At 46.7% G+C, this 120,461-nt stretch overlaps 1 protein-coding gene, 1 non-coding gene and 1 pseudogene across 2 annotated transcripts; 1 reads left to right on the top strand and 2 right to left on the bottom strand.

Annotated features, from left to right (window-relative positions):
* Positions 1–501: 501 nt before the first annotated feature.
* On the bottom strand, positions 502–71,499 carry Cdh1 (cadherin 1). The gene is made up of 16 exons (XM_036188578.1): positions 71,452–71,499; positions 70,584–70,704; positions 20,552–20,775; positions 13,008–13,151; positions 12,764–12,919; positions 11,733–11,877; positions 10,910–11,085; positions 10,505–10,633; positions 8,680–8,862; positions 7,420–7,664; positions 6,549–6,694; positions 5,220–5,444; positions 4,721–4,948; positions 3,683–3,813; positions 2,857–3,000; positions 502–738 (listed from the first exon to the last, which is right to left on the bottom strand). Exons 1-16 carry the CDS (start codon positions 71,497–71,499, stop codon positions 529–531), a joined length of 2,655 nt encoding a protein of 884 aa, XP_036044471.1. The 3' UTR covers positions 502–528.
* On the top strand, positions 67,212–67,314 carry LOC118584913. The gene has a single exon (XR_004945083.1). It is a non-coding gene; the product is annotated as a U6 spliceosomal RNA (small nuclear RNA).
* A 32,203-nt stretch (positions 71,500–103,702) lies between the features above and the next one.
* Positions 103,703–104,979, bottom strand: LOC118584564 (annotated as a pseudogene).
* Positions 104,980–120,461: the final 15,482 nt, after the last annotated feature.

The raw sequence follows: 120,461 nt of genomic DNA, 5'->3' as shown, positions 1-120,461 counted from the left end.
ATACACAAGGAAACAGAAATAGAGCAGACTCCCTCCCCTGCCTCTTAAAAGGAAACCTGTCAGCACTGGCCGACCCTTCTGAGGCTCCAATTATCATTTTGAAATAAGAAATTTGAACTGGGGCTTGCCTCACACTGTAAAGTCACAGATTCATCCCCATCCATGGAAGGGGCGCCAGCGCGGGGCCGGAGAGGGTGGGCCTGTAACTCAGTGGTGGAGTTCAGTCAAATCCCAGCACTATAAAAATGGGGTTGGGGATTTAGCTCAGTGGTAGAGCGCTTGCCTAGCAAGCGCAAGGCCCTGGGTTCGGTCCTCAGCTCTGGGGGAAAAAAAAAAAGAAAAAGAAAACCGATTTCAAGAACAAGTGAAGACCTTCCTAACAACACACAGTGCATTGGTAGAGTGTGACCACTGCACTAACTGCATCTTGGATCAGTCTCTCTTTGACCAACTCAGGGAAGGAGCTGAAAGGCCACTGGCAACATCATCCCGCATCTCCCGGCTCCCCCAGGGGCTCCTCTCTGCTCTCTAGTCATCCTCGCCGCCGCCATACATGTCAGCCAACTTCTTGAAACGGTTGCCCCACTCGTTCAGATAGTCGTAGTCCTGGTCCTGATCCGACTCGGAGGAGTTAAGTGAGCTCAGGCTGGCGGCTTCGGACCCACTCCCTTCATAGTCAAACACCAACAGAGAGTCGTACGGGGGCGCTGTGGGGTCGCTGTCGGCTGCCTTCAGATTCTAAAGGGAAGAGCATCATATTTATTACTGTGCGTCTGAGGTAAGCCACGCCCCAAACATGAAAAAGCAACAGAGTAGAACCCCTCAAGGGGCAGGCATGCACATCAACACAGATGGACAAGCCACAGGATGCTTTCCCGCTAACTCGGGTTGATAAGTTATGTGTCAGCAGGGAGAGATGGGCAGCTGCCTGCCAGGATGGGGTCCCCAGAAACCAGAGGAAGGATCTCATACCTCCAATCAGGATGGACAGATGCTAAAATCAATGAGAATGGTCAGACTATTTACAGAGATAACAGTTCAACCCAAAGATCCTCAGAAGATGGATGCCAAACTATCATCCTAAAATGTTAACTCTGAGAGGTGAAGTTGAAGGATCAGTAATTTAAAGTCATCCTCTGCGAGGTAGTTTGGATGAAAATGGCCCCCATAGGCCCACAGGGATCGACACTATTAGCAGGTGTAGCTTTGTTGGAGTAGGTGTGGCCTTGTTGGAGGAAGTGCATCACTAAAGAGAGCAGCCTTTGAGGTCTCTATGCTCAAGCTATGCCCAATGTGGGACACAGACTCCTTTTGCTACCTTCTGCAGATGAGATGTAGAATTCTCAGCTCCTTCTCCAACACCAGGTCTGCCTGCATGCCACTCGCCATGACAATAACGTACTAAACCTCTGAACTATAAGCTAGTCCTAATGAAATGTTTTCCCTTTTAAGAGTTGCCTTGGCCGGGCAGTGGTGGTGCACGCCTGTAATCCCAGCACTCGGGAGGCAGAGCAGGCAGATCTTTACGAGTGCGAGGTCAGCCTGGTCTACAAAGTGAGTTCCAGGCCAGCCTGGTCTACAAAGTGAGTTCCACGTCAGCCAGTGCTACACAGAGAAACTTTGTCTCAGGAAAAGAAAAAAAAAAAGTATCTCTTTATAGCAATAGAAACACTAAGATGCTCTGGTACATAGTTCGAGGCCAGGCTGGTCTACATAGAGAGTACAAAGCCAGCCAGGGTTACATAGGCTTTGAATACTTGGTTTCCAGTTAGTACTATTTGGAAGAATTAGGAGGTGTGGCCTTGTCAGAGGAGATATGTCACTGAGAACAGGCTTTAGGGTTTTAAAAGACCAGTCATTTCCCATTAGCTCTTTCTCTCTGTCTCTCTCTTTCTGTCTCTGTCTCTGCCTCCTGCTTATGGATCAAAATGTGAGCCTTCAGCTACTGCTCCAGCCATGCATGCATTCCTGCAGCCACACTCCCTGCCGTGATTAATTATGGAGTCTAACCCTCTGGAGCCCCACATTAGACTCTTTCTTCTATAAGTTGCCTTAGCCATGATGTCTCAGCACAGCAACAGAAAAGTAACTAAGGCACCAAGATACTGGAGCTGGAAGGTAGAAGAGTTATGTGTTATATACACAGCAGACTAGACTGCTGAGGCCAGCCTTCCACACGCACAAAGTGCATCTCCTACTGTCTGCTTAAGCTTTTTGATTAGAGCTGACCATATTCCTGACACGTACATAATGTATGGGTATGTTACATGATGGATGCTCTTTTCATGGGCCTTAGGTAAACTGGGATACATGTTGTGCATGGTATACATATCATGTATTTGTGTTTACATGTGTATGTTAAGGCCCAAGGTCTTCATTGGGACATCATCATCAGGGGTCATCTTTAACTACTCTCCACCGTGTTCCCTGAGATAAGGTTTCTCAACTGAACCTACAGCCTGCTGGTTTGGGATGATCTAATCTGGACACCAGAATAAAAGGAGGCCACCATGCTCACTTAGCATTTATGTTGGTGCCTTGGATCCAAATTCTGGTCCTCAGGCTTGCTCAGAAGATGCTTTACGTTGAGCTATTGCCCCAGGTCCCCAAGACACTATCCCAAACAGCTGTAATGAATGCAGGGAAGCCATTCATGAAACCAAACTGAGTCCACTTGGTAACTCCTTCTAGGTTTACTAAAGCTGTGCAAAGCAGATCTTGGTTTTGTCTCGAGGATTTGGACAAGCAGACACCGAAAGGCAAGAATTCAAAGGCTCTCTTCATTGGAATGTTTTTCTCCTGGGATCCCAAGTTAACAGATGCACTGTGCCTTGGCTCACAGCTTTGCCTACTTACTTCATCGATAAAGTTCCCGATTTCATCAGGATTGGCTGGGCGGGGACGATACTGGGGCACACTCAGGAGGGTGGGAGCCACATCATTTCGAGTCACTTCAGGTCGGGCATCCAGGCCCCTGTGCAACTGGCTCAAATCGAAATCCTGGAGAGAAGGGCGGTGATGTGTCAACCAGTTGGGGGCGGGGAGGGGGAAGCAGGGCAATAGGCGGGGCGTGTTTACTTCACGGAATCAGACTGTGTCACAGGACAGAGCCCAAACTACCCCTGTGTGGATTTACCAACACGCGCCCCAAAGCATATGAAATGGCACTTTCCAAATTCACAGTCTCCTAACTCCCAATGAAAGGAAAGAGAACGTGGGGATTCTATGAATGCAAACTGCTGTGTCTTACTCATTTCGCAGGACACGACGATCAAGTTATTACTTGGCAGATTTTACTCAGTCCTGCTGCAAGTAGTACCCTGTCTGTTAACAATGGGCTCTGTCATGTGAGGGGCTTCAGCTATCAAGACCCCTGGCCTACTGGACCCCAGATTAGGTTCCCGTGCAGCAGACCTGGACACAGGGTGCAGCTTAGGGCCTTTCTGCAAAACTCTGCCTACATTAGCTGAGTCCTCACATTCACAGATGTTGTGAGCTTCGGTATAATCAACCAATGCTCCAGAGAACACAAGGGTGTCTGGGAAGACATCTGACTTCCTGTGTACCACTGAGATCATAGGGTTCTGTGCTCCAGAGCAGTACTGTGAGGACGAGTCACTGAAACAGCAGTGTCTGCCACCTCCAATCAGACTTAGAAGTTTTTGGCATCTTTAAAACCCACCTGGTCCTCTTCTCCACCTCCTTCTTCATCATAGTAATACACATTGTCCCGGGTGTCATCGTCTGGGGGCAGCAGGGGCTCTTTGACCACCGTTCTCCTCCGTAAAAACAGCAAGAGCAGCAGGATCAGGACTGGAGACAGAGGAGGAAGGGGGAAGAGTGATGAGCCACAGGCAAGGAAGACCAGAGGAAGCAACTGTCACGGGCATCATGGCCTTGCAACTCCAGCGAAGTGGCAGGTGGGAAGATACTTGAAGAACTTCCTCAAGTCCTGCCTGGGCTACTTAGTAAGTTCCAGGCCAGCCTGGACTACAGATGAGACCTCTTCTCAAAACACAACACAAACTAGAAACTGGTTGGACATCTGGTTCCAAGCAGAACTTTTGCTTTAAATGACTAATAAGAGAATCTTCCCAACTTTAGCCAAGTCTATTAAACTATTATCTACTGGGGGTGGGGGGAGAAAGAGGTCAAGTAGATCTTCAGGAAAAACAAGAACAAGAACAAAAAGCATTGATCATAGAAACCCTCGGGGCATCAGCACCAAGCCCAGGACACTCTACAGGTAAAATCGGATCAAGGACTATGGACAAAAATGCCAGCTTCCTTCCGGTATCTCCATTCGCCATCTCTTCAGCCATGAATACTCATTGCTCATCCTACCCACCATCTCCACTGTCTGCCAAGGCCTTGTTGCCACACATGTAGTCCTGCAACCTCAGCATCACTGGGAAACTGATTCAAAATGCAGCCTCTGAGGATCCTCACCAGGCTCCTGGGTCTGTATTCTCGCTTTACTGAGGGGCACAGGTGACTTGCATGCACTCAGTCTTGGGATGCGTGTGTGCACACGTGTGCGCACGCACACACACACACACACACACACACACACACACACACACACACACACCAGAAGAATCCTGGGTCCCATTTCACCTCATGACCAGTTTAATCTGTACCCTAACAAAAGCTCTTCCTAGGAAATGACCCTTCCCAGTCTTAGTGATCGCAGGCTGAGGCACCTGCTGGCTGCACTTACTCAGCAAAGCCAGGATCCCTCCAAGAATTCCTAGGATGGCAGGGACTTGCAGCCCTGCTTCCACGTAACCCGACCTCATGCAGTTGTTGACAGTCCCTTCACAGTCACACACAACGATGTCCAGCGTGGTCACCTGGTCTTTGTTCTGGTTATCCATGAGCTTGAGATTGATTTTGTAGTCTCCCAATTCTAAGGCCTTCTTTGGCTTCAAGATGAGAGATTCTTGGGCTGGGGAGAGCAAAACAAGAAATGATGAGGGGGAACAAAAATGTTTAGGGAACCAAAGACACGCAGTGCTGGGTGAAGGAAGGGTTTGGGGTTCGCAGTACTGTGCAGCATCTCAGAGAAGACGAGAATTCAGCGACTGCGGAAGGACCTGGCGTAGACATCAAGGGGAAGGGAGAGGCGGGTGCGTCTGGAGCTAGAAGGGAAATCCTGAAGTGGGAAGGCAGAAGCCAGGCAGGCAGAGATGCTCTAGAAATGGAGCTGGACTTCACACCTGGGTCGCTGTATTCGATGGTCCAGTTGACACTGGCCCCGTGGGTTAGTTCAGCGGTAAAGGGGGATGTATTAGGGGGAAGGTCTGGATCGATGATGTTGATGACATGGGGCTGTGGGTTCCTCTGGCAGAACTGCATGTTTCGAGGTTCTGGGATGGGAGCATTGTCATTGACGTCCAATAGGACCAATAGAAGAGTCCCCGTGCCGGTGGCAATTGGCGAACCTAAAAGAAAACAGAAAAGCCGTCACAGCTCAGGGACATTATCACCTTCCAGCATGCCAAATTTTGTTTTAGCGTGTCTGCGACCCCTCAGCAGGTCCACACTACCCACACAGGCTCTGTCCCACCACTTGCCCACCGCAAGCTCATCATATTTTGTGTACAACAACTAGGTTATTCCTCACATCAAAAGCAGCTCTCTTCTTCCTGATATAACATAATTAATCCATTTAAGTTTGGAGGTTTACTGTTGTTTGCTTTTGAGACAAGGTCTTACTATGGAGCCTATGGAATTACAATCCCCCTGGCTCAGCCTCCTATAGAAGCCTGACTCCGGCAGATCTTTTTTAAAAGCTAAGTGTCATAGTACTCACTTAGAATCTTTTGTTTTTGTTTGTTGTTTTGTTTTTGAGACAGAGTTTCTCTTTGTTACAGCTCTGACTGTCCTGGAACTCAAAGATTTGCCTAACTCTGCCTCCTGAGTGAAGGATTAAAGGTGTGCGACACCACCACCTGGTGCTTGCTTAGAATCTTAGAACTTCACAGGATGAGGCAAGGGAGGGTCACCACAAATTTGAGGCCTTCTGGGCTCCATGTGAGTTCACAGTGAATTCAAAGTGAGTTCAAAACTAGTCAGGGTTATACAGTAAAACCATGTCTCAAAAATAAAATAAAATAAGGTTTTAAGAATTAAGTAGGTTGGTGGCTGTGTAAAGTAAAGTAGCAGTGGTGCATGCCTTTTACCCCAGCACTCAGGAGGCAGAGGCAGGTAAATCTCTGAGTTCGAGGCCAGCCTGGCCTAGAGTGAGTTTCCAAGAGCTGCACAAGGAGGCCCTGCCTCAAACAACAACAATTAAGTAATAATACTTTCACAGCCATGAACCTGGGATACAAACCCAGGTTCCAGCAGGAAGGAGTGAAGTTTCGAGGCAGAGGGACAAGAAAAAAGGAAGCCCTAAGTGACCTAAACTTTGGAATTTTGTTACCAAGTATTCTCTTATGGATAAAAGAAAAGGAATGAAATCAGGACTCCAAAAGAAAGGCAGAGGCAAAGGAGGCAAGCAGGCTGGAGCCCAATGATTGGATGGGGCCACACGGTGTCCGTACCGTCATCTGTGGCAATGATGAGAGCGGTGTACGTGCTGTTCTTCACGTGCTCCGTGTTTTCTCTGTCCATCTCAGCCCGAGTGGAAATGGCACCCGTCTCTGGGTTAATCTCCAGCCAGTTGGCAGTGTCCCTCCAAATCCGATACCTGAGGGCACAAGCTCCGCTTAGAGGGGGCCAGCAAACAGAATGGAACCGAGGTCACAGGTTCTCTTCACTCATTACACAGTCACACACACACACACACACACACACACACACACACACACACACACAGTGTGTGTGTGAGTGTGCCCTAGTGTGTGTACGGGTACCACATGGTGAAAGAGGTCAAAAGAGATAGCGGGTCCCCAGGAACTATAGCTACATACAGGGGGTTGTCAGCCCCTGTGTGGGTGCTGAGAACTGAACTCTGGTCCTTTGGTGGGGGCTGAGGGTGGGGTGGTTAAATGGGTAAAGGTACATGCCACCAAGCCTGCCAATTTGACCTTCCTTCCATTGGCTGTGCACATAAAGGTGGTTCTTCAGTGAAACTGCAGCCGTCTTGATTTGTTTCCAAAAACTATACAGTGTTCCCCAGATGGTCAAACTCATCAGGGACGTATTTCTCAGAATGTATTATTACATGGCAAATGACTACATTTCTACTTATTTAAGTTATATGTGTAAACAACAACAAAACAGCTGGGCAGTGGTGGCGCACGCCTTTAATCCCAGCACTCGGGAGGCAGAGGCAGGGGGATCTCTGTGAGTTTGAGGCCAGCCTGGTCTACAGAGTGAGTTCCAGGACAGCCAGGGCTACACAGGGAAAAACAAAACAAAGTGTCAATCTATACCAACACCCACTCAGTACTAGCCACTGGTCCTACTTACGTAATCTTCTGTTCCATGAATATGTCTGGCTCCCGGGCAGTATAGGATGTGATTTCCTGACCCACACCGAAGTCTTCAGACACCTCCAATCTCTTCTCGGCAGGCACAAAGATGGGGGCTTCATTCAGATCGAGCACATCTACTGTGACGGTGGCTGTGGAAGGGACAACAGCCCCCTCAAAGGGGGCCACGTTCGCCACTGTCACATGTAGAACGTACTGCTGCTTGGCCTCAAAATCCAAGCCCTAGAGAACAAGATGGGGGGGGGGGGGGGGGGGGGGGGGAGGGAGGAGAAGTTAAAACTAAAACACCAGGGGTTGGGTGTATGGCTCAGTGGTAAACCACCTGCCCAGTGTATTCAAGGCCCTGTATTCAACCACCATTGCCATAGAACAAATAAATAAGCTTTAAAAAAAAAAGGTTATTAAAAAAAAATTGGGGATTGAGGGGGGCTGGGTAGTGGTGGCTACACTTTTAATCCCAGCAGAGGCAGGCGGAATTTGTGAGTTCGAGGCCCGCCTGGTCTACAGAGCAAGTTCCAGAACTGCCAGGGTTACACAGTGAAACCCTGTTTCCAAAAACCAAAAAGAGTTTAATTTCAACTACCACTTTTGATTGACAGTATTCAAACATGGTTGCTCCCTTTCTTAAGAGGGCATTAAAGCACTAAGCAGTCTAGGCATCTATTAACTTTTCTAAATTTACTTTAGACATTCTTTTGGACATTTTCCGAAGATTTACAGGCAGTTGTAAGTGCTGGGTACCAAACCGAAATTTGCTACAGTACAAGTGCTCTTACCCACTGAGTCTTCCTCACCTAGTGGTTCTCAACCTTCCTAATGCCGTGACCCTTTAATACAGTTCCTCATGCTGTGGTGACCCCCAACCATAAAATTATTTTCATTGCTACTTCATAACTGTAACTTTGCTACTGTTATGAGTTATAATGTAAATATCTGTGTCTTCTGATGGTCTTAGGTCACCCTGTGAAAGGGTCGTTCAGCCCTCAAAAGGTGGAGACCCACAGGTTGAGAATCACTGCCTAGCTTCAGGCTTTAGGACAGTCTTCTAAAGAGCCATACTCACTTCACTTCTAACAAGCCAGCAAAATAGCCAAGAGAGTTTCTACAAGCCTCAGAAGGTCAGGACCATTCTCAGACTCTACCCTTCCCCTGCCGGTGCTGACACACTCATGAGAAGACATTACAGGACAAGAGAGGCCCAGATGTTAGCACATCAGTCACCAAGCACCATACAAACCTTGGCTGTTTTCAGAATGCCATCATTGGTTGTGGGGTCTGTGATGACAACAAACTGTTGTTCAGGATCATTGATTATGGTGTACACGGCCTCCCACGCTGGGGTATGGGGGGCATCGGCGTCAGTTACTTTGAGGGTGGTGATATAAGCATTGGCCTCGTTCTCAGGCACTTGACCCACGTACTACAGAGCAAAGGAAAAATCGAGTCATTAGTGACAAGATGACAGCAAGCATGGAGCCAGGGCTTGGGCTAAAAGAATGAGATCCACGCCGGGTGGTGGTGGTGCACGCCTTTAATCCCAGCACTCGAGAGGCTGAGGCAGGAGGATCTCTGTGAGTTCGAGGCCAGCCTGGTCTCCAAAGCGAATTCCAGGAAAGGCGCAAAGCTACACAGAGAAACCCTGTCTTGAACCCCCCCCCCCCCCCCCCGCCGCCCTGGGCCCCGTACAAAAAAAAAAAACAAGAAAAGAAAAAAAGAATGAGATCCAAGTAGGTGAGATGGGTAAGTCAGGAGAAGCGCATGAGTCCCCCAAGGACAGAAAGTAGGACTTCATTTCTCTCAGTAAATCAACTAGCAGCCCAAGCACCCTCTTCTATAAATACCTGAAGTAGCTTCCTAAGGCTCTGGCTACAAGAACCGTCTGTTGGCCTCATTGTCTGCTAACTGGGATCTTAAGAGACATGTGTCATTTGCCGCCAACCCCTATCTACTCTCCAATCTCTATTAGTCACCATGTAGAAGCCAGGCAGTGGTGGTGCACACCTTTAATCCCAGCACTCAGGAGGCAGGAGGATCTCTGTGAGTTCAAGGCCAGCCTGATCTACAAAGAGATCTGCAGAGAAACCCTGTCTCAAAAAACAAAACAAAACAACAACAAGCTGGGTGGTGGCGCACACCTTTAACCCCAGCACTCAGGAGGCAGAGGCAGGCGCATCTCTGTGAGTTCAAGGCCAGCCTGGTCTACAGAGCGAGATCCAGGAAAGGCGCAAAGCTACAGAGAAAACCCTGTCTTGAAAAAAAAGATATATGATGAAAGAGCAATTATTCCTGGACCTTTTGTGCCATAAGAGAGAAAAGGTCAACCCTGCTTTCTGAAACTACACTATTCAGTCCTCTGTGTTAACCAACCATTAAATTAACTTCTAACTAACTCAGTAAAATATGATCTTCCCTCAAAACTAAGAAGCTGACTGAGCATGGCACTACATACCTGCCTGCCAACCTGGGCTATAAAAAGGCCATGTCCCAAAAATTTTAATTTAATTGAACGTGTGTGTGTGTGTGTGTGTGTGTGTGTGTGTGTGTATATGAAGTTTCTATATCTAGTTCTTAAAACCTTCTCCTTGAATGCATTTGATATTCTTAGCTTTTAATAATTCTTATGAAGCTGGGCATGGCAGCTTACAGCTGTAATCCAGCATTTAGGAGGCACATTGTTAAGTTGGAGGCCAGGCTGGGTCACACAATAAGATCTGGTTCAACTCATTCATCCCCCAAAATAATAACTCCAATAAATCATCTGTAAAGTACCACAAGGCTAGAAAACCTGACTGCTCTGTGTGTTGACACGTCTCCAGTGTGTGACACAGGGTGGAATAGGAACTTAGAAAATGGGATGGATAAGTGAGGCCCAGGAAGACTATAAAGATGCAGAATTAGGAGATGAGTTTGGAAGATTTCAAGGACGGTAGCTACTCTAGCATGTTGGCTTCTAAGTTTGAAGTTCACATTCACTAACCTGGGGATTCACCCATGCTTAGAGGCAAAACTTAGCTCATGCACAACGAGTCGCCTCTCACAGGACTAAGAGGCCACAGAATTACCGTGCTGGGGTTGAAGATGGGAGCATTGTCGTTAATATCGATGACAGTGATCACGGCTTTTGCTGTTGTACTTAAGCCTTCGCCCTGAAGGTCAGCAGCTTGAACCACCAGGGTATATACAGGATAGTTCTGCAGATAGCAAACATGTAGAATCAGAAGCCACTCCGACGGCCACCCCCACCCTGGTGCAGCCCTGTGCATATAGAAAACTAGACTATTTCATCATCTGCTTCACTGCCCAGGCTGCCTGCTTCCAGTCACAGAGCTGCTGGGCAGGGATTTAGATGCAAAGCTGAGCCGCTCACGCTAACTGACTGCAGGCTCAGCAGAGGGTTGTGCTGTCCATGAGATTTAGTATACGTTTGCCTTCAACTCCCACTGCCAACCTCCTGAGCCATGACTGACCTCTCGGTCCAGCCCGGAGGTGACCACACTGATGACCCCTGTGTCCCTATTGACAGTGAACATGTTTTGGTGAGGCAGCTCAGGATCTTGGCTGACGATGGTGTAGGCGATGGCAGCATTGTAGGTGTTCACATCATCGTCTGCGTCGGTGGCTGACACCTGCATCACAGAGGTTCCTGGAAGCGTCAAAGCAGAAGACATTGAAATGGGCTGCAAGTGCTACATTGAGATCTGCTCCTGACGGCTCAGAGCAATCCTGTCCTAGGAGATCACCACACTTGGTCACAGTTTTTACTTCTAAAATTCTCATCAAATTGCCAGTGGAGAGAGTACCACACCAAACCAGCCATGTTCAGGGAACTCAACTTTTCAAAGCCTGTAATTTAGGTGTGAGAAAGAAAGGAAGAGAGTGCCGGGAATAAATTAATTAGACTATCCCTACCAAGTCCTTCTCTGTTCTTCCTGCTAGTTCTTAGCTTATTTTCTAAAGATATTATTATTATTATTATTATTATTATTATTTGTGTGTGTGTGTGTGTGTGTGTGTGTGTGTGTGTACACATGCAGATGCCCTCAAAGGCCAGAAGAGGCCATCACAGCCCCTGGAACTGGAGTCACATGCATGCACCACCAAGCCCGAGGAAGGTTTTTCTTCTACTTACACGTTTCTACAGGTAGAATGTTATATATGCCCCTCACACCCCACCTCATCTCTCATGGCGGCTTCCGGAGAACATGTCTGAACATTAGTGACCTGACCCCAAGTTCTAATCCCAAAGACCTGGTGTCTTTCTGGGTACTCAGTTCCTTGTGATTGGTTTACCTGGAAGAGCGCCCTCTTCGACAGTTCCCTCAAAGACCTCCTTGATGAACTCTGGCTTGTTGTCGTTCTGATCGGTCACTGTGATCACAATCTCCATGGGGTCCTCCACTGCTTGCCCATTTGATGACACAGCGTGGGAATAGAGCTGCAGGAGCCAAGTGAGGGTTACTTAGGCCTGACCAGAAGAAGAAGAGCTGGGCGAGGGGCGTGGCTACAGTTTCTGCATTCAGCCTCTACTCCTTCCGCTGTGAGACCGCCACATGAGAATTTTCCACACCACGTGCTGCTGCTTAATGAACTCATGATGAATCAGGTCTCAAGACTGGAGAACACACCCGCCGGGCAGAATGCCCATTGATCACACAGAGACTCACTTCAATTGGGATCATTTCCCTCTGGTTCTTCCACCCTAATGTTTCCCTGAAATGTCTCTACATTTGGCATCTACAGATTACCTTCCTCTTCCCTAAGCTCACACTGTAACCAAGTCCCAGAAGTGGATTTTGCTCCCTATTAGTATCATCAGAATACATTTCGTCTAGGTAAGAAATTCTCCAGCCCCAAGAACAAGTTGACATCTTTTCGTATCTCTCTGTCTGTCTGTCTGTCTGTCTATGTGTTCACATGCAGTTATCCAGTGAGGTCACAAGAGGGTGTCAGAACACCTGGAGTTGGAGTTCCAGGTGGTGTGAGCCACCTGATGTGAGTGCTAGGAACTGAAGTCATGATTCTCTACAAGAACAACAAATATTCTTAACCACCGAGCCATCTCTCCAGCCCCACTTGGACAACTTCTGTCTACACTCATGTATGATGTGAGGAATCCCTGCCTTTCTCCTAGAAGAAAACAAAACAAACAACTAACCATCCCAAATTGTTCTCTAGTCCTCACTTTATCAACATGTTAAGGGATAAGTTAAGCTACTAATAATAATAGGTCCAGAGCGTCCGACCTGAGAATAAAACCTGGGTTGCTCCCAAAACTCATCAATTGTCACCCAATGGTCAACAAGCAACCAAGAAATACTCACAGTGTAGTTGGCAATATGTTCTCTATCCAGCGGCTCTCTCACTTTCAGCCAGCCCGATTCTCTCTCAATTACAAACACACCAACAGGGGGTCTGTCTGCCCCTTGGCCAGTGATGCTATAGTAAACAGTGGTTTCTTTGTCCCTGTTGGATTTGATCTGAACAAAACAGAAAAGAAACAGAATTGGCGAGGAAAGGTCTTACCATCGGGTCCTTCCATTTTCTCTTCTCTCAGCCCTTCCCTACCTGAACCAGCTTTTTAGGAAACGGGCCTTTCTCATTTTCCGGGCAGCTGATGGGAGGGATGACCCAGTCTCGTTTCTGTCTTCTGTGACCCTGGTGAGAGCTGGGAAATGTGAGCACTTTCGGCTGGGATCCAGAGCTCGGGTCCTAAGAAGAAAGAAGATTAACAAAATGAAATAATTCAGAAAGCATACAGGTCTACTGGTTCAATCTGCCCCACCGCTGTCTCCCATCTGCTGAAGGCAGTGTACATTTGGATTGACTGACTTGTCACAGATTACGTACACCATCCAAAATAAGGAACTAAAACATAAGCCAAATAACTCCTGTCAATGCATTGTTTGGACACTGACTGCCCTTGATGTCCCTGTGCTTGAAAGCTTGGTTCCTAGCATCATGGCTAATGGGAGCTCTTCAGACCACAGGGGTATGTCCTAGGACTATGTGGTGAGACCCCAGTCTCTTCTTTGCTTTTTGCATCATAAGACAAGTAGGTTATTCTCCTCTATGCTCCCACTCTGATGTGCCCTCTAGCCCTTGCTAGAGGACAAAATAACAGTGTCATTTGGTCTTAAACCTCCAGAACCAAAAATCCAAATCAAACCTATTTTTTTAAGTTAATTGCCTCGGGAATTTTGTTATAGTATGCTATAACTAATGGAATGATATATATATATATATATATATATAAAACTGAATGCTAACTAACACAGCCATACAGTAAACACAATTTTTTTCTGTGTAGGCCAGGCTGTCTTGGAACTTGCTCTGTAGACCAGGCTGTCCTCGAACTCAGAGATCCACCTGCCTCTGCCTCCCAAGTGCTGGGATTAAAGGTGTGCGCCACCACCATCAGGCTGATCTTTTTAAATTCTTAATATCCATAATTCAAATAACCACTGTGAATACTCAATTTGTGGGTGTGAACATTTGAGAATTATATTTAAAGGGTATTTCAAACTTACATAATTCATGTCCTTTAAATGATATTATACTCTGATAATATCAGAGGTGATTCCAGTAACTAGATGTTTGGGAGTTCTGGGCTTCCTTCCTTTTGTTTTCCTAGGGATATAGTTCTCTAAAGTGGAGTTGTCAATCATGTTTAAGTTTGGGGAATTGCTACTAAGAACTACTTTGAGATCAATACAAATGTGTTAATCTCTTCGTGTCCTATCTGTAAGGGTTCCATTTGTTCTAACAGAAGCTGCTGGGATGGGAAACAAAAATAACCTCGAGTCTCATATTGAACAGTTCCAATGTGCAATAAAGATAATCTTATGCACACTCAGGGAAATAAGAGAGCGGAAGACGAAATGGCTCCTAAATTGTTTAAGTGTTTAGAATGATTCACGGTGACAAAGTTCTATAAGTTTTCACCCTCTCCCTTCACAGGGAGATTCACTTACCAACACAGATCACAGCCTGCCAAGTTCTAATCAAGCCCTAGTTCCTGTTTGCTTGCTTGTTGTTTGGTTTGGATATTTTTAGAAACAATCTCATGAACCCCAGTCTGGCTTCAAATTGTGTAGTCAAGGATGATCTTGAACTTCAGTTCCTTCTTCCTTCACCTACCAAAGGATGATGGCAGGTTCCACCATGCTGTTTGTATGATGGTGGGGAATAGAAGCCAGGGCCTCATGCATGCTAGGCAAGGACTCTACCAATTGAGCTAGCTACATTTTCACATTTGTAGCCCTCCTGGCTTTGTTTTTTTTATTTTTCTTTCTAAGATTCAAAACATTAAAGACAGACATAAAATGTGACCAGGTATTTTAGAACCCAGTCCCACATTCCTGCCACACACATAAACACACACACCTGCCATACTCTGTCTGCATCTGTCACCCACAGAAGAAAGCCAGCGTGGGCTAAGGGCTGGTTTTGGGTCTGGCTGCTTTTAATTCTCAGTATAGCTAGCTCCCCATCTTCCTCCAGAGATCACACAACTTCTGTGTGAATTGTCCCAATGTCTAAAGTAGGAATTTGTTTTGTTTCATTGAGATAGGGCCTGCCTCACAGTAAAGTCCTTGATGGCCTCTAACTCATAGAAATCCACCTGTCTCTACTTTCCAAGTGTTGGTATTAGAGATGTGTGATACCACATCTGGCAAAAAATGAGATTATGATATTGGTGCCAATGTACTTGCTTGGAAGGACTAAATGATACTTGTTTATATATAATAAAGTATCTAGACTATTGCCTGAAACGCAGCAGGCACTCAGTAAACGAAGATGACGATGGTTGGAAAACATTGACATAATATTTGGGGGGAATTTAACTCTAGCACAGGATGAATACAAGAAACCGTCCATCAACAGTGCCCCCTAAGCCTTCAAATGCCCATCTGCCCCAGCCACGGTGAATAACTGGACACAGGTAAATGAACACAAACCCACTGGCAAGATTGAGAAGGAAACAAAGGTCCTGCCTTGCCAAGCTGCAGGGTATTTAAAGAGATGAGTAATAAATGGTGCGTAACGTAACATGAACTTCCTTGTATGAGAGCAAAAGGAATCATGCCTGAACACCCTGAACACAAAACTCCCTCAGAAAGCCTAACCAGACAAAGGGAAGAACTAGAAAGTTAGATTTGTGTGTGTTTGCATGTATGATTTTCATAGCAGGGGTGTGCCCCGGGGACAATCTCAGTCTCTAGCTGTTTGTCACTGCACACCAGGCTAGCTGGCCCGTGTCACTGGATCTACAGACCCACACTACTTCATCCGGCCACTGTGTGGGTTTTGGGAATTGACCTGTAGGTTGTCCTCTTGCTTACAAAGCAAGTGCTGTATCTTCTAAGCCTTCACTTCAAAATGTGTTTTGTGTGTGATACAAGGTCTTTTGTTGTGTGACTGAGGCTCACCTGGAACTCACAATCCTCCTGCCTCAGCCCGAGATTACAAGTTTTGTGCAACCATTCCAAGGATTCTTCCATTTTCTCTTTGTACTCTGGGTTTTTGGGGTTTTTATTTGTTTTTTGTTTGTTTTTCTCAACTGGGTTTGCTTATTTGGTTTTTTTGAGAGAGGATTTCTCTGTGTAGCCCTGGCTGTCTGGGAACTCGCTCTGTAGACCAGACTTGTCTCAGATTCACACAGATCTGCCTGCCTCTGTCTCCCAAGTGCTGGCTGGGATTAAAGGTGTGCACCACCACTGCCTGGCTTAGTTTTGCTAGAATTTGCTAGAATTCTAGACCCAGGCTGGTCTAGAATTCACTATGTAGCTCAGGCTGTCCTCAAACTCAGAGCAAATCTGTCTCAGATTTCTAAATGTTGGGATTAAAGATTGAGCCAGCATGCTGGTTCTTTGTTTGTGAGACGGGGTCTTGCAGTAAGTATTTAGTCCTGGCTGGCCTCAAAGTCATGCAAATCCCTTTCTCAGCCTCCCAAGTGTTGGGGTTACCCTTACACTCAGATTTTCCCTTTCTTATTAAATTCAAAACTTAGGGGCTAGAGAGATGGCTCAGTGGTTAAGAGCCTCAACAGTTAAGAGCGCTTGCTACTTTTGCAGAGGATATGGGTTCAATTCCCAGCACTCATACAGAAACTTAAAACCATCTGAAACTTCAGTTCCAAGGGATCCCATACCCCTTTTCCAGCCTCCACATGTACCAGGCACACATGGTACGCATATATATGTGCAAGAAAAACAGCCATACATATACAATAAAAACAAATAAATCTTTAAAAGAATTTTTTTTTTTAATTCTTTTTTTCTCTAACATATACCTCAGTTTTGTGCCTAGAAATATACAGAACTAAGAAGATGTGTTTGGGCTCTGAGGCTATAACTGACTAGATGGCTCAGTGGGAAAAGCACTTGCTATGCATGAACAGTGGTACACACCTGTAAGCCCAGCAGTGGGGACAGTGACAGGGAGATCCCTGCGGCTCTCCACCAACCAGTCAGCTCGATCAGCAAAGTCCAGATTTAGCAAGAGACCCAGTCTCAAAAAATATGGTGGATACGGACGGGGCATGGTGGCACACACCCTTTAATCCCATAACTTGGGAGGCAGAGGCAGGTGGATCACTGTGAGTTCTAGGCCAGTATGACCTTATCTCAAAAAAAAGAGTGATTGAGGAAGATTCATGACATTAATATGGATCTCTGGCCTCTACACACATGCACACTAACATCACTTTTTTGTTTAAAAAGCTACACCTAACAGCTAGATGTGGCTAATATAAGTAGGAGCAGTGCTTGAGAATTCCATAAAATTCACATTGTTATTCACTTAAAAGGCAGACAATTAAGCTATGTAAGAATTCTTTTTCTCCTTCATATCTCAATTAAGAAGGGAGGCCAGCCATCGTGTTGCAGACTCCTTTAATCCCAGCCTTTGGGAGGCAGAGGCAAGCAATCTGAGTTCAAGGCTAGCCTGGTCTACATAGCAAGTTCCAGGACAGCCAGAATTAAATAAATGGTGGGACTCAGTCTCATATACACCTCCATGTCTCCTATCTCCCATCCCCAGTGAAAATGGGATAACTGGCATTCCAGTAGCTAACTTGGACCATGAGGTAGCCATAAGAATCAAGCCACATATGGTACTAGTGGTGCACACCTATAATCCCAACACTTGAAAGGCTAAAGCAGGAGAATCAGGAGTTCAAGAACACCCTGAGCTACATAATGAGACCCTGTATATAATATAGTAATATGAAACAAAGCCATGTGCTCACACTTATAATCTCAGCATTTGGGAGGCTGAGGCAGGAGGGCCACAAGCTTAAGTTCAGCTTAGGCTAAAGTCTTGGAGTGGGGGCATCGTGAGCCAAGGAGAGCAAAACAGAAAGATAAGGAGATGCCAGGTGGTGGCGCACACCTTTAGTCCCAGCACTCAGGAGGCAGAGACAGACGATCTCTATGAATTCAAGGCCAGCCTTGGTCTGGTCTACAAAGGGAGTTCCAGGACAGCTAGGGCCATCACACAAAGAAAACCTGTCTCAAAAAAAAAAAAAGCAAACAAACAAACAAACAACACAAAGGCAGACACCACCACACCCAACTTGAGGGTTTCTGTAATGCATACTTGAATCAAATCCTGATACTGCAGAAATGGAGACAGAGTAAAGCAGAGGCAAAAGTGTGTGTGTAGGAAAAACAAGTCCCAAGCTGGTCTTGGTCTTAGAAGGCTCCCACAGTCAACTGCCTGGCAGGGACTTGCTGTGCTGAACCTGCATGCGTGGCTGGCCAGCTGGGGGCTCGAGTCAGGAAGCCATGGCTAATGTAATTGAACTAAGTTCTTTACTTCTCTAATTGCATCATAGAGACAAACTAGATCAGGGGGTTATTAAGTTCCATGAATCTCAAGAGTCTTCAGAGAACAGAACAGGGATCAGCCTTAAAGGCATGCAATGGACAGGGCACAATATCCACACTTCTGAGGCAGAAAGCAAGATATGGCTAGAATGTCCCCTGGAGAGACATGATAGGAAATACCAAGAGGGCATTTTCAAGATGGGCAAAGGCATTTGGCTTCTGGTAACAATCTCCAGGGATATTCATGAATCTAGACAACACACAGTCAGTCCGTCTATCAGCCTCTTCGATGTTCAGACCTCACAGCAGACACTGCAAACACCATGGGGAAGAATCTGATGCACGTGACAGTGGAGAGAAGGCTTAAAACCCCTGAGACAGGGTTTCTCTGTGTAGCTTTGGAGCCTGGCCTGGAACTCGCTTAGTAGACCAGGCCAGCCTCGAACTCACAGAGATCCACCTGCCTCTGCCTTCTGAGTGCTGGGATTAAAGGTGTGTGCCACCACCGCCCAGCCTTGTTTATTATTTATGTATATATTTGCGTGAATTTATGAGCACCATGTGCATGCAGGCACCCATGGAGTTCAGAAAAGGGTCCTGTAGGAGTTGCTGTGTTCTAGTGTGCCTGATGTGGGTGTTGGGAATCAAACCCCTGTCCTCTGCAAGAGCAGTGAACATCCTTAACTGCTGGGCTGCCTCTCCAGCTCTACAGAGGGACACAGACTTCCTACTGGTCTTCCCCAGCACCTCACCTTATTCATTTTGCCTCTAGGAAGGCTATGACAGCAGCTAGTATTAGATGACAATCTAACTCACCCAGTCCTCCCTCCACAGCTCAGGTTCACGTCTGTGGTCAACCAAGTACAGATAGAAAGGATTTTTTTTCAAAGGCAGATACGGTGGTGCATGCCTCTAATACCACAAGTGGGAGGCAAAGGCAGGAGGATTGGGAGTTTCAAGTTACCCTGGGCTACATATCAAAGTTTGGGGACAACCTCAGCTACACAAAACAATCTTTCTCTTATTTATTTGTTTGTTTGTTTATTTCAGAGCCAGGTTTTTTGTTTGTTTGTTTTTTGTTTTTGTTTTGTTTTAATTTGTTTTGAGTTTTTCAAGACAGGATTTCTCTGAATAGCCCTGACTATCCTAGACCTAGCTCTGTAGACCAGGCTGGCCCCTAACACACAGCGATCTGCCTGCCTTTGCCTCCCAAGAGCTGGGATTAAAGACATGCATCACCCCACTGCTTGGCTTTTAAGATTTTTTTTTTAAAGGTATATAGAGTTGGGGAGGTAGTTCAGTTGGCAGAATACTTGTCTAGTATGCATGAAGCCCCGTATCTGATCCCTAGAACCTCACAAAACCAGGTGTGGTGGCATGAGCCTGTGATCCTATCCTGTGGGAGATGAAAGGTTAGTGCAAGTTTGAGGCTATTATGGCCTATAAGGGATCCTGTCTAGAAGAGAAAAAGAAAAAAAGAAAGAAAAAAACTCATATCCAACACATCAGTACACACAGTAATCCCATATCAAGAAGCTGAGGCAGGAGGACTGCAAGTTTGGAGCCAGCCTGGGCTGTTTTATAGCAAGACCCTTACCTCTAAATAAGCAGATTCCCCTAATCATTATCTCTAAATAAGAAGAATGTAACTGTCACGTGAGCCATGGGTCAGGCATTATCTTATGTGGAAGTGTACTAACCAGAGGATGTTCTGGCTATGTGTGACTATCTCTACCCTTTACGTAAGGGACCTGAGCATCCAGAGTTTGATATTCACAAAGGAAGAGGGGACTCCTTGCAGATATCAAGTGTGTACATACGTTCTTAGTGTTTTGTGTGTGTGAATTCACTCAGCCTACACAGGTTAAATGATTCCTCTGTGGTTATTGGGGTCAGAGGTTAGAGACAGAGCAATGGTGGGCTAACAGTCCCAGGCAGGGTCCAGGTCTTCCTCCTTATCCTACACTACCAGATCCCCATAACCCAACAGCAACCCCCAAACCCCCATAAGAATGAGTTCAGTCAGAAAGACTGTCCTCAACTGGGGATATTTTTGCCACCCCACCCCCCCCCCCACCTAAAGAGTCACAAGCAGTTTCTGGAGATAGTTTTGGCTGTTGTAGCTAACGGGTATTCCTGGCATCAAGGATGCCACACTTAGCATCCTACAGAGTCTTCCCACAAAACTATCTTGCCCAACACGTTCCCAGTGCCTAGGTGAGGGGACCCAGATCAAACAACAATCTGAAAACTATACACACACACAATACCCCAACCTACATGGTGGTGGTGCCGGTGTTGGTGGTGCCCCACAGACTTCAGAATCACTCTTGTGGAAAGCTTCCTGTGAGTAGAGTCCCAGGCATGGACAAGAAAGCTGGTTTCCAGTTTATGAAGCTTTAGAGGCCGACTGAGCGTGATCACACCATCTGTAGCCACTTTGAATCGGGAGTCCTCGGAAAAGTAGACTGTCCTTGGTCGACCAGTGCACCCTTCAAATTTCACTGTAGGACAGACATCATAGCAATTAAGACACTGGACAGCTAGATCACAGATACAGACATTCCTTCTTGGATTGATCCACCCACCAAATCATATGGAGCACACAGCAGCTCAACAAACCACAAGCTGATGGTGAGCAACCGCTCCCGGGGGCCCCCTCATCATTAAGATCTTCCCAATCAAGGGCAACTGATCTTTGGAGGCTGGTTTGTTTTTCCTCATCTAATCGTCAGTGAAAATAGAATCTTGTCTGTCCATTTTCAGAGTGGAATCAAGAGAAGTAGTTCACTATGAAAACAGACCACGGGGGGGGGGGGGGGGGGGTGGGAATGTCTCATCGGGTCAAAGTGCCCACAGCTCAGCCTGATGACCAGAGTTCAGACCCCCAGAACCCATGCACAGAGCAGGATGCGACGCAAAGAGTGGTGATGTGCATCTGTAAGCCCAGGACTCCTCCACCAAATGGAGAATTGCAGTAGAATGCTTTCAGGTGTGTTACTAGCCAGCTAGCCTACAGTTCACAGCCAAGTCTGCAGAGACAAGAGACATTGCCTCAAAACTTCTCCAAAAGCCCCAGGTTCAGTTCTAGCCCCATTATAGTGGCTCACAATGGTCAGTAAGTCCAGTTCCAGCAAATCTGATCCCCTCTTCTGGCCTCTGCAGGTGCTACATGGTACACTTGCATGCATACAAAATACAAATAAGTAAATCTTAAAAAGAAAATAGGAGCTGGGCGGTGGTGGCACACACCTTTAATCCCAGCACTCAGAAAGCTGGGGCAGGAGGGTCGCAATAGGTTCGAGGCCAAGTGAGCCACACAGTGAAACTGTTTCTTTAAAAAGAAAAACCAAGGTTGGGGATTTAGCTCAGTGGTAGAGCGCTTGCCTAGCAAGGGCAAGGCCCTAGGTTCGATCCTCAGCTCAAAAAAAAAAAGAAAAGAAAAGATAAGAAAAACCAAATAGTGTAGTGCATGCCTCCAGTCCTAGCAGTTCAGAGGTGGAAACAGGTGCATCAGAAGCTTCAAGTCATTCTTGGCTAAACAGCCAATTCGAGGCTGCATGAAACCCTGCCTCAAAACAAAACAAAACAAACAAACAAAAAAACCAAGGGTCACCAAGATGGCTCAACAGGGAAGGTGCTTACAGCCAAACCTGACAACCTGAGAGCAATTGCTAAAACCCCCAGAGAGAAAGCACTCAGTCACATAAGAGAACTGACCTCTGTGAGCTGTCCTCAAACCTCCGCATGCGTACACACACACCTATTCAGACAAGTGCCCACCACTCCTCACCGCGGAATACCCATTTCATCTCAGCATTATCTTACAAAAATTCTCATTCCTGTTTTACAAAGCCAGGCACCTCCACATTCTCGACTCTGGACCTGGGAGCTCTGCCTGTCCTGCAGTGTTCATTTCTTCCACCAGGGGTCGCCCTGGTAAGCACGCCTGAAGCCAAAAGCCCTGTGCTTGCCAGAGAAAATAGACATGAATGTCTTGTTTCAGTGGTGAGGAGGGTACAGGCGCCACCATCAATCCCACTGGCAAAATATGCTATTTAACACACATGCTTTGGAGCCAAATGATAATTGCAGAAGAGTCTATGTGAACTTAAACTATTCTTTATTATGAGAGGAATAAGTATGCATAGGGGTGTGGGGTGTGTGTGTGTGGGTGTGTGTGTGTGTGTGTGTGAGTGTGTCTATGCAGTCAACCCTGGTATGGTTCTTCAGATGCTGCCCACCCTGTTTTGTAAGACTAGACAAACAAGCAAGCCAGGCTGGCCAGCGAGTGCCAGGACTCCATCTGGTGTCTGACTCCCCATACTGAGATTACAACTCCCCCACCTTGTCAGACTTTCAGACTTTTTTTCATGGGCTCAGTCAGCAATTAACTGACTGAGCCTAGTTCCCAGTTCCCTAGTGCCCAGATACCACTTTTAAAGTCCAAATTAGGAACCTTTAAAGATGCTTTTAAAGAAATGCTCCCAACCCACACCACAAGTAATGAGGGGATTGGGTCACATCTGGGGCCTGTCATATGCAGGGAACAGGCTTTCCTTTCCCCAGCCAGCACAAATCTAGGCATGACTGGACTTGCCAAGGGTGGCGGCTAAAGGGTGAACATGGCTTTGTAATAACGTGGTGCAAGGCACTTAACCTGCTAAAGGCACTTCTCCATGGTGGCTTGGCCTCACTCCTGGAGAGGTGACATCCTAGGCATGACATGACAAAGAGCCCCAACCTGAATTTCCAGGTGCTGGTTAAGGCTCATTATCTTTCAGTAAAACCAGATCCTCTGGGCTGAGGAATAATTACAGGAAAATTGGAGGGGCTCTCCAGCCCCAGGAAGATTCTGGAAGTCACCTTCCATCTTGGCCAGGGCTGGCCCAGCTCAGCCATGCAGAGATCTGAGAACACCAAGAACACATGGAACTGTGTGTGTTGACATCTCCACATAGAAGGTGCTGAATAGAGAAAGCCCATAAGGGACTGAAGTCAATCCCACTCAGCATGACACCTTTCCTTACAGGGTTATGGTCTGCATCCATCCACACAGGAACTAGGGCCCTGCAGTAGTCAACTGGGTGTGATGATGCACACCTACAGTCCCATTATTGGAGAGTCTGAGGCTACCCTGGCTTGCACACAGAGACCTTTAAAAACAACAACAACACCCCCCTACTGATCTGAACTAACAGTTTCAGTTACCATTTACCAACTATTTTACCATTTTAAGTATTTGGAGGGCAGTATCATTCCAGGCTCCATTCTAAGCTCTTCACAAATATTAAACCACACAAACCCAGAACTATATGCAGCTGATGCTCTTGGCATCCTTTTTTTCTTCTTTTTTTTGGGGGTGGCGGTGGGGGGGTGGGTCTATGTAGTCCTGACTGTCCTGGAACTCGCTCTGTAGACCAGGCTAGCCTCGAACTCACAGAGATCTGCCAGTCTCTGCCTCCCGAGTGCTGGGATTTAATGGTATGTGCCACCATGCCTGGCACATCTTCTTTTTACAGATGGGGAACTTTATGCAGAGAGTAAGTTAGCAAGGCTCAGGTTTGGAGCCGGGCAGCCTGAGGGTTCATGCCCCTGACTGCACTTGGTGCCTCTATAGCAGGCCCTTGCCCTGGGCTCTTTGTTGTTGTTTTTTTCCATTTTAGATTTATTTTCGTTTTATATGTATGGGTATTTTGTGTGTGTACATATGTCTAAGTACCACATGCATACCTGTTCCTTCCCCAGGAGCCAGAACAGGGTGTCAGACCCTTTGTAATTAGAGTTACAAACAGTTGTGAGCTGCCATGTGGGTGCTGGGAATCCACCCAGGTCCTCTGGAAGAGCAGCCAGTGCTCTTAACCTCTGAGCCATCATCTCTCCAGCCCTAAAAGTGCTCTTTTAATTGTGTTTTTTACATTGAGTTGTTTTGCATGTGCGTGCCTGCAAGAGTGGAAGTCACAAGACAACTTGTAGCCATCTGTTCTCTCCTTGGTGTGGGTGGCAGGGCTCAAACTCAGGTTGTCGGGGTTGGCAACAAGCATGTTTACTCACTAGGCCTTTGTTACTCTCTAGCCCGTTATCATAAGTGTGTATAGGGTGTATGTAGCATGGTGTGTGAGGGTGTGTGGAGGTCAGAGGACAATCTTGTGGGGTTAGCTATTTCTTTCTGCCTTTGCATGGATATGCCACCAAGCTGCTGAGTCATCTCCCATCTCAGGGTGGGGTGGGACGGGGTGACTTCTCTGTGTCCCCACCCCAGCCTTGCTGAGGCACCATCCAGCATGGGCTTTCTTTTCCCTAAATTATACACTGCTGGGTTCGCTCACCCCAAAGTGAAGACTCTCACTGTCATTCAGACCACCCTACCCCACCCCCATTGCCGGCAACTGAATCCAAAGCTCTGCACATGCTAGCCTGCAGTGATGGTGCCTCTCTACATGGGCATTAAGGTAACTGGAAGAGAGAGAGAGGATTGACAGAGGTAGGGTTGAGGTGACCTTTTTCCCTTCTTGAGATTGATTTAGGGGTTGGGGATCTAGCTCAGTGGTAGAGCGCTTGCCTAGCAAGCACAAGGCCCTGGGTTCGGTCCTCAGCTCTGGCAAAAAAAAAAAAAAAAAGATTTATTTATTTATTATGTTTAGTGTTCTGCCTGCGTGTCTCTGCAGGCCAGAAGAGGGCGCCAGATCTCATTATAGATGTGTTGGTGAGCCACCATGTGGTGGCTGGGAATTGTGCTCAGGACCTCTGGAAGAGCAGCAGGTGCTCTTAACCTCTGAGCTATCTCTCCAGCCCCGGGGCCTTAGAATGAATGAATGAATGAATGAATGAATGAATGAATGAATGAATGAATGAATGAATGAATGAATGAATGATGTTTTCTTCTGGAGACACAGCTCTATAGCAGAGTACTTGCCTAACAATTACTAACAATGTGGGGCAGGGGGTTGGTCTCAATCCCAACACTTAAAAAAAGCAGATCAGGAGTCCTGGGCTACACAGAAGATTTGAGGCCAACCTGGGCTACATGAGACTGCCTCTCAAACTGCCCACCCAAGGGGTGAGGGGGATGTCTTATTGTTTGCTGATTACAATTAGAATGAATCCTTTCTTTAAATGACAAAAACTAGCAAGACCGTCTTTCTAGATGTGTGTCTGGCGTTTGCACTCGTCAGCCAGCACCCGTCTTCCGGCCGACTTGGAAGTAGTATTTAAAGTCAGAGAACCCTGAAGAGACAACGTAAGTGTAATACAAATAAAGCCCAAGCTGAGGAAAGCCTCTGGTGGCAGCGGGTGACTGTGAGTCTCTGCAACATTCTTTTCATGTAATTACCATCGTGCCAGGGCCGGTCTGGCCTGAAGGATCCCATTTCTTCCTCCACTGGGGTGGCCGTCACTGGAATGTGAGTGGGTAGAAACAAAATTCTCGAAGAAACCTCTGAACATTGCAAAAAAATGCTGGGGCCTAAGGACCAGGGGCTGTCACCCAAGGCAGCTGACCACGGTTGATGGGTGCTCCAGTCCCTCAGAAACAACGGCTTGAAAGTAGAGCTCTCTGCCCACACCACACATGGGGCGACGCAAGAGACGGCTCCCCTCCAGAGAAGTTCCACAGCCAACACCAAGACCTTGGTGTTTAGCTTTCCTCTAAGGACCACTTAGACATATTTAGACTTGGCTCAAGGTTACAAATGTATGATCAGAGAGGCTTTTGAGCTCCTGGGGGCCACACTGCCACTGTGTACCCCAAACTACAGCTGCATTTTCTGACTCAAACACTGAAGATGGAAGATGAGAAGTTTCACTTGGTGGAAGAAAGGACTGAGGTAGACAGTCTCTCCTTCTGTGGTTCAGTAGTAATGTGTCTACAGTCTTCACAGATGTCAACACCCCGAAAACATCTCCCCAGGTCCATCGTTCTCCTAGATGGCGTTGTTTATGCTGGAACATCCTCCTTTAACGGGTGGTCACAAAATTAGAAAGCCCTAGAAGCTTGTGAAACAACCACACTCGGGAGAACAGCTCGAAAAACGGCAAGGATGAGTTCTCCTTCAGTCTGTCCACATCTGGGGCATGTTGCCCAGAACATATAGGTTCAGTCCAATAAGTCACTATCTGTGTCCATCTCTGGAGAGCTGTGGATAAGAACTACACTCTGCTCTTTATTAGATACAGCAGTCCTGGGTTAGAGACACCTAGTTAAGTGTATACAGTAGGAGACATTTAGCAGCTCTTGTTCATAAATGAAATAGCTGAAGCTCAGAGAGGCGAAGGGGTGTGGCCAAGCTACACTACATGTCTATGAACAGATGAGGTTGTGGTCTGGGACATTAACTTCTCAGGGTTTAACCATTAGGCAGTCTGTCTACACCATGGGAGTCATGGAGGACACTTGGTTAGTTGAGTGGAGATTTACTTGAGGTAGCTAGCTACAAGGACAAGATCAGTGAAAGATCATCCCATAGACACAGGCCTCAAGAACACAAGTGTACTCAGAGGGCATTCAGGGGCCACACACACAGAGGAGGAAGTCTAGAACTAAACTCGGGAACCTTCCACAAAGCTGGGTGTGCGCACACCTTTAATCCTAGCACCCCACCCGGAGGCAGAGGAGGCGGGAGGATCAAGAAGCTGCACAGCAAGTGGAGCCCACCTTGGACTCCTAGTGAGACTATCTCAAAAACAAAGGGAGGGAGGGAGGGAGGGAGGTATAAATCTCTGTCGAGAGCACAGCACAGAAAGGAGAACCCAGCAAAAGCAAAGACGAAGGAGAATTCACTCAGGCTCACTCCGCCCTCACTTCTGGGAGTAAACAGGACAAAGGGCAATCTATCATCACCCAGACTGTCCCCAGATGTGTGAGATCATTAGTGCTGACTGTGGACACCTGCCCAGTTTCTACCTGAGCTAATGTGTTTCGAGTTCCACAGTAAGTACCAGTAAGTGCCAATCACAATTGTCACGGTGAAAACTGCCATCAGTCTCACAAATTGGGCATCCTAAGTCAACAGCCAGGTTAATATTCTACATTGTGGTGAATGTGGCTAACCACATTCAAGGGTTCGAATCCCCGCTTTTCTTTCTCACCTCCGCCAAGTGTCAGTTTCTCCATCTGCAAAAGGCAGATATGCATACCTCCTTCAGGAATTTAAGAATTCCTTCCTCAAAAATGTGTGGGTTTTCTCTTTCCTTTTTGGGGGTGTCAGGGGTCGACTCTAGGGCCCCACACGCTAGGTAAATGCTCTATCACTAAACTACATTCTCAATCCTTTTTAATTTTTAATTTGAAACAAGGGCTCACTAAGTTGCCCAGGCTGGTCTTGAACTCCCGTTTGTGGCTTTCAGCAGGCCTTGAATTTGTAATCCTACTGTACCACCATGCTCAGACCGCCAACAAATACAGAAAGTTCTCACTCTGCTTCACTGGAAACAGTGAATAACAAGGTCTTTGTCCCCCCCAAGATTTGTGATCCAGTGCAACAGAGTTAACAAACACAGCGGTTAATGTCAGGAAAGTGAAGCATAAGAAACAGCCAGACGGTGATGGCGCATGAGTTTAATCAGCACTTGATCACTGTGAGTTTGAGGCCAGCCTGGTCTACAGATTGAATTCCAGGACAGCCAGTCTTGAGGAAGGAAGGAAGGAAGGAAGGAAGGAAGGAAGGAAGGAAGGAAGGAAAGAAGGAAGGCAGGCAAAAGAAAAAATGTAACAGAGGAGGTAACGTGTTCTGAGGACTGAGGTAGAGGGGACCAGTTTAATGGGGGATAGCAGGGAGGGCCCCAAGAACAGCAGAAGGAATTAGCTGGGCTCTGACTACGTGCTCAAGCCAGAGTGTGGCGCAAGGTGGTGCAGGAGCAATTCCAAGGCCCACCCAAGCGCTGCATGTCTAGTGCAGCCAGGGTCTCCTATGCAGCACAGAAGAGCCAGGAGAACACAGCAAATGTGGGCCACTGTACCCGAATTAAAGTAATGACAGCCTGTGGGTCTGCTCAGGCTCATGCCCAGCATTGCCTCCTGCTCCTCCAGTTCAGAAGAGCTAGGGCCTGCCGATCTCCCTCATCCTTCATGGAAAAACCAAGGAAAAGAACAGCCAGTTTGAAATCATTTCTTCCTGGACAGCCCCGAAATGCCCAGTGTCTGCAGACAAAACCTTCCGAGGCTTGATCATAGATAGCACAGCCCTGCAGGGCTCCACCGGATCAGTGGGACAGCTAGAATTGTTTCCCTGCACAAGGCTCAGCACTGGGTTTCGACGTCCCTAGAGGCACTATTTGGTGAGGACTCTCCTCTCCACTGTTTTAGGAGAAATGGGAATGAGGTGAAAGAAAGAAGGTGAGGACTTGGTCCTTGTTAGTTCCCACTGTGGTGGCCAGCCTGCCCCAGTCACCGAGACGGTTACATCATCCGTCACCTGCTGCCAGGCGCCTTCCATGTCAGCTAAGCGACACAGGCACGCCTTAAGTGTCCATCAGTCACAGTACTCTCTTGCCTCTCTTGTTCTTCTCTTGCCCAGACTCTGTCTGTCTGTCTGCCTTTCTCATGTCCCCACTCTGAGATGGCCCTTCTCTCTTTCACTCTTCCCCTCCCCCAACAAACCCCCTGCACTAACTCCGTTGTGTGTGGCGTGTTCTCTTAGGGGCATACCTTGGCAGAGCTGGCTGAGGGGACTGCCCACTTAGCTGCATTTTATCCTTGTAGCCCCTACCTACCACAATAAGAAAGCTTATTTGGTCTCCTCAAGGAAAGCGGGGTGGGGTGGACAAAAATGGGCTGGAGAGATGGCTCAGTGGTTAAGAGCACTTGTTGCTCTTCCAGAGGATGCGGTTCAAATCCCAGCAGCCATGTCAGGCAGCTCACAGTTGCCTTTAACTCCAGCTTCAAGGATGTAATGCTCTCTTCTGGCCTAGCTGACAGGAGCAGACAAAGGGATGCATACCGGTTTTTAAAAGGGTGTGTGTATGGGGGGGGGGGGGGGGGGGGGTTGGCTAAGGAGAAACCCTTTGGCTTCCACACTAAGTCAGAACTATAGTGTCCTGGCTTTTAGCCACAAGCAGACACAGTAGTACCTCACTGCCTAAATGTGCTAACTGGCACTGACACTGGCTGGCTGGAACCCAGGGGACATTCCTGTGGCTGTTCAGACGACCCTAGGACCTGTTTGCTTGTTGATGAGAAAGAGAAGGCTGCCCACTTTCCCTTTCTGGGGATTTCTTGGGGCCAGGGAGGGCCCTGTTGTAAATTCCAAAGCAGTGGAATCCCTTACCCTCAAGCCCTAACATTTCCCCAAAGGAAGAGGCAGTCCTGAGTACCGGTGTACCAGGCCCTCCTCGCCCTTAACGCAGCCTTGAGAGCTCTCAGGCCTTGGTCCCACTTGAGAATTAAAGCATGTTGACCACAATGCCTAAAATCTCCATCTGGGATCTCATGCACAAAGCACATACTCTCCTGGGGTGCTTTGAAAACTGCCTGAGCCTGGGTCCTAACTCCAACTAATACAGCTATCCAGAGAGTCTGGGAATTGATAGATCTTAACTTTCCCCCCAAGTTCCTATAGAATCCAATGTGAACAAAAAAGCTCTAAAAAACTGTTATTGCATCAGACATAATAAGCACTTGACAAACCACCATGAGGAAACTACTCAGCAAAGGCTCAGAGAGGTTAAGTGCCTCTTCCAAGCACACACAGCATAAGCGGCAGAGCAGGGCTCAAACTCTGGCTGACCCAGCTGACCCAGGAACCGACAGTCCTTCTCCACAGTTCAGCCTTCTGGGTTTTAGGTTTCCTTCACTCCCCTGCCTGATAATGGGAAGTGAGAACAGTGTCTGTTGTTCCAATTTCTAAGATGGACCGTCAGGTCCTAACATGATGGGCAAGACAGACACATGTCACTTCTTCAGACACAGTGGACGTGTCTGTGTTTTGTCCCAGATCAGGGTTTGGTTTGGTTTTTAACGTCAACAGCAATGCCCCTATATGTGGGGGGGTGGCGGCGGCGGCAGCGGTGGCGGCGGCGGCGGCAGGAGATGTTACAAGATGACACCCTGCATTATCTAACTTGTCAAAGCAGAGACAAGCAGATGCTGAATAAAATACTGTGTAGCCACAGAGTGTTATTCAGCAATGGAAAGAAATGAAGCAGAGGAACCCGCTACTTCATGGCTGACCCCAACACAAAAGACCATGCCCTGCATCATTCCATCTGCTGTATGTGAATGTTCCAAAACAAAACAATCTACAGACAGGACTCGGGGATGGCAGGTGGGGATGAATTTCTTTTTAATAATTAAATATATATTTACTCATTTTGCTTTATGTGTGAATGTTTTAGCTACATGTATGTCTGTACACCACATGTGTACTTAGTGCCACCAGAGGTCATAGGAAGGCATCAGATCCCCTGGAACTGGAGTTATGGGTGGTTATGAACCACATGTTGGTGCTGGGAATTGAACCAGGGTCCTTGAAAGAGCAGCGAGTGCTCTTAATCACTAAGCCATCTCTACAACCTTCTTAGTAATGTTATATTTATTTACTTGTGTGTATGTTTGCATGTGTGGGGGGATGTACACATGTCATGGCACATGTGTGAGGTCAGGAGACAGTTCTCTCCTTCTACCTTGTAAGTTTGAGATAGAAAACTCAGGTCATCAGGCCTTGAGGCAAGTGGGTAAAGACTCACTAAAGAGTCATCTCACTGGCCCAGGGTGAAGAATCTTGGGGGTTTTGCTAAAAATATTGTTTTATTTTGTTTTTTGTAAAAGTTTTGTCTTCTTGAAGTTTGAGAACAAACACAACTTCTACATAGGGTTTCTCTGTGTAGCACTGACTGTCCTGGAACTAGCTCTATAGACCAGGCTGGCCTTGAACTCACAGAGATCTGGATGCCTCTGCCTCCCAAGAGCTCGGATTAAAGGCATGGGCAAACCCAACTTCTTTTTTTTTTTTGCCGGAGCCGAGGATGGAACCCAGGGCCTTGCGCTTGTTAGGCAAACACTCTACCACTGAGCTAAATCCCCAACCCCCCAACTTCTTTTTTAATCTAGCTTTTAAATGTTTTGTGTATGGTTGCATGTAAGTATGTACACCACATGTAAACCTAACTCCCTCAGAAGCCAGAAGAGGACATCAGCCCTGGAACTCAAGTATATAGACGGTTGTTAACATCTGTGTGGGTGCTGGGAACTGAACCCAGGTCTTCTGCAAGAACAAGTGTTTTTATCTGCTGGACTGTTCTTATCTCCAGTCCCCAATAGAAATGCTTTACAATTGATGGGGGCGGGGGGGGGGGGGGGGGGGGGGGGGGGGGGAAGATGGCTGCAAACTGTGCAAATACCAAGGACATTTGATTCAACATTTAAGTGGGTGTGATAAATGAATCTCCCCCCCCTCTTCTTTTTCTACATTTGCCCATTTAAAACAAAAGAAAACAAAACATAGGGAAAAGAAGAGAGACGGCTCCATGGTTAAAAGTGCTTACTGCTCTTACAGAGGGCACATGCAATACACATACAGTTGTGTTACCAGGATGGACAAATTATGCTACAGCCAGTCATGACTCCACAATTAAAAGGAACATAATACTAATGAATGCAGCAGCATAGATGTCTAGAAACATTTTCCTTTTGTAGTACTGGAGGTAGAGTCCAGAGCCTTGAGCACTCTAGGCCAGCACTCTGCCCTTGGCCTACATCCCCAGCTCTTCCAAAGGCATAGGTAAACCTTAACAACACTAAGTGTTAAGCTACTTATCTCATTTATATGACTCAGAAATCTTAAGACAGCTGGTGTGCTGGCACAGTCTTCAATCCCAGCACTTGGGAGGCAGAGGCAGGTGGATCTCTGAGTTCGAGGCCTGTCTGGTCTGCAGAGTAAGTTCCAGGACAGGCTCCAAAGCTACACAGAGAAACCCTGTCTTCAAGGAAGAGAGAGAGAGAGAGAGAGAGAGAGAGAGAGAGAGAGAGAGAGAAGGGGGGAGGGAAGGGAAGGGGAGGGAAGGGAAGGGAAGGGAAGGGGAGGGAAGGGAAGGAAAGGAAAGGAGAGGAGAGGAGAGGAGAGGAAAGAGGAAAGAGGAAAGAGGAAAGAGGAAAGAGGAAAGAGGAAAGAGGAAAGAGGAAAGAGGAAAGAGGAAAGGAAAGGAAAGGAAAGGAAAGGAAAGGAAAGGAAAGGAAAGCTAGAGACAGAAAGTAGGCCCATGGTAACATGGAACTAAGGTGAGGTAGGTATTTGATTGCCAGTAGATCTAAGCGAGGGACTCATGAGTAAAGCAAATTTAAAATTGGATCAGGGTGATGGGTGAACCCCCGAGTACACTTATAAAAATTAACATGCAGTTACACTGGGTAAATTGTAAGGTGTGTAAATTACAACTCAATGAACTTGAAGAAATATAGTTATTAGGGTTTCATTTGAGGAGTACCCCATGAGCCAAGGGCTACACACCCAACAATATCACAGCTATGAAAACGTGGAGAACGAAGAGAGAAGCCACAAATATTCCTTAATTAACAGTAATTACAAGAGCAACTAGGAGCCAGATGTGGTGGCACATGCCTGTAATCCACAAATTTTGGAGGTGGAGACAAGATCAGGAGATCAAGATCACTATCATCTGCATAGAATTCAAAGCTAGTCTAGGATACAAGAGATCTTGTCCTAAAACACACACACACACACACACACACACACACACACACACACACACACACACACACACACAAATAGGCAGGCCTGAGAGATGGCTCGGCTAACAAGGATGCTTGCTGCCAAGCTGAAGACCTGAGTTCAATCCCTGGGATCCACACAGCAAAAGGAGAGATCCAAATCCCCACAAGTTGTTTTATGACCTCCACATCCCATCACCCCAACACAGTAGCAGTCATGATGTATAGGTATTGAGTGAGCACCTCATGTTGGCTCCTATGCTGTTGGGGAGCCAGTTGGGTTTTCTGGGGTTTTTTTGTAGTTGCTATTTGTTTTTGTTTTTCAAGACAAGATTTCTCGATGCAGTAGCTCTGGCTGTTCTGACCTCACTATGTAGACCTGGCTGGCCTTGAACTCAGAGATCTGCTTGCCTCTACCTCCCAAATACTATGGTTAAAGGTGTGCATCACTACACCCAGTTAAGGTTGGGTTTTCTAATCAACTTTTTTGCTGGTGGCAGCTGAGAGTCACAGAGCCAGCCAACCAACAATCTAGGATCACATTTTCCAAGCACAAGAGAACAAAGAAATGTCCAAAGCCATGTGAGAACATGGAAAGCTGTCACGGAATTCAGAACTTCTTTTTTTTTTTTGAGCTGAGGATCGAACCCAGGGCCTTGTGCTTGCTAGGCAAGTGCTCTACCACTGAGCTAAATCCCCAACCCATGGAATTCAGAACTCTTGTTATGCAGGCTAGCCTTTAACTCCTGAACTTAGATGGTTCTCCTGCCTCAGGCTCTGGAGTTGCTGAGACTCCAGGAAATCCAGAACATTTGGTTCATTCAGTAACTCAAGAATGAGATCTGAAAACCTCTTCTGTAGAGAGTGAACACGAGGCCTGCACTCTCACCAAATGTGGGCTGTGCTGGAGAAGCGTAGACCCTCTGCCTCTGACCTTTAAACAAAACTTCTAAACAAACCCAAAGAATGGCTCGAAGTCCAGGCTGCAGAGGGAAGCATTTCTCAGTCTCCAGGTCACATGCATCAGCAGATGACTCCATGACAAGCGCCCACTTGTCCACCAGAGCTTACAAGAGGCAGCTTTTTCTTTAATGGATGCTAGCATCATTTTTCATTATCCAGAACAAGCAAGCATTGATGGGAAAGGCAGCTGCTTTCCAAGAGTGTTTGCTAACCTTGCTCTGCCTGCCTGGAAAGGTAATACTCAGGAAATAAACCCCACAACAATGCCCTGACCCTTAGAGAGGTGCAGGGGAGAGATCTCAGTTTGAGGTACTCATTCTAAAAATTCCAAGTCAGAAAATATGAAAAGAGGAAATGAAGAGGGACAGATATAACTCAGTGGTAGGGTGCTTACTAGCTTGCCAGAGGTTCTGGGTTCAAACCTCAGTATCACAAGAAGGTGGTGTGTGCGTGTAGTGACAGCCAGTAGTGATTTTGGTGACTCCAGCATTGGAAAGCAGAGGCAGGATCATGAATTAAATGCCAGAGTGAGCCTGAAACCAGCTAGGTTCCACAGTAAGACTCTGACAATTAACAGGGATTAAAAAAACAAAAACTAGCATGAAGGCCAGCCAGTAGGTATCAGACGCAGGCTTCAGTATAAAACAGTGTACGTTCACAGGTCACATACTCAAGATACCACCGTATGAATGCTGTGCCCTAGCCCAGCTCTTCAAACCTTTTACCTCCATGGCTGCAGCTCTTTCAAAAGACTCCATTATCCATTTACCTGGTGTGCTCCCAGTTTCCAATGTGATGAAGAATTGGAAACTTGCACACATGCAAATTCCCCATTCAAGGTTCCTCACTAAGGCATTGTTTGCAATGCACAAGCGTGGGAGCCAACCCAGGTATCCATCAGGGCAGAATTAACTAAATAAATGATGGCACTTTCTTGGGGAAAATATATATAGCTATAAAACCAACAAAGCTGTGTATCCCTGGTTGTTGAAATAACATCAATACATTATGTTAGGGCTGTCACAGTGGCTCACATGCCAGCAATAGAAAAGTGGAGGCAGGAAGAGGATTGTCAAGAGTTCCAGGTCAGCGTGGACTATATATACAGTGAACTCCAGGCCAGCCTGAGCTAACAGAATGAGACCCTATCTCAATAAACAAACAACCAAATAATGGGTGTTTTTGCAAATGCTCAGGACTTGGGAGCAAGTCACAGGCCGATCAGAAGGTCCCACATGCCAACCCCCTGAGGATTGAGATCTTCCCAAGAATGTGTGCATCACAGGACCCAGGAGCCCATGTAGGGGAGGGCGTCCGCTACAGAGGTGAGATTCGTGGTAGACCCACACATGATCGAAAGAGGAAGGGGCACCTCAGGCAGCTGGCAGCAGTCTAGAGAGAAGCATGACAAAAACCACGTCTGGTGACTGGATCCTCCCACAGTTGGTTGGTCAAGTTCCCTGCATCTTCCTAGGTAAGCGTCCTCCTTGTCTGTATGCACAGAGGCTGAACTGAACTAGCACAGATGTGGCTATAGCAAGCTCATATTAGTATGGGATTTGTTTACTCACTTACCTATTTATCTACTTACTTATTTACTTATTTACTTACTTATTTATTTATTTGTTTGTTTATTTATTTATTTTTGAGGTAGGGTCTCACTATGCAGCCAGGTTGGCCTTGAACTCTCAACATTTCTGCCTCCTGCCTCTGCCTCCCAAGTCCAAGGATTATAAAAATGCACTACCACATCTGGCTCAGTACAATGGTTGGAGGCATTCTGGCTATGCTTACAGATTTTGTACGTGTGAATCCTTCCTTGCTACAAAAGCCCATTTATAAGACTTCATTCCGCAAGACTCAGACACTTGCCCAAGAACAGCTGAACAAGGAAAGTCAGGGCAGGCCTATTCTCAACGGTAAAATAAAAGATGGAAAGAACATGGCAGCAGGCTTGCGCTCAATAAAAAAGGATGCCTTAATTCAAATGGCAGCAGCTAGGCTCTTCATGATGGCAAATGTCTACATGGTGAGTTCCAGGGCAGCCAGGACTACTTAGAAAAAGACCCTGTCTCAGAACAAAACAAAGAACAAAAAACAAAAATCCCAGAACTAGGGAGGCAGAGACAGGCGGAACTCTTGAGTTCAAGGCCATCCTGGTCCAAGGCTATACAGAGAAACCCTGACTTGAAAAACAAAACAAAAACAAACAAGCCAAAAGGCTGGCGTGTAATTCGACAAAGCACTTCCCTAGCATGAAGGAGGCCCTGGGTTCATGCCCCACTACTGCAAAAGGGCATTTTCTATATCATTTAAATTGGTTTGTTTAGGGGTGAGGGGATGGCTCAGGGGGTAAGAGCATTTGCTCTATAAACCAGAGAGCCTGAGCTGGAATGCCCATCATCCATATAAAAAGCAGGATTACGTGTGTATGCCTGTGACCCCAGTATTAGAGCAGACAGAGCCTGGCAGGTCCAGAACTCACTGACCACCCAGCCAGCCTCACCACACTTCACACTTTGTGAAAGGACCTTTAATAGGCTAAGAAGGAATCCAGAAAGACACCTGATATCCTGAGGCTGGTCTCCATGTGTACAAGCATGGGCACATGCGTCCACTCTCATGTGCATGTATCACACACTACATGCACACACAATTTAAATAAGTAAATAGATTATTTGTTTTCCTGCCTTTACATAATAGATGTTTTCCTTGTCTTTAATGAGAGCAGAACTGAAAGAGGAACCTGTGTTTAGTTGACTATAGCCAACAGCAACCAGGGTGCCATAACTTCGAAAACCCTGGATGTGGGTCTCAGATGCATTACCGGGGGAAGATACTCAGGACATGGGAGCCTGTGGGTCTGCCTGATTCTCTGCGGTTTGATAAGAACATTCTCGGTTGCAATCTAACAACATAAATGATAGATGATGTTTTTCTCCTTCCAAGAGTCAGGCTTTAAGAGGGACTTTGACCCCTGGAGCTGGTCCCAGAGCCAAGGGGGTAAGGACAATAAGTGGCCCTCTACAAAGGGAGGAACAGAAAGAGACAAGAATCAGGAACACTACGATTATGTGGCTGACTCCATGGATAAGGGCCAGTCACAAGGGCACTGGAGGGTAAGATAAAAGCCAGCAGAGACCAGTAACAGAGGCAGCAAGGAGCAGAAGGATTCCCGTGTTGAAAGGCAACCTCTGATTGGGCCAGCCCCCTCCTGGAGGCCCCTTGCTCTGTTAGCACAGGTGGCTGGCTCCAGCAGGTACCACCACTTCACGGCACTGCCTGTCGGTGTGTAAACACAGAATCTGGATAAATCTGGACTTTGGCCTGAACTGTGCCTCTAACTACCTGTGGGACTACCAGGAAAATTCACTCATCCTCTTTCTGTTTGGATACAGCAGCCCATGCACTGGGGAGGCTAAGGCAAGAGAATGCATTCCACTTGGAGGCCAACCTGGGCTACATAAAACAAAGATATATAATATATAATGGCCATGGACCAGAGTTTATGTCTGTAACCCTACTCTCAGGAGGCGGAAGGGGGAGGATTGCCACAAGCTTGAAGCATCCTGGACTGAATGAATTCCAGGACTGCCTGAGCTACAGAGTAAGACTGTTTCAAACGGGAAAATCCGGAGGTCCTACAAAGTGAGCTAAGTATTGATGTTGTTGTTACATTGCAGTGGCCGGATTTGCAGAAGGAGAAGCTTCTGCAGCTGCCTCAAAGGCCACTCTGCAGGGGATGTGGCACCCAGGTGGCTGAGCAGGCTCTAAGGGAGGCTGAACGTTTTGAGGAGGCTGAGATGCCAGCAGGGCTCCCCAGCTTCAGTGCTCACCCTCAGTGTTGGTCATCCCTGCCTACAGGTGTGGCTGCCCCTGCCTGTAGGGGGTGTCTACACAGCTCTGCTTTTGGGAAACTGATCCTTCCCCACCCTTCCTCATCAAAGCTTTGGTACTACGGGAAACAGTGTCTGTCCATGCCAGCCACTCCCTTCCCAGAGCACTTGGAAACATGTCTGTGATCATAAAAGGAAGTGTCCTGGGTAGCTATTCTGCTTTCCTGATCCCTCCCTAAAGCCTCAGGAGTGAGTTGAGCCAGAATTTATTTAGGTTAGTGAATGGACATCAGGGTGAGTTCCCTGGAATGGTAAGAACATGGATGCCCGTTGGAGGCTCCATGGCCTTGAACTGATGGCTCTCCAGAGGGTCTCAGACTCTCAGAAGGGATCTTTGCATTGGAAATATCCATAAGGGTTTAAAATGGATATTTTAGGGGACTGGAGAGATGGCTTAGAGATTATTCAGTATGTACTGCTTTTCCAGAGGACCAGAGTTGGGTTCCCAGCACCCATGGTGGGTGGTTCCCAACCAGTCATAATGACAACCCCTAGGGATCTAATACACCCCCACCTTTGTGAGCACCTGTACACATGTACGCAGATGCACATATACACAAAATAAAAATTAAGTATTTTTTTAAGTGGGGTGCTGTGGTGGTAAAGATAGGGGTGGGTGAGAAAATGCTGGAGACCCCCACCATGGTCACAATGACTGGCTGCTCCCAACACCTCCACCCTTTAACTCAAATCCTCTAAGCACCTGCAGACAAATCCCTCCAGACCCACCAGCATCGCTTTGCACTCGGATGGGAAGTCTGTCCTGAGACAGTCCACTAGTACAGCCCATGACACCCCACCGGGCCCGGAGAAGACAAAGATGCGGATGAGGTGGACGGCGCTGGCACAGGCCCATTCAGAAGGGGCCTGGAGGAATTGGGCAGTGCAGGAACTGGAGTTGTTGACTAAGTTGGCTCCACACACCTTGGCACTGTTGGCTCTGGCAGAACTTAAAAAGGCCATCTGGATATTCCCAAAGGCCTTCATTTGCTTAAGTAAAACCAAAGCCTTTGGGTGTTAATTCCCAGAGAAAGCCCTAGCTTCTAAGAAGATACACGGAGTGGGTGGGGATCTGGCCCACAGGACAAAGCTTTCTCCAGTCAGTTCCACAAAAACTATGCATTATCCCTGGATGTGGGGACCAACTCTCTCCATTGATGCCAGCTTTAAATACCTTCCTTCTTAATGGACCTCTTTTGCTGACTGGGCACTGCAGGCCAGTCAGTCTCAAGCTTTCTCTCTTAAACACCCTCTCAAGGCATCATCACAGGCTCATCTGCAAACCCGCTGGCCTGAGCCTGCCTTCTGATTACACAACATGTCAAATGGATCTCCGTGTCCGTTTTCTCCCACAGGCAGGTAGGTAGTTGAGACTTCTCAGAATCCTTTCTGGTTGTCAGAAGGCTGCAAAGCAAAGTTCCTCACAGGAGGCAGGGCCAGCAAGACTCATTGGGTGAGGTCATTTACTGAAAGCTAGGACAGGTTGGACTGGCCGGCTCACACCTGTAATTCCAACTCTGGGGGAACTAAGAGTTTGCAATCACTTTGGACTACATAGTGAGTTCAAAGCTCATCTGGGCGACATAGTGAGAACCTGTCTCAAAGGGGAAAGAAAAAAAGGAATAAAAATAAGGCCTGGCAAGATGGCTCAGCGATGCCAAGTCACATGACGGCAGAAGTGTGTGTACACATACATACACAAGAAGTAAATAAAATATAATTAGAAACAAAGCAAAAGAAAATTGGAAGGTAACATTTAATAGTATGTCCTTTTTTAAAAAATTGAAATTATTACTATAACACAAAATCCGTATATTTCAGTGGTTTGAACATAGTCCCCATGCTGTACACCAAATCACTAGTTTCTACTTCCAGAACACTCCGGCCACCCCACTTAGGCACTCTGTGCCCAGCAGCCAGCCCCCCCCCCCCCCCCCCCCCCCCCCCCGACTCCCTGCAGCCATTCACCCACTCTACCTACTCTGGGTAGTCTTGCACACATGATATCTGACTTACATGTTTTCATTCTTATGATGGTTCAAAATCAAGTAACACATGTTTGATGGAAATGATACAGTAAGATCCGGATGTGGGTCCCAGGCTAGCAGCATGCCAGCATGCAGCACTGCCTCTCAGCAGTGTGCTGTGTTGCTAAACAACTCACCAGGACACCACCCATTGTAAGTCAAGGAGCCCATGACATGAAGAGTCAGCTGTCCCACTCTCACTCAGGATGGTTCCTGTTTGTTTTGTTTTCGTTCTTCCCAAAATAGGTCTCACCATATATATATATTAGGTCTCACCATATATATATGGTGAGAGAGAGAGCGTGCCTTGGCTGGCTTTGAATTGCCTATGTGGGCCAGGTTGGTCTTAATTCTCCTGCCTCAGCTTCCTAAGAGGCTGGGATTACAGACATGCACATGGTTCCATGCCTAGTACTGCAAATAGTTCTTTTAGGGTGTGGTGTGTGTGTGTTTCTATGTGCAGATATTTATGTTTGGGCAGAAGGAGATACTGAGCGCCTCCTTCTATCACTCCCTACCTTTTGAGACAAGTGTCTTGTGGAGCCCAGGTTGGCTATGCAGCCAAAGATGACCTTATGCTTGGATCACAGGGACCCCAGCATAAGTTATGTACCACCATGCCCAGTTGATGCAGTGGTGAGGACCAAATCCATAACTTCACGCATGGCAGCCAAGCATTCTACCAATGGAGCTATACTCCAGTGTCTGTCTGGTTTTTTACTGTTGTCTCTTAGACAGAGACTGTCCATGGAGCTGGGTAGACTGGAATCACTATGTGGAACGCAAACACCCAGCACTCCTCTTGCCTCCATTACTAGGAAGGACTACAGGCCAAGGCACCAAACCTAGATGCTAACCGTCCCATCACACACAAAGCCAAAGCAGAACTGCCAGAAGTCCGAGGCCAGCCTAGTCTATATAGTTGAGTTCCAGGACTGCCAGAGAAACAACTTTCTCTACAAATTCCCCACTTTGAGGAAAGGAGACTGTAGAGGACAGATGGCATAAGAGAAGCGTGCAGATCTGGGCTTCCTCGTCTTGACCCTCCAACTCCAGCAGGACTAACTCCAGCATCTACCTCAAAGCCTTTTGTTCCTTGTGAAAGCAACGTTCAGACATCATCAGAAACTTCAGATCCAAAAATGCCAGCTTGGCTTTGTTACAGGGGAGGGACATATAATGTCTTTTCAAATTACAAACCTGAGCTCTGTCTGTAGCTGTTGTGTACATGGATATAGCTTATATGAAATCCATGTGCTTAAAAACACAACACCAGAATCTTGACTCCTATAATCCAATGGGATGCTTCCAGGCTCACCCCGCAAGTGGGAGAACAAAGAAGGGTGGAAGGCTGATCCAAGGCAAGGCACTCCTCTTCTCTACAATCCTGACTGCACAGAACCAGAGATCAAGTCTGGAATGCCTTGTATTTAAGATGCCACACTAAATAAAGCATTCTTGGGATAATTGGGGTGTTTGAATAAGGACTAGACGTCAGATGATACTGTAAACTCCTTGCCTGTGAGAACAATGTCATGGTTCAGAAGGGGCATCCTGTCTCTTGGAAAATGGAGCTCAAATGGCTAGACGTGTCAGCCATTTGTTTTCCTAAATGCTGACTTAAATACTGTTTGGATTATACAGGTTGTGGCTGGAGAGATGGCTCAGCAGTCAAGAGTGTGCAATGTTCTTGCAGAGAACCCAAGCTTGGTTCCCACCACCCATGTTAGGTGACTCACAACTACATGTAACTCCAGCTCCAGGGGATCTGATGCCCTGTACTGACCTCCATGGGTACTTGCACATACATACATAAACGTGTTCATAGCCACACACATTAAAAAATAAGATTAGCCAGGTGGAGTGTTGTATGACTTTAATCCCAGCTCCTGGGAGGCAGAGGCAGGCAGATCTCTCAGTTGGAGGCTAGCCTGGTCTACAGAGTGGGTTCCAGGACAGCCAAGGCTGCACTGAGAAACCCTGTTTCAAAAAAACAAAACTTAATTAATTGATTTAATTAAAATAACTTAAAAAAATTAAACTTGTTTATGATAGCACATGATGCTTCAATACACATTGTGTGATACGCAACTCAGGTATCCTATCTATTCAGGGTACCCCTACCTTCAAACATTTACTGCTCCTTTGTAGGCACGTGTTCAGTGTCCCTCCTTCTGGCTTCATCTGAAATGCACTGACCAATCTCATCATCCATAGCCACACTCCTGCAGGTGGAACACCTGAGCTTACTTCTCCTACCTGACTGGAACGTGCCTCCTGACCCACCTTTCCGCATCCTGCCAAGCTCCTCCTCTCAGCCTCTGGCAAGCACCATTGTGAGTGCTTCTAACCTCTGAGTGCAACATCCTTGCAAATGACTGACCCAAAACAACAAGCTTTGCAGGATGAACTGAGGTGGTCCCTTGCACTTCTGAAAAGGTTTTTATAACGGAAACATTTGGAGATAAGGAAGGTCCTACAATAGAAACTCAAAGTAACCGTCCAACCATGTACACATTGAGAACATGATGGAGGTTGGCATGCCATGAGGACCCGCTGACTCAGCTGCCCTAATGGCCTCTACTCTGCCCTGGGCATCTTCCCTATGCCCACATCGTCCTCCAGCTGCTGCCCAGGGTATATAGACTTACTCGAACACAAAATGGCAGGCATCCACGTTGACTGCAAAAGATCTGAGCTGCACTGATCACCCCTAAATATGTCTATTACACAACCAGGCAGATGTCTGTAATGCCAGCACTGGCAAGATAAATAAGGCAGCAAGGTTGAGAGTTCACATCCAGCATGTCTCATAATGGCCTGTTCAAGTCCGGGCGGCGGTGGCGCACACCTTTAAGCCCAGCACTCCGGAGGCAGAGGCAGGCGGATCTCTGATTTCAAGGCCAGCCTGGACTACAGTAAGAGTTCCAGGGCACCCAGTGCTACACAGAGAGACCCTAACTCAAAAGAACAAAAAAGAAAGTCACAGCAAAACTCAAAAATTAACACATATTAATCAACAAAACAAAACAAAACAAAACAAGAAAACTCTTATAATGCAGAAATAATTGTATTAGGAGCTACCACCATATTCCCAGTCCTCTATACCTTTTATAAAACATTCACTTAGTTATTGTGGATGTGCTGTAGTGTGCCTGTAAGGGTTGGCACACTTGGAGACATTGGTTCTCTCCTTCTACTGTGTAGGGCACAGAGACTGAACTCAGGGCACAGAGACTAAACTCAGGGAGCAGAGACTAAACTCAGGGAGCAGAGACTAAACTCAGGGAGCAGAGACTAAACTCAGGGAGCAGAGACTAAACTCAGGATGCAGAGACTAAACTCAGGGAGCGGAGACCCTGTCTCCTACAGATTGATTTCTACAAATAGGAATAGGGAGGGCCCTATGACAGACATTACATGTGGAGGAAAACCCCAGTTTAATCCAAGCTCCTCCACCTCTCCACTGTGTAATCCTGTCCCCAGGGCTACCCCTTTATTTCTCAGAACCTCAGTTCACTTCATGTGAAATGGAAATGATAGTTCTTCTACAGCATCTGCTGGGAAAGTGCACATTCCTTCCATCACAAGGTACATAAGGGACAATTTAAGCGTAGCCCAGAGGTCTGCCTCACTTAAGCATAGCCCAGAGGTCTACTTTGCTCATGGTGTGATTTCTTCTACAAAAAAACACCAGGTGAATACAGAAAATTATACCCAGCTGCAAATGCACAATACAAAGCAGAAGCATACACAGCGTCAGTTCATGAGGCGCGCAATACACCACACCCACTCACATTTGGTGCTAAAACTTTCCATCGATCTCAGATAACCCTATCCCATCCCTGGCTGTAACAGCTACAGAACACATACAAAATCCTTGTAAGGTGTCATGTGGAAGTGTGGTGTTTACTCCTGCTTTAAAGAGACAGGATCCTGAGGCCTAGCATGGTGGCACATTTAGTCCCATCACATGAAAGGCAGAGGCAGAGGGATCTCTTTGAGTTCAAGGCCATAGAGAGTTCCAGTGCAGCCAAGGCTACATAGTGAGAGAGGCCTTGTCTCAGAGACTCACACACATACACATACAAACACAGACACACACACACACAGATACACACACACACACACACACACACACACAGATGCATAGAGAGAGACAGAGACACAGGGTCCTGCCATGTTGCCCAGTCTTCACTTGAACACTTAGGCTCAAAGGATCTTCCTGTCTCAGACCCACAAGACACTGAGACCATAGGTATCACCACCACACCTGCCTTCTGCAAGCCAAACACAAATGCTGAACTCCAAACTCCATTTCCTTTCCCACAGTCCAGTGGCTTGTGTCAGTCGATCGTCATGGTGACTTTTAAGGAAGCTGTATCAGGTTTCAATAGAATGAACCATAGTTCCTACCTTACTCGAGACTATGGGGTAAGGCACGGTAAGACTGTACACAGCTGAAGCTCAGCCCAGAGCTTGGCCCATTCTAAACACTCGCCCACATAGGCTATTTATGTTCTCCCACTGTTTGCAAACAAAGTCTAGTGCATAAAAGATGTTTATTGAGGGCTGGAAGGTGCTCAATGGCAGGACACATGTGTACCATGGAGGAAGTACTGGGTTCAGTACCCAGTACTGTCACAAAAGATACCAATGAAAGTTAGGGTGGAGGGCTGGAAAGCTGGCTCAGAGGTTAAGAGCACTGACTGCTCTTCTAGAGGTCCTGAGTTTAATTCCCAGCAACCACATGGTGGCTCACAACCATCTGTGATGAGATCTGGCACCCTCTTCTGTATACATAATAATTAAACAAATCTTTAAAAAAAAAAAAGAAAGAAAGAAAGAAAGAAAAGAAAAAAAGAAAGAAAGTTAGGGTGGCTACTGCAAGCCTACACCCCCAGCTACTCAGTGGGGCAATGGATGAATACAAAGCCCTGTCCAGCCTAGGCTGCAGAGTGAGTACAAGGACAGCCTAGGAAGCTGAGTAAGACAAAAGAGTGTAAAATGGGGATGTAGCTTAGAGGTCAAGTGCTTGTCTAGCCTGAATAAGGAAGGCCCTGCATTCAATGATCAGAACTTGGGTGAGGAGCACCGTAATGAACAGTTCTGAACCTGCCTTGAAAGGCCTATGGCTTATTCATCTTAGTGGACCAATTAAGAGGCTTACCCTTCTTCCACAAGAGGTTGGAATGGGGTAGCAACTATCAAAATCCTAAGCTAGAAATGGAGCTTCCAGACTTTGGAGCCATGCATGGCATAAGCACAGATGCTAAGAGAGGCTTTAAACCTGTCGACAAGGGCTGTCTTGTCTGGTCAGGTGCAATCAGAGCAAGGACATCAACCACTGGTTATTTTCAATGCCGGGCCAACTTTGTGATAAGGAGCTTAGAGTCTGTGTCCTTGTCTCAAGGCCACAGCTTGGGCTATACATTGGCTAGAAGCTCAGCTCAAAGGTCAACTGACTCGTGTTCAAATCTGAGGTCCACTCATTACTACAGTCTCGATACATCACTTCACCCTTCTGCTCCATTTTCTCAACTATAGACCAGAATGGGGCAGAATTGGTGCCTCTCACCTATAATCCTAGCACTTTGGAGGGCTGGAGAGTCTGAGGCTAGACTCAAAAATCAAAAACAAGACCTGGCATGGTAGCATGCTTTCACCCCACCTCTCAGAAAGCAGAGGCCGAGGGATCTCCGCTCCGAGTTCTGGGGCAGCCTGGTCTAGAGGAGTTCCAGAACAGCCAGGGCTACATAGAGAAACTCTGTCTCAAAAAACCAACAAAACTAGCCGGGCAGTGGTGGCATACACCTTTAAACCCAGCACTCAGGGGGCAGAGGCAGATGGATCTCTATGAGTTCAAGGCCAGCCTAGTCTACCAAGTTAGTTCCAGGAAAGGCACAAAGCTACACAGAGAAACCCTGTCTCGAAAAACCAAAACAAAAAAACAAACAAACAAAAAAAACCCAAAAACCAACTAAAAGCAAAACAAGACCCAGCTGGGCATAGTGACACACATCTTTGATCCCAGCACGTGGGAGGCAGAGAAAGGCTGATTTCTGTGGGTTTGTTGCCAGTCTGGTCTACATATTGAGTTCAAGGACAGCCAGCACTAGAGATAGAGACCCTATCTAAAAAACAAACAAAACCCCCCACAAATAATAAGTTAACAAATCAGAATAGTGATGACTCCTATCTTCTAAGGTGGTAGATAGGTTGAACATTAATTAATCCAGGTAAAGCCCTCTACACTGGGACACACAGGATGAGTGCTTGGTAATACTGACTGCTAGTCCAGGGCAAGAACTGAAAGTGAGCAGGAATTCAACAGCAAGGAAGGTCAGATTCAGCTGGAGCCAAAAGGCAGGATATTGTGGGCAAAGCTAATCCCCATCAAACATGCACTCCAGATGCTTTCTGACAAAGATGCTGTGCTGAGCCATGCCCAGTGAAGAATGAGCATTGTTCTGCTCTCCTGCATTTTGTTTCCAAAGGCTCCTGGGCTAGAGGAACCACACACACACACACACACACACACACACACACACACACACACACCAGTGCCCCATCCCCACTGTGTGCTTGCCCAGAAGGAAGACTCAGTTTGAACAGACTGATTCACATCCCTTCATCTTGGTGGAAGCTGATAGATAAGGAGGCAATTATGCACCCTTCAGGAGAGAGGTCTGGCCTCTAGATAGCCCTCCAACCTCATTTCCATACCCGTGCACCTACAGACCCGCAAGGATCTCAGCGTCATGAGCTTCTCCCTTCTTTGCACACTCCGCTCGTTCTGCTCGAGACTCCTGTCCTGGGTGGTCATCTACTGGGAGCTTCTTCCTCCTGTTCTTTTCAGGGTGTCCTTCCTCCATCACAGCATCTCTTCTGCCTTTTCTTTTGCAGAATACTCTTGACCCCAGGACCGCCCACATGCTAATCCATACTCTACCACTGCGATAGACCCTCCCCAGTTTCTAAAGGGGATGACGAATAGTATTCTTTTTATATTTGGATTTTTCCCCCTAAGACAGGGTTTCTCTGTGTAACAACTCTGGCTTTATATTTGGATTTTTAAAAGTCTCTGGCTGATTCCTGAAGTGGTGGCATACACCTTTAATTCCAGCACTTGGGAGGCAAAGGCAGATGGATCTCTGTGTGTTGGAGGCCAACCTGGTCTATATAACAAGTTGCAGGCCGGCTAGAAATATACAGTCTCACTATGTCTGGGCACAGTTCAACTGAGACAGGATAGTTCAAGGACAAGGACAATCTGGTCTATTCCAAGACTAGAGAGAGAGAGAAAGAGAGAGAGAAGGAGGAGGAGGAGAAGAAGAAGAAGAAGAAGAAAAGATACCTATTGTCTTTGTCATTATGTGATTGTGTCTATAAAGCCTAAATGTATGGCAGAAGCACCTAGTAGGCCATGGTATAACTGAAAGACATCTTATCGTGAGCCTCCTCAAAAATCGGCAAGCAGCCCAACCAACAGCAGACACAAAATGACTCTCATTTTGAACAACACATGGACTCACTTAAAACTATCTGTAAGACATTTGTAAGTGCACAGTAGTGGTTGTTATTGCTATGTAAATGTAATAGATGCAGAAATAAAAGAAATAGCTATGTATGTATGACCGGGCAGTGGTAGTGCACACAACTTTAATCCCAGCACTGGGAGGCAGAGGCAGGTGGATCTCTGTGAGTCTGCAGCCAGCCTGGTCTACAGAGTGAGTTCTAGCACAGCCAGGACTATGTATAGTCATCCATCCATGTATCTGGAGGCTTGGTGGTAGAGCACTTGCCCAGCATGTGTAGCAAGTAAGATGCTGGGTTCAATCCCTAGCCCCTAACTCAGAGGGGGAGAAATCAACTGAAAAATCTGCTATCTGAGGCAGCATTCTGAGCCCTACAAGGACAGCAACCAACAATACAGAGCAGGCTTCTCCTTCAAGGACCCTGTGTTGGAGGAGGGGATGTGGGAGGGTAGAAGGAGAAAGCAAATGCATAGCATTAAGTTGAATTAAAATAAAGACTATGAAAAGGGAATCCATGTTTTATTATGAAGTGGACCCCAATAGGGGGAACTTTAGCAGTGAGTTATAATGAGCTCTATGCCGGGGCAAAGGTACCCAGCAGAGGAATAGTAGGCACCATGACCCTGAGGCCGCAGTGCTGGGTAACCAGTAACATTAGTAAAATCTCCACCACTATATATTGTTCTGCTATGACTTTATATTGTGTTATACAGGACAGATCTTTCTCCTAGGGGGACAGATGCAAAAACACTTCTCATGTAGGCGGTGACACACATGACTGAAATCTGTTCTCCCGCAAGTGTTAGCTGTCTAATAAAGACAACTACAAATGGGAGGTCTGGCCCTTTAGGAGACAGCGCTGGGGCTACAGCATAGCAGGAGCTCTCTGAGAGGAGCCAGACACCCCACTAATGCCCAAACACTGAAACCCAGCGGGAGGGCGGATCAGATTTCCCTCTTTATTTGGCCGGTAGGAACATCAGAGGCAGATTTGTGGTCTGCTTTCTGCAGAGTTCTAAACTGTATGGCAATCACTTTGCCACTTAGCTCTATCTTTCAGCCTTATTTTCCCCTTTGTTCTTTCCCTCGTGCCTTAGATACAGGTGTAAACAAATTCTTCACTGCAGCATGAGAGGAATGGGAAAAATGATGCAGTACACCTGCAGGTAGAAGTCCCCGATGAAGTCATAGAAAGAGAATGTTGGCATCAGGGCAGAGAAAATTCCCATTTCTAGGGAAATCCCAACTTTCCCATTTCTGGAGAATTGGTGATTGTCCTTGTCACTATTCTATTGCTCTGAAAAGACATCGTGACCATGGCAACTCATAAAAGGAAGCATTTAATTGGGGGCTTTCTTACAGCTTCAGAGATTCACTCCATTATCATCATGGCAGAGAGCATGGTGGCACACATAGCCCTGGAGCAGAGCTAAGAACTACAAAATGATCCGCAGGCCAAGACAGACAGAGAGACAGACAGGTAGACACTAGTCTTGATATGGGCTTTTGAAACTTCAAGACCCACCCCCAGTGACACATTTCCTTCAACAAGGCCACACCTCCCAATCCTTCTAGTTCTTCCAAATGGTGCCGCTCCCCTGTGACTACGCATTTGAATGTAAGAGCCTATGGGGGCCATTCTTATTCAAACTACCAGTGGTTTGAGAGGTCTGGCTCACCAGGCTCCATCACAAGAGAATGAAATAAATGGTCACAAGACTTCCAAAGAAATGCAGGGGTAACATGGAGGACCAGAGCTACAGGCCAGTTTCCTCAAAGCGGGAGGACCTGTTACCACAGCACGCAGAAAGATCAGGAGCTCAAGGCCCTACTGGCTAGATAGTGAGTTCAAGGTCAACCCAGGCTACATGAGAACCCCCGTCTCAAGAAGAGAGAGAGGCACACAGAGAGACGGAGGCAGAGAGTGACACAGAGGAAGACTCAGAGACACAGAACGGAGAACTCAAGGCAGACCTGCCACTGGTTAACTTGTTACAAGCAAAACCCATAGACGTGAAGAACCCTCAGGTTCACGACTAATTGCCCTTTCTTAAATACCAGGAGTACATTTAAAATCAACTATCTGAAATACATTATGCATTCACTGGACCTGCCATCAAACCCCAGATGAATTAATCATAAATTAAATCAGCAACCCCGCCCCCCCCCCCCACAGCAGAAAAGCAAACTCCCCATCTACGGCAAAGAAAGTCCCGAAATTCTTGGCCCAGCCCAAAACTGAAACTGCAGCCGCCTTATCTCCATGTTGGATCTGTTCTCTGCTCGGTTTGAGTTTCTCGCTGGCTTCTTCCAGACAGCAGGGCTTAGCCATGCATTTTAACACCGGGCTGGACAACTCATAAACTAGGGAGCTGTGTTTATGGATGCCTAAGTCCAAGGCCAAGTGAGTTAATTTGTAAAGTCACCCACTGGTGTGATTAACCAAACCACTCTCCCAGTGAGAAGAAAGAGCGAGGCTGGAGAAGGCAGAGGTGCCCTGGCCATCCACGCTCTCTTCTCTAAGGACACTGGAATTTTGTCACACATCTTGCGTAGTTTGCCTGCTTACATCGGGCAGCTCTCAGCACTCAGGAAGCAGAGGCAGAAAGACTGGCCACAAGATCAAGGCCAGCCAGCCAGTCTACATAGTGACTTCCCGTCCCTCAGAGCTCATAAAGAAAAGGAGTAGAGAAGGATGGGGGGGAGGGGTACAGTTTGTAGCCATTACTTCCCTACATCTCGTCCTTGAAGGAACCTGAGATTCATCCCCGCCTTAGACCCGATTCTGCTTTAAGGGTGAGTCATATAACACCTTCCAAGGGGAATTCATATCCCTCAGGGAAAACGCATGCCCATAAATGCATCCAAGAGGCAGAGGCAGACAGACCTGTAAGAGTTTAAGGCTATCCTTGTCTACCTAGTGACTAGGCTAGGAAAGACCCTGTCTCAAGAAAGGAAGGAGAGTCCCAGGTACAGACTACTTGCCTAGCAAGAGACCCTCCATCAATCTTCAGTACTACAAAAATAACAATGAAGTTAAAATGCATAGTCATCTCTATATAATCAGAATCCCTAGGGATGGAGAGCTGGATAAAGCAGGGCAGCTTTCCTTAGTTACTAGCATGGTGTTCAAGCACAATGAAGAGCCTCAAGGCGGGGTGTGCACATGAAATTCCAGCAAGGCTGAGGGATGTGAATTCAAGGCCAACCTGCACTGGAGGTGGGGGGATGGGCGGGGCATTTAGCTCAGCAGGAGAGTGTTTACCCAGCATGCAAGAGGCCCCAGGCTCATTCCCACCACTCAAGGGACAAGAAACAGGTGAAAGTAGTGTTCCCCAGAATTAGCTGAAAGCCCTTTAACAATTGCTAATTAACTACTCAGCATTTCCAAAGATGGAGCCAACCCTCCCCCCATTTTGGTCCCACAGTCACCTGGCTCCTTTGTCTCTCCTCTAGGTTCCCCTCACCCTTCCACCTACACCCCTGGCCGCGTCTCTAAACCTTAGTCTTCAGCCTGCAAAACAGGAATGTGATGAGGCAGAGAGAACTGCAGCAATAAAAAAAATGTGGAGGTACAACCCCCAGTGTGTCCCCCACCGTTTAGTCCTTTGTCTCCCTGCAACGGAGAATTGGTATAATCTCCGAAGCTATCCCTTCTCCCCACCTTCCCCCACCAGTAATGCAGAAGCCAGGAAGAGCAGGTTGCTTTCGTTTTCACAGGCCTTCTGTAGAACCCGTGTGGGCCAGCACAGGGTGGGCAGTTCTGTAGGCTTAAGACTGGGTACAAAGGAAGTTCGAGCCTCTTGGCTGGTCCTAAGAACAGCAGCAGCCACCACACCAGTTTTCCTCAAAGCAAAAAGTATAAGGAACATACACTTTAAAACTATGCTGGGTTTTGGGATTATCTTTAGGAAGCAAATAGCCTCGATGGTGAAGGAGAGAATAATGCCCTTCTCTCTCTCCCTACTAGCCCAGGCTAGCTTCCAACCTCTGAGCCTCCTGCCCTTAACCTTCTGAATGCTGGGACAACTGTATTGTGCTAATACACCCAGCTAGAAATAAAACCTTTTAAAGCTCTCATCATTGTGGAAAGGGGTGGTAAAAGTAACATTACGAACAAATAAAAGGGTGGCCATTAGCAGTGCGCTCATGTTGTTTAGAACAAAGCTGGAAAGAAAAAAAAAAATGTAAGAATCCGATTTCCCTGTAATGCACCTCTCCAAGTCCTTAAGAGATAGAGATAAGCCTCCTGTCTCTGGAGTCCCTGAGGCCCAGTTCACACCTCTCCTAACTGCCTATCGAACACTTGACACACCAGGTGCTACTCTAGGGAAACAGGAGAAGCTAGGGACCTCAGCACCTGGGAAGAAGCCAAGGGAATGTAGATCAGAGAGGGCGTCCTGGAGGAAGCATCCACTGAGTGGACCTAACAGGTCTGCCAACTGGGCAGGGAGCCCAGCCAAGTGCTGCTGGAAAGGAAGACAGACTGTGCCAGCCGGTGGCAGGGAACCTGGCAGCTCTATCAGGAATGTGAATCAGGGGCCCCACCCTGTGCCACCTGGATCAGAAGCCCTGGGGAGGAGGACACAGCTCTGACCAGCCGGGAACCTGAGCAGTCAGAGGCTGGTGTCCAAGCCATTAACTACTAGACTTCTGTTTGGAATGGAGGGGGAAGGTCAGGCTAGAGGGGGTCAGAGAGTCCTTGCAATGAACTGGTGCCAGGCCCTCTGCACAGTGCCACCCACCTCTGTGCTCCTCCTGCTGCCCGTGACCTGCCTGAATCCATGCACAACAGCCTTCCTGCTCCTTTGCTCAGAGGCTCTGCCCTGGCTGATCTTAGGCCGGAACACCCTTCCATATTCTCCTGCCTTGACTCTTTATGCTTAAAAGTCCTCCTTTGGTGAGGACTTCTCAGACCTCCCCAGTGCTCTCCAGGTCCCACATCAGATCTATTTTCCCTAAACATCTGCCACCCTCACATTCACATTTTATGGTTTTGTTTGGTCAAGCCGTATTTTGGCTTTGGGTTTTAATTTTGTTTTTTTCAAGACAGGGTCTCTTCTGTGTAGCCTTGGCTATCCTGGAACTCACTTTGCAGACCAGGCTGGCCTTGAACTCAGAAATCTGCCTGCTTCTGCCTCCTTAGTGCTGCTGATGCTCTTTCTGGCCACCACCATCTGGCACATTCAGTGTTTTATATGCCTGTGTTTACTGCCTGCTCCTGCCTGCTCCTGCCAGCTCTCCGGGGCCCTCACTCCAGAATGCAGATGCCATGATCTGCTTCTGCTGCTGGACAGAACTGAGCACTACTCCCTTACAGTTCTCCGTCTTCAACCAAGCACAGGATGAATAAACAAGATGGCTGCAAAGAGAGGAATGGTGTCACTTGCTTGGATGGGCTCCTGAAAGAAGAATCTAGAAGCAGAGCTGGGGAGAAGGTAGGAGGAGTGTTGGGTAAGCACCTTGGGGCAGTCACAGAACAGCCCCAGGCCTGGTCTGACCATGCAGGCCTCTCATGGGACGACACCCTTCTTCCCCCAGGTTCCCAGCTAGCCTGGGGCAGATAGAAGGAGAAGTCCTGCTCCTCCAGATCTCCAGGTTCTCCCACCTTGCTGGTGGCCTAACAGGTCCCAGCCTATTACTGTCTCTATGACCTGGGAAGGCCTGTCAGCCACCAAGACCAAGCGTCCAACAGGAAGTTTGCTCACAGATCCCGCCTCTTTTGTCTGAGTCATTGTTCAAACATCCCATTGCCCTGGAATCTGGGGGGTGGGGGGGCTCCTTGCCACTGCCTTGGCTTATGGCCCTCCCCTCTCAGCAGGCGCAGAGGCTGCCTCTTCCTTCTTGCTCTGGAGCAGCGCCTGTTGCTCCCCTGGAGGCTTCAACAGCTGCTTCGGCCCACACAGGCCCGGCCCCACCTGCGTTCTCAATGTGCCCATTGTCTGATAACTTGGCACCCCAGCATTTTCCACCACCTCAGATCCATCTCCAGACCCCCTCGGGACACGGGAGGCTTGTGACCAACACAAAACTCCTAGGAGGCCTTCATGGGGTGTAGAGGAGGTTATATGGTGATCTCCCTACAGAGAAGGGGGTGGGTGTTCCCACAGACGGACAAAATTACCCAAGGCCTGTTATAAATGATAGATAGGGAAGCAGTTTTTATGTTCTCATTTATGGAAAACTCCAATTAAAAAATAAAACAAACAAACAAACAAACAAAAACAGGAAGATGTCCACTAGAGTCATACAGAGTTGGTTACAGGGGCCACTGAGTCTGGGAAGGAGTTTGAGACTATCTGAGTTTCCTATCTCTGATCATTATTTGGATTTTAGTGGAGAATTTTTTAAAATAATTTAAGTTTATCTTATGTGCATTGGTGTGAAGGTGTCAGATCTGGAATGGGGTTACAGACAGTTGTGAGCTGCCATGTGGTTGCTGGGAATTGACTCAGGACCTCTGGATGAGTAGCCAGTGCTCTTAACCTCTGAGCCATCTCTCCAGGCCCTTTAGTGGAGAATTTTAACTGTCCCTCTCATCTACCACTTTGGTTCAGACTTACAGAATTTGTTCAAATTTTATAAATAAGACTGAAAATATCTAAAGAGAACAAAGCAGTTGTTCATGCAAAGCCTCTGTGATGGCAAGCTGCGCATGCTCCGTCTCCTCTTCCCATCCCAGGCATCTGTTTGGACTCTGTGCTGCTCTCTAACAACAGAGACCTTCCCTCCCATTGTTTTCCTCCAACTGTCTGGGACACTCAGAGTTAACTGCCTTACCCTTCACCTACCTCCCACCAATGTGGTTATGAGAAACTCATAGGTAGTAATTTGGAAAAGAAAAACAATAATAATTAAAAGGAGCCAGAAGAGAGCTGAAGCCCTTCCATCTATCTCCAATCGCCATTCAGATTTCAAGTGGAGCCCACGGGGACCAGTAACACCCTTTTATTCCAGGTTTTAAAAGAAGCTCCAAGAACTGAAGGACTAGAAATAGGGATGGGCTGCATGGGTGGACCCCAGGTTCCTTCCCAGGAGCTAGGGTGCTGATATTCTCAGACAGACAGCCGCTGAGGACCAGGAGGAGTAAATGTAGGCCGGGTAGAAGACATACCTTTTCCATGCAGCTCTACCAGATGGGAGATCCTGGGTAGGTGAGCAGCTTTTACAAGCTTTCATTATATTAGTTGGAAATAGATTGTCTATATAGCAAGTATTTCAAAGTTGGTGCAAGGATTAAAAGTCAAAATCACACATCACAATTAGTTCAGTATTCAATCAACACATCCCATAAACACTGTAGCCATCATTTGGTGGTAATGTTACTAGTCTGGTTCTGACACTTGGCCAGTCCTTCTGTGCTCCCTGAACTTGCCAGTTTACAAACTGAGAAACCAGACGACGGGACTAGAGAGATGGAACAGTGTTAAGAGCACACACTGTCCTCGCAGAGGACCCCGGTTCAGTTCCCAGCTCTCACATGAGAAGGCTCACAACCTCCTGTAACTCCAGCTCCAGGGCCATCAGGTGCTTCTGGCCTCCTCAGGGCATCTGCACTCATGTGCTTGGGTGTTTATTGAAGTACTCCCACGGTTCAGCAGAAAGAAAGGATTAGCAAAAGAAATCGTATCTAACCCTCCAGAATCAAAAGAAAACCGATGTGGCTGAAGGAGGAAGTTTCTAAACAAAGGCTCCTGTCACCACTCCCTATTTGGTAATGGCTATCAATAGGCTACTGCAACCTTACATCTGTGGTCATGCCAGTAATGCTGAGGATAGGACATGGGGATCATCTCAAGTCTGAGGCCAATCCGGGCTACACATTCAGTTCAAGGCCTGCCTGAGCTACAGAGGGCCCGTCTCAAACAAACTAACTAATAAGCAATCACCCAAACCCTCCGTATGCACCAGGCACGGAACGCACAGGTTAGTGAATGCACAGGGAAGGAGGCTGAGAGACTGAGGTTAAGTAGTTCGCTGAGGTCAAATGGCAAGGAGGGGCTGGTGTCCAGGCCGCCTAGGGCCCTCTCCACCCTCCAGGTTTACCTTTACTCTCCATTCATCCTGTAATTTCACTGACTGAAGTCACGACCCTGACATCTGTCCACCCTGTAGATAAACCTCACACCTGGTGACCTGGTTCCCTGGGGTTTTTTAAGACAGGGTCTCACCTGTAAAGTATTTATTGCCTTCCCCAAGTTTTAAGTACTCCTATCCTTCAAGTGAAGGGATTTTTGAGAGAAGGAAAAAGGAGACATCATAACTTAACCGCAGTGAAAAACCAGCTCAGGCACACAAGGAAGTTGAAAACCAGACTCCAATCATGAGCCCAGAGGCTCCCACCTGTAATGTGTACAAAAGGTGTGTGCTCGCTCCCCCTTCCTCTCCATGAGACAGTCTCATAATGTGGCCCAGACTAGCCCTAAACCTCCAGGCAAGTTCCTCTTGCCTCAGTCTCCCCAACGGCTGGGATAACGGGTGGGAGTGGGTAGAGGATTTCCTTTCGAGTGCAGATTAGAAAGAAACATATCCATAAACAGTATTTTCTCACAAGTTTAGTCATGATCCCAAGCCTGGGAGCAGGGTGGTCATAAAACTAGCCACGTGAGCTTTATCAAGTCACTGCTGGACCCCAGCCGTTTCTCCAAAGCTCCTGAGCAAGAAGCTAGGAAAAGAACCCAGTATGGCAGAGTGAAGGACCTGGGACTTCACCCTAAATGGGAGGTCTCTACCACATCCCTCCCCTTAGGGCCCAGGGAACCCAGCAGAAGTGGAGGAAAGACTGTAAGAGCCAGAGAGGATTGAAGGACACCAAGGAAACAAGACTTTCTAAACACAGTTTGAACAATGCGTGTGTGAACTCACAGAGACTGTAGCAGCATGCGCAGGGTCTTCATGGGTCTGCACCAGATGGGGTCCTAAAGCTCCCTTCCTAACACAGAAGCTATCTCCAATTGATAACCCCCTTGCAAATGAAAATTAGTTTTCTCTAAGGGTGTCTGTCTCACTGGGGAAACAAACCGCTTTTAAGGGTAGGCCCTAGGCCCAGCAGCAGATGGCCAACACAAGTCGAACTCAATGGTGTCTTTGGAAGTTGTCTCATAATGTTGTGTCAGGGCATTTTTAAAGCCTTACAGGTCCTTTACATACATATTATGGCTTCCAGTTTTGTGTTTTTATGGAATTCCTGTGTGCAAACGTCTGTGTCTCTGTGTTTCTTGGCTTTTCCCATGCTTTGTTTATTCCTATTCCAATTTGTTTGCTTTCATTTCATCTTATCATTCCTTAGATCTTTTTTCTTTCTGTCTTCCTTTCTTTTTCTTTCTTTCTTGCTTTCTCTCCCTCCCTCCCTTTCTTCTTCTTCTTCTTCTTCTTCTTCTTCTTCTTCTTCTTCTTCTTCTTCTTCTTCTTCTTTTCTCTCTCTCTCTCTTTCTCTCTTTCTTTCTCTCTCTTTCTTTTTTGGCTTTTTGAGACAGGGTTTCTCTGTGTAGTTTTAGTGCCTGTCCTAGATCTCGCTCTGTAGACCAGGCTGGCCTCGAACTCATAGAGATCCACCTGGCTCTGCCTCCAGAGTTCTGGGGTTAAAGGTGTGCACCACCGCTAGTTTCTAAGGAGAGAGACAGGAAGAGTATAGATCTGGATGGGACGGGATATGGGGAGGAACTGGAAGAAGTTGAGGGAAGGGAAACCATAATCAGAATATATTGTATGAAAAAAAAAATCAGTTTTCAATAATAGGAAAAAAAAAAAAAAAAGGAAGGAGGGAGGGAGGAGACAGGAAGGGACCAGTATCCCAGGAAGCATGGGCAAGGGCCAGTGAAGTACCTGCTGCTCTGAAGGGTGATGTCATGGTTGATTCAATCTTTGAGAGAGAAACCTTCCCAGGTGAGGCTTCTCTCTGACTCAGGACCTGCCCCACCTGTCCATAAGGTATGTCCCACTGCTGACTCAAGGGGTGACGTTTTCTGGTAGGAAAGCCACAACTTTCCCACAAACAAGTTGGTCATCTTGTTCCCTTTTCAAACACGCCCACACAATTGTGGTGAGGAATTTGTGGGGGAGGAGGTCAGCAGTCTGAAGTTTTGTTGGCTTCCACATCAGTAGTGGGTCACCAGGGCAGGGCCCAAGAGGTTGTGATGGAAACGGACAAAGGTGCCCCTCTGCCATGAGAACTTTGGGGAAACAGACTAGAGCCATTTTCCTTAGGCAACAAGCCAAGAGGTGGGGTGGCTGGGAAAGAGCATTCGATTCCTGGTTTGAATCTGATACCCTTTTAAAGGTGCCAGGGCTGTTCCAAGCCCTCAGGATTGTTCAGCAAATGCTACCAATTAAGTACTTGAAAGCATGGGAGGTCAGCACCCACAAGACCCAATGTAACTTTGGTAATGTCCACTGCTTGATGGTTTTGCCATACTGGGTTTAAATCTAGGGCATAAACGGGCAGTGGTGGCATACGCCTTTAACCCCAGAGCTCAGGAAGCAGAGGCAAGCAGATCTTGAGTTTGAGGCCAGCCTGGGCTACAGAATGAGTTTTAGTACAGCCAAGGGTACAGAGAGAAACCCTGTCTCAGGGGGGAAAAAAGGAAAAGAAAAATACACCTAGGGTCCATGTATCTTAACACTCTACTATTGAGCTATATCACAACAAGGTTTTGGTTTTATTTATGGTTTTCGTTTTGTTTTGTTTTTTGTTGTTTTTTTTTTTTCGAGACAGGGTTTCTCTGTAGCTTTGGAGCCTGTCCTGGACTATCTCTGTAGACCAGGCTGGCCTGGAACTCACAGAGATCCACCTGCCTCTGCCTCCCGAGTGCTGGGATTACAGGCGTGCGCCACCGCCGCCCCGCATGTTTTTTTTTTATTTTATTTCTGGGTGTGTGCTATGCATGTGCATGTATATTTACATTAGAAGCCCCTTTTAAGGTCAACCTTGGGTTTTTTCTTTTTCGCAGACCATCCACCTTGGTTTTTTTAGACTGGGTCTTCTCACTGGGACCTGGGGCTTCTGATTTGGTGAAGCTGGGTGACTAGTGGGCCTCAGAAATCCTCCGCCTCCCCATTACTGGAATTATAGGTGGGCTACCAAACTAGCTTTTCTATTTTTTGTTTCTTTGTTGTTTGTTTGTTTTTGGAGCTGAGGATCGAACCCAGGGCCTTGCGCTCTACCACTGAGCTAAATCCCCAACCCTGTTTGTTTGTTTTTTGAGACAGGGTTTCTCTGTGTAACAGTCCTGACTGTCCCAGAACTTTCTTTATAGCCCAGGCTGGCCTCAAACTCACAGAGATCCACCTGCCTCTGCCTCCCAGACACTGAGGTTGAAGGCACATGTCACCACGCCCAGCTATTTTTCATTTTTATTAAGACTTATGTATATTTTTTTGGTGTTATAGGTTATTGTTAGGGTCAGGGCTGGAGGAACGGCTCAAGAATTAAGAGTCTTTACTGCTCTTGCAGAGGACCTGGGTTCAGTTCCCAGCAGCCATATTGAGCAGCTCATAACTGCCTATAACTCCAGTTTTGGGGATCCAATGCTTTTTCTGGCCTCTGTGGACAATGCACATAACACACGTGTTGTCCATAAACTCACACAGGCACACAGATACTTAAACACACAAATAGAAGTAAGTAAATCTTTTAGGAAAAAAATCCAAGCAATAACAACAGCTCATTCCTTCCTGTCCTCCCTCCCTCCCTCTTTCTTTCTGTCTTTCCTTCCTTCCTTCCTTCCTTCCTTCCTTCCTCCCTCCCTCCCTCCCTCCCTCCCTTCCTTCTTTCTCCTGTCCTTTTTCCAACACTGGTGACCGATCCCAGGGCCTCACACTTGCCAGGCAAAGTGTTCCTTTTTTGAGCTACACTTCTAGGCCCAAGACAATGTTTTTAATTAAGTATTTCTCAAATATTGCATGGAGCATTCTTACTCTAAAAATGTGAAATTCAAAAGTAAGTGGTGGCATATGTCTTTAATCCCAGCACTTGGGAGGAAGAGGCAGGCAAATCTCTGTGAGTTCCAGGCCAACATGGTCTATATTGCCTTTTCTACACCAAAGGCTACATAGTGAGTGAGACCTTGTCTCAAAAAGAAGTGAATTGGTGTCCTGTATTTTGGTTTGGCATCTCTAGCTATGAAGCAGAGTGATGTACCTTACATAAGGATGTAGAACTCTACTCTCTATGGATATTGATTGATTGGATGGATTTTTAGCCCTAAGAGCTTTACCTTGGCTGGTCTAATCAAGTTAGCTTTGCATTTTTATCTTCGAGCTTTCTACCTGTCTCTTCAAGTTCCTTCCAAGATGCTAGGGCCTGCCAATAACTAGAAGGTCTTGAACAATTAATGGACTACAGGATGGAGGTGAGAGGGCACAGCTGAGAGAGTCTCATCCAGGGAGGTGGGGCCTGACAACTGAGATCTCCATCTGGCTTCCTTACACCCAGAAGTGTGGGGCCCAAGTGACACATCTGACCTTTAGACTCTCGGCAGCAAGCTACTTTGTAACAAGACAATTAGGTAAGGTTATACTGTAGCTGTGCGGGGTTCAGAGAAACTAGGGAGTTAGGGGGTGCCAAGAAGAAACACAGAGCCTGAGAACCGCATCCCTTCCTCCTCACGTGCCCACACTCTAAGAGCTCATTTTTGTCTTTTATAATTTTTTAAAAGTGTGTCTGTGTGTGTGTGTGTGTGTGTGTGTGTGTGTGTGTGTGTGTGTGTGATATAGGCAGGACCATGGTGCTCATGTGGAGGCCAGAAGATAACTTTGGAGTCAATTTTCTCCTTCCACTTTTACGTGGGTTCTGGAGAATCAACCTCAGGTTGCCAAGGGATACAGCAGCAGGTACCTTTACTCAGAGCCATCTCACCGGAAGCCATTTTATATCAGAAATACAAAAACACGCATATTTTCTAAAAAGAAATGCACAGACCATATACACCTCTGGAACCTCTCCCTCCTCCACCCACTCACTCCACAGATGTGGACTGAGAACTTACTGTGGCCTAGCCTCTGCTCTGCCTGGAATATCGCTCAAGAACAAGCAATACAGAAGGCCCTGATCTCCTAGGATTTGTGTTTTCATGGAAGGAGATTATGAACTGAGGAAATAAGTGAAACACGTGACATGTTCATTGGTGGAAAGTGCCAGAGAAGGGCTGGGGATGTAGCTCAGCTGTAGAGCCCTGCAGAGCATGCACAAGGCCCGGTGTTCAATCCCCATCATTGCCACCCAAAAATGGGGATGGGGTACAGAAAAATAAAGCAAAGGGAAAGTCCTCATTGAATGGGCAACATTCTAGCAAAGCTTTGCAGGACACAGGTGAGCAGTGCAGGCATACATACAAACAGGTAATATATAGAATGTGGTTATACATACTTGAAATACCACCACTCCCTTGCAGGAGGGTCAGGAGTTCAAAACCAGCCTTGGCCTGAAATACTATGGTATTGTGGGTACAACCAGGAAGCAAAGTGGCTGAACAATGTACATAGGGGGTGGGGGAGTGGGAAATAAGGACCCAAGCCATGGGGCTGTGGAAGGGACACAGGAAGTCATGGACAGGATTTTTATTCTGTATGAAACAGGGAATCCCAGGCAATTTTAAGTAGGAATGATACTTTCTAGTTTAATTTTTTTTAATTCATCACTGTGACCAGACATGATACCTTTAATCTCAGCACTTTGAAGGCAGAGGCAAGTTATCTCTCTATGAGTTCAAAGCCAGCCTGTTTTACATAGTGAGTTCCAGGCCAGCCGGCCAAGGCAACATAATGAGACCCTGTCTCATTTAAAAAAAAAAAAATAATAATAATAATAATCACGCCGGGTGGTGGTGGCGCATGCCTTTAATCCCAGCACTCGGGATGCAGAGGCAGGCAGATCTTTGTGAGATTGAGGCCAGCCTGGTCTACAGAGCGAGATCCAGGAAAGGCACAAAGCTACACAGAGAAACCCTGTCTCGAAAAACCTAAAAAAAAGAAAAAAAAAAAAAATCTCTCTGACTACCGGGAATGAAACTACTGTTAGGAAAGGGAGGGAGTTTGGGGTGGGGGCAGAGGACCAGAAAGAAGCCGCTGTAGAGATCCCATTTGAAAACAGATGGGTCTGCATGCCAAACCACAGAAACAGGTGTTAGTTTAGTCTTGAACTTGTCCAGATAAAATAAATCTGAAACACTTTCAGCTTCTTACAAGCTCTCCTAATTACAAAGCTACCTAATTATTATCTAGGACTCAGCCAATTATCCCACAGGGTCCTGTGCTGGCCGACATTTATGAGCTGGCTCATGGGGAACAGGTTCATCTCCAGATACACCCCACTAGGTTCTACTAGGAGCATCTAAGCATTGCTCTCCCCTCTTTCAGGAGCTAAGTACACTCCCACATCTGTCTGGCTTATGTGCCTTAAGCCAGGTCCTAGTTGGAACACAACTTGTCAGAGGTAGGGAATGTTTCCTACCTTCCCATGGCAGAATGGGGATGAAGATCTTTCTTTCTTTTTTTCTTTCAGGACCCCCACAAATGAAAAAGACAGGGTGTTCAGTTAGCAGTATTTGCGTGTGAAAGTCAAGAGGCTGAGGCAGGCCTGGTGGCACAGGCCTACCATCTCAGGTACTAGGAGGTAGGCTGATGCATGAGGCCGATGCACAGAGCAAGCTCAAGGTCAGCCTGGGAAATAGTGGGATCCTGTCTCAAATGAAAAGTTTTTAAAAAGCAAAAGAATAGAGATGTGCTGAGTGGTGGTGGCACATGGCTTTAATCCCAGCACTCGGGAGACAGAGCCAGGTGGATCTCTGTGAGTTCCAGACCAGCCTGGTCTACAGAGTAAGATCCAGGACAGGCACCAAAACTACACAGAGAAACCCTGTCTGGGGGGTAGATGGGGGAGTGTAGCTCAAGGGCTGGGGGGCTTGCTTAGGATGCAGGAGATCCTAGTTAAGCAACAAAGCGGGAAACAGGCTGTGAGAACTGCCCAAGCCAAAAAAAAAAAAAAAAAAAAAAAGCCCTTCAGAGGCAAAAACTCTATTGTGATGTCACAAAATCAATTGAGGTACACAGACATCATCTTCCCAGGGGAAGGAGGGAATCCCTTCCTCTTAGGAAGGGAAGCAGGCTCCACGGGACATCCAGGGTTTGGCAACAGGCAGTAGAGAACTGGGTTCTGGTTCTGATTTTCATCAAAGCCAGCCAGGGCCTCACACCTGACCACAGAGCCACATCCCAACACTCTTCCTGCCATTTCCACAAGGAGATCCTGAGATAGTCCACACAAGAGAAGCCTATGCCGGGGAAGCCCTGGGTGAGGAGACAGGCTGAGAGGACGTCTCAGTGTCAGCCATATGTAAACATTTATTCCTAGTGATATATATTTATGCTTTTTAAGCCAAGTGATAATTTGCCTAAGAGAAGAGGAGAAAACCCTCACCACTGGACAGAAAAGCCCAAGGTCCTATGGGAGCCAGTGACTTTCCTTTTCTGTGCCTGGCCACACCCTCCTACTCACCAAGGCCCAGCAGGTGAAACTGACCACTTCTGATGGCCCCTCCTCCCAAATGCCCTGTGGAAGTTTCTCTAAGCAGAGATTTTTCTGAACCTCCTTGAGGACAGAGGCTCCATCTCTGGTGCACTGGCTACATTCTGGGTCCACTAGTCTCACTGACCATGGATGCTCTTAGATCCTGAGCCTCAGGGTAGGTAGCCAGATGCCCACACCCTGACAGGCACCAGGTGTTTACTCAAACACCTGTGACCTAATTCCTGGGCTGGCCATGAAATAAATGTGTGCCGGATACCTGGAGAGCATATATATATAAAAGCCAAGTCCACCAGTGTAGAGTCATGGGTCTTTAAAATCCTACCACTTGGGAAGCAGAGATGGGCAGATCTGTGAGTCTGAGGTCCAGTAAATTCACAGGAGGGTTAATCTATATTTACCACCAGCCCCAGGTGACTCTGCTTGTCCATGGGGGGCGGGAGGGTGAACCATGGTCTCAAAAGCTGGCCAGAAAGCATTTTGCAATGGATTAACAGATAAGTATCCTTAAGCATGTGTATTAGGAAATATAGTTCTAAAACTGAGGTTTTGGGAACAACAAACTTAGGCCATCCTGACTTTCCAACCCGCAGCTACTCTACCCTACCTCTGCTCCAGTTTGAATCCTTTCTAATCCATAGCAAACCCATTGCAGCCCACTCCCAACACCGTAAGGAAGAAAATGCCATGAATTTCCTTTTCTAACAAAGGCAAGCTCCTGGTCAACTGCAAAGCAGTGTTTGCTTAGTACAGAAGCAAGGAGAGTGAGGAAACTGGTTTGGCTGGTTTGCTGGGCGGGAGAGAGCTTAGGGAGAAACTTTCAACCAACTCTTGAACCAAGCCTATAAATCATGGGCAAGGGAAAGTCACAAACCAAGGGCCTTGCAGAGGATCCTATGCTGAGTCTTCACGTGCCCCTGAGATACAGATGTATGTGGTTCTATTCACATTACAGACGGGGAAACAAAGTCTGAGAGAAGAAAGTCTTGGCAGAAATTCTTCATCTGGCAAGAGACATTGCCTCAAGAACATTCTAGGACTGGGCTTTGGTAGCATCCACTAATAATTCCAACACTTGAGAGGCAAAAGCAAGAGGTCCAGAGATTTAAACCCGTGCTACATGATGAGTTAGAAGCCAGCCTGTAAACAAGGCCTGGTGTGGGGTGGCGCACGCCTGTAATCCCAGCACTGGGAGGCAGAGGCAGGTGGATCTCTGTGAGTTCAAGGCCAGCCTGGTCTACAGAGCAAGTTCCAGGACAGGCTCCAAAGCTACAGAGAAACCCTGTCTGGAGGGGAGGGGAGAGACTAACTGCTCATTTCCAGATCTGGGCTCGAGGGCTTGAGGTCTCCCTTCTGTGGCCTCCGAAGCTTTCAAAGGAAAGTACTTGGTTCACAATATCCCCCAAGGACAGCTTAGGGCCAGGCTCAGCTTCCAGAGAGTGCTGGGCAGAGATCTCACAAGAACCTTAGAGATTCCAGAAAACCTACTCAGCCCTGTTCATTTACCCTCTGGGGCTGCTCTGGGGACCCAGAATGGAGCCTGAGAGGAAAAAACTCAGTCAAGGCAGCACAAAAAAAAAAAAAAAAAAAAAAACGGATTCATACATCCATTCCTTTGTTCAAAACAAGACTAGAAGGTCTGTTGGGTCCCCAAGAACTTTTTTTCTCCATTTCCTCTTCCTCTTACTAAATCATTATGTAGCCCTACTTAGCCTGAAACTCACTACAGAACCAAATTGCCTTCAAACTTTTATATATATATATATATACACATATGTGTGTATATATATAGAGAGAGACATATTATTTATTTTATGTGCATTGGTGTTTTGCCTGCATGTATGTCTGTGTGAGGGTACCAGATTCCGTGGAACTGGAGATACAGGCAGTTGTGTGCTGCCATGTGGGTGCTGGGAATTGAACCTGGGTCCCGTGGAAGAACAGCCAATGCTCATAACCACTGAGCCACTTCTCCAGCCCGTCTTCAAAACTTCTAAGAATCCTTCTGCCTCATGTGTCTCTATGATCAGCTTCTTTTTTTAATCCTTCCCTCCCCCCTTCAAAAGACAGGGTTCCACAGGTAGCCCAGGCTAGCCTTAAATTTGAGGTCCTCCTGCCTCGGTCCTCAGCACTGGGATACAGATGTGGACCACCAAGCCTGATTTATTTAATGATTCTTGCTAAATTTCTGAAGCAAGTTACGGACAGTAGGAGAGACTGGAGACTGACCTCAACAGACTGGACTGTTTTTTCAAAGAATGAAGGACACTCTCCCTCAGGTAAGGGGTGTCTCAGAAAGGCAGAAAGGATACTTGGGGCTTACGTAGGAAGTTTGGGGAAAACAACTTCTGGGGCTACGTGCAAGCCTGAAGTTTCTCTCTTCTGGAGATGTTTGTCCAGACAAGGCTGTTTTCTCTTTACAAACTGTCTTGCCCTGGCTATCAAGATGTGGGTCATAGTGGGAGACTGAGTTGGCAATGACAGTGATGGGGAGGGGCTGGAGTGTCACTCCAGGACCTTAACCAGGGTGTGGAACCTTAACCAGGGTGTGGAAGAGTATTCAAGACCTTCCTTCTTTCTTTCCTTCCTTCCTTCCTTCCTTCCCTCTATCCTTTCTTTCTTCTTCCCTTCCTTCAAAAGAGGGTCCCCAGCCCTACGGAGCCTGGAACTTGCTATGTAGACCAGGATGGCCTTGAACTCTGCCGTCTCAGCTTTTAAAAACAACAAAAACTACTTTGTGTGCACATTCATTGCATGAGTGTGGGTTAGAGGACAACCCTTGGGAGTCCTTTCCTCCTCCTATGCTCCTGTGGATCAAAATCAGGTCTTCAGGCTTGCTGGCAGATGCCTAACGTGTGTGTGTGTGTGTGTGTGTGTGTGTGTGTGTGTGTGTGTGTGTGTGTCTGTGAGTGTGTGTGACAAAGTTTCTCTGTGTAGCCTTTGATGTCCTGGAACTCAGAGATCTGCCTCCTGAGTGCTGGGATTAAAAGCATGTGCCCCCATGCCCGGCTCACTGGCCCTTCTTATCTGTGCTTTCTTTACATTCACGAATTCTTCCCACCCCTATTTCTATGTTCAGCCATCTTCCCCAGGGTTTAGCCTAGTGCTGGCATAAAACAGCAACTCAATATGGACAGCCAGATGCCCATACTCCAGCTAGCACCATGGATTAATTCGCCACATATGCATAACATAACAAATGTATATGATTTTCACACTCAACAGGTGAGTAAAGTGAGCCTCAGAGAAGTGAGCTGACTTACGTAAAGTCATATTGGTAGTACCCATTTATGTTCAAACCTGAGTCTTTCCACACTTTCTCACTGGCCGGCTATAATGATTTCATTCTTCTCCTTAGAAAACTGTATGCCCTGAAAAGAGATCAGGGTGAGGTAGAATAAAACCCCAGTAGGCTGAGTCTGGACTATGATGGGTGTCTCTTGCTGATTTTAGGGTTTTGGCAGCTTCTGGGAGATTTCAAGAGCTGATTGTCCCCACACCTGGCTTATCTAGGGCTGCTCTTGGGAGGGAATGTGTAATAGATACCAAGGTGAGCATTTCAGCCAATCAAAAGCCCCAGAGAGTAAACAGGGATTTCCATATCCACCTGGCAGGGAGGGCCAGGCAGCAGCTGAGGCAGCTTTCCTTAAATGGCCTGGCTTAGCCTGTGACCTGGCCGCCCACACTCCTCAGGAGACACCAAGACAAGGAAGGACAGAGTGGCAGCTGCGAGTCTCCTTCCTGGGAAGGCCTACATGAGCCCCAGTCACAGGCATGAGTAATTAGGGGAAGTTTCGGAGGCTGGGGGTGGGAAGTGGGTATCTTATGATGTAAGGTGATCCTAAAGGAGTTCCATGTTTGCTTTTTTCACTGTCTACGGCACCTTTCAGCACATCCTTCAGAAAGGAGAGGAAATGGGTGTATTTAGTCCACACAGGTGGACGCCTGGGAACTAGGTCAATTCATCAAGTGACCAAAGTCCAGGCCCAAAATACAAGGCTGTTTGTCCTCCAGACTTTGTAAAGAAGGCTTTGGAAGGAAGCCACCAGCTCATCAGCTGTCTTTCTCACTCCATAGAGATGTAACCATGTGCATTTGTCTAGTACCTCTGAGAGGTGAAAGTCTCATCACCCGAGTCTCTGAAAAGTTTGTGCTAAGAAAAAGGAAAAGAATCCACACTCTGAAGAAGCTTAAACTAGACTTGGCGGTTGTTGTCAGTAATCCTAGCATTCAAGAGGCTGAGGCAGAAAGATCACCGTGAGTTCAAGACTAAACTGGGGTATACTGTGAGTTCCCCAGCCTGGATTAGACCTTGTCTCAATAAACCACAAGTGTTTCATTCAGCAGCACTTAGACTAAAATTGGAATGGGACAAGATTAGCATAGCCCCCAGAAAAGGATGACATGAAAATTGGTGAAGAGCTTGCTATTTAAAAAACAAAAGAAAAAATAAAACACAGAACCAGCTTATAAACAAACAACAAAACCCAGCATGGTGGTGCACACTTGTAATCTCAGCACTGAGGAAGTGGAGGCAGGAAGATCACAAATTCAAAGTCATCCACTACTACTACATAACAAGTTCCAGACCAGCCTGAGCTACCCAAGCCCGTCTCAAAAACAAAAACAAAAACACAACAACAACAACAACAAAAAAAAAAAAAAAAAAAAAAAGAGAGAGAGAGAGAGAAAGAGAGAGAAAGAAAAAGAAAAAACAAACACAAAACCCAGAACAGCCAGAACTGGTATCTGCCTCCTAGCACTCAGAAAACAGAGGCAGGGGAATCTTGATGAGTTCAACATCAAGTAAATGATCAAGTGAATACAACAGTGAATTCCAGGCCAGCTAAGGCTACACAGTGAGACCCTTTCTCAAAAACAAAAAGCAGCTGGGCAGGAGGCAGAGGCAGGCAGATCTCTGTGAGTTCAAGGCCAGCCTGGTCTACAGAGCTAGTCCAGGACAGGCTCCAAAGCTACACAGAGCAACCCTGTCTCAAGGGGAAAAAAAAGCAACAAAACAAACAAACAAACAAACAAAAACAGAACTAATGAACAAATCAGGCTAACTAAAGAACATGTTTAGATAGTGGGAGGATTTTGTTTTGTTTTGTTTTTTAAGATTCTGCATTTCCGAAGCCAGTGAAAGAATGTACAAGGCTGTAGCTGGGAAGTCAAGCTACGGGGCATGGGAGTGATGCCTGCAAACCGCAAAGTCCCTTGTTCAATCAGACCCTGTCTATGACCTTTTAGGCACCAGTGTCAGGTTTATTTCCAAACTCTGGGGCAGCAAACTCTTCAGGAGCCTGTATAGTAGAGCCTGGAGTCATTGCCACAATCTTCCATTTCCCGGGGGAAGGTCCAGAGAGAGTGACACCACCTTCCTAATCTAGACAACTCTTTTAAGTCACAAAGCAGTTCCTGAGGTGTAATGTGTGATTTCTGGAAAGGCACATCTGACCTCCAGCAACTCCACACTCCGCTGGAGCAAGCAGAGCCCTGTTGAGCAGTAATGGAGCCTCAGCCATAAAGGGAACTGGAACCAGCCACACGGAAGCTTGTGGGATGTGGTGTGGAAGCTGCCTCTTCCACCTAAACCACCAGCCAGGACCCCTCTACCTCCCACAGCACAGGCTCCATCTCCATCATCACCAGCCGCTCTCAGCCCCCCCACCTCAAGACCTCTGTCCCCAGTCTGTTTTACAATGGACCCTGTTTTCCCCAAACACAGCAGACACACATACCCTGTCCTTCCTTCCTTCAACCCTTCTTTCCTTTCTTGTTTTTAAGAAAGAGTCTCATCTCATCTCATCTCACTCTGTAGTCCAGGTTAGTGTGGAACTCACCACATAGACCAGGCTAACCTCAAACTTACAACTTTTAGCAGTCCTCCTAGTTATAGATGCTTCAGGCAATAGAGAAGTCAGTCTGAGTTCTTAAGGACCAGAACGTTGTCCACACTCCAGAAGTTCTCATTTTCACTTCAGGTAAGTTAAGCCCTTGCTCATAGCTGGGGCAAAACTGAACAGGTGGCACCGTTAGTTATAAAGTAGTATTACTGATATGCAGTGGTATTGGTGACTAGACACTAGAGCTTAGACGTGCACAGTAAAAGCAGGCTAGTGCCAAAATGAGCCTATAATCCCAGCACTCACACAGAGTCTGAGGCAGGAGGATCAAAGTGTGAATTTCAAACCAGCCCACTCCACCTAGGGAGGTTCTGTCTCAAAAAAACAACAGACTAGTGGTAAGTGCCTGGCTAGCATGCAGCAGGCCTTGGGTTTGATCCCCAGCACTGTTAAGTCACACAAAGACCATCCTAACTAAGACACAACTATGTGTCATCCCGCCATAGGAAAACAAAGTTACCGACCCTTGGGTTGGGATACCTAATATATACTTACGAATTCCCATGTCTAACCTTGTGTGGCTCAAGACTGAGTGGTGTCTACCTCTTTCCAGAAGCCCACTGGTACCCTTAGAAACATCCTAGGCCACCCACACCTCACTAACCTGTCCCAAAGTGCCACCAAAGGGCCTCCTGAATACTCTCAGCAGCCTACCAGAGGCCCAGATTATTCCTTGGGCGTAAGTAGACAGGCTGGGCCATCATTGACCACTCCAACCTCAGGGCCACAGGACAGCACTGCCTTCCTCAGCCCCTAGAAACCTCCATAGAACCAGCCAGGTCTCAGAAAAGCAAATACAACTAACCAACCAAACTGCTGTTTCTTTGTAAATCACATCATCAAACCTGGGCACAACTTCTAAAGTTCACAAGAAAATTTTAGACACCACCATGATTGCTGTAGATTTTTCAGGTGTGGCTGGAAGAACAAACTTGATCAAAAGATTCCCAAAAGGGGATTCTGAGTGACTTCTTTTGGTATTATTTCTTTTTTGTTTATCATGAGAGAGGAAGAGGTGGTTTTGATACATAAGACGGACCTGGAAACTAGGGAAGCCAGTAAAAAAAAAAAAACTGGTCCTCTTGCCTTGCTCCCAGCCATGTCCAACAGGGAAACAAAGAAAATTCTAGATTATCACAATGAGATAAGACCTGAAATATATTGAGTGCTTACATGTATGAGTCAGAGCTATCTTTTTCTTAAAGTAAAAAAAGGAGGCCGGCCTGGTCTACAGAGCAAGCTCCAGGGCAACCAGAGCTACACAGAGAGAAACCCTGTCTCGAAATATCTCCCTCCCCCCGCCAAAAAAAAACCCCAATACCTGAAACAAATATTTTCATCTCTATGAACAAAAGCCACAAGTCACTAAGAGCCTGTTCCTCAGTGACTACCTAAATAGTGGGAGTCAAATCCCGGTTCAGAAGCCTGTCCTGCTGACCCTGTGAAGTCACCTTTGAGCCTCCGATTGCTCATTAAATGGGAATACAGACCAACTGGCCCTACCCAGCAGGTTTTGGCGGTCTGAAATTATGGGCCGGCTCCAGTAATAAGTTGGAGAAATACCGATAACCTCTAAATACCCTTGGCCCATCCCTGCCCCTGTATAAATAGCACAGCCAGACATATCTACCTTGATCAACCACAATCGATAAATTTAGACTCCCAAATCAGCCTAAATCCCAAAGGAGAGTTTTGTCCATTCCATCCCACGGCATGGGAGCACAATTTCTTGGCCCTTTCTCCACCCGACCCCACCCGACCCAACTCTGCCCAGTTACACCAGCAGAGCGCCCTTACCTCTGCCTAGGAGGTGGCCTCTCTCCAGGTGCCTCCCCGGCACCAGGAACGTGTAGACCTCAGCACTGAAGCCCGGACTGCAGGGCTCCGGCTCCAGCTCCTGGCAGAGCCACGGTGAGACCTGGGGTGGAGAAAAGGTAGGCAACCTGGTGACTTGGGGGAGCCCACACCGAAACCAACGACGTAACCCTTCCCTCGCCTGGGGCATCGGGATTGTGGGAGGACCCTCCTCGGGGTAGATAGGGACGCCACCCTCTCAACCCGAAACCAGCCGCCAAACTCCAAGAACTCTTGGGGGAGGGGACTTCTAGCTAGGGTCGCCACCTCTCCGCCTGGCTCCATTTGCATCTCACTGGAGACGCGTTTACTTTTCTGGCCACCACTTTCCCTAGAACGTAAATGGTCTCAACGAACACCCTCAGACTCCTCTTTCTTACTCCAGAGAGCCCCCATGCCCAGTCCACCGTCCCTTCTTTACACGACAGGTGTTTCTATGCTACTAAAGTACATTTCCTTATCTCGGATCGTCCGCTCTGCTTCTGCCCCCCCCCAACCCTTTTTCATGAGGGCCCCCATCTTGCTCCACACCCCCTCTGGCCGCCTCAAACCGGGACCCTGCTCAACTTGGGGTCCCGGGAGCTCGCAGCGTGGCGCGCCCCCACCTGGGAACCTGCGGGAGAGGCTGCCACTCGGCGCTCGCCTGGACCCCCCTCCCACTCCCACTCCACAGCACTCGGCTCCGCGCGCCTCCAGGGAGATCTGACCCTCTGGACCCCAACTTTCTTGGAAGAAAGAAAGCGGGAGGGCAGCAGGCAGAAAAGCAGAGCGAAGCGGGTGGTGGGGCCGGGAGTCAGGACACTCCAAGTACCTGCAGCAGGAGCAGGATCGCGGAAAGGCTGCGGCACGGGGCTCCCATGGCAGGCCGAGCGGGCGCCGAGCAAACACGGAGCTTGGGTGCGGTCGGGCAGGGCCGGGTTAGGCCGGGCTGGAGTCTAGCAGAACTTCCCGAGAACTAACTGATGCGCCGCACCTCGCCACTCCACTGAGCCAGGCAGAGGCTGCGGCAGCCAGGTGCGCCCGAAGGCACCGCCCCCGGCGCCGCCGATTGGCTGAGGACGCACCTGCAGGTGGCAGCCAAAGAGCCGCACAGCCCCCGACTTCCTCCACCCTCAACTGTAGTTGGTGGCATGGGGCCGGGCTTAGGAGACTTCCTCATTTCCTAGTCCACGTTCGTTCGAATCCCAGCCCAGCCTTGCTGTGTGGCCCACCGAGACTTGGATTACAAAGGATTCTACTCTGCATCTTGGTTTTTATTTCGTTTTTCTTTATTGTGTTTGGTCGGAGGAGTTTGTTTGATTTGCTTTACTTTGTCTTAAGGATTTTTAAAAACGTATGTGTGTGTGTGTGTGTGTGTGTGTGTGTGTGTGTGTGTGTAAATAAGATGATAGCCTACTGGAGTCAGTTCTCTCTTTCCACCAAGAGGGTCCCAGGATTGAATTCCCATCATCAGCCGTGACTGACTGAGCCATCTCTGCTGTTTTGTTTTGTTTTATAGCCTGAGTTATTTGTTTGTTATTTTCCAGCCCAAGTGGGCCTGAAACTGTCTTAGTCGCCTAAGCTATCCTCCTGCTTCCGCCTCCCATCACAGGGACTGCATAAGTGAACCACCAGACCAGACTCATCTGATCATCTAATTTTCTAACGTCTGTCCCCCTCCAGCTTCTGAGACATGGTTTTGCTATGCAGCCCACTATGGTCTTGAACTCACTATTGTCCATTCTCAGCTTCCCCACTTCGGGGATGGAACGACAGATACCCGCTACCATGTCCCACTAAAATCTGTTCTTTCAACTTCAGCTCTCAGCAGGTTAGTGAGTCAGGGAGTAGACCCAATGGATTAGAATCCCCTGCAGCAGGAATTATAGGCACTTTTTTCAGCTGCCCGATGTGGGAGCTGGAAACTGAACTCTCGTCTCCTGGAAGAAAAGCAAGCCCTCTTAGCTCCTATGCCATCTCTCCAGCTCCATGTTCGTCTGCTTATTGTTTGTTTGTTTGAGACAGGGTCTCTCTGGATGTTCTGGAACTCACTATGTGGACCAGTCTGGTCTGGAACTCACAGAGATCTACCTGCCTCTACTACCCAAGTGCTGGGATTAAAGGCGTGTGCCCCTATGACTGGCTCACATTTGTCTGTTTGGTTTTTTTTTTTTTTTCAGACAAATTCTTCCTAAGTAACCCAGACTAGCTTTGAACTTAGGATCCTCTTGCATCAGCATCCTAAATGCTGGGATTACAAGCAGGCACCACCACATCCATCAGTTCTAGTAAAAAAAACTAGAACTCAGAGGCTGGAGATGGCTCCGTGGTTAAGAGTAACTGACTGCTCTCTTACAGGACCCGGGTTCAATTCCCAGCACCCACATGGCAGTTCACAACTGTGACTCCAGTTCCAGGGGACCTGACACCCTCATATAGACATACACACGGCCAAGACACCAATGTACGTTAAATATAAATAAATTTTTTAAAAAGACTAGAACTCCATAGATTGAGGCTGTTTGTTTGTTTTTCAAGGCAGGGTTTCTCTGTATAGCTCTGGCTGTCCTGGAAGTTTCTGCAAGTTGCTCTGTAGCCCAAGCTGGCCTTAAACTCACAGATCTGCCTGCCTCTGCCTCCCGAGTGCTGGGATTAAAAGTGTATGCACCACCGCTGCCCAGCTAGATTGAAGCCTTTTAACGCCACAGCCATACCACAGTCACCAACACCTTCTTCAAAGAATTCTGTCCCTACTATATAATTTTAGGATCAAAAATAAGATAGATAAACATTAGACCAGTTTCTCTGTCTGCCTATAGCCTGCCAAATCTGGGTGGCTTGGCTACATGCTAACAAAGGCACCCTCCTATTGATCTAGGCTTTGACAAAACTACAAAACAGAGGTTGGGGATGTGGCTCAGTTTGTAGAGTGCATGCCAAACATGAATAAGGCCCTGGATTCCACTCTCAACCCTATATACACCAGGTGTGATGGTGCCTACTATAATCCCAGCACCTGGGAAGTGGAGGCAGGAGAATGGTAACTTCAAGGCCATCCTGACTTTGAGCCCCGAGAGTCTCAAACAAGCAACCAAAAACTACAAAATGTTCTTGCAGTCACTGGCTGTGTGACCTTAGGCAAGGTAGTGTCCTCCTCTGTACAGGAGCCCAATGCCAAAGCAATCACAGAGGTGTGAGGGTTGTGCCTTTGAAAGGCCCAGCCCTATCTCTCCACCCCTGGGGATAGTCAGGATTACAGTACTTCCCATGAAGCTAATGGGAAACCTGAGCCCACAGAGAGCACAGCTTCATCTGTAGAGGTACTGCCTCTAACCCGCATAACCCACACTGCCAGCCCTCCCCGAGGCTGACCCCTCCAGTTTAATGGCTTTCCAAGCACATACCCAGCAGCCTTTTGGATTTCTGCTTCTTGGCTCCTTCTGCCTCTTAGCCCACCAGGAGGCTTGGAAGGAGAGGGCTCTGGTATTTCCTTTCCCACTGATGCTCCTGCCCAGATCTGGCACTGAACAAGATAATGGAAATAAAGAGGCGTTTCCCCCCACGGGGCAGCCTTGACGTTTATTTTTTTTCCCTCCCAGTTATGTAAAAATACATATTTTATATCATTGCTGGGTGCAGGGAGTCTTTGGGGCTTTGATTTCTTCCGCCCAGCAAGCGCTGGCCATGGGACTCTGTGCTGGCTCTCATTGACTCTTCCATTACACTCTGGTAATTCAATAAAAAGGATTTTTGACAACAATTAAGGGCAGCAAGGACAGGTCAGGTCTGAAGCACTTTTGAGGCCCTGATGCATCTCTTCAGATTTCTCATCAAGACCTTCTCTGGGCTTCAGAGAGGGTCAGAAAGGGCCACTCACTCTGACACACACACACACACACACACACACACACACACACACACACACACACACACACACCTTGGCTGTCCAGGCTGAGGAGAGAACACAAAGGGGCTCCCCATACAGTTGGGGCCTTTTGAGGCAGTGAACTTCCTCAGTTTACTTTTCTGTCAAACAGGCATAAACCTTGAATGTGAAGATGCACTGAGCCAGTTTGTAGAGACTGCACTGTGGGAGCTGAGTTATATACCACTCACCCCTAGTCTGCATTTATTAATCCATAAAAGGGATGGTGATGATAGTGTAAGTTCAGAGGTTCTTGGGTGGTTGTCTTGCCATAGGGTCTCTAGACCAGGATGGCCTCGTACTATGTAGGTAAAAAGATAAGCACAAATTTCTGATCTTCCTGCCTTCATCTCCAGAGTGCTGAGATTTCAAGTATGTGCCTCCATACCAGACTTCCCAGATTGGCGGGAGTGTGTGGGAATCCAACCGAGGGCCCTGTAAATGCTAGGCAAGCACTCCACAAATTGAACTGGATATCCCCAGCCCTTAGAAGACTCCCCTACATACTCTATAATACTTTCGTTGTTGTTAGTAGAAACTGAACAACCCAGGACACAGGCTATGTGTAGCTATATCCCTAGCCCTTTTGGTACTTTTTTTTTTTTTTTTTTTTTTTTTGAGACAAGGTCTCAACTATTTGCCCAGGCTAGCCTTAAACTCACTCTGTAGCCCCGACAGGTTTTGAACTTGTGACCATCCTGCTTCGGCATCAACTGAAAGTTGCAGGCTCGAACCACCAGGCCTGGCTGGCTATGCAACACTGTTCAGCAACAGTCTAGAGAAACAGTCTGTGGGGAAAAACAAAACAAAACAAAAAACCCGTGAGTACCCTGGGAACCTCCCCAGCTCCAAGCTCTCTTTCCCCCACACCCACCAGAGAAGCCTCTGAGGCTATCTGTGGCCTGGGAAAAACTTTCACACAATCCAGCTACTCATTTAGAACTTCTCAGGGTCATTTGCATTTTAAAGAGGGTGCTGGGGGCTGAATTTGTGGCTTACAAAGGAATGAAATCCTCAGAGCTAGTGCAGGGGACTTAACCTGTTGGATGAGCTGTTAAAAGGGTTGGTGGTTGTGCCCAATGCTTCTCAATTTGGGAGGAGAAAAAATTTTTTTTAATCCAGGAATTAGGAACCTGGGAATTTCAGGCCTTAACAGGGAAAAGTGCCCTGGAGACCCCCCCAGGAAAATTACAGACTGTCCCACTCTGGATGAATGGCACCCAGCCCTCAGTGGATTGGAAGCTATAGGCTTCTCCACCGCACAAAGAGGCTATGGCTGATGGACTTTCATTTCCTGGATGCCTTACTGGTCAATGAGAAGGCTAATGATTAACCCCCTGAGCAGACTTGGACTGCAAAAAGACTAATGGCTTCTCAGGTGTAATGGGCACAAGCCTTTAATCCTAGCACTCTGTGAGTTAGGCCAGTCTGGTCTATATAGACAGTTCCAAGCCAGCCGTGACTATGTAGTGAGATCCTATCAAAGGGGCAGGGGTGTGGGTGTGGGCGGGACATGGTTACTTGCATATAAACAATGTACAGTCTCCTTATGAAAGTCATTTCTGAGACGGCCAGTGATGATGCATGCCATTAATGCCAGCACTGGGGAGGCAGAGAGGCAGGAGTATCTCTGTGAGTTTGAGGTCAGCTTGGTCTACAGAGCGAGATCCAGGACAGGCACCAAAACTACACAGAGAAACCCTGTCTGGAAAAACCATTTTTTTAAAAAAAAAGGTCATCTCCAGATTACATAATACAATGTGGGTGTTGTACATTGCTTGTATACACTCTCCTGGAGCTCGATATATAGATCAGGCTGGTCTTGAACTCACAGAGATCCACCTGCCTCTGCCTCCCAAGTGCTGAGAAAAATGGTATGCCTTTACTCCAACTTTCAGATACAATTTTTAATTTTACTTTATCATTCTTTTATTTTTTGGATACAACTTTTATTCTATCTATCTATCTATCTATCTATCTACTTATCTATCTATCTGAGGGGAAATGTCATGGTATGGAGTATGGAAGTCATAGGACAGACAGATTTCAGATAGATTCTCTCCTTCTATCCTGTGGATCCTGAGGGTTGAACTCTGTCATTAGGCTTGGGGGCAAGCACCTTTATCTGCTGGGCCATCTCACTGGTCCAGACGCATTTTTTTAAAGCATATATGTGTGCATGGTGTGTATGCAGTTGCAAGTGCACATGTGTCCATGTGGAGGCTAGAAGTTGACACATCAGAGGGTCTTCCCTTTATTTCCTTCAGGTCTCTCAATGAAGCCAGAGCTTGACAATTCTGACTAGTCCAGGTAGCCAGCTTACTCTTTGCCTTCCTACCATGCACCCACATGACTATTATTTATTTATTTATTTGTTTAAAACAGGATCTCACTATGTAGCCTGGCTGTCCTGGAACTCACAGATTCACCTGCCTCTGCCTCCTGAGGAATGCTGGGATTAAAGGCGTGCACCACCATGCCATACTAGAGTCAAAGTTTTAAGCAAAGATACATCATCAGGGTCCCAGCAAGATGGCTCAGCAGGTAAAGGTGCTTGCTGCCAAACCTGACAACCCGAGTTTGACCCCTAGGACCCACATGGCAGAGGGAGAAAACTAACCACAACACTTGTGCTATAGCATGCCTTGGCACATGAGTGAATAAACGTAATTTTAAAAAAATGCACACACAACACTCCAGAGGCTGGGCCCTTTCTATAGCACAATATCCCAAAGCAGGAAATCCTCTGGCTGTTCTTTCTTCAGAAGCTAAGATTCAGTAGGTGTCAGCTGATCCTCTAAGTTCTCCATCACATTGTGGTTTGTAGCCCGAGGGACGATGACTCTCTAGCTCGGCTCCATTATCTCCTTGAGTCACACAACAAGCCTTTATTAAGTACTCCCGTGTGTCTGATGTTCTACTCAACACAGGGGACACAGAAATACACAAAACATGGCCCTTGCCTTTATGAAGCTCATAAGATAGTAGCAGCTATGGACAAATAAACATTCATCCATTTATTTATTAAATAGTTACAGAATGTAGCCAGGTGGTGGTGGCACATGCCTTTAATCCCAGCACTCAGGAGGCAGAGGCAGGTGAATCTCTGAGTTCAAGGCCAGCCTGGTCTACAGAGTGTTCCAGGACAGCCAGGGCTACATAGAGAACTGTGTCTCCAAAAACAACAACAACAAAGACCAGGAGTTGAAGGCTGTCTCCAGTGTCTTAGTTTGAAACCCTGTCTCAAAACAAAACAAAACAAACAAACAAAAAAGACGAAACAAGAAATACAGAATGCAAAGTATGTGTCAGGCATTGTGCTAGAGGGCAGCAATTGCATCAGTACACAAGATCTCTGCAAGTGTTCCAGCTCCGGAGGGAAAGGTATCCTGACTTGTCAGAAAGTCAGGCTATACCTGAAGCTGTAAAGGGACAGCTGTGGTTTCAGAGTCAGGGTGGGGTTCTTTGGCTGGCGCACTTATCCTATAATCTCACCTGTCTTCATCTAGCACTTTGCCATCAATGTATCCCTAGTCTAGATTTGGAAGAGAGAATCATAGAGATGTAGAAAGTTATAGATGGCCAGAGCTCCCCAAAGAACAGGATCAAAAGCACATCTACAGTTGGTAGCACAGCTCTGTCCGAGTCCAAAGGCCAGGGAAACGAGAGAGGGAGAAACCCCGGTGTAAGTCCCATAGTCCAAAAGTAGAAGCAAGAGTTCCCATTACCAAGGGCGAGAAGAGCAACTGGCTTCTAGTGAGGGAACAAGAGCATCTGTCTTCCACCCTTTATCTTGTGGGGGACCCCCAGCAGATTGGATGGTACTGTCTTAGTTTGCTCTCTATTGATAATACCCCATGACCAAAAGCAGCATGGGGAAGAGAGGGTTTATTTGGTTAAGTAGACAGTTATGATGGGCAGGTTACAGGCCATCAAGGGCTGACTCTGAAGGCAGGAACTGAATGAAGCAGAGGCGGTAAAAGGACCTCGCTTACTGGTTTGTTCTCCACGGCTTGCTCAGTCTGCTTTCTTCTACGCTAGGCCCTCCCACACCGATCATTAGTCAAGAAAATGCCCTATAGTGTTGCCTACAGGCAATCTGACGGGTGGGTCCATTTTCTCAATTCACGTTCCTCTTCCCCTGTAACTTCAGCTGTGTCAAATTGACAAAAACAAAAAAACAAAACCAACCAGGACTGTACCCATCTACATTTAGTGGTTCTTCTTTTTTTTAGTTTTTAAATGTTAAGTATATGGGTGTTTTGCCTGCTTGAATGTCTATGTACCACGTCCATGCGTTGCCTGTGGAGGCCAGAAGAAGGTGTACAATATCCTGGAACTGGAGATACAGACAGTTACGAGTCACCATGTGGGTGCTGGGAATCGAACCTGGATCCTCTACAAGAGCAGCCAGTGCTCTTAACGGCTGAGCCATCTCTCCAGCCCTGGTGACCCTTCTTCGTTCAGTCCACTAATTCAACCACCAGTATTCTCCAGAAACACCCTCACAGATACACCAGGGATAATGCTAAAGCATCTATTTGGGCATTCTCTACTCCAGTCAAGTTGACACCTAAAATTAACTGTCACACACAGGAAGTGGAGGAGTTGCAAGACCAACCCTGGGTCAAGGATTCCATAGTCTTTAAAAATAAAATAAAATACTTATATATATTTATTGTGTGTACTCAAGCAAGCACACGTTCTTGAGTAGCACAGTGCTTGTGGGGAGGTCAGAGAGCAACTTTGGAGAGTCAGTTCTCTCTCTCTCTCTCTCTCTCTCTCTCTCTCTCTCTCCAATATGGATTATGGGGCTTAAACTCAGGTCGTCAGGCTCCCCCTGAGCCAGCCTGCCACCCCAGAGTTTTCTGGGGTTTTTTTTAAATATATATGTTTTTAATAATTTATTTAACTTCATTTTATGTGCATTGGTGTGAAGGTGTCAGGTCCCCTGGAACTAGATAATTGTGAGCTGCCATGTGGGTGCTGGGAATTGAACCCGGGCAGTTATGAACTACCCAATGTGAGTGCCAGGAGCCAAACTCAGGTCCTCTGTAAGAGTACCAAGTGCTCTTAACCACTGAGCCATCTCTCCAGCTCTTTATTTATTAATTAAAAAAAATTTTTTTTTACTTTAAATTTTGGTTGTTGTTATTGTTTTGTTTTGAGTAGGGTCTCAAGTACCCCAGACTGGCCTTCAACTCACTATGAAGCTAAGGATGACCATGAACTTGTGAATCCCCTGCTCCTACCATCCTAGGGCCGAGATTACAGGTACACACCATCATGCCCTGTTTATGAGGTACTGGTGACTGAACCCGAGGCTTTCTGCATGCTAAGCAAACACTGTACCAACTGAGCTACATCCCCAACCCTCTCACGTTTTATTATGAGGCAGGTCTCACTTAATTGCCCAGACTGGCCTTCAACTCATTCTGTAGCTAGAATCTATAATTCTCCTGTCTCAGCTTTCTAGGTAGCTGTGATTACAGACCTGCACCCTGAGTCTAAACCTTGCTTAATTCAGCAGGAAACAGTCTGTTGCCCTGGCTGAAACGCCAGTGCCAGGGTAGCCAAGAGTAGGCAGCCTACAGGTGGCAAGAGCACCCAGTGTTGCTGTTAATCTCCTTGGAAAGATGAAGATGTTGAGAGTCTGGAGAGAGGTCTTGTTTTTAACTTCACCTTTTTGTTTTCCAGTCTTGTGTATCTAGGATGGAACTTCCGGTATGGTGAGGGATGAGGAGGAACCATAAGGAGGATCGGGCCAGGGGACAGTGGGGCAGTCCATCCTGCAGCTTTCTTATAGACGAGAAATTTCCTCCCCATTTTACAGAGGAAACAGCTGAGCCTCAGAGAGATGATCACAGTTTCATGGTAGAGGCTGTCTTGAGGCTGGGGTGGTGTAGGTCCAGGACAGTCCAGCATTGGCTCCTTACACAGACAGACTTGATGTCTGTTGGCCTGGGACTGAATCCCTGGGGCCTACCAGGTTTTTGTTTTGCTTTGGTTTGGTTTGGTTTTTTGTTTTCTAACGATTTATTTAATTTATGTGCATTGGTGTTTTGCCTGCATGTATGTCTGTGTGAGGGTGTCAGATCCCCTGGAACTGGAGTTACGGGCCATTATGAGCAGCCATGTGGGTGCTGGGAATTGAACCTCAGTCCTTAGAAGAGCAGCCAATGCTCTTAACTGCTAAGCCATCTCTCCAGACCATGCCTATTAGTTTTTGTTTTGTTTTTTGTTTTTTTTGTTTTATTTTGTTTTTTGAGACCATGCTTCTGGTTTTAAGTCTCAAGTTCATCTCTGTTCTTTATTTGTTTGTTTGATTTTTTTTTTTTTTTTGAGACTATGTAGCCTTGGCTGTCCTGGAACTCATTATGTAGACCAGGCTAGCCTCAAAATCATAGAGATCCCCCTGCCTCTGCCTCCCAAGCCCTGGGGTTAAATGTGTGCACCACCACACATTTAACTTTGTCTTTGTCCATTTGCTTTGTCTTTAAAGGATTATTTATTTTTATTATTATATATGAGTATTTTGCCTGCACATGTATTTGTACACGATGTGCCTGGTCCCATGGAGGTTGTGAGCAATCATGAGGGTGCTGGGAACCGAACCCAGGTCCTCTGCAAGAGCAGGAAGTGCTCTTAACTGCTGGGCCTCCCTCCAGCCCCCTTGTTTTGTCTTTTGTTTTCTGAAACAGTTTTGCTGTATACAGATTGGCTTCAAATTCACAGTCCTCTTATCTCAGGTTCTGAATGCTGGAATTACAGGCATGTGTCCGATAATCACAAGCTTTTGAACAAGCCATTTAAACTCTCTGTGGGGCCTGGGGATTTAGCTTAGGGGTAGCATGCTTTCCTGGCAAGCTGAGGTCATGGGTTCAATCCCAGCAGTGAAAAAATAAACAAATAAACAAACAAGATCTCTCTCTCTGGACTCCCAATTCTTTCATTTTTCCAGGGAAAATAGTTACAGCACTTACTTTATTGAGTAGGTTTAATAATTAGGTGAGGTGCTGGTCTTAGTAGTGAACACCTCTAAATCTTAGCACTTGTGAGGCAGAGGCAGGCGGATCTCTGTGAGTTCAAGGCCAGCGTGGTCTACAGAGAGAGTTCCAGGACAGTGAGGGCTGCACAGAGAAGCCCTGTTTTGTGGGGAGAGAGAAAGACAGCCAGGGCTATGGAGAGAGACTTTGTCTCAAAAGAAAAAAGGAAAAAAAAATTTAGGTGAGGTAACCTAAATAAACATGGCAGACAGGAAATGTTAAGTAAACATTAACTATTATCATTTCCACATTGCACATTGCTCAGGGGCAGGGCTTTCCCTGAGCCAAGTCCACAGATAGCAGGCCCTCTCCAGCCTGGAGTTAGTCAGGCTTCCTGACCACGGGTGGCAGGAGTCTCCCCCATTGTACAGATAGCTTTGGACTTAGTGTCCTAAGAATGACTGATTAGGACTGCAGAATAACTCTTGAGGCACCGAGATCTGCAGCAACATGTCCCACCTCCAAGCAAAGAAGACTCTACCTCTCAGAGCCTGGGAATCAGGCCAAGATCAAATCCAGTAGAGATAGAGCAATAACCTCCCCCCTCCTCAAAAGGGTGATCCCTCTTAAGGATTGGCAACCAATGAAATAGCTCCCTGCCAATTTCAGCCTGGCTAGAATCAAAATACTGAGAGATGAGCTGGGAATTTCCTTAGTATGTGTGTGCATACATGTATGTGCTGTGTGTAGAGGCTGTGTGTGTGTGCATACATGTATGTGCTGTGTGTGTGTGCTTTGTGTGTGCATACATATATGTGCTTTGTATATATTCTGTGTGTGTGCATACATATATGTGCTGTGTGTGTGTGCTTTGTGCATGTGGGATATCTAGAGACAAACAACTCTGCTTTTACTTTGTTTGAAATAGACACGATCCCATATAGCCCAGGCTGGTCTAAATTCACCATGTAGCTAAGGCTGCCTTTGAACTCCTGATTCTCCTGCCTCAACCTCCTAAATAGTAGGATCACAGATATGTACTACCGTGTCCAGATTGTTTTGTTTTTCAATTAAAATACTGTTTTCTTAGACTTTATCATTGAATACTAGATGTGAAATTATATATATGTATATGTGTGTGTGTTTGTGTGTGTGTGTGTGTGTAAATTTTCCTCATGATAAGAAATTTTGAAGCCAGACATGATAATAACACTTGTAATTCCAGCACTAAGGAGGCTGAGTCAGGAGGATTATAAATTGGAGACCAGCCTGGCCTACATAGTGAGTTCCAGGCCGGCATGGACTACCCAATAAAACCGTCCCTCAAAAACACCATGAAAGGAAAGAAACTGTGACTCCCACTATTTATTTTTCTCAAATCCTAGGAGGTAACCAGACATACTGGAGAAAACTGGCTAGTGTGATCTGAAAACAAAATTATTTTTCTTCACTAAGTCTCAGTTTCCCCTCTGAAACTCACTAGCCTAGAACGTCCCCAGTTTTCTTCTGCCCCAAGAAATATGAATTTGAGTCGATTCAATTAAATTAGTTAATTTACTCATTCATTAGTTTTTTTGAGAGTCTCAAACTCACAGATTCCCCTGTTTCTGCCACCAGAGTGCTGGAACTGAGGATGTATGTCACCACGCCTACTCTCTTTTATTTTTCATTTTTTGGTTTTGTGAGATGGGGTCTCCAGGATCCCAGGCTGATCTGGCATTCAAGAGGATGACCTTGAACTTCTGGCTCTTTTGTTTCCATCTCCCAGATGGAAGTCACAGGGGTGTGCACCATGTGTGCATTAGATATGTATGCTGTTTACGGGATGAACCTCAAGACTTTGTCCATGCTCTGTACAAACTCCGCCATCTGAGCAGCATCCTGGTGCTTCCCAGCCTTTTAAAAAAAAAAATCTTTATTATTGGGGTTGGGGATTTAGCTCAGTGGTAGAGCACTTGCCTAGCAAGCACAAGGCCCTGGGTTCAAAAAAAAAAAAACAAAACCCCACTTTATTATTTTGAGATAAAGTCTCATTAAATTTTCAACATAGCCTTGACCTTGCTCCATAGCCAAAATTGATCTTGAATGTCTGATCCTCCTGCCTCAGACTTCCCAGTAGCTAGGATTAGAGGCAACACTGTGAAGCCTAGCTGACTTTGAGCTTCTCGACATTGGATTCTGTGTACTGTTGGGATCTTCATTTCTTCTCAGAGGAGCTTGGAGTTAGTTCTCAAATGATGGACTTTGTGGATAGAGTCCACTAATTTTCAGTTTTCGGCTCAACCTCCAGAAAAAGCCCAGAAAGAATATTTACAGTTACAGAACAAAATAGAAATGTTTTAAATAATACATGATGATTGCAAGTCAGGCACTTGAGAGGTCAAGGCAGGCACCATGTTGCAAACTGGTGTCTACTTGTATTAGGGAAAGCTTCCTGGGAAAGCTGTGATTCTCTTCCCACTTAAAGAAACTGAAAGGTGATAAGATTTTTCATGGCCAGTAAACAGCAAAATTGGGGTAAGCCAAGGTGGCCAGACACTGTGCTAAACACCTCAACAGGAAAACCCATCCTTTGGGCCACTGCCCTCTCCATTACAAAGAATGACCCAACCAACCCACTGCAAGGGTGATCAACTGTCCCCATTTGCCTGAAATGAAAGGTTTCCAGGGTAGACTTTCCTTGATAAAACCTGGGTAGTTTCAGCCAGGCGGTGGTGGCATAGGCCTTTAATCCCAGCACTCAGGAGGCAAAGCCAGGCAGATCTCTGTGAGTTCGAGGCTAGCCTGGTCTACAGAGTGAGATTCAGGACAGGATCCAAAACTACACAGAGAAACCCTGTCCCGAAAAACCAAAAAACCAAAACAACAATAACAACATCAAAAACATATAATTTGATCATCCCAGAGTCAGTGTGCATTGTGTGACCTTGCACACTTACAGACTAGTGTGATGCACTTGCTGCCTTACACCTTTGTTGGTAGAAGGGCTGAGGTCTGATTTTCCCAGGTTTTATAGCAGGCAGGCTGGAGCCTGAGGCAAGTAGCAGAAACTTCCTGCCGGGGGAGGGAAACAAGAGTCACACAATGTAGGCAAAGAACAAAGTTCCTAAAGCAGTCTGGGGCAGTTCCAGAGTCCAGACTTTAGGAGACGGCCTAAGGGCTCTCCAAGGCTTTAGGTTTCTGTCAGTGAGTCAGCATCCCAGCCTGCACTAAGTCCAGAACTGTTGAGGGTGGGGTGTCTCTGTCTTCAAAGGGCTTTGGTCTGGTAAAGTAAACAGACAAGGAAACCAGGGACTTAGAATCCAGGGCAAGGGACTGATGGGACGGCTCAGTGGTTAGGAGTGCGTCCTACACTTCTAGAGATAAAAGTTCAGTTCCCAGGACCCACATCTGTCAGTACACAGCAATCTGAGACTCCAGCTCCAGGGGATCATACATCCCCTCCTGGCCCCAAGGGGCACGCACCTGCATTCACATGGCACACACACACACACACACACACACACACACACACACACACACACACCTACCTTTTTGGTTTTGTTGTTTTGTTTATTTGAGAGAGGATCTCACCATGTAGCCCCGACTGGCTTGGAACTTGCTCTGTAGACCAGGCTAGCCTCGAACTTTCAGAGATCCACCTATTTTCTGCCTCCTCGGTGCTGGGATTAAAGGTGTGCCCTACCATGCTACCTCCTAAGGAAAGAAAGAAAGAGCTGGGCGGTGGTGGCGCATGCCTGTAATTCCAGCACTCGGGAGGCAGAGGCAGGTGGGTCTCTGTGAGTTCGAGGCCAGCCTGGTCTACAGAGCTAGTCCAGGACAGAAGAGAAGAGAAAGAGAAGAGAAGAAGGAGGCCAGGTGATGCTGGCTCACTCCTTTAATACCAGCACTCAGGAAGCAGAGGCAGGTGGATTTCTGAGTTTGAGACCAGCCTGGTGATATAAAGAGCAATTTCCAGGGTAGCCAGGGCTACTCAGAGAAGCCCTGTCTTAAAAAAAGAAAAAGAAAGAAGGAAAAAGAAAAGGAAAAAAAAAGAAAGAATCCAGAGCACACTAAGCAGGATGGTATCTCCAGCATTTAATTCCTGGTAGAGTTAGGCATGCTGGGGTAGGGTTCCAGGCCACCCGCTGTCTGGCTTTTTTTTTTTTTTTTTTTTTTTTTGATGGACTAGGGAAAGTCACTGTTCACTAACCAATATGAAAACATTCCACACAATTCCACACAGTATTTTAGCAATCAAGTGAGGCATATTCATGGTTGGAGTTAGGTAGGTGCCAATTCTTGACTAACCAGATGATGTGATGTGATTGAGAGGCCCAGGGAAGACTTGGCAGTGGAAATATCAACCTGATGAAGCAGTCCTGGGGATGTAGTTTAGCTGTGAGAATACTTGCCTCGAGCTAAAGAGATGGCTGTTCTTCCAGAGGACCCAGGTTCAAGTCCCAGCACTCACATGGTAGCTCACAACTGCCTGTAACTCCAAGATCTGACATCCTCACACAAACATACATGCAGGGAAAACACCAATGCTTATAAGATAGAAAAATAAAGAGTACGTGCCTTGTATGCACAGAGCCTTGGGCCCAAGCCCCACACTGCACAAACCAGGAATTTGGTTCACATAAATAATACAGGTATTGGTAGACAGAGGCAAAAGAACCAGGAGTTCAAGGTCATTTTTAGCTACACAAGGAGTCGGAATACAGCTGAGGCTACAGGAGACCCTGTCTAAAAAAAAGGAAGTCATCAAACTGAGGGAACCAGAGGTTTTTTTGTTTGTTTGTTTGCTTGTTTTCTTGTTTTGTTTTGTTTTTGTTTTTGTTTGTTTTTCAAGACAGGGTTTCTCTGTGTAGCTTTGCGCCTTTCCTGGAACTGGCTTTGGAGACCAGGCTGGCCTCAAACTCACAGAGATCCGCCTGCCTCTGCCTCCTGAGTGCTGGGATTAAAGGCGTGCACCACCAACGCCCAGCTGAGGTTTTTTTTGGAAAGGCCAAAGGTCACCACTTCCAGGGAAAACCTGGATGATAGGACCCCTGAGAAGAGGACGCCAGAGGGGAAGGTGGGGAGTGAGCATGGGTGGGGTGTGGACTGCACTGATTGTGAGCAGCCCCTTTCCCTGAAAACAACAGGGAAGTGGGGTGTTTGTTTTGTTTGTTTGTGCCTGGGATGGAACCTAGGACCTCACACATACTAAGCATGTGCTCTACCATGAAGCTACACCCAGCCTCTGTTGCAAGATTGTTTGAATTATTATTTTTATCAGTCATTCTTCTGTGTGTGTGTGTGTGTGTGTGTGTGTGTGTGTGTGTGTGTGTGTGTGTGTGTGTGTGAAGCTCTGGCTGTCCTGGACTAGCTCTGTAGACCAGGCTGGCCTTGAACTCACAGAGATCTGCCTATCTCTGCCTCCCAAGTGCTGGGGTTAAAGATGTACACAATCACTGCCTGGCTAGCCATACCAGTCATTTAATTATTATTTTTTAAATAGACCTTTATACTCTCCAATGTTGATTCTTTTTTTGGAGGGTGGGGTGGAGGTGTTATTTGTTTGTTTGAGACAGGGACTCTCTATTTAGTCCTGGCTGCCCTGGAACTCACTATGTAGACCAGGCTGGCCTCAAACTCACAGGGATCCTCCTGCCTCTGACTCACAAGAGCTAGGATTAAAGGTATGTGCCACCAAGCCCAGTTCAGCTATTAATTTTTTGTTTTAAGATTTATTTATTTGTTTGTTTGTTTATTTGTTTATTTGTGTGACTGTTCTGTCTTCCTGTACATCTTCATGACAGAAGAGGACATCAGATCTCATTGTAAATGGTTCTGAGCCAACATGTGGTTGCTGGGAATTGAACTCAGGACCTCTGGAAGAGCATCCAGTGCCCTTAACCACTGAGCCATCTCTCCAGCCCTAATTCTTTTTAGTTCTTAAAAGTATTAGCTGGGCAGTGGTTGTGTATGCTTTTAATCCTAGCACTTGGGAAGCAGAAGCAGGCAGATCTCTGTGAGTTTGACACCAGCCTGCTCTACAGAACAAGTTCCAGGACAGCCAGTACTGTTATATAAAGAAACATTGTCCCAGGAATGTTATGTGATACTTTATTTGTGTTCTGAGAAATAAAGCTTGCCTAGCCACTAGTTAACCATAGAGGTCTGGAGGTCTATACAGACAGGAGACAAGAAGTGATCAGGCTGGGCTGAAATAGGAGATGATAAGGCTGGGTGGAGACAGGGTCTCAGCCCTTTTGGGTTACAGGATTTGGAGAGGTAATAAGTCACTAGTGACTGCTCCTTTGCTGCTCTGATCTTTCCTTTTTTACCCAATATCTGACTCCTGGTTTTTACAGATGACTGTGAGCCACCATGTGGTTGCTGGGAATTGAACTCAGGACCTCTGGAAGAGCAGTCGGTGCCCTTAACCTCTGAGCCATCTCGCCAGCCCCTGACTCCTGGTTTTTATTGATAAGATTAATTAGATTTACACTTCATCTGGCATCCAACTTTTGGGGCACAAATTCATGAAAAAGCCACTGGCACACACGGGAGCTGCATGTGGGGGGCTACCCACTGGAGTCACCACCCCACTGGCTAGGTTTTCCTTTTCTCCCCCAAGCCCTCTGAGCAAGTCTGGGATTTTTCTGTTGCAGCCTCTCTATTGCAATCTCCACAGGCACTTGGGCTCCAAACTATGCAGAGTTAGCCTCTCACCACCAGTCAGCTCTGCCTTCAGACAACTCCCACCACAGGGGCTTCCTCCCCATAATCCCCTGTGTGTTTTTCGGACAGCTGGCTCCCTCTCCTGGTGGGTTGTGGGCTTTCCTTGGACCCCCTCCTTGGGCTGCTGCCACACTAGGTTGCTGTGGGATGGTCTGTATGTCAAACGTGTTGCTCTGATTGGTTAAAATAAATAAAGTGCTGATTGGCCAGTAGTCAGGCAGGAAGGATAGGGTAGGCGGGACAAGGAGGAGAACTGTGGGAAGCGGAAGACTGGATGGAGAAGCTTCCAGCCACCAGCTGCCATGACAATCCAGATGTAAGGTACCGGTAAGCCATGTGGCAATTTATAGATTAATAGAAATGGGTTAATTTAAGATAGAAGAAGTAGATAACAAGAAGCCTGCCACAGCCATACAGTTTGTAAACAATGTAAGATTCTGTGTGTTTACTTGGTTGGGTCTGAGCGTCTATGGGCCTGGCGGGTGAGAGAGATTTGTCCTGACTGTGGGCCAGGCAGGAAAACTCTCTATACTATACTAGGTAGCTGCCTTGACACCTGCTCAGGCTTCTACTGTTCTGTGCAGCAGCAGTCAGCCTAACACTTCACTGGCATCTTCACCATCATCAGCAGCAGATTTGGTGAGACAACTGGGAATTTTTTTTTCTTTTTTTCAGGGCTGATGACTGAACCCAGGGCCTTGTGCTTGCTAGGCAAGCGCTCTACCACTGAGCTAAATCACCTACCTAACTGGGAATTCTTTTTTTGTTTGTTTGTTTTTGTGTTTTTCAAGACAGGGTTTCTGTATAGCTTTAGAGGCTGTCCTGGAACTGGCTCTGTAGACCAGACTGGCTTCGAACTCACAGAGATCCACCTGCCTCTGCCTCCCGAGTGCTGGCATTACAGGCATGCGCCACCACCACCTGGCTGGGAATTCTTAAAGGGGGGAATTAGTTGAGAGAGAGAGAGAGAGAGAGAGAGAGAGAGAGAGAGAGAGAGAAGAGAGAGAGAGATTTATTTTTTAAGGTTTATTTATTTATTATGTATACAATGCTCTGTCTGCATGTATTTCTGCAGGCCAGAAGAGGGAGCCAGATCTCATTACAGATGGTTGTGAGCCACCATGTGGTTGCTGGGAATTGAACTCAGGACTTCTGGAAGAGCAGTCAGTGTTCTTAACCTCTGAGCCATCTCTCCAGCCCCATGTTTCCCATTTTCCCCGAGAGATGTTTTTCCCCCATGTTAAAAATGGGAAACATGGGGCTGGAGAGATGGCTCAGAGGTTAAGAACACTGACTGCTCTTCCAGAAGTCCTGAGTTCAATTCCCAGCAACCACATGGTGGCTCACAACCATCTGTAATGAGATCTGGCTCCCTCTTCTGGCCTGCATCAAGTAAATAAATCTTTAAAAACAAAACAACAACAACAACAAAAATGGGAAACACAGAGCAGGAGAGATGGCTCTGCAGTTAAGAGCACTGGCTGCTCTTCAAAAGGATCCAGGTTCAATTCCCAGCACCCACATGGCAGCTCACAACTGTCTGTAACCCAGCTCACAGTGATTTGACACCCTCATACAGACATAAATTTAGGCAAAATACCAGTGCATGTGAGATAAAATTTAAAAAACAAACAAACAAACAAACCAAAAATCCATGCAGTGATAGTGCATGCCTTTAATCCCAGCACTTGGGAGGCAGAGGCAGGCAGATCTTTGTGAGTTCAAGGCCATGCTGGTCTACAGAGCAAATTCCAGGACAGGCTCCAAAGCTACACAAAGAAACCCTGTCTCAAAAAAATTTAAAAACAAATTTTTTTAATTTAAAAAAAAGGTAAACACTATTATGATGGAGGAAGTTAGGTCTCTGTATGATTACAAAATGGATGGTTTAAAAATGGAAAAAATAGGCCGGGCGGTGGTGGTGGTGGTGGTGGTGGTGGTGGCGGCGGCGGCGGCGGCGGCGGCGCATGCCTTTAATCCCAGCACTCAGGAGGCAGAGCCAGGCAGATCTCTGTGAGTTTGAGGCCAGCCTGGGCTACCAAGTGAGTTCCAGGAAAGGTGCAAAGCTACACAGAGAAACCCTGTCCCGGAAAAAAAAAAAAAAAAAAGGAAAAATTAAATGAAGGGATAATCAACTGGGACTGGCATAATGTTAATTATCATTTTGATAATTCTTGTTTTATCCATAAAAAAGTTGAGTTGAGTGCCAAGATACAAGCCTTAGAAAAACTTACTAAAACTGATTGTAGAGGTATTCAGACCCAAACAGAAGAATTTAAAGAAGAACCAACCTTACCATTACATTATAAAATTAGAGAGGAATAGCCCAAGGTTATCAAACAACCAACTTTACTTATCCAGTCTCCTTACGGGAACAATTGCCAAATGACAAGTATCTCCAAGGATATGTAAGAACTGACTGGATTCCTATGGAAATGTTAGATTTGAAGAAATACAAGAAAGCAGTAGTGTCAAATGGAATGCCAATTTTATTCGACAGCCTTTGGAAATGATTCATGTACACTTTCCTCAATCTATAATTTACCATTGGATGGATGGTACCTTAACTAGCTGATTTTAATGTGGATACTTTAGAGAAAATGTTTAAAGAAGTAAAGAAAATTTTGCCTTGTTGGGGATTATAAATTGATACTGAAAAAATACAAAGAGGAGATTCTATTAATTACCTAGGATATAAAATAAGTTTACAAAAAACTCAACCCCAAAAGGTACAAATCATGAGAGATCAATTGCAGACTCTTAGTGACTTTCAAAAATTGCTGGGAGACATTAACTGCCTACTACAGCCCACAATTGGATTAACAGCTCAAGAATTGAGTAATTTGTTTCAAACCTTACAAGGTGACAAGGACTTAAATAGTCCAAAAAAAAATTATCAGCTGAAGCTGAGAGATAATTGGCTTTGGTGGGAAAAAAGTTACAAGATGCACATGTGGATTGTTTGGATCCAGAGCTTGATTGCATTCTGGTTATTTTCCCTTCTACAAATTCCCCTATAGGAATTTTAATGCAGAGAGAAGATAATATTTTAGAATGGAAATTTTTATCACACATAGTAAAAAAAAATAAAATAAAATAAAGAAAGAACGGTGTAGAAAAGATTCCTGAATTGATTCTAAAAGGAAAATTGAGACTTCATTAATTAGCAGGAACAGACCCAGAAGAATTGTGCTTCCTTTTACTAATGCTAAAATTTCCCCTTTATTGGGAAAAAATGAACATTGGCAAACAGCTTGCAGTAACTTTTTGGGGGAGACTAACAACAAATATTCCAAGAGCAAGATAATTCAGGTTATAAAGAGAACTAATTGGATCCTTCCTCACATTGTAAGGGGAATACCAATTTCTGGAGCCCTACATTCTATACTGATGCCAGCAAGTCAGGAAAGGCAGGTTATAAATCAGGAAATTTGAATAAAGTGGCTCAAAGCCCTTGTGATTCTGTTCAAAAGTCAGAATTATATGCTATTCTCATGGTATTATTAGATTTTCTAGAACCTCTTAATATAGTTACTCTCAATTTGCAGAAAGAGTTTTTTACATATTGAAACTGCTGGATTTGGGGCAGGAGAGATGGCTCATTGGTTAAGGACAGTGACTGCTCTTGCAGAGGACCTGGGTTCAAATCCCAGCACCCACAGACAGCTCACATGACAGCTCACAGCTGTCTGTACCTCCAGGATCTGACGCTCTCACACAGACTTACTTGCAGGCAAAACAGCAATGCACATAAAAATTTTTAAAAAGTAAATAAATTTAAAAAAGAAACTGCTGAATTTATTCTAGATGATACAGAATTGACTTTATTTTTTCAGTTACAAGAAATAATCAGAAATAGAAATCATCCTTTATATATAATACATATTAGATCCCATATAGGTCTACCAGGCCCTCTAGCACAAGGTAATGATGAAATTGATCAACTATTGGTAGGAAATGTACTAGAAGCCTCAGAATTTCATTAAAAACACCATGTCAATAGCAAAGGTTTGAAAAGGATTTTTCCATCCCTTGGCAACAAGCCAAGGAAATGATTTAAAAAAATGCCCTGCTCGTTCCTTGTATAACCAAACTCTACTACTTGCAGAAGTAACCCAAAGGGTACTCAAGGAAATGAAAATTGGTTTGGACAATGATGGTGCACACCTTTAATCCAGTACTTGGGAGGCAGGAGCAGGCAGATCTCTGTGAGTTCGAGGCCAGTCTGGTCTACAGAGTGAGTTCCAAGACAGATTCTAAAGCTACACAGAGAAACCCTGTCTTGAAAAAACAAAACAAAACAAAGAAAGAAAGAGAGAGAAAGAAATGAAACTTGGCAAATGGACATGTTTCATTTTGCAGAATTTAGAAAATTAAAATATGTATGCCATAACATAGATACTTTTTCAGGGTTTCAATGGGCAGCTGCTTTGAGTTCTGAAAAGGCTGATTCTGTAATTACACATTTGTTAGAAGTTATGGTCATCATGGGGATACCTGTACAAATTAAGACTGACAAAGCTCAGCATATGTCTCTAGTAAAATGAAACAGTTTTTTGCATATGACAACATAAAGCATGTTACAGGTATAACACACAAGCCTACAAGGCAAACAGTTACAGAAAGATCTAATCAAACTCTAAAGGATATACAGAAAGGGGTAATAAAGACCCCCAGAGATAGATTATATAATACTTTATTAACTTTGAATTTTCTAAATGCTAATGAGAAAGGAACAACAGCTGTGGAGAGACATTGGATAATAGGAAAAAAAAAACCACTGAATTAATTAGCCTGTATACTTTAAAATTAGCCTGTTGACCTCAGAATGGAAACCAGGCTATGTTATGTTGGTGAAGAGGTTTTGTTTTTGTTTCCACAAGAGGAAAAAAAAGCTATGAATACCATCAAAATTGATAAAGATTAGATTTGGACAAGAGAGACCTCTTGATTAGAAGAGGTGATAGTTCATCAACCAGCATGATCTTTCAATCTAAACTAACTTATGAGACTAACAAATGCTTTTCATTTGATCAGATATAACTTGCCAAAAGGGAAACTCCTCAAAGCTAGAGCTGGGACAGGGTTTTGTTTTTGTCTTTCTAGGAGAATAAAGGCATCCAGTTAAGGTATTTAAAGACCACTGGACAAATGAGACATCTGAAGAAAAAGGATGAATCATCCAGAGAAAATGTCCCAAGAAAAAGAGTAAATTGACCTATTGGTATATCACATTTCTAACAGGATAAAATTTCACATATCTTCCTAAATGTTTGTTCCTGCTATTCTCTACACACATATATTGCAAATGGTCTTTTTATAGTTCCAGTTCAATTAAAAATTAAATCTGGCTTTGGAGTTGGAGCATGGCTCTCTCTTTCTCTAAACCCAAGCATGTTTGTTAAAAGGAAAATCCAAAATCTCTGTCTTATGCCATCTGATATGGGACAGAAGGAAAAACAAAATTAAGGGACTATTCTATTGCTACTAATATCATAATTCTTTGGTATTATTTTGACTCTTTGAAATTTTTCTTAAGGTATAAATATCTCAAAAATTATAAAATTAATATGTATATATATGTTCAACTTTTGGTCATGATATTAATGGTCATATAGAGAACTAATTCTAGAAAAAGGCTTCATCTAATTTCTTGTATGTGATTTTGGGTTTGAATCTCTACCAGATAACTAGAAATTAATTTTTTGTACTCTGGATGTATATAACAAATTATGGTCCTTTAACCTCTTTGAGATCTGCTGCATATATTTATTTATTTTTTATTTTTATTTTTTTAAAAGATTTATTTATTTTTTATGTACACAGAAGAGGGTGCCAGATCTCATTACAGATGGTTGTGAGACACCATGTGGGTTCCGGGAATTGAACTCAGGACCTCTGGAAGAATAGTCGGTGCTCTTAACCTCTGAGCCATCTCTCCAGCCCACATATGACATTTAAAATGTTTAAATTTTCTGCAGTGAACCATGACCATGCCTAACAGTAACCTTTATAGTCTCTGAAAGAAGGAAGGAGTCCCACAATGATTATTCTACCAGGACTGTGATAGTACCACTAAGCTGACAAACACTACCCAAAGATCAGCTTTGGACTACAAACTGCCCAGGACAATTTCAAGGTGGCTAGCTGAGATGATCCAGCCTCACAGAGTACTCTAACCAGAACTTGAGACAAGTGCTGCACTTGCCCATTACACAGAGACTGGATAACACACGATACAGCTAGCTCACCCAGGACTTGACAATTACCCTGCTACCCCTTTCTAACTCCTCACCTGTTTATAATAAACAAAGGGGAGGAGTGTTAGTATTCAGGCAGCTGTACTGGCCTGCCCTTAGGATTGTATCCTGAGGATGTGTCCTCAGCTGCAGCGCTAAGAGCAACCCGTGTGCACATTCACAAATTCTCTACATTCCTTTATAAAAGGCGGGCCTGGGGGCTGAAGAGATGGCTCAGCAGTTAAGAGAGCACTGATTGCTCTTGCAGAGGACCTGGGTTCAATTCCCAGCACCCACATGGCAGCTCACAACTGTCTGTAACTCAAGTTCCATGGGATCCAACACCTTCACACAGACATACATGCAGGCAAAACACTAATCAATGTACATCAAAAAAAGGGGGAGGGGGCAGGCCTTGCCCACCTCCTATCTCTTTCTGTTCTGCTGCTCTTGTCCCCAGGGACTGGTTTCTGCTCCCTTCTTGCCTCTTCTCTTCCTCTTCCAATAAACCTCCCATGTGAGCCCTGTCATACAGCCTGACTCCTTCCCACCGTTTTTAAATAAATCATAGCATAGCGGCACAGGGACAACGTGGTGGCAGGAACAGTGAAAGCAGATTGGATCCATTGTCTGCAGTCAGGAAGGAGACGGTAATTTTTCCCCCATTGTTTTGAGGTAGGGTCTCATGCAGGCCAGGCTGGTCTTGGACTCCTTTCCTAGCAGAGGCTGGTTATAGACTCCTAATCTTCCAGCCCACATTTCCTGAATCCTGGGATTACAGGTGTGCACCTCCATGCTACCTCTTAATGGCAAGATTTTTTTTTTCCTCCAGAGCTGAGGACCAAACCCAGGGCCTTGTGCTTGCTAGGCAAGCGCTCTACCACTGAGCTAAATCCCCAACCCTACAAGATTTTAAGGAACTGAGCAGTCTGATGGAGCTTGCATATCTTCCTAGAAGACATCAAGGGACTAAATTTTTCAAATCAAGAGTCTATGCTCTCAACTGATATGTGCACCAATTTCCTACGGCTAGGGAGATAGCTGAAAGATTCTGATTGGGTAAGATCGGGACATTGGACCAGCGCTAGGAGTCAGCTTCCCAGGACCACCTGGGCAAATTCTGGGAGGATTAGTTTTGGTGCCTGATTACAGAAGGTTCACTCCATATGTTTGCCTCCATGAACCTGGGCAGAAAGAAGAGGTTAGAGGGTGTAGCAGAGGTTTCTTAGTGGCTAGTGAGTGGGAGAGGTGTGGCTCTTTGAGGGAAAATGAATGTGTTCTCATTCAGAGGGAGCTGATTCTGTGCACAGAAAAACTAGTCCTTAAGCCTCAGCTGGCTCCCTGGGAGTCAAGAGGTGTCAGTCCCCCCAGGGCAGGCTGAGGACCTTCTCTGCAGAAGCTTCCAATGGTAACAAGGTGGGACTGAGTCCTGACCCCTACAGGGCCCCCTTTCCAGAACTGACCAACAGTTCTCAGTCTTACAGGTTTCCCCTCTTCCAGAAGTCCAAGGGGCCTGTACCTGCTGGGGGTGGCTTAGGGACTGGTTTTCTATAGACATTCCTCTTCAGTAGACAAAACTTAGTCACAGGTTGACCTAAAAACTTAAAACCTTGCTGGGCGGTGGTAGCGCACGCCTTTAATCCCAGCACTTGGGAGGCAGATCCAGGAGGATCTCTGTGAGTTCGAGGCCAGCCTGGGCTACCAAGTGAGTTCCAGGAAAGGCGCAAAACTACACAGAGAAACCTTGTCTCGAAAAAATAAAAAAACAAAAACAAAAAAACAAAAAACGAAAAACCAAAACAAAGCAAAACCTAAAAGCTTTTTTATTTTATTTTATTTTTTAATATCCCAAAATAGAATGACAAAATGGCTTCTGGGGCCAAGTGTGCAGTCTCCGCTACTGAGACTGGTTAACGTCAGCCCATCTCTTGTGAGCTGGCAACGGCCTGTGGCTTAGCCTGCAAGCATCTGTTTACAGGCAGAACTGGGCCTTTGGAGGTGCTTGAGGACACAGACCCTGAAGCAAAGCACTCTGTGCCCCAGTCCCAGCTATGCTGCTCACCAGACATGCAAATTATTGGCTCCGTGAGCTTCCATTTCCCCATTATGAAATGGCTTCATGATGTCAGTAATAGAACTTCCCATTTAGAGTTAGCTGTCTATGAATCAGCTAACAAGCCCGTGTGCAGACCAGAGTCTGGCGCAGAGCACGCAGGTATAAGTGGTGGCTAGTGCGTACCACATCAGCAGCTTTCTATCCTTCCTCGGGAACTGAGCCTGGCAGACAAGGCCAGGGCAAGTTTGTCTGGTTTGTCGATGTGTTTCCAGGGCTGGGGGTGGGGAAGGATGGGAGCTGGTGAGGTTAGTCGTTGTCAGTGGATGAAGGGCTGAATGGCCTTTACTCTGGGAGCTAGGACTACTGAACTTGGGCAGGCTATGTGACCATGGGCCGTTAGCAACCCCTGTCTTACCTTTGGTAAACCAGATTAGTGTTGTGCAAACTTTCCAATCAAGACCCCCAGTAAAAAACAGCTTTTAAATTGTGCTTTAACACATTGAATTTCTACAATTTCTATGGTACACCACTTCTTTGCCAAGGAACTATGTAGTGTATATTTTAATTGGATGTTTTGATAATCTGCTTTACTTTATCCTCTTCCTTTTTTTGGGGGGAGGGGTGCTGTTTAAAATAGGGTCTCAACCTGGGAACATAGCTAGCTCAGTTGTAAAGTGTTTGCCTACCATGCACAAAAGCTTGGGTTCTATCTCCAGGTTCTCTCTCTCTCTCTCTCTCTCTCTCTCTCTCTCTCTCTCTCTCTTTTGTTTTTTGTTTTTTGTTTTCAAGACAGGGTTTCTCTGTGTAGCTTTGGTGTCTGTCCTGGATCTCGCTCTGTAGACAAGGCTGGCCTCGAACTCACAGAGATCCACCTATCTCTGCCTCCCAAGTGCTGAGATTAAAGGTGTGCGCCACCACTGCCCAGCTCTGGGGTCTCTTATAGCCTAGGCTGGCTTCACACTGCAGCCCTGTAGCCAACATGAGCTAGAATGTCTGATCCTTCTGCCTTCACTTGCGGAGTGGAGTGCTGGGATTATGGGTATGTGGTTTCTTCAGTTAATGCACACTCCACAAGCACTGAACTGAGCTATACCCCTTTCCATGCTTCTATAATTGTATAACTTACAAATGTACTCTTAATCTAGATTCTTGGGCCAGCAAGACTGTTCAGTGGATAAAGGCACTAGCCATGAAGGAGAAAACAAACTCTCACAAGTTGTTCCCTATAGAGGAGAGAAAGGGGTCAGTCTGGCTGCATGAGACCCTGCCTCAGAAAAAAATTAATTGTCATGTTTCATTTTTAATTGACATTTATCTATTTTGCATGTGTGGGCATGTGTGTGCCATGGCACATGTGTGGAGATCATAGGACAACTTGTGGGAATTGATCCCTCCTTCTATCATATGGGGTCTCAGGGATCAAACTCAGGTCATCGGATTTGGCAACAACACTTTTAGCTCCTGAGCCATCTCATGGCCTCCACTCAGTGTTTTAATCCACCTAAAGACACATGCTAAACTAAAGAGAAAATTAAGGAAAGAAAAGCCACGAGTATCAGAAGACTGGTTACCTCTAGGGGATGTGAGGGAGCAAGGATCCCTTAGGTAGATATAAGATACCGCATGTTTGATGCTGTCCTGGTCACTGTTCTGTTGCTGTGAAAAGACAAGCCCAAGGCAACTCTCAAAAGGAAGCATCTAATTGGGGGCTTGTTTACCGGTTCAGAGGCTTTGTCCATTATCATCATGGCAGGGAGCATGGCAGCAGAGAGCATGGAGGCCGGGAGCATGGTAGCAGGGAGCATGGCAGCAGGGAGCATGGAGGCAGGGAGCATGGCAGCAGGGAGCATGGAGGCAGGGAGCATGGAGGCCGGGAGCATGGAGGCAGGGAGCATGGAGGCAGGGAGCATGGAGGCAGGGAGCATGGAGGCAGGGAGCATGGAGGCAGGGAGCATGGAGGCTGGGAGCATGGCGGCAGAGAGCATGGTGGCAGAGAGCATGGCAACAGGCAATCACAGTGCTGGAGAAGCCCCTCAGAGATACATCCTGATCCACAAATGGGAAAGAGAACTGGGCCTGACATGGGCTTTCAAAACCTCAAAGCCCACTCCCGGTGACACTTCTTCCAACATGGCCCCACCTTCTGATTCTGATAATTCTGTCAAAGAGTTCCACTCCCTAGTGAATAAACAATCACACATATGAGCCCAAGGGGACCATTCTTATTCTAATCATCACAAAACAAAAAGTCAAAAAGAAAGGAGCATAAGTATTACACTAAAACAGATTATCCACCACCAATAAAACAAACACACCAGGAACAGACACTATAATCAATCCAACTCCATAAACAATTATTATTGTAAGATTTTTTATTATTTTGAGGCCAGCCTGGTCTACAGAACAAGATCCAGGATAGACACCAAAACTACACAGAGAAACCTTGTCTCAAAAAAAAAAAAAAAAAAAAAAAAAGCCAAACAAATAAACAAACAAACAAAAACAAAAAAACCCTAAAGATGTATTTATGTGTATGAGTGTTTTGCCTGCATATATGTATGTGCATGCCTGGTACCAGCAGAGGTCCCCTGGAACTACAGATAGTTGTGAGCCCCATGTGAGTGCAGGGAACAGAACCCAGGTCCTCTACATGAGCAACAAGTCTCTTAATCATTGAGTCATCTCTTTAGCCCCGTATTTTATTTATTTATCTATCTTTATTTATTTTAGACAGGGTCTCACTATGTAGCTCTGGTTGGCCTAAAACTTGCTCTATAGCCCAAGCTGGCCTCAAACTCACAGAGATTCACCTGCCTCTGCCTCTTGAGGGCTGGGAGTCATCACATTCAATGCCTTCAAATTTTGAAAGCAAACCTCCTTCTCCCATCGCCCCTGTCCTGCTCTCTCCTTCCCTAGGAGCAGTTAATCTCACCATCTTTGCGCCCTTCAAGAACGAACTTCCTTCCTCTGCCTGTTCTGTAGAATGCTCTGTGATACTCACTAGTTCATGATTAGTGTTCCACATCAGTAAATGCAGATGTATGGATCCCCAGGAACACTGTACCATTTTACGTGTGTATACTGGGGAGCACTCATGTAGGGGTGTGCATGCACTTGTATACACCCGTGTGCAGAGGCCAGAAGTAACCATAGGGTGTCTTCCTCAACTCCTTCTCTGCATTGTTTTTGAGATAAGACCTCTCACTGAGCTTGGACTTCGTTCACCAATTGGTTAGAATGGCTGACCAGCAGCAAACCCAGGGACCCTCCTGTCTCTTCCTCCCCAGCATTGAGATTACCTGCCGGTATCACCACACCTGTTTTTTTTTTTTTTTTATGTGAGTGCTGGGGATCTGAACTCAGGTCCTCATGCTTACATGAAAAAAGAAGTTTACCAGCTATGGTGTCTCCCCGGGCCCTGTTTTATTTGTTTGTTTTTGGTTTGGTTTTGGGATTTCGAGACAGGGTTTCTCTGTAGCTTTGGAGCCTGTCCTGGACTAGCTCTGTAGACCAGGCTGGCCTCGAACTCACAGAGATCCATCCAACTGCCTCTGCCTCCCGAGTGCTGGGATTACAGGCGTGCGCCACCAACACCCAGCCTAAGATAAATAAGTTTAATTAGCTAACCACCCGGCTGGTTTTGTTTTGTTTTGTTTGAAGCAGAGTCTCATGTACCTAAGACTGGCCTCAAACTCAAGCTCAGTGTGTAATCAAAGATGATCTTGAATTCCTGATCCCCCTGCCTCTACTTTCCAAATCTGGGATTCCATGCCTGGTCTCTGTGGTGATGGGGGCCAAACCCAGGGCTTTATGAGTGCTGAGAAGTGCCTTACCGACTAAGCCACACCCTTGGCCCTGATAACATCTTATTTTACTGGTTTTGGGGTCGGAAGGAGTAGGGATGGAGACAGGGTTTCAATCTGTAGCTCAGGTCAACCTTGAACTGACGATCCATTGGACCTTTGTCTTCAGTCTCCAGTCCTGGATCCTCTTCTTACCTCAGCTTTCAGGAGTCACAGGGGTAGCATGTATTACCACCTTCAGTTTAATTAGTAAAATTTTGGGGGGAGGCTGGAGAGATGGCTCAGAGGTTAAGAGCACTGGCTGCTCTTCCAGAGGTCCTGAGTTCAATTCTCAGCAACCACATGGCAGCTCAAAACTGTCTACAGTGGGATCTGATGCCCTTTTCTGACCTAAAGTTGTAATTGCGGATAGAACACTTATATACATAAAATAAACAAATAAATAAATCTTTAAAAAATAAATAAAAATAAAAATTTTGGTGCTGAGGATTGAATTCAGGGCTTTGCACGTATTAACAATTCTAGACCATTGAGCTGTGATCCCACAGTGTTTATTCTTACATGCTGTTATTTAAAAAATATACTTCATGTATGAGGCCTGCTTATTCTGTGGAGCTTTGCAGAGTTGTATGGGACAGCTGTTAGGATCAATTTCTTAGAGTTACTGAGTCAAAAATGATGTGAGCAGGACTGCAAAGAAGACCCAGAGCATAAGAGCCTCAATGCTCTCGCGAGAACTCAAACCCTTTCTCAAATTCTCCCACATCGGGAGGCTCCTGAAACTTTTTCCTGATCTCCGCCCAGGCATGGACACACATTCATAGAAATAAAAGCAAGAAATCTTAAGAAATGAGACCTTGTACATGTTATGGTTTTGAGCCTTCTGTTGTGCCCACAAGCAAGGAAGGCATGACCCTCTCTGAGAGGTCTGGCAACCGGCCTGGTCCTTTACGTTGGTCTTTGTTTCTGAAGTTAGCCCCGAGGTTAGTCATTCAGCAAAGCCATGCTAACCATTCCCAGGACCTTCTCGTGGTGTGGCAGGAAATGTGGTGGCTTCTCAGGGAGAGAAGAACAAGAGGCCTCTATTAAAAAACGGTATCCGCCAAGAGCACTTCCTTAGTACAGAGTTTGGCTTTGCTCTAGGGCAACTCTCTGTAGGCTGATGAGGGACTCTGTCTCCTGTGGGGAAGATGATCTGGGGTCCAGGATGTGCCCAGGCTACTTGGCCATTGGTCCCAATTCTTCTCACTCAGTAAATGTGTATCACCAATAGCATTTGCTGTTGTTCAGTGTTGTTTCTCCTCACAGCGTGTGTGTACTTGGGGGAGTTGTGAATATGTGTGGGTTGTGCGTGCGCACATTCATATTGTGGAGGTGATGGCTGGGCCCTAGAGCTAGATGGCCTGGACTCAAGTGTTTTGCTTCCAGCTGTGTGACTCAATATGGTACAGGTGCAACGCTGCACCGATGCAGGTACGTGGAAACCCTGTCACTGGAGGGATGACAAACCCAGAAGGCTTTCTGGAATAAGAGGTATCTAGCCAGGAATCAAGTCTCAAGACACTTTGTAGGTTAATACAGAGGCAAAGTGGCTTTGAGAGAGACCAGCCATTAAATCCCATTATTGGAAAAGTACCTCGGAGAGGCAGAGGTTTCTCTTCTCAGATTTCAACTCAGCAAAATCACAGGAGTCCCAGGAACTGTGCTCAGCGCTGGGGATGCAGTGAGCGTTGGAGATAAGACGTCAGCTTGAGGCTGATGGAGGAGATGCAATTGAGATCTATGACAAGCAGACTGAGTGAGTGAAAGGGTTCCTCACTGTTGCCAAGTCCAGTGATCTGAGATAGATTCCCAGAACTCACATGATGGAAGGAGAGAGAAATAACTCCCAGAGATGTTCCTGGACCTCCATCCACATGTGCACTATGGCACTTGGACCACACATACAATGAGTGTAATTAAAAAACATTCACCTAATGTGGTGGTGCACACCTTTGATCCCAGCATGTGGGAGGCCAAGGCAGATGGCTCTCTGAGTTTGAGACTTGCTTGATCTACATAGCAAGTTCCAGGATAGCCAGAGCTATACCGTGAGACCTTGTCTCAAACAAACAAACGAATGAACGAACAAAGTAAATTAAGTTTGGAAAAAGAAAGAAAAGAGAATAGACCTTGTCAAGATCTGCCAGAAGAAGACACCAAGTGTCCCAGCCCAAGAGCAGCGGATTCCACTGCTAGGTGTGAAGAAGCTTCGCAGAGCAAATGTTTGTAAGAACTGAGAGAAATCGGGCCTGGTGGCTCATGCCTGTGATCCCAGCACTCAGGAGGCTGAGCAGGATTGTCTTGAGTTGGAGGTCAATCGAGGCTAGCTAGCTAGCGAGTTCCAGGCTAACCTTGACTCTGGTCAGCCCCTGACTCAAAACCAAACAAAACCTATCTTCCCTATATGAAAGGGAAGATACCTGAGGTGGGGACACTGAGGTGTCACAGTGTCAAAGCCTATGTTCCAGCAAGGGAGAAGGAAAGAGTCTCGTGTGGCCTGTACCTGGAAATGGGACTGGTCAGCAGGGCTAGGTCTTTTGGACCAAGGCCAGGACTAGAAGGATCTAAATAGCCTGCTACTTGTATTTCATTGAAGGGGTCAAGGCAATGCAATGCAGTGTTCTGGTGTGGAGGGTGAGAGCTGTATTCTAAGAGGCTGGTCTTGCTCCTACGCGCCTCTCAATGGGAGGTCAGTGGTCTGGCTTATGCCAGAGGAAATGGGCACAGAAAGGGAGGGGGCAGTGCTTGTCAGCTGACCCAAAATCCAAGCTCTGATGTTATTCCCTGGTGGCTTCTGAGGGGTATGTCTAATATCCTTAAGATAATAAAGGCTCCTGACACTGGCCAGCAACCTGATATGCTTGTTGATGGTGACTAAGGAACCCATGTTGAGAGCCACTGAATTATTAGAGGGAAAGAGCAGTGTTATTAAAGGGGAATGACTTATTTCATCTCCTGCTTCCTGACTGTGGCTAGGACGTGACCAGCAGTCTCAGGGTCCTGCCACCCAGACTCCCCGCCTTGAACTGGGAGCCAATGCCCTTTCTTAAAAAAAAAAAAAATTGGGGGCTGGAGAGATGACTCAGTTAAGAACACTGGCTGCTCTTCCAGAGGTCCTGAGTTCAATCCCCAGCACCCACATGGCAGTTCACAACTGTCTGTAACTATAGTCCCATGGGATACAATACCCTCTTCCTGTACGCAGACATACATGCAGACAAAACACCTATATACATAAATAAATCTTTTTTTTAAAAAAAGACTTACTTCACTTTATTTTTCTTTTATAAAAACCCTTATGTGGTGGCTACATCTGGAGGTCTAGGTCCCCCGAACAGAGACTCTGGTGCAGGTTTTCACAAGATGGTCAGTGAATTCCTGATAGGAAGACTTGGTGAATGCAGTCTCTTTCCAGAGGTCGGGAGTCAGGTAGCTGTAGGTCTTGGAGCTGGCATCACAGGTGGCCTTGGCGAAGTTGCCCAGGGTGGCAGTGTAGCCCCTGGCCGATGTGTAGCAGTCATCAATACCGGCCATCATCACTAGCTTCTTGGGCACCAGAGCATAGAAGATGTCAGTGCATCCGGGGACAGGGGTGAGGTACACCAACACAGAGCCACAGCAGCCTGTCACCTTGCATGGGACAGTGGGGGCTTACCAGTCTTGTCCCCCAGTAGCCTCTCCACACAGGAACAATGGAAAGCTTGGCCAAGATGATGGCCCCTTACATGATCATTGTAGTCTCCAATAGTGACAAAAGCCTGGTTTGCTGGCCAGCCCAAGTCTGCTTCTGCACTAGCATGATCCTTAGAACCTCATCCTTTGGGGATGTGCCAGGAAAAAGTCAATAATCTCTCATTCCTTGATGGGCAGGCAGAATAGGTAGATCTCCTCCAGGGACTTGGAGCCGGGGATCCACTCCTTAAGCTTTACCTCCCTGAGCCTCTGTGGCCTCGACCTAGAACATGACCTCTTAACATGACCACAGCCCCAAAGAATGCTGCTGAATGTTCCTCGGAAGTTGCAGGGTGTCTCCTAATTAATCCTGCTCCAACCCCACTCCTCAAGGCCCTCCCTCTGCGTATCCTGGCACCTATCCACCATTTGGTGTTTTCCTGAAGAAGCAAAAATCTGGAACAGAGATCTGCCTCCTCTGCCTCCCCGATGCTGTGATTAAAGGCCTGTGCCACCACTGCCCTGTCAAATAAATCTTTTTAAAAAGTACATTAAATAAAGGACTGGTGTGATGGCTGAGGGGTTGAGTGTTTGCTGCTCAATTGTGAGGACTGGAGTTCAGATCCCAGAGTTCATGTAACAACCTGATGTCCCTCAAATGCCTGGACCTCCAGCTTGGAGTGATTTCATGTCCCTGCTTCTGGCCCTGCATACACCCACACATAGGCACATGCCACATGCACCTTGCCCAGGTACACCTAGGAAGGAACAGAAGGGAGATCACAGACAGAGGACAGCATGGCAAAGCTACACAGGGAAGGAGACGGCAGGAAGGAGGACCGGCCAGCTGGGTGAGCAGCGGACTGCCTAATAACCTTGGAACTGTGTAGCTCTAGGTTCAGATCTCGGGCAAACCTGTGGGCCATTTCCCGCCATTCTGTCAGATGGGGATCAGGGAATGGAATGTCACTGTATCTGCTGTATTTTAGATCTTGTTGCTCTGGATATTTGAGTGAAGTCTGATTTCCCTAAACTGTCCTGCAGATGTGCTGGCACAGAGAAGACTTTTCGGCCGAACGGGATACTGTGATCATCATCAGGGTCGTTACTGAAAGTCTACAGATGGTTATTTGTTGGGGATTCAGAGCGGCTGCTGGGTCACAGCTCCAGTCGTCCTTTTAAACCTTTCTGGTCCTTGACCCATGGTATCTGGCACCTCAGCACAGGGATTGTCCCTGTACCATCTGCCTGCTTCCTCAGCCCCAAGCTTTTTCACTGCAGGGCCCTGCCAGGCTCCAGCAGCACCGGGGCAGACCATGGGACAGCCTCATTCCCCATCCCCTCCAGTGGGCACAGGGCATCCTGCATCCTCTCTCTCATTTGGCGACAGGTCTGTGCTGTAGACTCAGGAGTGACTCAGTTTTACTTCTCTGTCCTGGAAACCACGCTGGGGAGGAGATGAGAACTACGAACTAGAAGAGGTGAGCACCCTTCACACCGCCACTTCTCCTTCCTCATCCTTTTCTTCCTCTGTGGCTGGTGCTAACTTCTCTTTCCCATCTCTAGTGGGAAGCAGAGCAGAGCCTGTGGGAAGCTGGGAGCGATGCCTTTCCTTTTTGGAGTCTCCTAGCAGCCACACAATACAGAACTCTCTCCAGCACCCGACTGAACATATTCACTTGCTTGTCCCGTAGACTTCTCAAATGCAACGTTCAGAAGTGACTTGGGACTGGGTGTAGTGGTGTATGGTGCCTACCCGGAGTTGCAGTACTGAAGAGACTGAGGCAGGAGGATTGTAACCAGCCTGGGTTACAGAGTGAGACTATCTCAAAACAAAACAACCAAAATTTGGGGGCTGGAGAGAAGGCTCAGCAGGTAAGAGCACTGGCTGCTCTTCCAGAGGACCTGGGTTTGATCTCCAGCACCCACATGGTGGCTCACAACCTTCTGTAACTCCAGTTCCAGAGGAGCCAATGCCCTCTTTTGACTTCTGCAGCCATTAAACACACTGGTGCAGCAAAATATCCATACATATGCAATAAATCAAATTTGAAAGTTAAGTAAGACAAACAAGCAAAAACTGCCTGGGCCTGTTTTTTTTTTTTTTTTTTTTTTTTTGGTTTTTTGAGACAGGGTTTCTCTGTGTAGCTTTGTGCCTGTCCTGAAACTTGCTTTGGAGACCAGGCTGGCCTGAAACTCACAGAAATCTGCCTGCCTCTGCCTCCTGAGTGCTGGAATTAAAGGTGTGCACCACCACCGCCCGGCTGGGCCTGTTTTTAATTCCATGCACATGTCTTTAATTCCAGCAGAGTCAGGCAGATCAGATCTCCATGAGTTCAAGAACAGCCTACAAGTTCTACATAGCAAGTTCCAGGCCAGCTAGGGTTACTTAGAGATACCCTGTCTTAAAACAAAACAAAAATAAAACAAAACAAACAGAAACTCCAACAAAACATACACACAAGATAAATAAATATTTTTTGTCTTTTTTTGTTTGTTTGTTTTGTTTTTCAAGACAGGGTTTCTCTGTAGCTTTGGAGCCTGTCCTGGACTAGCTCTGTAGACCAGGCTGGCCTCGAACTCACAGAGATCCATCCAACTGCCTCTGCCTCCCGAGTGCTGGGATTACAGGCGTGCGCCACCAACACCCAGCCTAAGATAAATAAGTTTAATTAGCTAAAAAGTCCAAAGAAGAACAACAGAACACACACACAATAAACAGATAAACTCAATGTAACAAATAACCTGGAAAAGAGCAACAACAAAACAAAACATAAACATGAACAAAGAACAGGAGTCAAGACTGCCTCTGCCGGCGTTGGTGGCACACGTCTGTAATCCCAACACTCGGGAGGCAGAGGCAGGCCGGATCTCTGTGAGTTTGAGGCCAGCCTGGTCTACAGAGCGAGATCCAGGACAGGCACCAAAACTACACAGAGAAACCCTGTCTCGAAAAACAAAACAAACAAACAAACAAACAAACAAACAAAAGACTGCCCCTTTCCAGCCTGAAGAGGTCACTGTCATCAGCCTAGATGCTCAGTGTCCTTGTCCTTGCCTTCCCTCTCCTCAGTGCTGGTGTCTGATGAGCCGTGGAGTCCTCCCGAGTAGCCCTGAATCCAGTTCTGTTCTCTCCCTCCAGCCCTTTACTCACCGTCAGCTCTGCTGGGATCACCACTGTGATCTCCTCGCTTGTCCTTCCCGGGCCCACTCTTCCCTGCTCTGTTCTCGAGATCCTTGATCCTTGGTAAAGACTCTCACTCCCTGGCTACTTGGATAAACTGCATGAAGGAACCCATAAGAGATGAGGTGGGGGGGAGATGAAATTGGAGTGTCCCCAGGGGAGGCTGTGTAACTCTTGCCCTCTCCATTTCCAACTAAGACTGTCTTCTCCTGGCTCAGTTAGTGCTACCTGCTTACTAGTCCAGGGATACCCTAGTTGGTCACTGTCCTAGTTTGCTCTCTATTGCTATAATAGACATCATGACCAAAATCAACTTGGGGAAGAAAAGATTTATTTGCCTTATAGGAACACAAGGGGGAACTTGGAGGTAGGACCTGAAGCAGAGGCTGTGGGGAGCTTTGCTTACTGGCTTGCTCTTCATAGCTTGCTCCAGTTTGCTTTGTTTGTTTGTTTGGTTTGTTTTGTGTTTTGTTTTTTGAGACAGGGTTTCTCTGTGTAGCTTTGCGCCTTTCCTGGATCTCGCTCTGTAGACCAGGCTGGCCTCGAACTCACAAAGATCTGCCTGCCTCTGCCTCCCCAGTGCTGGGATTAAAGGCGTGCACCATCGCCATCACCGCCCGACTCAGTTTGCTTTTTTATACAACCTTAGACCACCTGCCCAGAGGTGTCACCTCCCATAATCAGTTGGGGCCTCCCACATCAACCATTAATCAAGAAAATGTCCCAGAAGACTTGCCTAGAGGCCAATCTGATGGAGGCATTGTCTCAACTGAGGCTCCCTCTTCCCAGATGACCCTCCTGTGTCAAGATGACAGAAATCTAACCAATACAGTCACCCTCTTTAAGTGGTTTTTTATTTGTTTGTTTGTTTGTTTGTTTATTTTATTTTATTATTATTATTTTTTTTTTGGAGCTGAGGACCGAACCCAGGGTCTTGTGCTTGCTAGGCAAGCACTCTACCACTGAGCTAAATCCCCAACCCTTTAAGTGGTTCTTAACCAGGGATCCAGGCGGGTCAAGAGATCAGCTCTTGTCACCAACCAGGTTCTCGTCCCACCCTCCTCCAAGAATGGAGTGGGAGACAGAGAAGAGGGCCAATGGGAGGTGCTTTGCTGCCAATCAAGCTTATACAAGGCCAAACAACTTAAAACAGATTGCAATGTAAACTTTCTTTTTCCTTTTTCAAAATTAAATTCTTTTTTTGTTTGTTTGTTTGTTTGGTTTTGGTTTTTCAAGACAGGGTTTCTCTATGTAGCTTTTCGCCTTTCCTGGAACTTGCTTGGTAGACCAGGCTGGCCTCGAACTCACAGAGATCCTCCTTGCCTCTACCTCCCAAATGCTGGGATTAAAGGCGTGCACCACCGCAGCCATCCGGCTTTCAAAATTAAATTCTTTAATTTACGAAGTTTTTCCCATGAAAGAGCTTTGACAATCATTTCAATACGTGTGTGTTGTGTTGTGTATTGGTTTTTTTGAAACAGGGTTTCTCTGTGTCACCCTGGCTATCTTGGAATTCATTTTGTAGACCAGACTAGCCTTGAACTTAGAGATTCACCTGCCTCTGCCTCCTGAGTGCTGGGACTAAAGGTATGTGCTGCCATGACCAGATTTCAAACTTTAAATATATTGAAAAAAATTTTTTAATTTTAGATTTATTTATTTTATGTGCATAAATGTTTTGCCTCCTTGTATGTCTATGAACCAAATGTGTGCCTGGTGCCCAAAGAAGGAGTTAGATCCCCTGGAACTGGAGTGACAGATGAATGGGTCATGTCGTGGGTGCTGGGAACTGAACCTGGGTCCTCTGCAAGAGCAGCAAGTTCTCTTAACCATTGAACCTCTCTCTCCAGCCACCTGCATCTTGGAATTGAAATGAAACAGCCTTCACAGTGTAGGGTGGTCTACACAATTCAAGGGATGATCTCTGCAACGGACGAGATGGCCTCACAATACTGGATGGTCCTCTCTCACCAGGCACTGAGGGATTGCCCAGATGAGCAGGAGGACATGTCCACAGCAAGAAGTGAGCAGCACGCTCTCACTACAGGGCATGCTCTAGCTGTGAACTTACTGCCCCATCGCTGCTGTGAGTGGCTCATCATTTGCCTCCTCAATGGGACTGTTTCAAAACACTAGCACTGGAGCCAGGGTCTAAGTACCACTCACACCACTGTGTGTTGGTTAAGCGGTGGCGCTTGTGGCTGGCTGCCACCCACAGTGGTCATGCCAACGGAGGAGCGTGCTGGATGTATGGGTGATGGAAGAGTCACGAGCCATGGTTACCTTTGCAGAGCTTTACTGGGAGAGAAAGGGAGGGAGAGAGAGAGACAGAGACAGAGACAGAGAGGAGAGGAGAGGAGAGGAGAGGAGAGGAGAGGAGAGGAGAGGAGAGGAGAGGAGAGGAGAGGAGAGGAGAAAGACCGAGTGGAGGAGGGAGAATACAGAAGGAGAGAGTGTGGAAAGAGAGCACAGAGAGGGCACACCTGCTCACCCGCTTTTTAGGCTGGGTTGCCGTTGCAGGCTGGTGACGTAATTAAGGACATAATCCTTACCCTGTACCACTGAGCTAGGAATATCCAGGCTTGCAGGTATTCTGTGCATGCTCCTGTCTCTTGAAAGCACTCTGATGCAACCAATCACTTTCACTTTCTTCCTCCCTAACCACTCCCCACATAGACACAGGAGGGCCCCACATCTCTTTCTCTCTCCCACTTTCCTTTCCTTTTTCCTTTCATTATTAACTGTTTTTTGAGACAGGGTGTCCTGAATTCCAGGTCAGTCTTGAGCTTGGTACATATAACTTGAACTCCTGATTCTCCTGCCTTTGCATCCTGCATACTGGGATTATAAACCCATGCACCCTGCTCATACTCAGCATATGTGTTGATTTAAATTTTAAAATTTAGCAAATGGGCTGGTTTTTTATTGTTAACTTGGCACAACCAAAGTCACCAGGAAAGGGGGAGCCTCAATTGTAGTGCCTTGACCAGATTGGCCTGCGGCCATGTCTGTGGGGCATTGTCTTTTTTGTTTTTGTTTTTGTTTTTGTTGTTTTGTTTTTTTGTTTTTGTTTTTTCGAGACAGGGTTTCTTTGTGTAGCTTTGCGCCTTTCCTGGAACTCACTCTGTAGCCCAGGCTGGCCTTAAACTCACAGAGATCTGCCTGGCTCTGCCTCCCAAGTGCTGGGATTAAAGGCGTGTGCCACCACCGCCCAGGGGGGGCATTGTTTTGATTGATGATTGATGTGGGTGGGTGTGCTCAGCTCATTGTGTGTGACACCATCCCTAGGCAAGCTAGTGCACGAGCCAGAGAACAAGGCAGTAAGCAGTGTTCGTCCACTATGGCCTTTTGTTCCATTCTTGCTCTGACTTCCTTCAGTGATGAACTGTAACCTGGAACTGTGAGCTGAAATAAACCCTTTCCTTCCTCAAGTTGCTATTGGTCAGAAATAAGCCTGGTATGGAGACAGATGTTTTGGGTTTTTGTTTTTGTTTTTGTTTTTTTTCAGAGCTGAGGACCAAACCCAGAGCCTTGCGCTTGCTAGGCAAGCGCTCTACCACTGAGCTAAATCCCCCAACCCCAAGACAGATGTTTATAAACTAAGCACTCAGGAGGCTGAGGCAGGAGGATGGAAAGTTTGAGTCCAGTGTGACCTACATAGTGAGACCCTATCTTAAACATAGGTCTTGTTTCAATGGGAAGGGGGGTACACTATGGATTTAGGTCAATTGGTAGAGTGCTCGCCTAACATATGTCAAGCCCTGGTTTCATTTCCCAGTATGTGAAAGCTGGGGCGGGAACAATACATAAAATAAAAATTCAGGTCCTCGGTGCTGGAGGTGGCCTGTGGCTCTATTTTAGTGTAAGTATAGACTGTTTCCATCATTGTAGAAACTTTATTGGACAGCATTGCTTTAGAATTTCTTGCACATTTAAGTTTATTTAAAAAAAAAAAAAACCTGCAAAAAACAAAACAAAAACCTATGTAGTCTTAACTCTCTCCATTTCTACTCTGGGGGCATTGCCCTTTAAACACAGTTCTCCATCTTACTCTGTCAGCCGGTTCTCTTTGATTTTAACACATCAGCACACAGCAATGTTCCTCTTCCTTTATTTTCAGTGGCAGCGCGTCCCAGGAAATGGGGCACATTATCCGAGCAGACCCCACTAGTGGATGAAAGGTCACTAACCATCTATTGCTTATGCAGACAGTGCAGTGGCGGAATGGATGGCCTTTGTTCCCATGTCATCTTGCATATGGGTAAATGTCCATCAAAAACGACCAGAGGAATCAATTCTAGCGCACCAATTTGATCATGCTCCTGTCCCTGCCGAGCACACACTGCTTCTGCTGTCCTCCCAAGCCCGGGGAAACATCCTGCCCATCTCTCCATCTGGGCTCAGCTCCGGTATCCCCTCCCTGGGATCACTTTCCCTTTCTCAGGCTGGAACCCCGTGCGGGAGGCATGAGACTGCATCTCCAGGGCCCGGCCCAGGCCAGGCACTTGGCAAAGCCTTGGTCCATGTCTGCAGAAGTCTGAGCCAGGCATGGAGCTCTAGATGACTGTGTTTTCTTTGATTTATTTTTAAGTGTGTGTGTGTGTGTGTGTGTGTGTGTGTGTGTGTGTGTGTGTGCATATGCACACACAAGTGTTCCTGAGAGCATGCATGTAGGCAAGGGTCAAGAAGGCCAGAAGAGGGGGTCAGTGGGATCCCCTGGAGTGGGAGTTACAAGCAGTTGTGACAGGCAGTTGTGAGCCGCCTGATGTGGATGCAGCAAGTGCTCTGAACTGCTGAGCCATGCCCCCAGTCCCTCTTTCCCCCCTTACTTACCAAAGTGTTACATCCTTCAAGGCCGACTCAAAGGCTTCCTTCTTCCTTACTGGATTTTCTCACTAGTGCAGGCCAGCCTTGAATTTATTCTATCACCAAGACGGGCCTTAAATTTGGTGATCCTCCTGCCTCAGCCTCACAAACAATCGCTCTTACAGGCCTCCGCCTGACAGCCTTCCTAGATTTCTCCAGCAGTCCCTTCCACCCTGCCCTGAACTCAAGCAATTTTTGAGCACTCGAGTTAACACTTGACCCTTCTCTTAGTTTCTGGATGTGAAGACCCTCTTTCCAAAGTGAACACTGGAAAACCTTTAGGATAAACTAGCAAGGGCTGTGATGTGGCTCAGCTGTAGAGCACTTACCTAATACTTGTGAGGCCTTGGATCCAAAGCCCAGCATCTACCTCCCGCTCAAACAAACAAAGCACCAGGTGCAAAGCAGAACTTCCTCTTCAATGGAAGTAGGTCCGAGAGAAGGGTTAGAAAGACGTCTACTCTCTATGTGGTTCAGTATCACCCAATGTTTTAATGCCTTTGTTCATCCACCTTTTTCTTTTCTTTCTTTTTTCAAATTGGTCTATGCATAGCCCTGGCTATTTTAGGAAGTGCAGGGATTAAAGGCTTACAACTGTCTGTGCCTCCAGTTCCAGGGGATCTGACACCTTCTTCTGACCTCCATAGTGTATATACATACATTCAGGCAAGATAGTCACACACATAAAATAATAAAATAAATTTAAAAAAAATAAGGAAAGGAAGGAAGAAAAGAAATGGGGCTGGAGAGATGGCTCAGTGGTTAAGAGCATCGGCTGCTCTTCCAGAGGTCCTGAGTTCAAGTCCCAGCAACCACATGGTGGCTCACAACCATCTGTAATGAGATCTGGTGCCCTCTGCAGGTACACATGCCGACAGAACACTGTATACATAATAAATAAATCTTAAAAAAAGAAGAGATGCCCCACAGAACTGTCCACTGGCCTGTTTGATGGAGGCGATACCTCAATTGATGTTCACTCTTTCCAGATGACTCCAGCTTATGGCAAGTTAATAGAAAGAAAGAAAGAAAGAAAGAAAGAAAGAAAGAAAGAAAGAAAGGAAGGAAGGAAGGAAGGAAGGAAGGAAGAAAGAAAACTCACCAGCACACCAGATGCGGCGGCACATATCTGTAATCCCAGCACTCGGGAACCAGAGGCAGGCAATCTCGGTGAGTTCAAGGCCAGCCTGGTCTAGCTGAATCAAGGCTACAAGGTGAGACCCGGTCTCCAAGAGAAGAAATAGTAATGATAATGATGCTGCTAAGGTAGAGTGCTGTGGATGTCACTCTGTATAAATAAAGTGCTGATTGGCCAGTAGCCAGGCAGGAAGGATAGGGTAGGCGGGACAAGGAAGAGGAGAAGGCTGGGAACAGGAAGGCTGGGAGGAGACACTGCCAGCCGCTGCCACGAGAAGCAACATGTAAAGACACCGGTAAGCCACAAGCCATGTGGCAAAGTATAGACTAACAGAAATGGGCTAAATGTAAGAGTAAGAGCTAGACAATGGTAGGCCTGAGCTAATGGCCAAGCAGTTTAAATAATATAAGTGTCTCTATGATTATTTTATACATGGGTTGTGGGACCACAGGGGCTTGGTGGAACCAGGAGAGAAGCTCTCCAACTACAGTAGAGAGCAATTGAGAAGATACCCAACATCAATCTCTCACATCCCCAGCACACACCTGTACATACACACACACACTAAGAGAAAAACAAAGAAGGCTATCCAAGGATGGCATTCCTGACAAGCTGGGTGGTGTCTGAGGAAAGGCATGCCAGGCAAAAGGCAAATGTAGAGGCCCTGAGGTAGTGGGTTTGATTTGGAGGGAGGGAATTTTGAGCAAAGTGTCCTGCAATGGTGGGTGTTTCAGTCACGAACCTCAGCTACTAGTAAATCCTGTGAGTCAGCACTGTCTTTCAGGAGTGCTGTGGTAGTCAGGTCCTAGGATGACACACAAGCCTTTTCTGTCTGTCCTGCCCTGATAGCCACTGATCCTTGGCTTACTAAGAGGGCAGTGGGGACAGGAATAACAGGGTCAGATTCCAGCATTCCTGACCCACCCATCCCCTTTCAGATTCCCACTCTATCCTGCAGCTTGCTGGGCAGAGAACACGGTGATGTCGAAGGAACAGGCAGGGCTCCTGGACCACCTTGAACTTGGAGAGGGCCAAAGAACAGATAACAGCGAGAACAGCAGCAGGTTCCTCTTAGGGAAACGTAGCTGCATGTCAGGCCAGGCACCGACACTGGGCGTTCCTCAAACATCATCTCACATTTGGGCCCTTTGGGAGAAGACACACACACACACACACACACACACACCTGCCACACAAGGGGCTGCACTTCTAACCAGGGCTCTTCTTTCTGTCCTGCCCCCAGTCTGCCCTGGGGCCCTGAGAGAAGAATCTCGCTGTTCCTGTCTGCCAGGTCTGCAACTGACACAGGTCCAGGCAGGCCCTGGCCTCCCCCTTGGTGACTGGGGATGGCTCAGTGAAAGAATCAGGTTTTGCCAGCTCCAGAGCCGAGCTGAGTCAGGACTTTTCCCAGGATTTCCAGGGCTGGGCCTGGTCCTTCACTCAGCCTTTAGCCCAGATGTGAAGGAAGGTGCCCAGCACTGGGCACCCTGGGGCCCGTTCTTTCTGCCACTACTGCTCTTCGGCTCCAGACATCCTAGCCTGCCTGCTGAACCCCACCAGGCCCTCTGCATAGAGCTTTTCACTTTCTGTTCCTCATACTGAGGCACAACAACTGTAAACTTGCTCGCTGAAGTCTTTGCTCACACAGCCTTATCGGCTGCTAGAACGGAGTCCTCACTACAGCCCTCTCTTCCCCTTTGGCTAGCCTCTTACCGCATGGTAAGCCCTACATATTTTGTTTTTATGAGATGCTTTCTCATGCAGCCCAGGCTAGCCACAAACTCTCTATACAGTAGATAGCCAAGGCTATCCTTGAACACTGATCCTCCTTCCACCATCTGAGTTCTAGGATTACAGGTATATGCCACTGCACTAAGCCTCTCTACACTTATTTTTGCCCAGAGCCCCTGAAATGTTTGAGTTCAGACTTTTAGCTGCTTACTGACTTTTTTCTCCAGCACTAGCAATGGTACCTGGTCTAGAACAAATTTGATTAATAAAATAGATGTTACATGAACAAATACAAAAGCCCTGAGATAATGCCCACCTCACTACAAGGACCCCAGAAGAGGCTGGAAGGGCTGATGTAGAGCATCGAGTTCAACAGTCAGGAGGGCAGTCCTGCCTTAGTGCAGGACCAGCATAACACCTGAAAGGTATTTTGTCCTGCACGCCTGCACTTTGGCCCCGGCCGTAATCTCCAGCAGAGTGGGTGTGCCTTTTGTGTAACTTTGTGCATATTGGGCAAGGGTTCTACTTCTGAGGTCCTTTCCCAGCCCTTGCAGGGTTTTTCTTCCTGTTTTTCGTGTGTGTGTGTGTGTGTGTGTGTGTGTGTGTGTGTGTGTGTGTGTGTAGGCCGGGAGGTACCTCAGTTGGATGTTGTTCTTTAGAAGCCATCGATCTTGTTTTGCTTTTGTTTTCTTGTTTATTGTTTTGGTTTTTGAGACAGAGTCTCCCTTTGTAATTCTTGCTGTCCTGAAACTTGCTGTGTCGACCAGGCTGGTCTAGAACTTACAGAGGTCTGCCTGCCTCTATCTCCTGGGTGCTCGGATTATATGCAGTTGCCATCATGCCTGGCAGAGGTTTTAGTCTTGATGATGAAAAGAGGACTGTAGGGGTACCTCCAATGGCAGAATGCCTGCCTGGCACTCACGGAGCCTCGGATTCAGTTTATAGCACTTCATAAACAAGGCGGGATGGGGCACTCCCATTATCCTGGCATTTGGGAGGCAGAGAGTGGACAATCTGGGCTTGAAGGCTACATAGTGAGTTCAAATTTGAATTTCAGACCAGCCTGGAATACATGAGACACGGTCCCTAAAGAAAACAGAGAGAGCCCATCCTTGGGGCTCCAAGGGAGCTGGATCTGAACCTGTCTCCATCGCAGCTCTTCCTCTCCCTGTGTCCACCAGGCCGGGCTGGAACTCTCAATCCCCCAGTCTTAGTATTCCTCTCAATTACTGGGATTGCAAACACACACTCTGGTGAGCCACCATGCCTGGCACTGATCCTGACTCTCAATTTCCTTTTTCACTTTAGATTTATTCTTTTCTTTTTCCCTTCCTTCCTTTCTTTCTTTTTCTCTTCCTTCCTTCCTTCCTTCTTTCCTTCCTTCCTTCTTTCCTTCCTTCCTTCCTTCCTTCCTTCCTTCCTTCCTTCCTTCCTTCCTCTCTCTCTCTCTCTCTCTCTCTCTCTCTCTCTCTCTCTCTCTCTCTTTCTTTCTCTTTCCCCGAGACAAGGTTTCTTTGTGTAGGCCCTGGTTGTCCTGGAACTTGCTCTGTAGCCCAGGCTAGCCTCAAACTCACAAACTCACTGCCTTGCCTCCCAAGTGCACCACACCACCACCTGGCTAGATTTATTCATCTTATTATTTTATGTGTACAAATGTTTTGCTTGCATGTATGTCTGCACCGTACGACTGCTGGTGTCCTTGTAAGTCAGAAGAGGGCTTTACCTCCTCTGGAACTGTAGTTATGAATGCTTGTGAGACACCATGCAGATGCTGGGAATTGAACCTGGGTCCTCTGCAAGAGCAGTATGTGCTCTTAGCCAGAGCCATCTCTCTGACCCCCAATTTCCTTTTAAAAAGGAAATTATAAAAAAATTCCCTCTCCAGGTGGCTGACAGGTTTGAGAGAATGTAAGTGATTCTTTGGTGAAGGTCATGGCCAATCACAGCCTAATAAACAAGGACTCCTGTTGTCCATACAGCCACCACCCCCATCTGAGGATGGTACATTTTCCATCACAGAGCTTTTACATTCGGTGATTCAACAAGTATTTACTGAGCATGTGTTGTGTGCAGGCAGGTCTGTCTTCACAAGCGGACTTCCATATAAGGTATGCCACAGCCAGTGGCCCTGTGGGGTGTGCCCTCCCTCCCTCTTCCTCTAGTCCTTACCCTGGCAAGCCAGGCTGGGAATGCAAGCTACAGATGGGGTTTGGTTTGGAGAATGGTGCCCTCTACTGGGGACAAAGGGAAGTTCCTTTGGAATAACAGTAGCAACTGATCACTGAAGATGTCCTGAGGAGTCTGGGAGTTTCCAGGAATTCTTCCCACCGAAGTTCACTCTTCAGGAAGATTCCATGGGAACCTATCACCCCCTCAACCTCCTACATCCATGGTGCTAGCAATCTCCCTTACACAGTCCACTGGTGCCAGGCACCCTGCTAAGATGAAAACTTTTTACTCACCCATTTGCAAATAGGAAAAAAGGAGGCACAAAGCTGAAGTGATTTGTCCAAGGCCTTATCCAGAAGTGCAGGACCTGAATTTGACCTCCGAACCTTGCCTCCTTAGAAAAGTTGTAAGGGAAGCCAGGTGGTGGTGATACACACCTTTAATCCCAGCACTCAGGAGGCAGAGGCAGGTAGATCTCTGTGAGTTCGAGGCCAGCCTGGTCTACAGAGTGAGTTCTAGGACAATCAGGGCTACACAGAGAAAGCCTGTCTTGGCAGGGGGTGGAGGTGGGGGAGAGGAGTTGGTGGGAGGCGGGAAGAAAGGCTCTGCGGTCACTTCTCTTATGGGAGATGGCCCATAGTGTTCCCCGGTGAGCCAAACTAGACATCTATGGGGTGGGCTGCTGGTGGTAGGGCTTTCCAGGGGGCCTGTCACCCAGCCGACCTCACAGACAGCCCCTGCCTTGACTGGACACCTGGCCACTGTTCTCTACTCTGGTCTTAAACTCCTCTCAGGCTGTGCAATGACTGGACGTATGGAATACCTGCACCCTGATGCAACCCTGATGCAGGAAACACAGCATTGCTTAGATCAGCAACAAGGTAAGAGCCCTGCACCCTGATGCAACCCTGATGCAGGAAACACAGCATTGCTTAGATCAGCAACAAGGTAAGAGCCCACTACGAAGGGAGCCGGGCTGACCTCACTTGGGGTGAGGGGATTTGTGAGGAGAAAGGGAGGAGGAGGCTGAAGAGACAGGTCTCAGGGAATGAAAGACCTTTCTCACAGGAAGGCTCCAGAGCTTTTATTTTGCTGCTGTTTCCGACAGTCTCATCATGAAGCCTGAGCTGGATTTGAACTCTCACCCCTCCAGCCTCACCTTCCTCAGGCCTGGGATCTTTGGTATGTACCACCACATCCATCCTTAAAGATTCACCTTTCCTTTTCTCCTGGGCTTGGAGCTTTTCAGAAGTCTGGGGAGAGATTTGAGTCTTGAAGAGAGCCGACGCCAGAGGTCTCTCCAGGGCTGACTAGTCATCCCAGGTTGAACTTTCCACTCCAGACCACCCTGATCTCAGCAGAACTGCATCCTCACTGTCACCAGACCTGAGGTGGCTCTGAAGCCTCTACAAAGATGGTCACCCTGGACTGAGTGACGTTGTTGTTAGAAACAAAACCAAACCCTAGAACTTGTGTTCACAGATGGTGGTGAAAATAAATCAATACCAAACACTGGGTGTGATGGAGCCAACAAAGGGGCCAGCAAGCTGTTCTGCAAAAGTGTAACACAAAACGCGTGCGCAACACACAAGGGGGGGCAGGGGGCGGACACACATCATTGGCGAACCCCCACACTACAAAACATAGACGGTTAACCAAATACCCAGGCAGTCCTCATTAGCACGGCCGACTATCAGGGCTGTGTGTGATTATTGCTCACCAGGAATAGGGATGGTGATTCACTCTCTGGAAATAGTTTTGCTTTTAAAAAATTACATTTTTTTGTTTGTGTGTTTCTGTGTGTATGTGTGTGTGTGTGTGTGTGGTAGGTCTGGGGACAATCTTAGGAAGACAGTTCTTTCCTTCCATCGCACTGGGTCCCAGGGATTAATGAATTCATCATGCTTGGCAGCAAGCACCTTCACCTGCTCAGCCGTCTCATCCCCGGTTCTTGTTACAGAGCCCAAGGACCACGGGTCCAAGACCTCATTTTGCAGATGGGAAGCACATCCAAAGCAAGAGAACTGTGTGGCACACCCCCAACCACACATCCCAACCACCTCTTCTGGGCCCATCCTTCTCAGATACCCAGGTCGGTGATTCGTCCCTTCCTTTGTCAAAGGTCTAGGTTCATCACAGAGGCCAGGTGTGGCTGTGAAAAGCCACTTCTCCTCTGTCACCCCTGCGAGTCCCAGGGGAGAAGCCGGGCCAAACAGTGGCTGTTGGGTTTTGTGCCTAGCTGCCACTGCAGATACGATTTCCCTGCTTCATTCAGTCTCTGAGAGGGGAGAGAAAGATAAGGGGCAGCAGGTGTGACTGGCTGGGACATCCTATCCTTCCACACCTGCTTATCAAGGAGAGCAGCAGTGGGGACCAGAAGCAAAGGGGCCCCAAAGAGGCAGGGGCAGTCTTGGTAGGAGGGCTAACACACAACAGATCAAGGATAGGTGAGAAACCTACATAATTCCCTTAAATACTTTTTATTATATTTTTATTAGTGTGCATGTGCATGGGTATGCAGGCCACAGTGCACATGCGGTGGCCACAGGACAACTTGGGAGAATCTACCACGTGAGTTCCAGCGATCATACCCAGGGTTGTCAGAGCTGGTGGCAGGCAGGCACCTTCACCTGCTGAGCCGTTGCACTGGTCCCATAATTCCGTTTTGATCAGACGACATTAGTTGTCAGTCTTGATATCAAACCTACGTGGGCACCCAAATCACCTGGGGTCTGTGTTAACTCACCACTGGCTCCACCCCCAGCATGCCATTCATCAGGCAACAGCTGGGGCTTCTAAGTCTAGACTGGATTTGAAGTACAGCTGCTTCAAGGATTTAAGTACTCCTGGGGGCTGGAGAGAGAGTCTCAGCAGTTAAGAGTACTTGATGTTCTTGCAGAGGACCTGTGGTTCAGTTCCAGAGTGACAGGACCAGACAATGCAGTTTCCTTCATCTCATATTCTTTCAGAGGCCATTTTAGGTTTGACCTCCTTGATGGAGAATCCCATGGAAAATTACCAATTCTATTCTAAGAACCCAAGGGTCAAGATATGTCAGGTAATTTATCTTGGTTTCTGTTAAATTTGCCTGCTTTTGCAAACCTGCCCCTGCAGCTAACTGCTTATCTTAGCTTCTGTTAAACTACCTGCTTGCACAAAACCTCCCTCTGCAACTGCCAAACAAGAGACCAGAATATGTTTTTTTGCTTTTAAAAGCCCCTTGCTCTAAAGGCTTGGGGCTACATTTGGGTCCCAGATATCTGGGTGCAATCCCACTCAGCTAGAATAAAGAATTTCAATTGGCTGTGGACTGCATCTGA

Source organism: Onychomys torridus, chromosome 5, assembly GCF_903995425.1.
Source record: "Onychomys torridus chromosome 5, mOncTor1.1, whole genome shotgun sequence".
NCBI lineage: Eukaryota > Metazoa > Chordata > Mammalia > Rodentia > Cricetidae > Onychomys > Onychomys torridus.
Note: the sequence above shows the minus strand (reverse complement) of the source record. Positions and strands in the feature narration are given on the sequence as shown.

Bases quoted from the DNA above. Each gene is read 5' to 3' on its own strand.
- Cdh1 (XM_036188578.1), bottom strand. From the start codon at position 71,499: ATGGGAGCCCCGTGCCGCAGCCTTTCCGCGATCCTGCTCCTGCTGCAG. The intron at 12,920-13,007 runs GTAGGGAAGGGC...TGTTTTGTTCAG, and splicing joins TTCCTAAAAAGCTGGTTCAG to ATCAAATCCAACAGGGACAA. The intron at 10,634-10,909 runs GTCAGTCATGGC...TGCTATCTGCAG, and splicing joins CCTCCGGGCTGGACCGAGAG to AACTATCCTGTATATACCCT.